This window comes from Podarcis pityusensis, assembly GCF_964106645.2.
Source record: "Podarcis pityusensis genome assembly, chromosome: 6".
NCBI lineage: Eukaryota > Metazoa > Chordata > Lepidosauria > Squamata > Lacertidae > Podarcis > Podarcis pityusensis.
Window position 1 is genome coordinate 44,901,584 of NC_138030.1, and position 103,660 is coordinate 45,005,243.

The window sequence follows — 103,660 nt, forward strand, 5'->3', positions numbered from 1 at the left end:
CTGTCAATGTTTCCTTTTTTTTAAGGGAAATTCCCTTATTCCAAATAGGATTCCTCGCAAGAAAAGGGAAAAGTTGACAGCTATGCCAATAGCCTTTGCCAACCTGGTGCCCTCCACCATTTTGGATGCCAGCTCCTATTGCAGGTTTCCCACAGGCATTCTTCTGTGAGAACAGGATGCTGGACTAGATGGGCCATTGGCCTGAACCACCAGCTTTGTCTTAGGTTGCTGTGCATCATCATAACCTGCCTCCTAGTTTCTGTAGTATAGGCTCCTGCTGACATGGTGGCTATGCTCTGCCTCCATGGTTGAGGCACTAACGCGTCTGAATTCCAGTTGCTGAAAACTACAGGAGGGGAAAACGCTCTTGTGCTCAGCTCCTGCCTGCAGGTTTCCCACAGGCATGTGTATGCTGGACTAGATGGGCTACTGGCCTGATCGGGCAGGCCCTTCTTATGTTCTTATGACATGCCATTGAGTTTGCCTTGTAGTGCATATATATACATGAGGAGATTTCAAAGCTAGCCTACAGGCAGTGTAGTGAGCTCTCTCTTTCTGGATGCGTTAGGCACAAAGGGTTGTTGGTCCAGCTGGAGTTCTGAATGATTTAAAGATAGAGGCAGAGAGGGCAAATTGCTGGGGTAAGAGGATTTGTTTGTTTGACTTGTATGTGGGATTTTCACATATTCAAGGGTTAACTGTAGGCTGGGATATTTAAACACCTCCAACTGAGGTAAGCACACAACTTGTTTGTTCAGGTAAATAAGGAAGGAATTAGATATAATGGGCAAAGGAAGCTTTTTCCTGAACACATTGCATTCCTAGTGTTCAGTTCAGCTGCAGGGCTATCCCTGGTACATAACCAGAGTTAGGTGCCTGTTATCTGAATGCATTTCTTTACATATTCAGCCCCTGCCACTGAGCTGCTCTGAACAGTCTGGTGGCCTGTATGCATTCCACAACCTGTGGCAGATGCTTTTGGTGGTCTCTTCCACCCCAGGAAGTTTGATGTGTCTTTAAGTACATGGCCCTGTTGCAAATAGTCATTTGATTCTGATGCAAGAAGAAACATCAACCTCAGCTTCTTGGTTGCCTTAACCAAGTCCCCATCCTCTTTTCTCTGAGTCCTCCATGCCCAGTGGGGGCATTTCAGATTGACAAGAGCATTTTCCTTACAACTTTACTGGATCGATGCTGCCACTGATAGCTGCCACTTCTCTGCTAACCTAAAGGGTAAGTGTGAATATTTTTAACTGATACATGTCAGAAGCAAGCCTCTCCACTCTTTCAAAAACCCAATGCTATATCTCTGTCTGAAGTAATGTATATGTATGTCTTGTTCTAAGCGAGCGATGATTTTTAAGATTTTCCTTTTGGCTTCCCTTTACATGAACAGTCCATTCTTTGTCACCAGATGCCAGTTGGCTGAATGTTTACAATTTCCCCCTTCCTTGCAATCTAAGGGATTTTCAGCAACCTGAGAAAATACATAAGTTGTCCTGCAACTACTGTTTTGCTGATGCAACATAACTATGCCTTTGAAAATGTTCCCCAAGGTTAGTCATTCCTGTATTTGATCTGCAACAGCCATTCTACACATAAAATCATTGCTTGACGTTAACGCCATCAAGCGCCACATGTTTGCGTGTGGACTCTCTTGCTGTGCTTGTCTACCTGGCAACTTACTGCATTTCTGGCTCGGTGAATGAACTCAAAACTAGAAGTATCAGAAGCCATACCAGTGCTGGGGGTGATGGCTGCGGAGGGAAGGAAAAAATTGTTGCGCAAGAGATTTTTCTGCCATTTTCTGCTGTGCTAGGTGCACTGACTTCAGCATTTCTATAGTGCACTGTGTAGATTACTGGGGTTCACGGTAGGAGCTCTGTGGCTTGGGAGGGTCAAATGTGCTGCATCTAAAGCAAAGCAGTGTAGTGTAGTGTAGCATAGATCTTATAAATAACTGGCATGTAACTATGATGACTGGTTGCTGGCATCCGTCTGTCTCGAGAGATAGTGGAGTGTACGGGGGGGGGCGGTGAAGTCAAACCACTGAAGTGACCTTCCTGGGGCACAAACCAGGGCAGTGTGTATGGAGATCTTGGGCTGCCCAGACAAAAAGAACCCCCTCTTGGCCCCACTAATGTGGTCCAAAGGAAAGCAGAGCAATACGTTTGGCACCAGCTTGCCTGCAGGAGTTGCTGGAAGGGGCCATCCAACCGTCTTAGGAACTCCACTCTGGATTTGTGTAGGGTTATCTCTCAAAGATGTCTTGCAAGGCAGCAAATGTTTAGGATCAGAGTTTTCCTTCTCCTAGATGGGCTACTTTCCCAAGTTGACGAGCCCCATCTGCCCCTCACTTCCCTCTACAGCATATGCAAGAAACTGCCTTCTTGGCCCCACAACTGGTCTCGTCCATTCAATCTGCTGGAGCTTGTCTTCGCATGCAGGGGAAGTCCCTAACTCACTGAGGGGTTAAGAACCATCTGTTACCCTCACCAGGTTTAGTTGAGCAGTCAAAGCCGTTCCTGGAGTGTGGCTGCTGACAGCACCTAGGAGCCACAGGTGAGGGCTGAGTGCAGAGTGGGGACCAAAGGTGGACTAACCAACCCAGAAGGAGCACAATGTACTACTCCCCCCCCTAACACCCCACACACTCCTCAACCTATTAACAGGTCTAATGATTCACTGAAGTAGTTTTAGGTACATGTGAAACAGAATTCAGCAGCCGTGACTTAAAACTAATTTGGTGATGTTTGGTGGCTGAGACATAGCTACAGAAGGCCATTCTGCATCTTTCATTCTTATTCCCCTCACCGCAAACCAGTAGCCTCTTCAAGTTGCTCCCCTCAGTTCCCCTGCCCCAGGGCCAAAGGCAAATTGACATTATGTTGGTATGTCCCCCCCCCCTTTGTGGTTATGCTTGGTTAGTGAAACACAAATGACACCTCACCTGCCAAATCCCTTCACAACTATTTCTCAAAGATGCAGGATTCCTTGCTGGGCAAGCAACTTCCCAGGAGAGGGAAGAGGGATTTATAAGCAGGGGCTTCTCACCATTTTGAGGGGAACATCAAGCTCTGCTGCTCAGCTGGGACATGCTCAGGTTTGAGTTCTGCTGGTAGCCAGACCACTCCCTGCGCTGTTCCCATCTGAGCAGTGGGAATCAATAGAGTTGCAGGTGGAGAGAGGGCAGTCTGACCCTGGGACATGAAGACCTGTTCGCAAAGGAATAGGAACATCAAAGCCAGCTCAGAATAGGGGGCGCCATTACCCATGCATCTCTGCAGTGTCTCCAGGTAAACAGTTGCATGGATATTGGTTTTCCACTTATGCTTCTGTCCGATCTAAATGTGGATGGAAGAACTGACAATCTGATCTTTCCTTTTAACACCTAGTGACAATTTGTTGAAAATGGCTAATTTAGGGAATTTCTTTGGAGGGAGAGTGGTTGATGAACTGAGGATTAAGGATGAAGTGCTGGGGAGAGATAAAGGTGAGAATATATGAAAGGGTGCTCCCAGAAACTTTTGACTGCAACATCACTCTTTGATTTATTAACAATAGAAAAAGATGTTTACTTCTTTCCAGGTAAGAACTCCATTTACTTTGTAGGCTTTATGTTGAGAATAAATTTGACTCACTGCCAGTAAAAGCTTTTGTGGCACCAGAGCATTTCTCACTTTTTCTCATTGGTGGGGGATTTTGGAGATCAGAGCTTAAATCCATGATCAGCCACGGTTACATTGAGTAGTTTTTCTCAACCACGTTGTTCATCTGTAAAGTGGGCATTTTAATAAGAACTCCTCAATAAAGCATATTAGCAAAGAGAAGTCTGACAGAAGCATTCTGCATATTAAAAGCTCCTTTTAGAGGGAACATAACTGTGAGTAAGAGAGGACACAACTGGGTCAGTGAATAATCTTGTGTGTTACCCCATTCAGAGTTATTGGGAGACAAAGTTGGAATTTGTATCAATACAATGTGGTTCTTCCTTATATTAGCACTATACAGCACCATTTGCTATCCAGGTGTTCTTATGTAATTTTGAGCATGAAGTATAATGTGCAATATAGACCACTGATAAACTGCAATACGGTATAGTACAGTGAGACATTGCAATATGGTTTAGTGTAGTTCATGCTGCATTGGTACTAGAATCAATATCAGGGTAAGCAGCTGTCTGTTGCTGTCAAAATGAATGTGGCAAACATGTAGCAACTGCAGTTTGCACAGGTAGGACGCTGTGCACAATGATCAACATCTTCTGTGGCAGCGCTGTGGTGATCCATCCATTAGTTTACGGAGCTGAAGAGACATTAAATCTGGATTTTTTAAAAACAAACACAACCATTTGATTCTTTGGTGAAGTATGAATAAGAATTCAGAATCCAAGGTGCTCCAGCCTCTATCTTCTCTGTTTCTCACCTGCAAAATGGGGGCAATACTGCCACCTATCTTTAAAAGGTGAATGTTGAGGGAAAGTAGTGCAGTATATATTATTACTGGGAGGGATTCTCTCCATTGCTGAACTTCCACAAGCTTATAGAATTCATTCTTGAAAGTTCTTTCAGGACACTAGGCCAAGGGTGGTTAACCTCCCATTGTCCCTGACCATTGGTCATGTTGGCTATGGCTGATGGGAGTTGTAGTTCAGCAACATCTGGAGGGCCATGGGTTAACCACTCTTGTGCTAGGCCAACAAAACAAGTCCACTTGCATGGTAGATAAATGACTGCTGTGAAGTATAGGTTGCCTTGCCATCTGGAGAAGCAAGTCAGTTGTGGATGGCTTTCTATGTGATCCATGGAGGAGTGCTATTCCGTCAGGCAGCAGACCTAGACCCCCAGGTTACAAACAGAACTCACTGAGCTTTCTCTGAAAAGGTGTGGATCAGAACCAGGGACAGTTCTCAAGGGCACCTGTGGCTCTGCTCTTGAAATATTGGGGTGGGTGGGGCCGATTGAATTAAGCATCCTCTCTGCATGGTGTCAGACAAAATTATGAGAAATTCTGATCTGTGCTGGGCTGGTGGGTGCCATTCACAGTGACAAGCTTCCTTGCAGTGCAACATCTGGGTTGTGAGTTGAAGTTTTCAAACCCTTAAAAGTGCACATGGTGGAAAATTATCAGAATTGAAGGGGAAATTATGAACTGTTCTACTCACATCTCAGCACTGAATAATATTGGCCTAGAAAATATTGAACTTTATAAAACAGTGGGAATATAATGAGATACAAAAATATCTGTGTGTTCCTAAATCTTTACACGCCATTGACATGAAGTAAATAAATAGTAGCAATTTTATTTGGGGAAGCTTTGCATTTGAAACCACCTGACAACCAAAACAATGTTCTCCCTTTTGATTCTGAGCCTGAGCTGAACCCATTCCTAAGAGGGTAAGCATGAGTCTTTTAAATTGACTGCCGAGTTAAGGGCAACCCACACCATCCTGGCAATCCCAAACACTCGCTCTGGAAATCTAGTCCCATTAAAATGTCCTTGCAGAAATATGGACTTTCCAGAGATGATAACCAGGGATTTTGACAGCCTTGGCTGGCTATCTCCATTTCCCAGTTTCTTAACTTCACTTGGCTCTAAAGTAGCAAAGGAATTTTCATGACCAATTTGATAAGCCAATAAAAGGCATCTAATTGACTTCTCCTCCCCACCAGCTGGCTGGCAGGCAAAGCAAACAGGGCTTTAGTTATTCTGCACCCAACCTGCTGAACTTTGATAACTTTTGTCTCCAAGTGCTTGGAACCCAGGTGGTTCTTCTACTTGGTTTGTTTTCCCTGTTGTGTAGTACCTAATGCCATAAGTGTTGGAAGATGCCCAGGGACCAAATCTGTAAGCTCCTTTCATCATATTAGAGTGAGTTAGCAGGCATTCTTGACAATACTAATTCCAAGCACAGGCAGTGGGAACTGCTACACTCTGATGTTCTGATCAATGGGTAGGTATTAAGATATTAGGCCTGGTGGAAGGTAGAATCTGTATACTGCTGGAAGCAGCTGACAAAACACTCTGGGGAAGGAAATGTAATAAAATATTGAACTAAGAGTTTTGCCAAGTTGATGATTGACAGGGCTGCTATCTTGATCTGTCTATTGATCTAGATATGTTGTATACCTGAATGCAATTGAATTTGAGAACTGGTGTGTGCTGCATACAGAGGTACACATATACATGATTGTATATTCCCCCCTTAAAATGAAATTATCTCTTTGTAGGGAAAAATTATCACGTATGAAGAAGCCCTCAGAGTTCTGTAATCTGTGTGAAGAACCACCACCACTGGAAACCATAGGAAAGGTCTAGACTGTAATCTCAACTCCATATTTGGATTGGTGAACATCAGTGGCAGGCAATGTGGTACCTTCCAGATGTCACGCACTACAACTCCCATCATCTCTAGTCACAGACTATGGTAGCTGGGGCTGATGGGAATTGTAGTCCAACAACATCTGGAGGGTGCCAACACATTGACTTTCTCTTTCCTAGCTGTGCATAATGTCAGAATCAAATTCTTGATTCCAGAGTCACATTTTTAAGATCCCAGGGTGGGCTACAACAATTAAATACAACGTTAAAACAACTTATACTCCTAAAACTATCCATGCTTAGGTGTCCATTCCCAGGATAAAGAGGTGTTTGGATATTTTAAAGTTTGAATAGCTTTTAGCTCTTGCTGCGACTTTCATTTATATTTTTGAATTTGCATTTGCTTTCTTATTCTGTCTTTATTTTTGAATGAGCTGCCCTGGAAGCACAGCTGCAGGGCAGAGTCTTAATTTTAAAAATAAAATAAAAATAGACATATGATCCTTTTCCGGGCTAGTCCCACTTCTCTGTTTCTCTCACATTGTAAAAACCACACACAGGCTTGCAGTCTGGATTAATTTTATTTACAGAGTCAGTATGCCACCTAAAGCAGTGTTCTCTAGACTGCTTACAGAAATAGAAGAAAAAAATAAAATACAATAAAAGCAAATGAAACAACAACAAAGCAGTATTAAATAAAATGAGCAGCAGCAAGTTCGACATGACTGAAAGCAGAACCTAAAGTGTGACAGATGACAAGTGGGTGGAACAGTGCCCAGCTTTAGTTTAAATTAAGGTAAGAAAATCCAGGCAACATTACCAGGTTTTGTGTCACCAAAAGACTGAAAATACAGATGTAGCACTCATATATGCTATCTGAGCTTCTCTCTCCTCTGCTATAAAGAGTGCTATCAATTTGCATATGTTTACTAAGAGCTCTGCTGTGGAATTCATCCTAAACCAACCTATTTGCCTGCAGAATTAAGTTTAATTAGTAGGATTATCGTCTAGAGCAGGCTTTATTCTCTGCTCTCAGCATAGGTGAACCAAGCTCTGTTGAGGTCAGCAGCAAAAAAGAACAGTTAGCCAAAGCTGGGTTCCATGATGACATTAGAAAATGTTGTCCAGACCTAAATGTGAATGGTTACTGAAAGTAAGATAGATTTAGACGCCAGACAAACAGAATTCAGAAGGAGATGCATAGACTGCTGAAGGGGAATCCCAGGGCTCCAGGAGGGTCTTTGTGACCTGTGGTAGGTGGGGTGGTTATTTACCTTTCAGAACAAGTCCAGAACCATAGTATTTTTAGACCTTCCTTTCTTCCACATAAGCAGGTAGTGCTGGTAGCCAGGGCTCCATATTACCAACAACCTCTGCTGAGCCCTTTTGGGTGAGGAGAGGCTATGGTGCACTTATCTATGCCTTCCAACCTTTATAATGGTCTAGTGCTTGATCTGGGGCTGCCCTTGAAGAGAATATGGAAGTCTGAGTGGTGACATTAACCAACCTTTTCAGAAGGTAAAATTAAAATTATTTGGTTTTCCGAAAGCAGTTCATGTGCTTCTTCGTCAAACGTGGACTTACCAAGCTAAATAACAAAAATAATAGCGTATTTGAATTCCTCACACTGAAAAACATATTTTTAAAACCCCTGACTGAAGAAATTTGCAAAAATTAAGTTTCATCCCCTAAAATGACATGCCCTATGGGATGGGGAGGTATATGGGTGCAATAGTCCACATTTAGCAATAGATTAAGACAGCCCACCCTTGAGCCTTCAAGTTTTGTTGATTCTGACCTGACTCACGCCCTGTGCCATTTCAAATCTGTCGCATGTCTTAAGGTGTGGCTCTGCCTTGCCAGATGCCTGAGGGCCAAACTGCAAGTTATGCAAATAATGTGACTGTTGTGTGGTTGTTTTTGACTTGTGAAATAGGTGTTGCAAAAGAGGCCACCAGGATTGGGACCAAACTTCTCAGAGAAGAGGGGTAGCCCATTATTCCTGTGCTACAACCTTCTACCTCAAAGCTGCTGTTTTTATTGACACAATATTTATTTGGTGCATTTATATCCTGCCTTTATTCCATCACGGAAGGCAGTGTACATGTGGTTCCTGGCCAGTCTCCCATTCAGGCACTGACTCTAGCTTTACAAGTCATACGGACTACAAATGTGTCTCGTTTTGAAATCAAAGTTGCGATTCTCAGGGGTGTTGAATTCTGCAAACCCCATGTCAGTACCAAACTCCATTGCAAAATGGACATTGGCAGTCTGTCAAGCAGAGCCCGGCCACTCCAAGATTGCATTAAGCCAGGTAATTTTGGCGCAAGTTAAGCCATCGTTTTCTTTCCTTTGAGATAATTTGATATACAAAATTTGGGCCAAAACCCCAAAATTGTTAATCAACATGTTAAAGGGTTTAGCTTTAGTCTCAGGCTCTCTCCAAGGTGCTGGGGCTGACAATGAGGAACTAAGGGGGAAACACCCCCACCCCTGTTAATGACCTGTTATGATTAACTGCTGTTTGCTTAAGCCCCAAGCAATTAGACTGTCTCTGCCTTTGACAAATTAATAAGAGCACCGAGAAGAAATAAAACTCCAGTGGCTACCTGTAGCATGGAGCTGCAGATTCAAAGCCCATTGGGTCCTTCTGAAATATTTGAAATGAATTATAATGATGTAGGAATCATGGGCTCAAGTGTGTAGAAAAGTAAGGTGATAGAGGGAAAATGTTTGAGAAGAGAAATAATAGAAATATGAAGCAGAGACCAATCACTGAACATTTAATGAGCTTTGGGGACAAAATTAAGGAGAGTGATGTTTTTTAATCACTAGAAGAGGTTCACTGGTGGAAAAAAGAGGGTGAAATTGCAGTGTGGATGTATATAATGTGCCTACTGAAGCAAGGAGCTCAGAGTCCTAGTCAGAATCATAAAAAGGAAGAACTTTGTAACTGGTCCAAAGCTGTGGATTTGATGTTTTAATTAAGGGATGGGAAGAGGGTTGTGAGAGAAAAATCTAGCTTTCCTTTCCTTTCTTTGGACAGTTGCTATTTCCCTGGCTTGCTGTTGCAGTGAATCCACTTCTTTTTTAGAGCAGCTTCTCCATGTAAACAGTTCCCCACCTATCCCATAAACATAAAGGCAGCAGGCAGCCTCTGTGCCAAAGCCAGAGAAAGCCAAACAAAGGTCCCCACCCTTAAAGTACAGCACGTTTTGTCAGAAGATCACTCAGGCCTTTTGCTTTCACAGTCTAAGGCAGCCTTCGTCAACCTGTGCCCACCAGCAGTGCTAGATGTGGCCCATGGGAGTTGTAGCCCACAACATCAGTCATGGCCTGCAGGTTCCTAGAAGTCAAGTCTGAAATGTTTGATGGTGCCTCTTTGGGATCTTGGTGTGTGTTGCCTCTGGTCTGGCAAGCTGTGGAGCACAACCATGAAGCAAGGAAGTGTGGGTAGAACAGACGGGAGTGCAGTTCCAGCTCTGTGCTGCAACCAAGCCAGCAGGCCCTACTATCCAGGGATGCCATAAGCTACCAGCTACTTGTGATATTCACAGGTGTCGTAAGTTGGCTACCATTACTTTAAAGCAACCTGGTGCCTTCCGGACATGGTTGGACTGCAACTCCCATCAGTGTGCTGGCTGGGGCTGATGGCAGTTGTGGTCCAGCAACATATGGAAAGCAGCAGGTTGGTGAAGACTGCTTTAGAGCAGGGTTGGGAGGGGGGACTTTTACAGGCCAAGGGCCACATTATCACTGGAGAATAATTATCAGAGTTCAAGGGCCCATTCCAGCCAGACGAAAGCATACAAGGAAGGTGTGAAGCAGGCCCAGTGAAGAGTGTGGCCTGAGGAGAGACCCATGGGTCAGCTTGAGAAGTCTGGAGGGGGTGCATTTGAACCCTGGGCATAGGGCACCCCACCCCTGCTGTAGAGAATGAGGTTCATCCCTTCTACCTGACAAGAAACAAGGTTTCAGTGGTCTGAAATATAAATGTTGTTGTTCCACTAGCCCCATCCATCCCCACCCTAGTTACTTAATAGGCTGCCTGGGGAAGGATACTTATAGCTAAGGCAGGTGGAACATGGCAGAAACAAACTACATCTGGCATAAGAAGCCAGGCACAAGCCCTGAAGATTAGATGGCAATTGGGATGTGCTACCAAGAGTGGGGTGTGCACTTGGGAAAGTAATTCTGCAACACCCAGCATAAAACCTAGTAACTTTTACATGTAGAATGTAAACGTCTTGTCTGTGTCAGTGTGTGAAATGCTGATGGGAAGGTGGTGGCGTTGGTCCCATGTTTTCCCAACCAGGACATGGAGAGCCTGAGCATGCAGGTGACAGGGAGAGGCCAACAGGCAGCTGCAGCTCTGCTGACGTCAAGCCATCAAAATGCCTGGCATGCTAACTACTTCATTATCTCCTTTGCTTGTGGTCTAGGCAGGAGTATGATCTAATCCCACTTCCAAGCAACCCCCCACCGTCATAATTCGGCAGAAGGCTTCCAATAAAGGGCCTTGCAAGCTGTTACCAGATTCTCTTTTGTGTCGGAAGCCACATGGGGGCTGGATTTAGGGCTGATTTCTCGGGGCCTTAATTTAATCCAGAGCAAATAAACTAGAGGTTTGGAGCTGGGCAACATCTCTCTGGGTAACCTAGAGGCATAAGCACTCTTTGGGGATTCCTAGTATTAGAAGCATTATTCTCACCTGCTCCCCAAAAGCAGTTTTCTGAACAGCTGGCATTGTCCTTGACCTGTGGAGAGCCAGACTTCATGGTATTTAACAGGAAAAGATCCATGGCCTTTGCAGGATAAAATAATTACATGGTTGAAGGGGCAAACAGTCCATCAGCTCCAAATATGTGTGGTAAAATATGACGCTACCTATATCATATTTTGCCTTATGCAACCTGTATAATCTATCCACAGATCAACCCACAGAATGCAGTCTGTTTGAAAACCTATGTCATCTGAGTAAATTCTATAGGAATATCTTTCCTGGGTTAAATACACTTTATTCAGTCTTGTGTTCAGCCTCTGATATATAGGCAGGACCCACCTAACCGGTCCCATCTGTGGAAGCCCTGCACAACGACTTCCACTTGTGCAGTGGGGCTTCCCCTGCTCTTCTCCCTCTGTGTGCCCCCACACCTCAGAAAATGGCTGTGGGGGAAGGGGATCAGGAAGATCCCCAAAATAGCACACAGGGGAGGAGAGGAGGTATCATTATGCCTGGCAAGCTGGAGTGCTTGCAGCAGTGGCGTAGCGTGGGTTGTCAGCACCCGGGGCAAGGCATGTAATTTGCGCCCCCTAACCCGTGGATTTTAGCACCCGAGTGCGAGCGCGCCCCCCCCATGTTGCACCCGGTGTGGCCGGCACCCTTGGCACCCCCCACGCTACGCCACTGTCCAACGTTCAGCTTCACTGGATGCCCACGAGTTATATTGTACAGAGAGAGGGATAAAAACTTTCCTCTCTGTCCACTCTCTCCTTGCCATGCCTTAGTTTTGCAGGCTTCTTTCCTGTTGCCTCTTGCTTGCCTTTTCTCTAAACTAAAAACAAACCCAATGCTGCCGCCTTTCCTCAGGGCACCGGCTCCATCCCCTTGCTTAGATTCCCTCTACCGAAGCTGAAAGCAGCCTGAAGTTCCTCCTGATCGTGAATGGGAAACAGCTGGCGAAGCCGGCGGCCTGCCAGGGAAGGGATCTCTTCCTAACCTGCTCCACGGAGCCCGTTCCTTGCAAGCGCTCCGTCTCCCTCGGATGGCGAGCGCCTTTGGAAACGCGGAGCAGGCGCTTGCCGGCGAGCAGCCCCCCCGCCCCTTCCCAAGCTAATCCTTTTAAAACCGAAAGCCCCTTAACCCGCTGGCGAGAGGCTTAGCCGGGCCTTGCCCGCCCACCGGCTTCCTCTCGGAGGTTTTTGGGGAGCGCAGGGCGCGGCGAGGCCCGGCGGCGCGTCGGGGTGCGGAGGCTGCCCGTGCCGGCCAGGCGTCGGTGGCGGCGTCGGCGCTGCTGCAGCGGCTGCTCCTCCTGCGAGCAGTGAGTGGAGCGCAGCCGCAGCGGCAGCGGGGGGCGCGCGCGCGCTAGGGCGCAAGGCTGGCGGTGGCTGCGGGGAGCCCGGCGGAGGAAGGAACTTGTCCCTTCCCTCTGGATTCGCACCCCCCCCGATGTTGCGCCCGGTGCGGCCGGCACCCTTGGCACCCCCCACGCTACGCCACTGGCTTGCAGAAGACGAGATGATTGGAGTGTGATGTACTTGAGAGAACTTAGTCCCTTGAGTCCCTTATTAGTCTTCTGATGATGAGGATGTTTATTTGTTGCAACTTACCTAATAAAAAATGGAAACCACAAAGAACCAACCATAATAACAATAAAGCAAGACCCAAAGTGATGGCCACAAACTTGGAAGGCTGTAAAAGAGGATTTGACAAACTCATGGTAGATAAAGCTATCAATGGCTACTAACCACAATAGCTATGTTCTCCCTCTGCTGTCAGAGGCAGTGTGCTTCTGAATGCCAGGTGGGGAGAATCACAGGTGGGGAAAGTTGCTGTTGCACTCAGGTATGTGGCCTTCCTATGGGCATATGCAGAAAGTGCTGCTGTGCTCAAGTCCTGCATTTGGGCTTCCCAGAGGCATCTGGTTGGCCACTGTGAGAGCAGGATCCTGCACTGGATTGGCCTTTGACCTGATCTAGCAGGGCTCTTCTTAAGAGCTGCTGTCCCTTTCCCTACTGTCCATGGGACAGCAAATATTCACTTTCTTTTCCTATCTATGCCACATGTTGCTGTTGTTGTTAACACGGGATAGAAAGTTGAGGCAAAACCTAAGACTGAATCCAGCCACTGTTTTACACTGGTGATATTATAGACCATTTTTAGCACAAGCTGCCTTGCTCTGTTTTGTAAATGAATGTTCCCTTTGTTTGAGTACATAGGAAGCTGCCTTTTATCAGGTCCGACTATTTGTCCTCTTGCCTAGTATTTTCTGTTCTGACTGACAGCAGATGTCCAGGATTGCAGATAAAGGTTTTCCACACAACCTGTTCCTTGTCTTTTAACTGAGGTTGTCTTTTAACTGAAGAACCTGCATGCAAAAGCAAATCCTCTATCACTGAACTATGGTCCCTTGCCTAAATGGTTTTCAGTGAATGATGATGCGCCCTAAAAAATACCCAACACTCTCCTGGGCTGCACATGGCAAGAGCAGGTCAGTAGTGATAGGCAAACCTTTCTTTTGTGGGACTTGGTTGTTACTAATCTTCTCCCTGAGGAACCTCAAACAAGTTCTGATGAACCCCATGGACTCCAGAATACAGTTTGAAAACAGATGCAAAATGCCATCCCAATCTCTGAGCGGTGCAAGATTCCAGGGATTCCAGGCACTTACTCAGGGTTCATGTTTCCTTTTGGGAATGAGGCACAGTGGAGACTGTGGTGTCTTTATGATTTATGGTTTATTGATACATATATACAACCTGAGTCTATGATGGAGGAGTTCTGTGATAGAGTCTATGATGGTGGCCCCTCTGAACAGCAGTAAAGTGCTGACACTGGGGAAGCATCTCAGAACAACTAATATAGCAGAATAAATCCATCACTAATGCACTATTATTTTGTCAAGTACATGTTGAACCTATAATAAAACACCAGTTTGGAGGGGCTACCAGTCATTATGTTGCATTTCAGCATCTATCTACAGTATCTATCTATCTATCTATCTATCTATCTATCTATCTATCATCTATCTATCTATCTATCTATCATCTATCTATCTATCATCTATCTATCATCTACAGTAGCTTTCCCCAACCTGGTGCCATTCAGATGTTGCTGGACTCCCATCAGTTCCAGCCTGCGTATCTTATGATAATGGTAGTTACAATCAAACATCTGGAGATTGGGGAAGGCTGATCTAGAATTAAACTGGAGGACTAATTAATTCTTGATTTGCATTTGTAACAAGGCATGGTAGTTCTATTAGCCCAATACATTTTGCTGTTCAAAGCCAAGCCAAGATGCATCCCACAACCCCAGTGTTAGGGTCAGCACTTCAAAAAGTCCTTCTGTACCATTCAAACACCAATTCCAGTCTCCACCTATCTCCCCTCATAGTGTTATCTGAAGCAGGTCCCTATTGCATGGCAGGGGCATGACAACATCTATGAATATTAGCTTTGCACAAGTGACAGATCCCTTTAGATCCTGTTCCCTCCCCACTGAGATCTGGTGTCAGATTTTCCATGCGCTCTGGGAACCAGAGGCCCAACTCATTTGCTCACATATCATGTTCTGCAGCACAGGCTCTTGCTGTCCCTGGGATCTCAATGTCCCAAATTTATGCTGCTGCTTTTCCCTTTCTCCTGTTTCTGTCCTCTGTTGGCTTCTCCTGCCTGTGAAACTGCCAACAAGAACCAGGACATTCTGGGACTTAAGAGAGCATGTTGCGTAAAGAGGCACACTCCTCTCTCTTCTAGAATTTCCTGTACAGGCACAAATTCTCTCCCCCTCACCCCAATTGTTGTTTTCCAACACTGATTCAGATCGACTCCAACAAATCTCACAAGAACTCGTGTGATCCCATATAGATCCAGGGAAATTAGAAGAAGCATCTTCAAGCATGATCTTTATCAAAACTATAATGAATAGAATAGAATAGAATAGAATAGAATAGAATAGAATAGAATAGAGTAAACATTTTGGGTGCATTAATGAAGTTTGCAGGATCATAGTTGCTGGAAGTGGTGCCAGTAGAAATATTACTTTCCATAATTTTAGAAGTCACAAATATGTCTTCTCAAATATTGATGGCTGGGGTGGAATATAGGTTGGTGGTAACTGAGCATGCAGTTTGCATGCAGATGGGTCCAGGTTCAATTCCTGGTGTGTCTAGTTAAAACATTCAGTTAGCAAGTAATGGGGAAAGAAAGAACTGCCTGAGACCCTGAAGAGCTACTACCAACCAGAGTAGTAATACTGGGCTAAATGTAGTATAAATGGTAGAAGGCAGCTTCCTATGTGGCTAAATATATTATCAGCAGTTTGTATTTTCACCGGGAGCTCTCCAAAGGTCACAGTCTTCTGTCTTAATGGAAGCCTTTGAGTTGAACAATCCCTTGAGCATCTGTGCCTGATTTGTCAGCGCTGTGTTTGAATTACCTGCCCATTAGAAATTACACTGTGCCAGCAAGTCTGAGTTGAAACCAACTTGTACTGCCTGTGCAAGGAAGGAACGGAGTGCTTGCTTTGCTTAGGTTAAGTTGTTCTTTTATTTGCTTTTTCTGCAAAAAGAGCCAAACTTTCACAGATCTATGACAGAGATACGGCTTTTGAAATGTCAGCCTTTTACATTGTACTTTGATTAGTACAAACAACGCTGCAGTTTTTTAAAAAATGATCAAATGCTAAAGTTTTCTTGAAATCTTTTTTTTCTTTTCTTTAACTATGGGTATTAATTTCAGCTATGATTATAATTTTCCAATTATAACATGCCATGTAAGAGATAGGATTTAATAGTGATCAAAGGAGGTCAGCAACTCATGCGGTTATTTATTATTTTTCTTTTAAAGAGCTCCACAGTTCATGTGTTTGTGTCACCGCTGCAAAACCCTTTTACCTCCCCAGTGCCCCACTTTCTAAATCTGTAACATATCTTGTCTTTAGCTGTAGCTGTGCAGATCCACATGAGTTTTTAATTTCATTTAATTATCCCTCCCAGAGATAATTAGGAAATATCTGTAGCTGTAAATTAGAGATGTTGGACCACTCTGTGTGATAAGTGGCAGGAACCTGCATGCCTGGTTTGCTTTAAGAACAAATCAAACTGTAAGATGCCTTCTTGTCTTTCATTGGCCAGTAATGGGTCTCTGGCTTGCAGCAAGTGGTGACATTTAATTATATCTTATTTACGATATAGCATTCATGTTGGGTAGCAAATATGGGTCCAGCCCTTGGGCAGAAACTTGCTAGAAACAGCAGTACGGAAATGAATTTTTTTGGCACACTGAAGTGAGCAAAGATAGTAACGTACTGTACAGAACACTTCTGCAAATAAAACCCTTACACAAAGGGAACCTTTATTTGGCTCAAAGAAGGCTACAGCAAGCTCGAGAGATTCCTTTGCTGCTGTTTTTAAATGTGAGCTGTGATTCCCAGGAACCTGAAAGGTGGCCCAAAATGCTACACCGAAATAAGTCATGGCATGAAGGCAATGAACCAGTGCCCTTCCTCATACCAATATTCCCACCTCTATAACGATAAAGCCATTCATCCTTATTTTGCTGACATGAAATTGATAATAGTTTCTGGTTGGCATGTGGTGGTTGAAAATTTGTGGCTTAATAGTTTGAACTCATGTTTTACTCGTTTTTAGCAATCCTGTGTGCTGCTAGAAATGACAGGGATTAAAAGCAATACAGTGGTACCTCAGGTTAAGTACTTACCGTAATTCGTTCTGGAGGTCTGTTCTTAACCTGAAACTGTTCTTAACCTGAAGCACTTTAGCTAATGGGGCCTCCAGCTGCCGCTGCATGATTTCTGTTCTCATCCTGAAGCAAAGTTCTTAACCCGAGGTAATATTTCTGGGTTAGTGGAGTCTGTAACCTGAAGCGTATGTAACCTGAAGTGTATGTAACCCGAGGTACCACTGTATACACATTATTGGCTTGAATACAAACAAATAAAATAAATGTATGCTACTTTTGTTAGGGTCATTGCTGTATGATTGGGTTTGGTCATTGCTGTGCTTCTTACTAGCACTGAGTCATGATTTCTGAAATGCCACATGAAAATTCTAGAGTTCTTTGACAGAGAGTATAATACAATTTGAGGATGGGGAGGGTTGTGTGGCGATACCAATAAAAAGAAGAGGCCTTGTAAGCTATGGACTCCAGACACATTTGGATATCCTAGCCTCAACAGCAGCCTTTTAACCACACTCTCATTTCAGAGTGATTCTTTCCCCTCCCACCTTTAAAGCCTCAGGGAACAGCCAGGCTTTCTGTTTGGTTTGTGACAGTTACCAAGGTTGCCATGGAAATTCAGAAGGCTCATCCCTTTCTCTGTTGAGGCCAGGCCTCTCTGTACCAAAGACGGATGGGTGTGATGTTTTAAAGCTCAGATTAAAATAAAAGAAAGTTCATTCAGATCATGATTTCAGGGCTGAAATGTTTGTGGATAAATAATCCATCAGATGTCACCTGTCTGAACTTGTGTATAGGACAGTTCTTTGAGGGAGATTGTACCAGGCCAAATGTGGATACTGCAGTGACTGAGATTTAGGAGATCTGGGTTCCATTATCTCTGCTGCCATGCACTTTATATAAGATTCTGGTTCATTTAGCTAGTGTCAGATCTTCACTTCTAATATTTCAATGACACTTGCCTGTGCCCACCTTCATAAGCATTGTTAAGCTATGTCTAAGGCTGTGGGGGTGCCCATTCTGCTGTCTCCCCAAAACCTTGATTCTTGGAACTTAGTGCATGTTTATTTGGAAATAAATAACCTGTTTCAGGTAGGTGTGTTTAGGTTCAAAGTCAAACTCTAGGTTCTCCTATGTGCATCCACTCTGGCCTTCTGAATGTGTTCAACTTACCCGCCTGATACTTGATAAGATACCAAAACATTATATTCTGTAGCAAGCAGGTGTTTTGTTTTTGTTTTTAAATCAAATCTACTTTTCACAGCAAGTGGAGAATCAATCAAATCTGGTGGGAAAGCTCTGATGGCGTGATGCATTCGATTCATATCACCTCACCTATTCCCAGTTTGATGGAAAATGTCTTCAAAAAGCCAAACCTCCCAAGAAGTCACTGAGAGTTGTTAGGGGACCTGTGGTAGACCAGCACCGTTTGCAAACTGCAGTTCCCAGGATTCCTTGGGGGAAAGCCTTGACTGTTAAAATGGTATAAGAGTGCTTTAAATGCATTGTGTGGATTTGACCCTAGTTTTTGTTCTGTACAAGAAGACATTGCAACAAACTAGAGCAAATGTGTGAGTTCACACTCAACAGCCACAATCTTTTATGAAGGTGTGTTGCCTTTACAGTGTCTTTTCTATTACATTTGTGTACATTTTGGATATTCCACTGATGTCCAATTAACTCCTGCACATAAATATCCCTCAGCCTTGATGTTATCTCTGCATGCACACATGTGTCCAGGAACTTAACACCACAAAGAAGTGCTCTTCTTTTATATACACTTCTGCTTGAGTGTGGCTGACTGGAGTGATTTTTAAAAGGAAAACAGAATGTTTCAATATCTCACTATGCTTTATGAAGGGAATAGGAGAGAAGCTACTGAGAACTGGACTGTGTGTGGTCCATACCTGAGCCCTTTAATCTTAGAAGGAAAAGCAGCATACAGTGGTACCTCGGGTTAAGTACTTAATTCGTAACCTGAAGCGTATGTAACCCGAGGTACCACTGTATCACAGGGAGCAAGCAAGTTGTTGTCTGCATAGCAATGCAAACAAATAATGATTCTCAAATAATCCAAATGGGCTTTATTCTGATATCTCACCTGGGGTAGATAGGAGAATTTTCTGAAAACAATAGTTCAAAAGTAGCTGTTTGAGGACCTCCCCTGACACACTGACCTTCCATTTCATTCTGACATTAAAACTGCAGAAAGAATACCTGGCCAGAAGAAGACAGTATGAGATGCTGGTCTCTGTACCATGTGAGCATCCAGCCTTTGCTTGCAGGGCTGTCAGCTGTGCATTATACCCCAATGGCATTTTAAAATGTTAGTTTAGCCACAGTTCTAGTTGCTGGGCAATTTAAGATGTGTAAATATTCACATAAGTAGGAGTTTCCCTTCATCTGGGTGAAATAGACACCACCGTTTTGTTTTGACCCCTAAACATGTAAAGGTTCACAGAGTAACACGGGCATGCCCCAGCCCCTGTGTCAATAGCATTTTACATGATCACATCTGATTTCTCTTTTAAACACACACACCAGTGAATAAACTATTGAGATTCTTAGAAAGTTGAGACAATTTTGATCTGTTTCAGTTCTTTAATTTTTTGTATGTTTTAAAGTAGGATTGCAATTGTTTCTTGATTTTACTGTTTTATCCTTTGTAAACTGCTTTGAGGGCTTTTTCTTCTTAATAATCAAGCAGTCTATAAAATTTATGAAACAAACAAACAAACATGCAAATTGTAAGGAAGCCTCACCATTGGAGTAGAATTGAATATATAGAATTAAGCTGGCTCTGCAACCAAGGTGCTCCTTTGAGAGGCAACGTGCAGACTAAGGATGACAAACAGGAATACAGACGCAAGTTTATCATACCAAAAAACAAAATAAAATACCAGACTGAACTTTCAAACTCCAGCACTAAATGTGGTTTGAGCCCATCTGTGATTTTTTTGGTCGTGTGTTGACAAGTTCCCTTTGATGGGTTCGGCATGTTAAAGGTTTTGGTCCCTCCTCCTTTCTCACCCTCAGGAAAGTAGAAAGAGATTTGCTGTTGCTCACCATAAAGATATTATCTGATCCTGATCATGGGCAACTCTCTCTTCTGCATTTGATTATCCCTTTGCCCTTACTGACAGGATTCCTTCCCCTGCCCTCTTATTGCCAAATGACCCAGAAGAGAAGTTGCCTGGGCTCATGAAGAGCTATTTAACCTATTTTCATCTAGAGGTCTCTTTGGCCACAGAGTGACTCTTTGGTGGTTTCTTTCCTGTTAACAGGCTTAGCTCTCCTCCATTGTGCCTGATCACTGGGCAGAAATGCAGAAATTACTATCAAACCATCCCTTCTAACTGGTGTGTGGGTTTCTCTGCCCCCCTTTCCTTCCTTCTCCCTTTCTTTGATGACAGATCTGGAGACAAACCTGTGCAGAGTGATGGGCAGTGCTGACCAAGGTTTGACTGCTCTGCCGCGCAGGCGGGTCACCCTTCAAGATCCTTTGCTGTATTCTGGTCTCGACAAACTGCCTGTTGCCCAAGACCCTGACAGCCAGAGTTGGAGGTCCCTTGACAGTCCTAGCCCTCCTGCCACACCCGAGCAAACCCTACCCACCTTCTGCTTGCAGTACTTTGATATGCTCTACCCAGACGACAGCAACTGGGTTCCGAAGGGTCTGGCCGAAAGCCAGCAGCCCAGCAGCCAAGGCAGCAGGGCAGAAGTACCTAAAGAACCCGAGCAGTGCCCTATCATTGACAGTCAAGGTTTGAGCCTTACCCCTGATATGGACTACCAAGCCAGTCTTCACCTGGAAGAACACTCCCTGGAGCAAGTGCAGAGTATGGTGGTGGGTGAAGTGCTCAAGGACATTGAAACGGCTTGCAAGCTTCTCAATATCGCTGCAGGTGAGTACCTAGAGCACCCTCTTCTTTTACTGCTTGGGAGGCCTATCTAGGAAGGCCTATTAGCCCACTGAGGGGAAATATTTATGCAGCAGAGGGCAATGGTGTGGCTGCTGAGTTAATTTCTATGCAATGATGCAAATTCGTAGGCAGAAGTCAATATTGCTTGCCTAACATTGGCGGGTCCCATGCTAGTCTCAGGCCACTGCTTATGTTGCCTGTGAAAGATACCATGTATGCTTATGGTGAAATGTGGGTATTGAATAGAGTTGCCACAATGGGCATGAGTCAAAACTGCATTGGCGTTGGCATGAGAATGTATTGCCTCAGTGGCAGACCTTGGGGGGTCTCAAATTTCACTGGTGCCCTGCCCCTGCCTATTGCCTTCTGGTTTACTTCATAGTTGCAGCGCCCCCTGCGGTTGCACCAGCCACACTTCCCTAAATCTGCCTCTGATTTCCTACCTCCTTGCTTTCAACCTCTGTAACAAGGGGGCCTGAAAGCATTCTTCATGTGATATTGTTCCTCAGCCACTCTGGGCAGCTTCCAGCACATAAAAAGCGTCAAACATTAAAAACTTCCCAATAATGGACTGCCTCCACATGTCTTCTAAAAGTTGTGCACTTCTTTATCTCCTTGACATCGGATGTCAAATTCTAAAGACTAAGAATTTGTGATCTAAAATATTCTGTCACCCAAACCCCCCAAATTCTGCAAAATATTCAGTATCACATTTCCCATTCGACTCTGTGGTTTGTTTTTTTAAAAGGGAAAGAACAGGGAATAACCCATGCTTCTGATTACAGTTAGCTGCAGAGGGGAATGGAGTTTCACATTGTGAAGCTCTACATACTCAAAAGGCAGGGGCCAAGGGGAAAGATACTGGGCTGGCCCAACAGTTTTGTGTCTCCTGAAATGGGTGCTGTCAACTGGAAAAATATGAAGCAGGATGGGGTTTGTATTCATTAACCATTTGGGATAAGCCCTTCGAGACCTTATCAAGCCACAAGCTTATTATGCAGCAGCATTCCTTCCTTTCCCTTGATTCGTCGATGTCCCCTCCCTCCATATGAGGAGGATCAGAGAAGTCTCTGGGAATGGATGTGAGAATGTTTATCAGAATATTGTGCCCCATATCTGCTGAGTGTGCTGTTCTAGGCACCAATGTCTTGCTACCTTCCCCACTTGCCCTGGAATTAGCATTGTTGTTCACCCACATAGAACTCCTGAGTGACTTGCAGAAGACTTATTTGATTATGTTTTCTGCTGTCTTGGAGCTATAAGGAAAGACTTCACTGCTTGTAGCACACATTATGACATGAATACACCATTACAACTATCAGTCCTGATTATTTTTTTACTTCTACCATCCCAGTGGCTCTTGAACTGTCTAGGACTTCTGTTTCAGTGTATCTGAAGAAGTGTGCATGCACACGAAAGCTCATACCAATAACAAACTTAGTTGGTCTCTAAGGTGCTACTAGAAGGAATTTTTTTTTTGTTCCAACTACAGCAGACCAACAAGGCTACCTACCTGTATCTTGAACTGTCGTTCTTTTTCTCAGTTTGAATCAAAGGCGGTTTAGGAGAAAATGCATCAAAATGCAATGTTTCGTAAGAAGCAACAGGATAGATATTGATTGTGGCTAACACGTGTATGCAATTTCCCAAACCGGTAGTAGAAGCACAGTCATCTGTGTACGTAGCCTGGGTCTCTGTGTGATATAAACAAATGCTATACCATGAAAAATGGCAGCTTGGAGATCACACACTGGCATCAGAGGTATTGGCTGAAGATTTTAAAAAACCACACAGCAAAAGTTGTAGTAGAAGGCATGGGAGAAGGAACTCTCTGTCACTATGCATTGGCAAATGAGGCAATTTGACTTTTTGTAGATTTTTTTTTTTTTAAGCAGAATGATAATTTTGTTTCATATTCTTTCAGTGTGAGACATGGAGAATGTGTTTACATTTTATTCTCATCGTTCAATTCCTTACTATGTCATTAGCATTGTGTTAGGTCTGGAATAAATTTCATTTCAAGCATGGGGAGTTTCCCCACGCATATACCTTTGAGAGTTGTGGACAAACCAGAACGTGGGGGAAGTTCTCCTCTGCTAATGCTGGTCATCTAGAATGCTTTGTGCATTTTCTTTGTAGATGAATTATACTTAAGACAATACAAACTGTTGGGGTTTTTTGGGGGGGAATATACCCAGTATCTCTTTGTTTCCCTTATAGACCCAGCAGATTGGAGTCCAGGGAATGTCCAGAAGTGGATCTTGTGGACAGAACACCAATACAGGCTCCCCCAGATTGGGAAATCATTCCAGGATCTGGGTGGGAAAGACCTATGTGCCATGTCTGAGGAGCAGTTCCGTCAGCGATCCCCAGCATGTGGGGATGTCCTGCATGCTCATCTGGACATCTGGAAGTCAGGTATCTAGAGACTGAGCTGGAAAAAATATATATTACAGCTAAAAAGCAGAACTTTTTTTTTTTTACTCTTAGCAATCTCCTATTGCTGTCTGGGAATTCATTCCTGCAAACCAATGCTGCCTTTACAGGGAAAGGGAAATAATTTATGTCGATGGAACTTTTCATACCATTGGCTTATGGCCACGTTCACTGAAATTGTGCCAGCATTCAGCCTGATGGAACAGCAAGTCTTTCGGTTCAATTATTTCTCTGTTAGGCAATCAATAGTGGAAATGATGTAGGGTGGATGGGCCTGTCACGCAGCAGGGAACTGGGGTTTTCCTTCCTTCCAAATCTATGAGCAAGTGCTTTCCTTGAGATCCTCAGGTGTGGGGAAACAGGGCCCATCAGAGTGCAATGGCCAGACCACTGGACCATCCTGTGACATTTGTGCTTGTTTCCCAGCTGCCTGGATGAAGGAGAAAGCTGCTCCTGGAGAGATGCATTACTGTGGTGAGCTCACCCTTTCCGCATGTAACCAAAGCAAGCAGTAAATGAGTGAATGAATGAATGAATGATGTGGGGAGGAGAGTAGAAACAGCTGGGAAGCGACTGGGGTGCAGATGAAGAGGTTCAGGAAACCAAGTGGTGTTTTTAGCCACTATGCAAATGAATTGCAGTATGACTTGTAACAGATGCCAGTTTGTGTGCTGCTTATTGTGTTGTCTTCTTGCTGTTGGGCAAAAAGAGGAAATGTATACTTCCATTCTTTTGGGGTGATTTTTAAAATTAAAATTAAAATAGTTGTACCCCACCTTTCCACGAAAATGTCAAGGCAGCTTAGAAACAGGTGACTGGAGCTGATGGGAGTTGTAGGTCAAAGTATCCAGAGGGCACCAGGTAGATGTAAGAAGAGCCTGCTGGATCAAGCCAGTGGCCCATTAGTTCAGCATCCTGTTCTCACAGTGACTGATCAGATGTCTGTGGGAAACCAGCAAGATAGATCCAAGCACAAGAGCCCTCTCCCTTTCTGTAGTTTCAGAAGCAACTGGTATAGTGGAACCCCGGTTTTCAAACGTAATCCATTCCGGAAGTCTGTTCTGCTTCCAAAATGTTCAAACACTGAGGATCAAAGGGCTGTCAGAAAGTTCAATGGGGAAATTGAGAAATGCACCTTGGAAGTGCACATTTGGAAACGAAAGCATTCACTTCCAGGTTTTCGGCGTTCGGCTTCCAAAATGTTTGGCAGCCGAGACGTTCGAAAACCGAGGTTTGACTATATTCAGAAGCATTGTTGCCTCCAACTATAGAGGCAGAGCCGAGCCATCATGGCTTGTAGCCATCAATAACCACCCCCTCTATAAATTTGTCTAATCCTATTTCAAAGCCATCCAAGTTAGTGGCCATCACTGCCTCCTGTGGGAGTAAGATTGATTGATTGATTGATTGATTGATTGATTGATTGATTGATTGATGTGCCGGCCATCTAACTGGGTTACCCCAGTCATTCTGGGTGGCTTCCAACCAATTAAAACACAGCAAGACATCAAACATTAAAACTTCCCTATACAGGGCTGCCTTTAGATGTCTTCTAAAATAGTTTAACTATGCGCTGTGTGAATAAGTACTTTTAAAAATCTGTCCTGAATCTTCCAACAGTGCAACAACAGAGAAGGCTCTCTCTTGTATCTCGGCTAAATGTAGCTGAGATGTTAGTGGGATGGAAAGCAGAGCCTTTGCTGTGGGTATTTATGGGCAGACAGGCTGATATGGGAGGAGGTGATCATTTGGACAGCTTCATTCTAAGCCATTTAGTGCTTTAAATGTATCAATCAGCATTTTGAATTCATTATGGAAATAAACAGGAAGCCAGTGTAGCTCTTGCAAAAGGAGTCACTTGCTCCCAACCATTTGCCCCAGTCACAGGCCTAACTGCCACATTCTCTACTGGGTGAAATTGCTGGACATTTTTCAAAGGCAGCCCTGTGCAAAGTGCATTGTAGCAATCTAATCTGCCTTCTCCTGGCCATGGTAATTTATAGGAAGTGAAGAGAACTGGACAGACAGTGAGGTGGACTCATCCTGCTCTGGCCAACCCATTCACCTGTGGCAGTTTCTGAAAGAGCTTCTTCTGAAACCCCATAACTATGGACGCTTCATTCGCTGGCTTAATAAGGAAAAAGGTGAGTGTTGTTGATTCCTTCTTGAAATTTCAGTGCCACCTCCTGACTTAGGGGCATAGGCCTTCATTGCCAGGTTTCATTCATGCAGTCATAAACTCAGAGATATTTTTATGGTGGTAGTTCTAATGTCCAGGCATATTAAACCATTGGCATGAAAACTCTGACCTCCATTGTTCATGATTCATATATGTAAGGTTACTATTCATACTACTACTCTCCATATCTAAGTGATACGTGACCTATTCCCATGAAGCTCTCTTGCAGTATTTGGTGCTTATGAGGTCATTGAAAACTTCTTTTCTGCTGCTGCTGCTGATTTATTTATTTAAAAGTATTTTTTTGAAGCCCATGCTTCAGCTAAAAAGTCCTCCAATATCACTCACACATCACTGAAAAAGACAGCCCTGTACTTGGGCTTAGAGACTAAACAGATATGACACTAAAGATAAATAGATTGGGAGAGAGGAGGAAATATGCAAACTCAGCTACAAGATCAGTCTCTGACCAACATCTGATGTGGCAGCTGGAGCCAGAGTTAGAGAGGTATGGGGCTGACAATAATAATATTTATTAATTAGTGATTGTTTTATATCCTGCTTACATGTCATAAAGAGCTCAAAATGGAATCCTGTCAAGCTCTTAGATTCAAGTTCTTATAATGACCAGCTGGGGCAGAAAACCTCAAGGGGGGTAGGTGCCAAAAGACATGGGTCTCTCAACCACACCAACAGAGTTTTGCTTCCTTTACTACAGCCTGATATTAATGGCTGTCTGTTAAACAAACTATATTTTCAATTAGACACTCTTCCGATTCAAAATATTGTTACAGTGCCTGGGAGTTGAATACGGTTAGATTGTAAATAGATTTGGGTGAAAACAAATGCTTTAATTGGCCTTGCTGCTTCTCATATTTACTTTCTAGGTATATTCAAGATTGAAGATTCTGCCCAGGTGGCTCGTTTATGGGGAATCCGGAAGAACCGGCCTGCTATGAACTATGACAAGCTGAGTCGCTCCATTCGGCAATATTATAAGAAAGGGATCATCAGGAAACCAGACATCTCCCAACGCCTGGTCTACCAGTTTGTACACCCTGTCTGAAGAACAAATTCAGAAACACTGACTACATTATGAGCTGGAGGACTACTGGAAGCATGGTACCCCTTAACCTCTGCAATATAACAATTTTAAAATGCAGATGAAGTCAGGGGTTGGACAAGAGGCAGGAGCCCATTGGATTCGTCTGCTGAACTTCCAAATAATCATGAGACCCCTGCTTGTTACTTGAGAACAAGGAAACAAATAAACTATTATTGTCAAAGTAAAACAGCAAAGAGAAGTAACTGCTGTGAAATGTATGAAGTATGTATGCTTCATTTGGAGGTTCACAGGTTTGCATATAGGAATTTTTTCCTTTCTGTACATTTATCTAAACATATTATCTATACATATCCAGCTGCATGCTTATGGGAAGTCAAGAGGAGGAGGCAGGGTAACAGTAGAGAGAGACTCAATTCTAACCAGCAGCTGTTGCTTCCTTTCCAGTGAAGTCATTGGTAGAATATAGTAGGCATAAAAGCAAAGGGGGGTTTGTTGTTGTTGTTTTGCAACTTTGCTAAATGCAAACTAGGGAGCAAATCTCTCAAAGTCGCTCATAAACGAGTCAGATCTTGCAATAAATGCATTTGGGAAGGACCTCATAGCCTAATCATCAGTGCTGTATTGTTCCATATTCTGTCATGCTGCAGTGCAAACTTCTAAGTTGTCTGAATGCCCCAATACCCTCTGATCTTCCTTTGCTGTCCGCTTATGAAGCAGAAAGCAAAAATTATTATGAGACAAGGAAATTGCCATGGCAGAGGAGAGACAACAATCTGAGTGATTTGTTCATGACCCCCCCCCCCATTTTTACTAATGGCACAACGGCTCGGGATTTGATATTGGAGATATGGAGTTTTATATTGATACAAACGAGGGGTAATCTTCAGTATAAGAGGTATGACGTAAGCAACAGTTTAGAATTGGGCTGGCAATACTATATAGAGTCTATGATTAAGAAGAGAGTATGAGCCTATCTCAAGGGAACAGCTCAGAAAGCCTCCCCAAGTTTGGTATTAATGGACCGGCCACTTTCTCATATAGTCAATGAATAAGAATGGTGACTGTTTGGGGGTATTGTTAGGAGAAGGACAGAGTCACCCATTCTCAGTGTGTGAATGAGCCTGGCTTGAGAGGAAAGACAATAGGATCATGTACAGTCCTTTTCTGGCAGAGCTCATGCTGACCCAAGACTAGAACACTCTGGCACCTGCATGCTTACAGGGGCCAACTGGCTTAGCATTTGGGTAAATCTGAGGAAAGCAGTGCCACCACTAGGCTCTCATGGTGCTGCTGGCAATCATATAAGGTAGTGTGATGCTGATCCCTGGGGGATGGCAACCATCCCAAGAACGGACAAAGCCGTAGTGCCTTTGCTGTTGACTTTCTGAAAATATGATGCTGGGTTTTTGTTGTTGTTGCAGTTCAGTAGCTAATGCTGGGAATTAGAGAGCACCTCCCAGTCTCACAGGGTGGCTTTCCATGAATCACTCTCTTGTCACTCAGATGCTCTCAGTTCCCTGCCTGCAAAATTGCCTGTGTGTGCCAAATTAAGCCAACTGTGTGCACTTTGTCACTCGGATGGATGGACAACAGCAAGGCAAAGAAGGATGTGCCATGCACGCTATTTACCTCACACTGCAAATTGAGAGATGTGGGGGAATAGTTGCATGTGTGTGGTCCTTCTGTTCTTCTGTTTTACTTGCAGACATCCTGGCAAAATCACCAGACCTTGTTGAAAAAAATCTGTCAGGGCAACCAAAGAATAGAAGACTGAAGTTCCTCTTAATACCATGGAACAAGCACAACATTGAGATTTGTGTAATAAATAGCCAGAATGGGTACAAGGGAATCTGTTTACTGTACTGAATAATGCATAGTAGCTTAAATTACCTTTGTGTGTGTGCGTTCAGAATATTAGTGCAAATTATTACTTTGTGTAGACAGTCTTTGAATCTGAAGTTAAGTGCCTTCTCAAGGTGCAAGACCAATTCTTCGCCAAATGTTATCTGAAACTGCCTAACCAAATTGTTGCAGTTGTCATCCTCCTTTCTGGAGGGGCTCCTGTGCCTTTTAAGAGCTGCACAACAGACAGAAATTAAAAAGGTCAAGTTGCTCCCTTGCTAATTCATCTCAGAGTTAGCCCAGTCATTTCATTAACAGAATTCTCTTCACATGGGTTTGAGACACAGCAAACCCACCTTAATCTTCCATGGGCTTGGGTGGAGGGGACAAGACTTCATTTTAGCAGTGGCCTCATATAGTTGTCTCAGAGTTTGTTATTCAGGTTTTCAGAACAGGACAAGTTAATTCAATTCACTATGGCCCTGAAGGATGCTGAATGACTCTCTCACAACTGTCAGTCGCTGAGACACAAGAGTAGGTGAGTAATGGGGCTTGTCAAAGAATCATTTTGGGGGATGAGTGTAAGAGTTGGGGTTGCCCATCCCTACTCCCTTGTCAGTGTAGCTCTCTGCAAATTCTTTTGACCCTACTTTGCAAAATCCAGGATGCAGCTTTCCACTACTCCTATGAACTTTAATGTGCATTTTGTTCAACCTTTGACTAATTTGTGTTCAAAATGATTTTCTTTTACATTTGTGTGTCTTGACAGCTCATAGCTTAAATGGAGGATTTAGAGACAAAGGTCCTTATGAAATTATTAACCCATATAAAAAATACATACTTAAAAACCAATTTCCAATAGCTGTTATGCAACTGCTTTTTCCTTGGTTTGCGGACAAATTAATATTTGATTAGCAGGTGGGATCCTTTTATAGAAAAAAACACAATCAAATGTGCCCGTTTTGGGTATTATTCAACTATGTTTGATTCAGAGAAGTCCCACTGAAAATAATGGATTGAACACTGCCATATTTATTCATTTCAATGGGTCAATTGCATGTAAGTTGAATGCCACGCTTAATTTCTTTATAGTGGAAGCATAGAATATAGATGCTGCTGCCGTTTGTAAAATGGAAATGTACAGATTGGGGAAGTCATCCACATCCTTGCAGTGCATAATGGGAAGACAGCAAGCAAGCATCTGGCAAATAAAATAGCTGCAGGCAATTATGATAAATGCTTAAAGAAAATGGAACTGTGTGGCTATTGTGTGGCATAACAAAAAGCACCTTCTTTCCTCCCCACATTGCAATAAATTATGATGCTTCGAGCAGAAGAGGTTGGTGGTGATGAGAGATTTATATTAGAGTGTGCAAGGGGGTTGTTGCTTCTTGAGGATATGCATCTATTCATATGCGAACTATGGGTCCTAAGGACGTACAGTACCTGTTGGGAGTGTAAATACCTGGCTGTAGCACAGTGCTGAGGAAAAACATCACTAGGGAATAGTTGCTTCCTGGAAAATAAGTGCTCAAAAAATAAAATGTTAAAAACAACTCAGATTGCCTAATGTGCTCTGTCAGTTAATGCAGCTGTGAAATCCGCATGTGATAAAAGGCTCCTGTACCTTTAACAGCAGATACAGTTTTGCCCATCACTACAGCACTTGAGGAACCCAACTGCACCTGCTGAATTCCTGCTAGAGGTATCTGTTAAAGGCACAGGAGCACTATTTTCTCTTGCATGTTGTCAACCCATGTTGAGTTTCCATTTCCTGTGTCATAAAACCTGATCCCTCCCTAGAATCTCTGCCAACAGCAACAAAGCTAAACACACTGTGCATGAATAAAATAATCCTTTTATTATTGTTTTTCTTAAGTATAGTTTTTGCTCTTTATGGAAGAAGAGGCAGACTGGCATGACACAGATACATTACTCTCCATCTGTTAGTATGTAGCTTTGCTGACAGTAACAATCTCCCCCAGTCCCCCAGGGATTTAATCAGAAGGAGTAGACCAGGGATAGTCAACCTTTTTATACCTACCACCCACTAATGCATCTTTCTTGATGGTAAAATTTCCTTACCACCCACCAGTGCTCGATGGAAGTCAGCTTGTGCCATAGAACCCCCTACCACCCACCTAGAATCCTGAAACGCCCACTAGTGGGCAGTAGGGACCAGGTTGACAACCCCTGGAGTAGACAAAGGGACCATAGCTTTTCTTCGGATCCAGCATTCACTATGTGGCCCTTGGCCCACACAACAATTACAGAAACCTTACTGCTGATTCTCAAGAGCACTTCCAGGAGGGTAGCCACTAGGCAGACTGTGATTCGGGCACCTTGTTTCATTACATGGAGGTAGGCATGTGAAGGCTAAGGGTTTGCAAAGAATTGCATTGACTTTTAGGGTCCTGTTGAAAGTGCTGAAAAAGCTACTCCCAAGAGGTCGGCATGCTAAAAGTTAATGCGCAGAGAATTCTGCATGCGCCTGCCTTTATCCATCTGCCTCTATGTGTGCCACTGATGGCCTCTGAACTAGTACAGCTACCGTTCCAGAGATGGACATGAGAATCAGCCCTTCCAAGGTCAGTAAATGGCTCTCTTAACAAGCAAATCTCTGCTTTCTTCTCTCTAAGAACTGGGGTGAGGGCTCCTAGGTCATGCTAGCATTATTTTTTTATACCTTGGGGGTGATGGTGCAGGGATGGTGGCAGCAGAGGCTTAACTTGCGCCAGAATCAAGGCTTTCATTAACTCTTCCTCATCCTCTACCATTAGCAAAGCATATCCATTGGTTTTCCCCATTTGCATATTCTGACTCCCGCTCAGCAGTCAAGGAAGTCCAAATGCAATGCTTTCTATGCAGAGTGAGACAACTTAGGGAATAGTGCCTCATGTGAAAACTGCTGCTACCCTCACCAAAGATCAGCTTTACCTGTTGGAACAAGAATGGGGTATATTCAGAACTTTCTGAGCATAACAAAAAGAAAGCAGGACTTTGTCAAACCTTGAGCCATATTATCCAGCTGTCAGATGGGGTGCAAGTCAGTGGCTTGCTCTTAGTATCAGGCTGGGGCTGGAGTTCAAATTAAGTCTTGAGTTTGAACTTGGAGAGAAATCTAATTTAAGTTGGAAGTGCAGCATCAGCTAGTCACTAATCTAGGAGTCAGAACTACTCCTTGTTCACCTTCCACCCCAGTGACCTGATCAACCTCAGCATGAAGCTCATCTTGTAAACATGACAGCTACATCTACATCAGGAGATGTTAAAGAGTACGAGAATCAAACAAGAATTAAAATCCATATAACATTTACATAGATCAGTTATCATTTTTGTATACACAGTAATACAGTCACCATATATATATATATATATATATATATATATATATATATATATATATATTATATATATATACCTTTTTGTTTTAAATTACACAATCAATGTACAAAAAAAGAAAAACCAAAAAAAACCAAAACAGGTGCATTGCTGAGACAACAGCATTCCTTAAAGTTTTTCTTAACCTAACAAAACAAAACAAAAGTTGAAGGTCGGAAAAATATTGTCTATGTTATCCAGTATGCAGCATGTTTTGTTCAGAAACAACACTTGGCTCACTGGCTCCAATAATTTGTAAGATATACAGGTTGCAGTGGAGGAGGAAGGATGGCGGCTCTATATAAAGAAACTTGGGGAAGGGGATGACTGGGGGCATTCAGGGAAAGATTTGAAGACTCATATATAGACTAGCTAAGCTACAATAGCCATAAGCATCTGTGGGTCCCCAGCCGGATGAATCCAATGTAGACGAGCACACTTTGGAAGAGGAATGTTAATAAAAGTGTACTATAAGTAGACATGAAACAAGGAGCCTTCTGGTAAACAGAAGAAGAGCACTGTCTGAGGTGAGATATGCGAAATGAACAAATTAGGCAATGGGAGGTAGCTGGATGATGGAATCATCAGATTCCATTGGTTTGAAATATGTCAACCAAAGATGGGTCAAGCCCAGGTGATGTGCAGCATTGATGATATGCACCATGTACACTGTGCTACCATGGAGAAGAGAAATTGAGAAAAGAACTGCTGAGACTTCACTCTAATCTACCTTATCATTAGCTGTTCTAGTTTTTCGGATGGCAAAAAAAGGCTGCAAGGAACCCATGTATTTGAGTAAAGGGCAAGAATTTTCCCAAGGTAAGGAAGCATGAGAAGATAAGTATACAGAAATAAATTTCAGCTTCCTAACTTTTGGAGAAGAAAATACAACTTCTTAAAAGCCTATCTGACCTGAGCTATTTAAAAAAATCAACAGCTGAACAATTTGTGAGTAAGGAGATTTGAAAGAATGTCTTTACATTTGAGTTTTTTTGGACAAAGATATTCTTAAAGATAATCAAATTAAATTTGCTCCCCCCCTAATTTCATCTAATTCTACTTTTTCACAAATGTCACCAGCAACAATTTTGCTTCCCTTTACATCAGATGCTGTAATTATGTTTAACATATCGATTCCCTATTTATATTGCATCACACACAATCACTTTGTGAATAGCTCTGTTTGCAGAAGGACTCCTCTGTGTGCAACTTTCTTTCCATGTACAAAAGTTCATTCGATTCATGGAATGATTACACTGGAGGGAACCAACTGGTATTTGCTTCTTCATCCTTCATGTGGGAATGGTTGATTCAGGTCAGCATTTAGTGCATAAAGAAACATAAGTATTATTATTTGATTTATGTAGCACCCTTCATCAAAAGATGTCAGGGTGGTTCACAATAATGTAATTAACAAAAAGTATCTTCCATCCAATAATTTTTTCCCAGTGAATACCAGAAATTAGTTACTCTGATTGGAGACATTTCCACTGAAATGCTTGGATCTACTATGTGACTTTCTAGTGATGAATTTTACACCAAATCACCTATAGAGAAATGGTGGCCTCACCTATGCTTGCAGGGATACATCCAAAGTCAGTTAACCAATATCTCGGTGGTGCAAAATATATTGTTTCTTTATTGATCCTTGTAGGGCTCAAACTCATGTCCTGTTCTCAGACAGGACAAAGGCTTGCTAGAAGATTCAACTTATTAAGCATGCTAGAGAACTTAAAAATAATGAAGGATCCTCATTTACTGGCACAGAAGGGTTCCTGAATCATAAACAAGTTTAGATCCCTGTTCAATGATATCTTTGGCCAAACAGAGCAATGACTGAAAGAAACTGTCATCCTATACTAATTTTTCCTATGATAGCTTCTTCAGCTCTAGGTAGGTAGTTCTCTTGTGCCAACTGTGAGGGATTTGGATGGGGAAAGGTAGGGAAATGTCACTTCCCTTTGATCTAGAACGCAGGTGGGGAACCTGTTCGTGCCTGAAGTCTGCATTCTTTCTGGACAACTTTCCGAGGGTCGCATGCCACAGGTAAAAGTGGGCGGAGTGACAAATGTAGAGTTTACCTTTGTACAGTAGGCTAGTTTCTATGCACACCATTTTTATTCTCCATATTGATAAGCAGGAGACACTATCGGAGTTCAAGAGCACACTCCAGCCAAGGAAAACTACTCAAGTGAAAAGCAGGGCCAGGGAGGGTGTGTGGCCTGAGGAGAGTTCTGAGGGACAGACAGAGAGGCCTGGAAGGTTTGGTACTTGGGTCTCACATTCTCCACCCCTGGTCTAGGAGCATGCTAACTTCTTACCAGTTTCCTTAATCTATGAGGTACATAGCTATCCCAACCAACTAATTTCTCGTTTCCAGTATGAACACAGAATACTTCTGGAGGCTGAAGCAAACCAAACACACTTTCACCACTGACGTGGACCTTTAAGTGTTTAGGATTACATTTAATCTAAACTCTAGGCATCCATTCATACTGTCCTCAGCTCAAAGAGCCCAGGAAGGAAACACAGAACTTCAGCTGACACATCCTGGCCAGCCCTCAAACTCCTTCCTTCCACTTCTGTAGAACGAATACTTTTTCCAAACAGGACGGAGCTTCAACATGGATTTGGCGCTTTATCTGGGATTCAATCACAAATATTCCTTTTAGCAGTCTTCTTATACTGCCTGAAAAAGGGACAAAGCACCTCACTTTAGAAAAACTTTTCTCAGCAGTCTCAGTTATATTTTCTGCTATCCTTGGGTCAGCTGACTGCTTCCATGGCTCCAAACTGTTCAAAATCAATGCACAAAATCAGACACAATTGCTGCTAATATCACAATGTGCACAGAAATCCAACTGGAATTTCCAATACTTTAAGGATACTTCTTCCTGGCACCAGCACTGGCATCTATTACTAGCCACATATCTCAGCTGCTGAACGCCTTCTACGTCATATGTTGCATGACATCACACTGACAACTTCCTGTTTCCTTAATCATAAATTATGTAGGTTTTCCCGCCCCAGTTGATATAGAGATGCAGCCTCCCACCTCACTTTGGCAAACTTAACCCTGTTCACACTATGAAATTTCCAGTCAACATCTGGGCAGTTGTTGATTTATTCTCCATAGCTAAAGGCTTGGATTCCAATCAAGTATATGTTTCCAAAGGCATCCTGTAGCAACTGAATGGGCAATCTTGTTTAAGAATGAAAACTGTGGCAAATCACCACTTTCAAGCAAGGTTTTCGGACCATATCACAACAATGAATTTATCTGTCAAAGAGTGCCTGGTGGTCTGTCTGATTATGCAGGCAGCCTAAATTAGCTTTCACAGGTTTGCATCTCATTGTTTTTCCTGCTTCAATAGATACCTCTCAGAATGGAAACAGCACAGAAATCTGTGTTGTTTTTGAATTAAAGGGATGCATTTGCTCCACCACTAACTGATCAGGTTCCCAATAATGGAGCCCAAGTTCTGCAAAAGAAACTGGGAGAAAGGAGCAAGTGAGGTACACTTGAATTATTTGCATAGGGTGTCCATCTTGAGCTCAAAGTTTCAGTATGTCTCCAGTCAGCAGAAGGAGAAGCCTGATCATGCTCCAAATATATGGGGGAAATGGGATCTTGGGGCTCTGCGTGGCGAATCCTTTGATTTAAATAGCATATGCATACAATAACTTCAGCAAATGCAATGGCTCAGGATGATCAGTTGACTAGTAGAATATTACTGTGCAAGAACACTGGTTGAGGCTTTTTGCAGAAGACAAAGAGTAGCTATCTTGTTGCTTTTCAAAACGGGAATAGGCAAGAAAGAAAATGCAGAAGGGAAATGGACAGGAATAACAAATCAAATAACAAATCCTCCTTATTTTTTACTTGTTCAATCTATTCAGAGAGGGTGAAGTGGATTTAATGGCCCCAGCATTTCAGAATTGTTCAGGCCAATTGCAGGGTAGATCACAAATACATTAACCTTAAAAACCAACCAATCAGAAGCCTTGTTGGTCAGGTTTTAAGGACTTGAGGTCCTGACTTTCACTTATTAAGGAAGCCCTCCAGAGACAGTGTCGACCTTTTCGTATCTCATTATCTCAAACAGAAAGGAAGAAAATAAAAAGATTAAAGCGATCACAAAATACTCTTCAGAAATGTCTATTAAAAAAATAAGATTGGTCGGAAAATATGTTTGGATATTTCTAACTGTGCTGCGTGGGTGACGGGACGGCAAGATGGCTACTTGGCTGGAATAGAGAGATAGGCGATGACAGCGGGTTGGTTTGTTTTTCTGACAGCAGTGAGGAGAACACGATAAAACTAGATAGACTCCACGTAGTTAGCTGGATAAAGACCCAGTTGCCCGTTGTCCAGACGCCCTTTGCACCAGCCTTGTTCATCTTCTTCACCTAATTTGGTTAATTCATCACCTAGAAGAAGGAGAAGAACAAATTTGAAATTGACGGCTCCTTGTCAATCTATCGCAGTAAAGGGCAAATGGCACCAAAGGACGGGGGTGCTTTCCCAACTGTCCACTTTTCTGCTCCAAATCTCTCACCTCAGTTGCTTTCAGCACATATTTAACCTTGTGCAATTCTGCGCAGGGAGAAACAATGGGCTGCATGATTTTGAGCAGGACAAAGGTTTGCAGGGGGCGGGGGGGGGGAGCCTAAAGGTCCCCTTCCTTCTGCTATCCTCAAATTCTCAGAGCACATTGACATTTTGTTTTGTGTTGCGCTTTCTAAGCACAGTTCCAGGATTTCTAGGTCTGTGTTAGAGCGGTTTGTGAGTCTCACCACTTTTGCTGGGAAAACTTGTGTTTCAATGCTGAATTGGAACAAATTGCAATCCATGGAAAACCCAATTGCCATTTGTTCCAATTCAGGGTTGATAGCAAGTTTTCCTGGGGAAAGTAGTGGGGCAGACATGTGTGCACGTGCGCACGCACACCCCCCCACTGAGACACAGACCTAGAAATCCTGTACCCGTGCCTAGGAAACGCAGCACAAAAGGTAGTGTCCATAAGCCCTCAGTCTCCCAAGGCTGTTTTACATTAAAATATTAGGTACAAATGGTATCACCCACCAAACACAAAAAGGGGAACAGCAGTGGCAGAGAGGGAGGGGAGGCCAAGATAACAGGTGGTGGTATGAAAGGTTGGGGATATGGGGACCCTACAGAAAGTGTCTTGTGTGAAGTCCTCCCGAACCTGGCAGCACCTCTGAGAGCACATATGTACAAGCTGCAGGAACATCTATGATGTTTTCACCACCACCACCACGATCAATTAAATTTGCATTCTGCCCTATACCTGCAGGTCTCAGGACGGTTCACAGGATAAAATAACTATATAAAAAAAACAGAATAAAGAGGAAGGGTTTTGCATGGTGCCTAAAGGTGTATAATGGAGGAGCCAGGTGAACTTCCCTGGGGAAAGCATTCCACAGATGGGGAGCCACTGCAGAGAAGGCCCGTTCTCGTATTGCCAGCCTCTGGACCTCTCAAGGAGGAGGCACACGAAGGAGGGCTTCAGAAGATGATCTCAGGGTCCAGGTAGGTTCATATGGAAAGAGACCCTGAGCCGTTTAAGGCTTTATAGGTCAAAACCAGCACTTGGAATTGGGCCTGGAAACTAATTGGTAGCCAGTGCAGTTGAACCAGGATCAGTGTAATATGCTCAACCTCTCTTGTTCAGTGAGCAGCCTGGTCACTGAATTCTGCACTAGCTGAAGTTTCTGAACAGGCTTCTGAGGCAGCCCTACATATAATGCAGGGCAGTAATCTAACCTTGAGGTTACCAGAGCATAGACAACAAGGGGGTTGTGGCCAGTATCCGTGAGACAGCACTAGCCCAGGCAGCAATCTGTCATCTGTTCATCTCAGCCATCACCACTTAGCAAATCGTAAGACATACCTGCTTTGAAACTCAGCTCGTCCTGTTCCTGCCCGTCATAGTCATACAGAGCTCGTACACGTACGCCTTTCGCAGCTGGCTCTTCCTCAAAGGAGTTGGCACCACCATTGGCTTCGCTGGAGTTGTAGGTGTTGCCGCCCTCATCGTCTGACCACTCAGCAGCGTAGGCTTGGCTACGTTCATAGCTGCTCACACTGGCAATGCAATAGGGCACCGTGAGAACCAATACTATAGCACAAAGCCCCCGGAGATGGCTAAGCACAAGGGTACTCTATGGCCTCCAGTTCCCAGGATTCTTGGCATACTCACCTGCCACGGTCCCCAGCTTGTGCTGCTGCCTCCCCACCCCCACTGGCATTGGATGCGTTGCTTGTTTCATTCTTTTTTGGAGGTTTCTCTTTCCTTGCTACTGGTTGTGCTGCTGCATCTGGGTTCCATTCCTGCAGCCAAGGAAATGTACCATTGAATTCTTAACAGCGTCGCACTGCTCTCCTAACCCCCAGTTCTAATCATAAGAAGGACCCTGCTGGATCAGACCAAAGGCCTATTTCATCTTGCCTTCCTTTCTGCCACAGTGGCCCACTGGGTGCCTGCTCTTGCTCCTCAGCAGCTAGCATTCGGTGGCAAATTGCTTCTCTGAATATCAAAGCTCAAGAGACCCACTGAGGCTAGCAGCTGTTGAATCTGCAGGCTACAGCCTACCTGACATAAAGCGAAGGGTTACAGCGCAGTGGTAGAGAACCTGTTTGCATGTAGAAGGTCTCAAGTTCAATCAACTGCATCTCCAGGTAGGCATGGGAGACAGCTCTGTTTGAAATCCCAGAAAGACTCTTCTAGTCAGTGTAGACCAAGGTTTCCCAAACATGGGTCTCCAGCTGTTGTTGGCCTACAACTCCCATCATCCTGAGCTAGCAGGACCACTGTCAGGGATGATGGGAATTGCAGTCCAAAAACAGCTAGAGACCCAAGTTTGGGAAAGCCTGGTGTAGATTATACTGCACTACGGAATTGCAGCCACCCCTGGTTTTGGCGTAAGAGGACAGTTTCTTACCTCTACCTGAGGCCAGTTCATGGGCATTCCTGGGCCACTAGTGTTGCGGAACCACCGTAGGTCTTCTTGCGCATCGGCTGCACGGATGGTCTGCTCCAGCTCACGGTACACCTTAGCATAACTGCTTGTTTCAAACAGACATACAAGCAAACACACCTCTCAATACTGGGCATGAGTAATGTGGCAAAAGCAGCAGCTGGGGAAGGGCTGTTGCACATGCTTTTCATACAAAAGCTCCCAAGTTAAATCCTTAGCATCTTAAGATACGGCTAGGAAAGGCTCCTCTTTATCTGTGAAACCCTGGAGAGTTGCTGCTAGCTAGTGTAGACCACGTTGAGCTAAGGCAGCCTCTTGCTCTCATCAACTATAACCAAGGAAATCTGAGCACTCCGATTGTTCTAATTAAGCACAAGGGGGCGCAAGCAGCACACATAAATTGGACCTGCACTGGCTTTGAAGTGCAAGGAGGATGGCAGTGTGACTTTGCTGCTATGCTATCTGTGATTCATTATAGAGGTGTCTGAGCATCCTTACCAAAAAATCTGGCTGTTTAAGCAAGATTGTAAAATATCTATCTCTAAGGACAGTCCATTTTCCCTAGCAGTAATGAATGGAGAAGTTACTGGAAGGTATCAAAGTAGGTCGCCTTAAGCTATGATTCGCTCACAGTCCCTTCATTGCAGCTAGAAGGACATCAGGGAATGGGCAATCCTTCCTTTTCACAGAATAACTCTGGAATTTCAGAGAGATCATGTGATCCAGCTTTCAGGTTCTTTACCTTCAAGCAATGATGGCTCATTTTTATTTGGGATACCTTCTTTATTTGGGGCTTATTCCTACTGTCTTTGAGGAGCTATCCTCTGGGTGTATCATATCACTGCTATATGTTTTCAGCAGATTCTGAAGTCTTTCCTGTTCACCCAAGTAGTCCCTGTTTAGGGAAGTTTTTAATGTTTGATGTTTTATCACATAATGATGATGATGATGATGATGTTGGGAGCCACCCAGAGTAGCTGGGGAAACCCAGCCGGATGGGCGGGGTATAAATAATAAATCAATAATAATCATTATCATTGATACTGGTTGGTATATTATGTTGGCCATTGTGGAGATGGAGAAAACTGTATTACTGCATATATGATTTTTTATTTTTGTGTACTGCTTCAAAATTCTGAATTATTAAGCAGTGTAGAAGTTTTTTTAATCAAGCAATCAATATAGCTTCTGACACATTTATGACCTTTTGCACTATGATTAGATTCAGGATTGTGCAATCCAAACCAACTTTTTCCTTGCAGTGGTCTTATGATAGGCATTTTGTCCACCACCTCACATATACCAATCTATCCACAAGATGCAGATAGAAACATACTTTGTGCTTATGGAAATTATTTAGACAGTCCATAGAAACTGGCTCAAGCTTTCATCCCTCTTTGATTTCCAGCTACAGCTCTTACAGCAGGGAGAACTTTTGGAGCTTGTTGCTGGGTGCGGGAGCTGCATTAGCTAATACAGTGGTACCTCGGTTTAAGAACAGCCCTGTTTAAGAACTACAGTGGTACCTCACAAGACGAATGCCTCGCAAGACAAAAAACTCGCTAGACGAAAGGGTTTTTTGTTTTTTTGAGCTGCTTCGCAAGACGATTTTCCCTATGGGCTTGCTTCGCAAGAAGGAAACGTCTTGCAAGTTTGTTTCCTTTTTCTTAACACCATTAATACAGTTGCGACTTGACTTCGAGGAGCAACTCATAGAACACGGTGTGGTAGCCTTTTTTGAGGTTTTTAAAGACTTTGGTGATATTTGAAGCTTTTCCAAAACTTTCCCGACACCGTGCTTTGCAAGACGAAAAAAATCGCAAGACAACAAAACTCGCAGAACGAATTAATTTTGTCTTGCGAGGCACCACTGTATTCGGTTTACAAATGCCACAAAACAGGAAGTAGTGTCCTGGTTTGTGAAAGTAAAGTCTAAGAATGGAATCTGAATGGTGGAAGGGCACCGGTGGCGGGAGGCCTCATTAGGAAAAGCGCGCCTCAGTTTAAGAATGGTTTCAGTTTAAGAACAGACCTCTGGAATGGATTAAGTTCGTAAATCAAGGTACCACTGTATAGAATTTCTGAAAGAAAAAATATCCCAATGTTTTTATGAGCTCCAGTAGGCCTCCTCCTAGTTTAGGGTGGCTCTCAAAATTTGAAACTCACAGCCACCATTTGGTAGGCTCCAAGCTTGCACAGTAACACACACACTCACTGTCATCTCATCCGCGGTTACAGATTTTGGGATACTGAGAGCCATCTCTCCCAGCCTTGGAGGCCTCAGCTCCAAACAATATCTATAATATATCAAATGTTTTTGTTTTTTTAAAAAAGGCAGTCTGAGATCTCTTTCACTCACTCACTCACTCACTCACTCACTCACACACACATACATATTCCCCAACTGTGGATGGAGAATTTACTAAATTACACATTACCCAACTCCCCCACAATTATTCAGTTCAAATTTTGTGTATATGTATAAAATAACCAGACATGCTTCTGGTACTTAAAAAATAAACACTGCTGCTGCTAACGCATCTGCTCAGACATTGCACTGGCTGTTTGGGGACTGTGAATTAATTTGCTTCTGCCACTGAATATCCCCTTGCTGCCCTGACAGATATACTAGAAGCTTGTTAATGAGAACGGCAACACTTCTCTCTTCAGCTTCCTTCTATGGCTGGATCTACATGTGCAGCAGGTTGAGATTGGTGTTAGACAGGGGTGTGCATCAGCTCTGTGAGGAGGCTGAATAACAAGGGGAATTGGGGTTATTCTTTTAGGCGACTCCCCCCACCCAAGCTGAAGTATTAATAACCTCCCCAAGTCAGATCGGGGTCCTTCCAAAGCCTTGCATTGCTCTGTCACCTTATTTATGCGTTTTTCTGTTCTGCTTTCCTATAAATCTCTGTTTCACTAGGCCCTCAAGAAGTGAGGCTCTCCAAAATGCTGCATGCAGAACATTTAAGAGCTCTAGATTTTTTTTTGTGCTAAAGCACAGAAGCATAGAATGTTTTAAAGAGTTAAATGCTTCATTTCAGGCATTTTTAAAATCCAACATTCTCTGCTTTAACAACTTCACAACTTCAGCTGACTGCAGGCAGTGTTCTAGAGGGTCTCACATTGTAAGGCCTGTGGGACACCTGTAAATATCTAGAGAATTAAAACCAAAACCAAAACCAAAACCAGAAAGAAAGACCGGTGTGCAAAATTCTTTCGCAAAAGGCTTTAAGGCAGCCTCCATGCTCCTATTTCAGGCTGCAAAAGCACTGTTTGAAACAGCTGCCTCCTTCTCCTTTACGTGCCTCCTTTTTCAAAGGACTTTAAGACAGTCCCATGTTCTGTTTCAGCCTCTAGAGTCTGAAATAGGACCACAGGAACTCTCTAAAAGTGCTTTGCAAAAGTGCTGTTTGAATCAGTTTGCGCTTCTCCTGTAAGTAGGTAGACAGAAGCGGGTGTGTGAGAGAGAGACCCATTTATTTAAAGGAGAAGTGTAAGCTGCTTCAAATATTACTTTAACAAAGGGCTCTAATCCCTGATCTTGAGCAGCTTCTTTGATGCAGGAGCTACAGCATCTACAAGAGATGGCTGACTAGCCTCTGCTTGAGACTGCTAGCAAATGAGAACTTTCCCCACCCCAGCAACTACTGATCTCATCATGGAACAGTCTGTATGGCAACCAGAGATGAAAGTGGAGCCAGTGCAGACTGCCCAAGGTGCAATGCCAGTGTGCGACTCTTGTATGTTGTGTTTTCTTAAGAGAATTTCCCCCATAGTTCCCATATGATGCTAAAATGCTGATTTGGGTGCAGGAGATGCACCCACAAAGATGCACAGTTGAATGAAAGGGAAGTTGACAAGGCTCGGAAGAAGCTCCAAGTGCTCACTCAAGGACTATCCCTTTCACATAAATCATGGGGGCATTTTCTACAGGGCTGTTTCAGAGTTTCAGGGCACTTCCAGGTTGCTGTTATTTTCAGGTGGGATTCAACCACATTCTGGCAAATTCATGTTACCCAGTTAAAAGTTGATTTGATGCTCTTGCACAAAAAACCTCCCCCCCCCCCCCAATATCAGACTTTTTGTGATAAGGAAAGTGACGGAAAAACGTACTGGAAAGTGTGGGGCGACCATTGCTTGCTGCAATGTCATATAATCTCTGCACAAGTACATCAGAATGAATGCACAATGAATAGTCAACACTGTCTAACCTCCCAGCAAACCTTGTGCAAGCAATTGAGGATGAATGCTCAATAAACAGGTTGCCTGGAAGCAGCCTCGGGGAAATATGATACCTGTTGTTCTCTGCCAGGTTCAGGTGCCGCTTGATGTCCAACAGCACCTCCTTCAGGAAGATGAGTCTCTTCTCTTCAAATTGCTGGCATTGCTCAAAGACCTGCTCCATACTTTCCATGTACTGTGGGGTACACTTACTAAGCTCATCCACCACCTTTTCATACTTCTCCTGGGTCTGTGGACACAAAAAGGGGACTCAGATTAAGATCCAGTTACTGAGAACGGCACCCTGTTCCCACAGCAAGACCTGTCTAGGCAGGCTTTCTGGGCTGGATATTCAGTGTGCTTAAACACATCTAGTTCCACTGTTTTCAATATAACACTGACCTACACCATGTAAGGTTTTGACTGCCTAGGCCTAGGCTTATTTCAGAGCAGCGCTGAATTAAAATTAATTTAAGTCAGCTGCAGCCATCTATAGAGAAGACTTCTGGAAGGCTCTGTGGCATTGCTTCAGTAAAGAATAAATGTTGATGAAACTCATTACAGAAATGGATGGGAACAGAAGTCCCAAGTTCACTATGGACTGCTCAAGAGCCATGCATGAACTTGTATCAAGACCTGATAAAGAGGTTCAGTTAGTATATATGTTTCAGAAACATGAAAGAAACCAAAGACAGTGGATATCAAGGATGCAATGGAATAATCCCTCATCCATGCTGTTCTGGTGGTTCTCCTGACTCCCCCGAGCCAATTTTAGGGGATACAGCAAGAAGGAGAGGCAAGGAAGGCTGCTGATGGGGTTCGTTAGGTGAATCCTGCCCAGTGCCCAGAACTCCATTACCAGCTCTGGGGCGGTAAGGCATTATGGAGGAATTATTTTTCCAGCTCCTGTGTAGCAGCAAGTAGGTCACCAGATTCACCTCACAGCAGTGGGGAGAGGCAGGAGAGAGACTGGCAGATGCTGCACAGGGAAGGAGATATCATGCCCACACTATTTTTCACTGCCTTAGAGCCATAAAAGCAACAGCGAGGTACAAAGTGAATTGTTGGTGAAGAGAACCCAATGATCTTGCCCGTTGCTGCAGGCTTCTCCTGTCTTAGCAAGTGAAAATTTTGTAAGCCAGTTACAGAGGACCAAAGCGTAAAGCTTTCCTCAAAGCCAAGGCACATTGGGAGTATGGACTTCTTCCCAGCTCTACTGGTTCCCCCATCCCTGGGTGCTACTGAGAACGTTGCAGTGTCGATGACCAGGGAGGAAAAAGGGCAAGCAGGAGCAAAGCAGACTTGCATGACTCCACACCGCTCTGTCAATTACACCTGGATCATGTGACCAAGAAAAGGAGTGCATGTGTAGGATGTACATGAGTGAATGCATGTGAGAATGGTGTGAACTGCTATATGAGAGAAACAAAACGATAAGAGAATATGGATGTGAGCACCACAGACGAGGGGGCAGGCATGCAGACGGACAAGGATGATAAAGGGCCTTTTGTGTAAGGATGAGGAAGTGAATGTATTAGAAGGTTGTTCATGTTTGTGTAAGAGTGTGCATGCACATGCTGTAAAACATTGTGCGCGCATTTGTTACTTTTTTTTGTCTGCGCCTTTATCTACATGTGAAGATGGTTGCATTTCTCAGATGTTCAAAGGGAGAAATTTCCATGTGTGTCAATTTGTCTACATCCTTGGTGGTCACTCCTACCTTTTGCACATCCTGCTTGCATTTTTCCACTTTGTCTTGCAGCTTCTTTTGCTGATCTGGAGTGATGGACTGCTCAGCTTTGCTGTTGGCTTCTCGGGTCATGGCGAGCTTCTCCTCTTTGCATGCCAGGTGATATGCTTTCTTGGCTGTTTCCAGCTGGTTTGAGTTGAGAAAAGAAGGAAAGGGTGACTGCTGAGGCCCAGTACAACATTCCTATCTCCTGTTTCTTATGAAACTGCTGCAGTAAGATTGAGGCCAGAAATGCTCACTTTTGCCGGAAACAATTCCTCTCCATTACAAGTCCACCACCCCCTTCATAAAGCCCATTGCCCATGCTTTCAAAAAATCCAAACTCTGTGCTTAGAAACCCAATTTGGCTACTGTAGAAAACTGCACAAGGACATAGCAATGCTTTCTCTGTAGGCATGAAGACTAGAAACTTGAGTTTTCTTGTTACAATGAAAGCTCTAGTTTTCAGAATTCATCAGGTTCTGCAAAGTCAAATTATGTGGTTTACAGCTATATGTAGATTACTAGAGAACTGGCAAATACTTCTTACTTCCCAGGTGTGTGGGTGTGTGTAGATGTCCCTTAGCTACACTGAGACCCATTTAGGTCTATGAAAGTATAAACTAAACCATGAAGGTAGGGCTCTACAGACACTGGATACATATGCAACATGATCCTTTTTTGTGCCACACATTGTGATCTTTATATTATCTTGCAGGTATGACTTGATTCCCTTAAGATAAAACAGGCTCCTGCCCACATCCCATGTTAGGGTTCTGTGGCTAAAATGGGATGGGGATGCTCTCTCAGTCACAGCCCAAGAAAGCTGTTGGGTTCCTTTCCTCCATAAAATGATTGACCTCATGAGTCACTCTGCCCTTCTCTCCTCCTCCAGCCCTTCCTACCTCCTTCATCTTCTTGGCCCAGGGTTTCTGTGCTTTCCGAAAACCATCCTCTGCTTCCTTGGCCTCCTTGAAGCCTCCCATGATCTGTTTGTGGAAGGCATCCTTCTGCCAGTTCTTCACCTTCTCGAAGTCGTCGTTCAACAAGCTATTCTTCACTTCCTGATGCAGCTCGCTCACCTTGTCCGCCTCTGTCATTATGGCCATCCACGCTTTCTCCAAACTGCCGTACTGTGGGCCTATGTACCGAGAGCACCAGCAAGGCTGGGGTGACCATTGGGCATCCTGAAATAACACCCTGTTCCTCCCTTGCAGGCTACACACTCTCATAATGCTCTCACAATACATTAAGGGACTGTAACCTTTGCCATTTTGCTGGTTGGAACACTGTGGCAGAGAACTGAGAAGTACATAGTGACAAGAGACTTGAACAATATCTAGGCACTCTAGTTCTTAGAGCAGGGGATGAGAAACCTGTGGACCTCCAGGTGCTGCTGGACTCAGCAACAGCCCCATCCGCTACAAATAGCGTAGCCGATGTTCAGGGAGGGTGGAAGTCTCAGTGCAACAACGTGCGGAAGGCCACAGGTTCCCATCCCTGTTTTAGAGCATTTCCAGACTACTGTTCCTTGTGCAATAGTTTTGCAGTTGATAGTTATTGAGGCAGGGGACCCACCCACATTATCAGCAAGGCAACCCCTCCATCTCATGTGCCAAACCATTTTGTGTGCATTTTCCTTTATTCTCTATTTAATTCTGTGAAAGCTGTGCAGTGGAGTACACATTCCCCCTTATTCTTTTTTGACCAAGAGACAGGAGTAGGAGGGTCAGTCTGGAGCAATTCTTTTTTGGGGGGGTGGGGGTGGATTACACTAGAGGGAGGCAGCAAATCCCGCCCCCTTCCTGTTTCAATGATCAATACCTTTGTCAAAGGAGGGCTACTAATTGAATGCCACCCAAATCCCAAAAACCAGAATTTCTCAGGAGTTTGTGTTCTCCATTGTGTGTAATCAACAGCTCCATGTGGCTGTTTGGAAGATTGGGGAACTGGTACCAGAGGAGGGTTAACCACCCACTTCCCCAGTGTCAGTTATGGAGGGTAGTATTCAACTCAGTTTTACTGAGAGTAGACCTTCTGAAATTATTGGTTCTCACCAAGTCACTTTCACCAATTTCAATAGGTCTACTCTTGAGTAAAGGTTCAAGACCACCTCCAGGCTTGAAAGAGGTTGCATTGGACTACTGACCTTGAAACAAACAAACAGCAGCCCAAAAGCACCCAGGAGAGATCCTGATCACTGACCTCTCACATCAGGTCTAATTTTGCCCACTATATCCTGACATAACTTAGAGGCTATTCTCCATGCTGCCTGTAGTTATACAGAACAGGGTATCATGCTGCTGCTGGCACTGGGTCTGCACTAATATGCATCAACAATGGACTGTGATTGTATGCACACTTATTTGGGAGTACGTCCCACTGGACACAGTAGGGCTTGCATCTTTGTAAACATGCATTTCATCAGGCTGCAAGAAAGAAGTGAGATTTTAAAAACTCTTGTTGTGTTTACAAAGCTCATGAGGTTTTAGCTGATCTGACTCATTTTATGAATAACTTAATATGTTGGGCTTTGTTGTGCATTATTATTCTGATTTATCTGTTTACTGAAAGCTTCTTGGGCCAAATGTGTACTTGGAAACAATAAATTTCTGAATAAACAACTAATAGTCTGGGAAGGCCCATGCAGCAGCAACTTGTTCACAGAGCCCCAGCATAGCTTTTACTATTAGATGAAAATAATTAATCTAAAATAATTCCTTGGGAAACATTCTTCCTCTACATTACACAGAGGGTGGGGAGGAAGGACTGATGCCACCTTGCAAATTGCTGTTCCTGTCTCTTCCATTTCCCATCTGCTCTCCCCATTCTGCCCCACCCCAGTATGGAGGAGAAATACCTTTCTCTATTAGCTGCCTCCACCGTTTGGACCAATCGACCAGCTGCTGGGAATATGCCTTCTCAATCTTGGCCCGCTCATGGACACAGTTCATCAGGTCATTGCACAGCCGATAACCATCATCAATCCGTTTCACCGTCCGTTTGTAGTTCCCTACCTGCCAGACACATGAACAGCTGAATGGTAAGAGTGACTAGCTGGAGTCCAAGAGATAGTCCTGGAGGCCAGCCTGGCTCTGAGCAACCAGGAGAGCAAAAAGAATACCAGATTCTTATCTCTCCAACCCAACATGAGCCACAAGTTTGACATGTGGGTGGGGCTAATCCGATGATTGTTTATGCTAGCACAGCACCCTGTACAGCTCTTTGCAGTCCCCATGATCAGCTGCTTTTAGGAGCGTGCAAGAAGCCACATACAGTGCCATGCAAGTCAGCGGATCACTGCTTGCAAAGTGCAGTGCACTGAGCTTTTGCAAGCACCAACAATCAGCTGGTTGTCTGTGCTTGAAAAGCGATGTGCATGGGTCTTTGCAATGTGCATGTTGCCAACCTGCTGATCAGCACCATCTGAAAAACCCCTTTGCCCCAGCTGCATCTTTACCTACTCTGCACCTGATGTCAGGAGGGTATGGCTTGGCCAAAATAGCCTGGTTTGGCTAAATGGAGAAGCCCAGTTAGGTCTGTGGGCCAGATGTTCCTCACTGCTGCCCTACATGATATCAGTGAATCAGGGGTCATTTAGTGGATGTGATGATGGCACCATGCTACCTAGCCAATTAGAATTACTCTACTGAAGGTGAGGGCAAAACTTCCTGGACTGGTCAGATGGATGATCCTATTCCATCAGACCACTAATTGCTCTCACACTAATACAACTAGCAAGGTCACTTTTGTCCCCTTTGACTGCAACCCCCCCCCCCAATGCGGAATAAGGGGCCCATTCTGCAGGTGCCAGCCATGTCAGCAAAATGTGCCCCTTTTTAACCAGTGAGTAACCACAACTAGCTAGATTATAAGGTTTAGAAGACAGAGATTCCAGGGTAGAAGGATGACTCCCAGAAGCTCACGAGCTCTGGAAACTTTTGCTTTAGAAATTAAGTATTAAGAAGGCGTCCGAGTTGTGGGGACAACATCTTCTAGAAGGAAAAGCATCAGAAGAGCAAACTGTATATGATCAACACTGCTTTTTTCCAGAAGGTTCTCTCCATCTTCTACCCTTTCTTTCTGCAAAATCCATTGCACTGCTGTTGAAAACCTATGGCAATGCATGACTTCCCTTCTCTAGAACCTTGGGTTCAAGAGTCAACCAGGACCACCAATCAGAAATCTCATTTGCATGAGGCCAACAGGGAAGCTTTGGTTGGACCTTGGAGGGGCTGTTTTATGCTGCCTCCCTCCTCCACCAGTGTTTCTTCAGAAGATACATATGTGGTTTGTGCTGAGGGGACTCTTACCTCCCAGAAACTGTCAGTTATTTCCTCAGCAGATGCCACAGACTCATCATAGGAGCCTGACATGGTTTGTGGCCCTTGGGGTTTATGGCAAAATGTTCAGCCACTCTGCAGACCTCATGCACTGCAAGGGATAAGAAAAGATGAGGAGAAAGATCATGCAAACTTTGAAAGGAACCATGGCTGGCCCAAGACATTTTGCCATCTGAAGCAAAGAGCAAGATGGCACCCACCCCTTCCATTCCAGGTGTAGAAGCCATTCCAGGACTTGTCCTTGATAAGCACTACATTTCAGGGTTTCTTTGCAGAAAAAAATGGCCTCTTGTTAGAGCAAAATTAACATTCCTGCAGCCCTCCATCCTTCAAGAAACAATGTACCCATTTCCTTCAATTATTAGTAGTATTGCCAAATCGCAAATAAACAAATACCAGGCCCACAACACACGGCATTTGAAGCAGATAGGAGCTCCCTCTCTTTATCTGCACTAATGGCAATGCAACACAGAATATGCTGAAGTTTGACAAGCTGATCCCAGTGGTGTTTCTGTCCCATGCAGCAGCCTATGGAAGTAAACAAGGCTAGATTCTCTTTTCCTATGCTCAGGATAATTACAGTGGTGCCTCGCAAGACGAAATTAATCCGTTCCGCGAGTCTCTTCGTCTTGCGGTTTTTTCGTCTTGCGAAGCACGGCTATTAACGGCTTAGCGGCTTAGCGGCTATTAACGGCTTAGCGGCTTTAAGAAAAGGAAACAAACTCGCAAGAACTCGCAAGACGTTTCGTCTTGCGAAGCAAGCCCCTAGGGAAATTCGTCTTGCGGAATGACTCAAAAAACACAAAACCCTTTCGTCTAGTGAGTTTTTCGTCTTGCAAGGCATTCGTCTTGCGGGGCACCACTGTATTACCCTTCCCGTCCTCCCAGGATACAAATTATAAAGCTTGCTGGGGATGGCAAGGCAAGAGCCATTGGTCATTTTGTGGCTCTTTGAATTTACTACAGCTCTTTGAATTTACTACAGCCTATTAAAATGTTGCCATCCCAGGCTAGGTCAGTGACTCTGCAAACAAGCTCTGTGAGGTGGCTGCTATGGAAGGCCTCCCATGTGGCTGGTGCTTACTGTCAAAATAAATGCTCACATGAACAGATGGTCACAGATATTAAGTGTCCCTTGCCCATCTCTCAAGCAAACAATGGGGGCTGCTCAGGGATGCATGAGGGACAAGAAGGGGCTTAGTGGAAATGAAGAAGCCGGGAATACAAGGATACAGTACAGTACTTCCATTGCTCCCTTAGGAAACCAAAGCATGCCCTATCCTTCTGCTGTGTCTCAGTTCTGTCTGCCTTTCCCTTCGCAATCCCAGTCTGCCTTCTCTGCCCCTCTGTCTGCAATAAATCCAGTGAGGAATTAAATTCAGGCAGAAAGTGTTTGGAATTGGAAAGCATCTTCTCCAGTCCTCTTTTTTTTAAAAAAAAAACCACACACAGAGGGAGAGAGAGAAATGGTTGGGGGAGATAATGTACACCACAACTTAGAAAGATTGGACCCTCCCCCCATCACATTCCCGTCTTATTAGGACACATCTATTCCTGTCTATTCTATAGACTTCATAAAAACATCACTCTTCAAAGCCCTGCTCAAGTCTAAGGGTACATTATACAACATCAGGAATGATGAGCCTGCTGTCAGTCAGGAATGAACCACTATTAGCTCACATGGTAAGGCAAAACACCTTCAAAAAGGGAATGCTATGCTTAGGATGGGGATCATACCGTGACAGAGGTTTATGGATGCATGTCTTCTTGCCTTCTCTAAAGTAGGATGGTCTGTTCTGTTCCATGTCAGGTGGTGGGGTTAATGGGAAACAAGCTCGAAAGCTTGTTCCTGATTATGTGGACTGCAACTCCCACCAGCCCCAGCCTGCATGGAAGGCCCCAGATTGGGGAAGGCTTCTCTAGAGACATTCCAACATAATCTGTACTGATCTTCAGAGAAATGTGAAAAGGGCAAGCTACTTAACCCTTCGGCATCATCCAAAGGAGTAAAGTGCTGTTGTCTCTTTTATTGAAAAGGTTACATCTAACTCTCTTCCTTTGCCAATGCGTGAAATTTGGACATATAATAATGGTGCCTTTTGTAAATAACTTTGTTCTTTTGTTGGTGTGAAACATACATACATACATACGTACACACACACACACACACAGAGAGAGAGAGAGAGAGAGAAGGAGAGAGGGGGAGACAGGGCTGGCATGGGAAGGGAGGTTTCTCAGTCAGTGACCCCAGATCACCTATGTGTAGGATGACCAGGTTTAAATAGATGGGCAAGTCTTCTACAGTTTGAATTTTTGGGCAGAAGAAGGCATTTCAGCAGATGCCTTCTTTGTGCCCCTGTACAAATCTTATGCCGTGGATAGCCTATGTCCAGTCTGGATTGTTTATGGAGTGCTTATATGACAATGTGCATTCACCTTGATTTATTTACAGATATTCCTGTTTACACATATTCCTGTTAACAATTCATTCATTCCCACACTTTTCAATGTTTCCCCCATTATTTTCCTAACAGTAAAATGTCCCTTTTCTGGATTTGTGGCCCTAGGGCAAGAGGGTGCTTTAATCTACTTTAACTGCACAAACCTATTGTTCCGGTGTGCACCTGAATCCTTACTGGAAAACGGTGACAGTCTGGAGGTTCCTAATTCTTGCAAAACTGTAGCAGGGCAGCTACAACTGCTAAAAATGTCCTCTGCATAGCTCTGAAACTTACAGAATCCCTGACCTCTGCAGGGTCTAATTACTATTTGTGTTAATGTTTATGCGAAATACTTTGCAGACATGTAGAATCAGACTACATTTGAGTCTAGATTAGCACAATTATTTTTGTTGGGATTAAGACATTCTCAGTTAATTTTGGGGGGTAGATTTTGCTCAAGGAACTGGTCTGAACAAATGCCATAACATGTTCCAGAGCAGTGCTTACTATGTCCATTAAAACCACTTTCAGAAAGCTGTATCAGGCTAAAGAGATCATACGATCTATCAGAGACAGTGATAGTTCTCTCTGTGTGGTGAAACAACTCCATGTCTCCATTATTTCACCTGAAAATGTGGAACAAGATACTGAGATACCTTTTTAAAGGCAAGTGAAGCTTCTTTCTGAAGGAATGTGATGGTTGCTTAAATCGTTCTGTTCAACCCAGAAATCATTTTTTTTTCATGAGCCTCTTTAGAAATGGCAAAACAGAACAGGCAGAGATCCTGGCTAAGAAACTGAGGGCTGTATTGGACAGAAGCATTGCTTGGAAAGGAAATGCCAACCCATGCAGATTCTAGAGCAGTGGCAGTCAGCCTGTAACACTGACTGCTGGCTGCATTCTTGGGAACAATCCTAAGGTACTATGCAGGTGATGAAGGGTCCATTTATTGAGCCATTTATTTGGTAGCCAAAAGCAGATGCAGTACCTCTTGACCAAATAGGTAATGACAAATGCTCTGAGCTGGCATGGAATATCATCCATTAATGCAAAGCACTATTACTTTATATTTGCAGCAGGAGCACTATTTATTTTCTTGGGGGTGGGGTGGGGTGGGGAGGGCCTTTCGTTTGGCAGATCTGACTGGCATAAGGCTCCAGCCTTCTGGATTCTGTGCTGAAATGGTTACAGGAGCTTCTGAGCTTGTTGCAAAGGCTGGCTTTAAGAGCTCACTGCAGTGGAACTAACAGTGCCTGGAAGGGATTTAGTGATATAACTCAGGAACCTACCAATCCAAGCTTGTCTTATAAATAAACGTCTCCCGGTGTCCCTTGCATGTTGACACAGGGGCATAGCTTTGTGTGTAAGTGCACAGAGAGTGAGACTTACTTGGCAATGCATGCCTGCACATGTAAACACCAGCAACTGACACTGCAGCACATGCACACATAGCAATGTACTGTAGAACATATTGAGGCAGCTGTAGCTCCCCGAGCCCAGCTGGGTTCAAAGTAATAAACAAACAAAGCAATATGCACAGCTGGGATATAAACTCAGCAAGTATTGCAAGGTGTGGCATCTCACAGAGATATATATTCCACAACATGTGTGCATACAAAGGCGCATTAACAACCACATAGAAAAATATACATGCTATCACATAGACCAGTGAAGCCTCATTAACTATAATTAAAACCAGGACAGCGCATGATAGATTTGCTCATGTGAGAAGTGTTACATGACTCCTGAGGATCCACACAGATCTACACACTTTCTTATTAGCAGAATCAGAATTCAAAAGGTTTGCTAAGAAATGAAAGGTATTAATAGCATTGCTGCAAAAATTACAGAATTACCTCCCTGTGGTTTTGAAATACAAACATGGAAATAGCAGCATAACTGTATCATTACACCATGCTCTGCTATGCACACATAAGGTAAAGGTAAAAAAGGTAAAGGACACCTGGATGATTAAGTCCAGTTAAAGACGACTATGGGGTTGCGGCGCTCATCTCGCTTTCAGGCCTAGGGAGCCAGCATTTGTCCACAGAAAGCTTTCCAGGTCATGTGGCCAGCATGACTAAACCGCTTGTGGAACAACGGAACACCGTGACGGAAACCAGAGCGCACAAAAAACGCTATGCGCTATGCACACACGGGTAAACATACGCAGTACACAAACACACACAGCAGAGCTTCTGATTTTCCACCCTTCCCCTTCCCCTCTTCTATTCAGGAAACTTTAGTCCCCTGAAGAAAATATAGTTTAATTTCCCAGCCCCTCTGTAACTGCTGGCTGCCACAGGCTAAATTTATACCAGCCACATGCTGCTAATGCCCACTACCCTACACATACACAGCATGACACCATCTGTACTCTGTGAACATGTTCATTCCCCATTTTGGGATTCTGTTTATCCACCTGCCTCAGCTGTCACCTGGTGGAGGATGACAATTGCAGCATATATCATCACAGCCAGATGCTGTCCCTACTCCCACCTTTAACTGAAAATGGCTACTCGTATTCTACAGGCATGCTCTGTATAAGATAGTGCTGAGGCCAAAACACGAGAGTGGGAACATGTTTTGGTCTGCTGTGAAATGTGCTCCCTCAGCTTTGCAAGGTTGTAGGAGTTGTGCAGAGGGGGGAGGGAGACATTCATGTCGCCAAGGCACCTGGGCAAATTCTTCCTCTCCCAACCTAATTGCACCTGCATTCAATAGTTGGGGCAGAATGTGGGAGGAATCGCAGGCACAGCCGGGGGGGGGGGGGCAAAGGAGGGCAGTTGCCCCCCATAATCAATAAAAATAAATTAAAATACCTAGCAAAGTGAGGTTATGCCCCACTGGAGAGCCAGTGTGGTGTAGTGGTTAAGAGCGGTAGTCTTGCAATCTGGGGAACCAGGTTTGCATCTCCGCTCCTCCACATGCAGCTGCTGGGTGACTTTGGGCTAGTCACACTTCTCTGAAGTCTCTCAGCCCCACTCACCTCACAGAGTGTTTGTTGTGGGGGAGGAAGGGAAAGGAGAATGTTAGCCGCTTTGAGACTCCTTCGGGTAGTGATAAAGTGGGATATCAAATCCAAACTCCTCCTCCTCCTCCTCCTCTTCTTCTTAACAAAAGGCCTGTCCCCTCCTAACAAAAATCCTGACTACTCCCATGGGAGGAATGTGTATTTAGATGCTCAACTGAATGCGGATCCAGCCAAAAGTTAATGCAATGAAGATGGACATCTAACTATACGTTAAACCATAAAGGGAGTCAATGCATATGGCACTCTTTTCAATGGGATGAGCATTTCAGTTTGCATGTAAATGCCCATCCCCAACCATTCATGTTTAGCTACATACGACTAGAGCTGCATCAGGGCCAAACTCTTGCTAGGAAACATTAGTAGGGAACAAAATTACCAGTACCTAGGAAACCCCAGTACAATGTCCACCTCACAACTGCAATTAGAAAAAAGGATGTCATCTGATTCATTATGTGGAACTGTGATGTTCATTACCATACATGATTCTTGATTCGTGAGATCATGCAGTGAAAAACAATAAAGCCTCAAAGATGGTACCAAAGCATCAGCATATCAGGATACTGAACAGACATAAGAAAAACATGATGGCTATTACGTTACATTACATTTTAGCAGCCCTTGAAAGCTGCTCATGAGCTGCATGTGTTGAGCAAGAAAATTTCATGGCAAGTAAGGAAACAGGAGGAATCAGAGGTGAAGGAAGAGTCGGACAACAATAGGTGATACAGAGATGACGAGAATGAAAATACAGATCATTGACCGTAATAGACTGATTGATTGAAGCGAAGGATAGAGAGAGAAATGGAGATTCCACAATTCCCATTATCCCTGAATATTGGTTATGCTAGCTGGGCTGAGATGAGTTTTATTCCAAAGCACCTGGCAGGGACCAGGTTGATACCCTTAACTAGGGGTATCAAATATCTTCTCAATGGTCCTGGAGTGGTGAACTATACATCACAACCTTGGCAATCAACTTTGATTCCAGTCCCATCACAGTGGCTGAAGGAAGTGATCTGGAAAAGCAGGACCTTCAAACCATGTCTACCAGCACTGGGTGACAGTCAGTGTAGGATGGGTGAACCTGCAGTGTAAAAATGTCTGTAAGAAAGTATTTAGTGGGAAGAGAATGAAGAGGAGCAACCTCAATATCAATATATTAAGATCTATTCTCTTTGCCAATCTTGAAGATGATTTATTTATTAACTGATGATTTTATTTGTAGGCAGTTTGTGTCCTTTCCTGTCGTTAGTTGTCATTAGGACCTTGTGGAAACTGTCACTGAATCTTAATGTCCATTGCCAATTAATCTTTGATAAGTAATAGGTACCATTCAACATGCCATGTATTTCAGGGCTCATAAAACCAACCATTCAAGCTCGTATGATAGTGGTTGGCTCTGCCCCTTCCCTGTGCCAGGAGTTGAACGGCTATCCTGAACATCTGCTGGACTATGTGGGGAGGAGTGCTGCAGATCCAGAAGACAAGGCACAGGTTTATAATACAGACCACATATGTAAACTCTCACAACACATGAAATAGAATTGTTTCACATCTCTTGAGTCATGAAACAAATTCATTTCATGACTTGTGAGACTGTACATATGTGATAGGATCTTGAGGTAGAAGGTTTTGTTTTATTTCTGGAAGGATATAAATAGGCTGAATCACTTAACAGCTTGCAGCTTTTTTTATCCCATTTGCCAATTAGTGCATTGCTTGAGCCAGACTACTGAAAGGACCTGGCTGTTTTGAAGAAAAAAAGGGGAGGATTCATTGAAGGTCCAGCTCCAGGTTTGACTAAGCCCTGGGCAAAATAAAGCCTGGTGGGCCCCTCCATCAATGATGGGCTCGTGTGTGCTTATCTGACGACTGTCAGCACTTTTGTTGGTTCTGACACAAGTGAACTTCTTGGACTAACTTCACTTCAGTACAGGGCACAAGAGCCTGTGCCACCTGAGGTACGGAGAGCCACCCCTGCTTCTGGTCCTCCTTTTCTCTGTCCTCTGCCCCACCACTTCTCCCCCATGCTGCTGGTGGTGGCAGCAACAGCAGTGCTGCCACATCTCTCTCCTTCCTCTCTCTTTTCCTCACTGGAGCACAGGAACTACCTCTCTTCCTCCTTCTTATTGGAAGAGGGGTCCTTCCTCAGAGCAATACACTGTGATGAGGTGGCTGGGAGATTGCCTGAAGGGTTGCGCTGTCTGTGGTCACTAGATATTCTCTTTAAACTCAGGTAAAAACGTAGAGTCGCTTTAAGGTCCTTTCTCAGAGCAAGGGAAGGCAGTGGCAGAGGAGGATAGCCCTGCAGAAGCCTCACAGGAGTGGACTTAAGTTGGTGGGGACACTGCCCCATTTGTCCTAGTAGACTATTCTACACTTGGTGCTGGGGGCTCTGAACTAGCATGGCAAAAATCTAAAAGCTCTCTCAGGCCTGATCTGTATGTTTCTGCTGTAGTTGCTGCTGTAGGGATGGGCATCGTACCGCACTGCTCTGAAAGGTAAGCCATTTGTGTGAAGCAACAGCCACATAGGTTGGGATTAGCCAAGCTGGTAGGTCCTCCTTCTATGTGAACATTTTTGAGGCACGCCTGGAACATGTGGGTGCTGCTTCACACAAACAGCTTTTCCTTGGTGTCATCTGTGCTTGCAATGAATGAATCAAGTCTCAGCCTAGGTGTGCCCCGAATCTGAACATGGTGAGTCATTCCAGCACTTACAGTTTCAGCATAAGGCTGCAATCTGTACCATAGTGTCATCATGCTTTTCTCTTGCCTGGTGTCTGGTAGCTATCACTTATAAATGAGTCTATGTATTTGGATTTAAATTCCCTTCATCCCCCCCCCCCCCAAATCACCTATGGGAAGGGCTAAGATAAAACTAAAATGTCATTGCAATAAGAGAGAGTGGGTGGGTTTTTTTTGCTGTTGCTGCTGCTGCAGCAGCAGCAGCTATGGAAACAGCATTGTCATTCTTGCTGGGTTTTAGTATTCGGTTGGTTAACACATTTGACTTACAAAATGTGTGGAAAAGAAATGCATATATACATAAACTATGACTCAATACTTTAATTATTTGCATAAATTAATCCACACTTGAAAGCCTTCATTGGTTCCTCATGAGACAGCTATCTGCTCCCCTGTTAAAGCCAAGAAATACTGCAGTGGGGTCAGGCAGCGATCAGAGGTGCTGCTTCGTAAGCTCACGATGCCAAACGATACTTGCATGCAAAAATACAAAAGTGTGATTTTTCTGGGTCTTGGAGCAAGGAGCCAACCTTAGCCAGCAGCCAGACAAGTGAGGCTGCTTCTGGCCAAGTGCCTAAATCAGTCCACTAATCAATAAACAGCTGCTGAGACAGCAAACAGCTTGCAGAGGGCAGGTAGCATTTCAGAAAGCCACCGAAAATATGGCTTCATCATTGTCAGCAGAGGAGAAGGCAAGGAGAACTGGTACAGCCACAAAATGAAACAGCTGAAGGACAGAGGCCTAGTACTGCCTTGTATTCCTTACACTGGCAATCGTGTGTGTTTGTGTGCGGGTGTGCACACGCTTTGACCTCAATCGCAGTCATTTATCATGCCCTGCAGTAACCCTAACATTGACCTGAAAAATACTTCAAAGGAAAGCTATGCTGTAAGAGGATCCCAAGTTTCCCTTCTATGTCAAGATTCTCTCTGTGATGTAAACCAACTGGCCTCTTACATAGCAGTTCCCCACCCCAGGCAATTTTTCATTTCATTTAAAGAAAGCATCTTGCAGAGAAGATGAGTGTCAACACTGCACACCAAACGCTTCCCTCTTGCTAAAACTCAGTGGTGGTGGGGGGGCATTCCAGTGGTGTCAGAAGCGGTGGGGTGGGCATCCGCCTCATGGGTGGGCCGGCTCTGCTACTGCCATTTACCACTGTTTCCACTTCCACTCCCTTGCTCTGTTGGCTTGAAGTTACATTGTAAGCTCCTCGGGGAAAGGATATTTCCTCTTTTATTCAGTAAAGCACCATGCACCTTGGTGGCTCTAGGTAAAAACAAACAAACAAAGTTCCAGTGTGGCTGTGCAGAAGAAAATATACCAAACATTTTTTGAAATTTTTTGATATATTTGACCAGGCAAAGATAACAAAGGTGAACACTGGAAAAGATTTTTGCTGCCAGCCCTGCTCTGCAACTGGTTACTGAATAGCCTATTCCAGGCTCCCTCTTTCCTCTTTGTCTACTCTGGCATTGCTCCTTGAAGGGGTATCAAAAGAGGTGGGATTAAAGCCTGCTCACTCTGGGGGCTTTTCAGTAAACAGTCACCTCTTCTATTCAGCCAGGGGGAGGACTGGATATTTTCCATTTATTTTTGTAATCTGGACACAAAGGCAGTGAAAAGGGCACGCTAATGACTTGCCATACCCCATACTGTACATGTGCCTGCGCTTTCAAATACCCACATCGCGTAAAGCAAGGATGATGGTACTGTTAGTGTAGTCATGAAGAGTTCAGGGCTCTGCAGTGCAAATCGATGAGAACAATGCACACGTGGTCAACAGTATTCAAGCATTTGTGCAGTTATTAATATGTGAAAAGATGGGTTTTGTGCACTTGCTAAAAATGTCATTTCCATGTGCATAACAAAATAATATACAATCCATAAGATTGGGTTGTATATGGCTGAAACAGGAGAACCTGCGCTAACAGGCAAAACTGCACTAAAGCTCTTGCATGCTCTTTCGCTGCCATAGCTTGCTCAATGCACATTCAAAGCCTATAGGCTGGGGTCACCAACCTTTTGGGGCCTGCAAGCACATTTGGAATTTTGAGAGAATGCTGGAATTTGGAATTTTGAGAGAAGGAGAGAGAGAGAGAGAGAGAGAAAGAAAGGAAGGAAGGATAGAACATGAATACACAAACACGGGGCTGTTTCATAGGGTCTGGCTAGAAGCTGGATCCAGCTGAATTAAAATGGATCTTGAATTTGCATGACTTGTAGAGAGTTGGAAGGGACCCCAAAGGTCATCTGATTCAACCCCCTGCAATGCAGGAATCTCAACTAAAGCATCCATGACAGATGGCCATCCAACCTCTGCTTTAAAATTTCCAATGTCCACCACCATCCAAGGGAGACCATTCCACTGTCAAACTGTAGTTCATGGCTGCTGAAGGTCTATTGGCAATCCACTGTGAAACAGTGGGATAGAGTCATGGCCGGAGTGATCATCATATAATTTTGTTAGCCCTGTTATTTCTCCTGGGTTGCCCTCAAGACAGACTTTCCAGATGATCTGAAAACATGAGCAAAACAAAGTATAAAATTCAACTGTTCACAGCAGAGCCATTTTGATGCTAAGCTTCTAAATGCACCGTCTTGACTTTCCAAAATAAAGCACTTGTGTCAACAGCAAGAGATGCTATATGCTCAATAGTTTGTAACTCACGGAAACCAGTTATACTTTGGAATCCTGCTTATGAATGCCGCGAGGTAACCCACTGGGAGAGAGTACTGCAGACGAAGAACAACACTGTGTGTGTCCCAAAAGGTCCCTTTGGGCTATGTACAAACTATACCTTTAGAGCACATTTTTCTATCAAAAAATTCTGGGTACTGTAGTTAGTTAAGGGCTTTGGGGAATTCTAACTCTGTGAGGGGTGAGCTACCATGTTCATAATTATTTGAGGTGGGGAAATACAGTGGTACCTCGGGTTACATACGCTTCAGGTTACATACGCTTCAGGTTACATACGCTTCAGGTTACAGACTCTAACCCAGAAATAGTGCTTCAGGTTAAGAACTTTGCTTCAGGATGAGAACAGAAATCGTGCTCCGGCGGCGCGGCGGCAACAGGAGGCCCCATTAGATAAAGTGGTGCTTCAGGTTAAGAACAGTTTCAGGTTAAGTACGGACCTCCAGAACAAATTAAGTACTTAACCCGAGGTACCACTGTATGCTTCAAATGTGTAGTGTATACACAGGTATGCTTTAAAAAGTCCGTTCAGGGTGATTTGTTATCATGATGGGATCAGAGAGGCTATGCATGATCCTACTTTCAATACGGTTTATGCCTCCAAAAGTTTCAGGGTGCACATACTGATTTGTTTCACATCAGTGCACATCCTGTAACTTCCTGCTGAAATTCTGTAACTATATATTCCCAATAAAAAAATTCCTTCCTGTAGCACCTTAAAGACCAACTAAGTTAGTTCTTGGTATAAGCTTTCGTGTGCATGCACACTTCTTCAGATACACCCGTGCATGCACACGAAAGCTTATACCAAGAACTAACTTAGTTGGTCTTTAAGGTGCTACAGGAAGGAATTTTTTTATTTCGACTATGGCAGACCAACACGGCTACCCATCTATATATTCCCAATTTATTTTGTGTCCCATTTCTGTTGTGTTGTAGCACAAGGGTGACCCTCCAGAGGGCACTAATGTGGTAACATTAGGGAAGCATCACGGAACAACTAAAAAGGTGGAACCAGTGCATTTTTTTGGGGGGGGGTGTCGCAGAGGTAGGCATACCGCTAAACATTTTGTGAATCTAAGTTTGGTCTCATTGAGGGGCAGTATTTCAATATGAGAAGGAAAATGAGAGTACCCCTAAACATTTTTTTAAAGAAAAAAAACACTGGGTGGAACAATGTGTGGACAGTCAAGTATAAAACCACCACTAATGCACTATTATTGCATCAACGACATGTTACAGAAAAAACAAAAAACCCAACAACTCTGGAATGGTCTATAGACAGGTACTATGTATTACTGCTTATATGACACAAAAGCTTAAGCTTGAGCTGAGCTTCCATCAATTCCTCTCACTAAAAGATGTTGTTAAAATGTTGAGTGGATCTGGGTTTAAAAGTGAACAATTTGTTCTCATATTTTTTTCTTCTGTTTGGGGCTTTTCTTTCTTTTCTGAAGAACAATCCTGAGAAGCTATGAATTTCATGTGAAATCCTCTTTGACACTTGCACATTAGAAGCACAAGCAGAGTCACATTGTATAGCCCTTTCAAACCACTCCACATCAGCTCACTGCAGTGAAAAGAGGCAACACAGCTGATTGGTAAGAGGGAAAGAGGGGTTTTTATCGCTTCATTTCCACCTGGCACTTCTGAGATTATATTTAAAGTGGTGGGAAGGACCATAAATGACGAAGCAAGGCTAAGAATAGTGTGTTCTCAGACCTGTGAAGACCTGTGCTTTCCAGAACTACAGTGTTTTGAAACTTATGAAACCACCTTTTTCTGGAATTGGGGGCAAAGATAGCTGATCAGAGTGTTGACAATCATGCATACAGGGTTAAATGAAGAGCTAGACCTTATGATATTAATAAAATCAGTGTGGTGGAATGGTTATAGTACCAGACCAGGACTGAGGAGACTCTGGTTCAAATCCCACTCAACTATGAATCTCATTGGATGATCTTTGGCCAGCCACTATCTCTCAGCCTCAGCTACCGTATTTTTTGCTCTATAAGACTCACTTTTCCCCTCCTAAAAAGTAAGGGGAAATGTGTGTGCGTCTTATGGAGCAAATGCAGGCTGCACAGCTATCCCAGAAGCCAGAACAGCTAGAGGAATTGCTGCTTTCACTGTGCAGCGGATTGATCCCTCTTGCTGTTTTGGCTTCTGAGATTCAGAATATTTTTCCCCTTGTTTTCCTCCTCCAAAAACTAGGTGCGTCTTGTGGTCTGGTGCGTCTTATAGAGCGAAAAATACGGTACTTCACAGGGTTGTTGTAAGGGTAAAATAAAAGGGGGAACAATGTGGGCTGCTCTGAGCTGCTCTGTGATGGAAGGGTGGGGTAAAAAAGCAATAAACAAGTAGAATGACTGATAACAGGAGACAGGGTTTCCTAGAAGTATATATAGGTCACAAGAGTCTTCTATGTGGAGTTAGGACAGGCTGTTTTTTGCTTTTCTTTATTTTGGCAGTAATGCCAAGTAGAATAATTTCCTTGTTGCTACATCTGATCAGTATAATACTGATTTTTTTTTAAAAAAACCAGATTTTTGAATGATTTCCCTTGGAAAATAACACACAGCAATAATAATGGCAACAGTAGTTAAGATACAGGGAAGAACCAACAGACAGTGTATGAAATGGAGGGCTCCCTTGTTCTGAGAACATCTTATATGGAAACTTGAAAGGCCCACTGAGTCCAGCATCCTGCTTCCCACAGAGGCCAAGCAGAACATGTAGGCAACAGTGGTCCTCTACCACTATTGTTCTCCAGCTACCTCTGAACCTGGATGTAGCATATAGCCACCATGATTAGTGGCCACTGATATGATTGCCCTATCCTCCATTAACCTGTCAAAGCCCTTTAAAGGCTTTGCAAGTCATTGTTAAGTTGTGACAGTCATTTCTGCAGGTTAGCTATGCACCTACGTGAAGAGTTTATACTACCTTCTGTCTGTCCTGAAACTCCTGCCATCCTGCATACTTCCTAATAAAGTGTATGCCTTTTGAAGACAAGGTCAATATATTACAGATCGTTAATTCTCTATAGCACAATTTGGTCACACTGGTGCTTTCTAATTTTCATTCATTCGTTTGTTTTTACTATTACTATTTGTTATATAGTCTTGTCAAAAACATTTTCAGAAGCCTTTGGTAGATTGGAAAGAGGATTTTTTTATATCTATTCATGAACAAGATGTGAAGAGATGTGAATCTGCCTGGGGTCTTACGATAAAGGGCAGGTAAGAAATCCAGTAAGTAAATAATAAATAAGATTAGCATTGTTGCTATTGTTGCATTTAGTGTTTACAAAAATGTGTGCAATGGTAGACTCCTGCAATAATTTTAATGATTTTTATTTTTAAGAAATATATTATCCTGAAGGGGAGCACATTTCGAAACACATTGGGGCTGTGGATCAGGGGTAGGCAACCAAAGGTCCGAGGGCCGGATGTGGCCCAATCGCCTTCTCAATCCGGCCCGTGGATGGTCCAGGAATCAGTGTGTTTTTACATGAGTAGAATGTATACTTTTATTTTAAATGCATCTCTGGGTTATTTGTGGGGCATAGGAATTCATTCATTCCCTCCCCCAATATAGTCCGGCCCACCACATGGTCTGAGGGATGGGGTTCAACCCACGGTTGAAAAAGATTGCTGACCCCTGTGATGCTTCTGTGGATATGCACAACTTCTGTGAAACTCCACTTTGCACCAGTGTGTTTGATGACAACCCTCTCTTTTATTATGTTGTATAATCAAGAGGCAACACTGTGAGATGAAGGATTTGGAGGTGGGAAAGACTTCTTAAAAATGAAAGCAAAAACACAGTGCTTCATTGGCAGCACACATAAATTTGTCCTTGATAAGTATGTGTGTGTGTATGTGCGCGCGCGCAGAGAGATGCCTCTTAAGATGGACATCACAAAATGCCTACATCTAAGAGTAGTACAGTCACACAGGAGGGATTCCTCTATCAACAAAGTGTTTATGCTGGACGGCTCTTAGGGGAATAACTGGGTCTTCACACCAGCCTTCTACAACTGGGTGTCCTCCAGATGTTTTGTACTACAACTCACATTTATCCCTGACAGTTGGCCATTCTGGCGGGGCTGGTGGGAGCTGCAATCCAAAACATCAGGTTGGGAAAATTTGCTTTATAGACTCTCCGCCCCCCATTCCTATGAACTACTTATCCACATGGCAGGAGGTGCAAATAGAGCGGATTTTTATTTGAACTGACGGCCTGTGTTTCTGAGGCTGATGAGACATTGTAGGCAGCATTCTTCGCCAGCTTATCCTTGAGGGAAACATGACCCAGGCTCTGTCAAGTCGCAGTGCGACAGCAGATACTGCTGGAGGAGAACTGCTGGGTTCCTCTGTGGGGAGGTGGCAGCAGCAATTGTTTCCAAGGAAGATTTTTTGGAAGAGCCAATACGAAGCAAGCAGGCCATGGTAGGCGGGAGATGCACATAATATATGCTGTGATGAGTGATGTCATCCGGAGATTTGGAATGAGTAGCCACTTATCATATCTAGCTATATTTTTTCCTTTTTGTCAAAAGTGGAAGAGCTGAACCAAGTGCTTGGAGCTGGTAATGGACTGGGTGAGGGCTAATAAACTGAAGCTCAATTTGTTGTTGGAAGCAGTATGCTTCTGAATACCAGTTGCTGGAAACTGCAGGAAGGGAAAGTGCTGTTGAGCTCAGCTCCTGCCTGTGTCGGTCACTGTGAGGACAGGATGCCGGATTAGGTGGGCCACTAGCCTGATCCAGCAGGATTTTCTTATGTTCAGACAAGATGGAGATTCCGTAGGTGGGTGGTCCATCTGACCTGGGAAGGGGAGTTTATTCTGTTCTGAAGCATGTTGTATACCCCCTCAAATGTCACATTTATCATTTTTGGGTGTTGGTAGATACAGTCCTTATGTTAGAGGTGCAGGTTTCGCCAGTGGCACAAAGCACCTGTCTGGAGCAGAGGTTCATGCATCAAATCTGGCTCCTTCTGGACAGAGACAGCCTTCCCACAGTTTTCCATGTTCTACTAATATCCAGGACTGACTTCTGCAATGCACTGAAGTTATTTAATAAATTTCATTTGTTTGTCTGCCATCGGTTAGATAGTTCATATTTTGCCTGTGTTGAAAAAGCCCCATTGACTTCCAATCAGCTCCTCACAATAATTCAAGGTGCTGGTTTAACCTGGTTTAGAACCAAGGTATTTAAAGTACTGCCTCTGCCCCTATGAAATTGTCCTTGCATTAGAATGATTAGTGAGGCACTTTTCTAAGTAACCCCTGCTGCTGAAATTAGGTGTATGGTGGCATCTCATTACTGGATTGTACTCCCTAGAACCTACACTCTTGTCCCTTTGGAACCAGGTAACATGTTGTTGTTGTTGTTACAAAAAATTGAAAACCAATAAAATAATTTTTAAAGAAAAAGAAGTAATACAGATATGGCCTTTGTGTGGATTAGAAAAGCTCTGCTGAGTTATTATCTGAACTGTGCAAATGGGTAAGTGTGGCAAGCTGTACAAAGAAGTGCAATCTTGAGGGAAATCTAATCCAGAGGGAAATCTTGGTCTGCTCCTTCTACTGCAATGCTGGGACAGAACCAGCTTATCTCAGGTGTGTAGCTGTGTGGCCATCTGCTCTATCTATAACACCAACTGGTTTTCCACATGACATTTTTAGCACCTTTCTTTGCTCTGGCGCATAATCTTCATGGAGAGAATTGATACACTTGCTCATTTCTTAATTTCAAACACACAGCATCACAGGTTCTTTAACTTTATTGCCTGTCCAAGGTGAGTTCACAGGCGTTTGATCATCACTTAGTGAAGCACAACATCTGAGTATGATTTGCTTGTTTGAAAACTGCCACCATAGATAAAATATGAGACCAAAAATAGCAGAAAAATCTTTCATATTAATTGAGATCACCTTAAGCACAATAATTTTCACTTGAGGGTTTTCACATGTTCAGATGAGCCATCAGGTAATAAGTGAAAGGTTATGTACAGATTACAGCTTTCTGAAGAATCAGAAGCAGTATTGTAGAGTTGGTGCTGTTCATGAGAAACAAACATTGCCATTCCCTGACCCACTCATTTTGCATATTTCTGTAGCACTTTAAGGGCAATTATTTTACCAGTGGGACGCAGGTGGCGCTGTGGGTTAAACCACAGAGCCTAGGACTTGCCGATCAGCAGGTTGGCGGTTCGAATCCCCGCGACGGGGTGAGCTCCCGTTGCTCAGTCCCTGCTCCTGCCAACCTAGCAGTTCGAAAGCACGAAGTGCAACTAGGTAAATAGGTACCGCTCCGGTGGGAAAGTAAACGGCATTTCTGTGCACTGCTCTGGTTCACCAGAAGCGGCTTAGTCATGCTGGCCACATGACCCGGAAGCTGTACGCCGGCTCCCTCGGCCAATAAAGCGAGATGAGCACCGCAACCCCAGAGTCGGTCACGACTGGACCTAACGGTCAGGGGCCCCTTTACCTTTACCTTAAAATACGTTATATATACTTTATTTATATTATGTGGATACAATCATTAATATTATGTATATGACAGAATCAGCATCTATCCATAGAAACAGCCTTTGTAAAGGAAAGCAGCAGCAGCAATGCAAGGCTCCATCTTCTTTAGTAATGTTCCTTCATTTAAGAACATTATCTTACTCTTAAACATTTCCTTTAGAAATGACAATGACTATACCAGAAACTGTTTTGCCAGCTGATCTAGTCAATAATTTAACCACTCCATTGACTTGTATCCTACATAGCAAAAATTAGGGCAATTAGAATAGGAACTTGCCACATGCACGCACATAACTGCGATTTCCCTCCTCTCCCATTACATTTGTACCATTACCAAGCTGCTACTGCTAAATTGGGACTAATTTATTTAGGAGGAATATGCCCAATTGCTCTTACATTATCAAGTCATGTACAGGCATGTATGAATCATCCCTAACTTTCCCTGGAAGAGTCCTCAGCCAGCTAGCAACATTTTAGAGCCGCTACAGCCCAGGCAATCCATTGGATGTGTCAATAATGGGCTTACAAATACACCAGTTTCTTCACCTGGCTGTCTGAAGCCTTGCAATCTAGTGATAGAACAGGGCCAGAGTACCCCATGTCTCCCTCTAAAGAAGGAAAATGCAGGTACTCTCAGACGAGCATTTATGATTGCCTCTTTAAGACTGTATCTGGAAGGCTGCAATCTGGAGATGATAAGCTAGGATTGAAATTCTCTGGGTGGGATAGCAGGCTCCAAAGAAACTCAAACATCTAAATAGGAAATAGTGGTACTAATGAGAAACGCCAGCCTACAGAGAACTAACGTTAAGAGGTTAGTTCTCTCTAGAAAGATATATGCTTCCATGCCTCCTCTTTCATCTCTTTCCAAAGTGGGTTAGATTCCACTGCCTCCTGGCTGCTCCTGTAGCCTGCCGGGCACAATCTAGCAGACAGGATAATCAAGCCCATCAAAATAGACTGCTCTAGGGAAAGGTTATTAATCACAGATAAAATAATCCAATGCTGACTGAGTGCTTCAGAAGTGCTCTAATCGGAGATAAAACTGATAGAACACACTCTGGCAGGCGCAGGCAGAAACTGAAAGCACAACAGGCCCTTGTGATGCAGTAAAAACTGTATCAGCCAATCAGCATCCTGAAGTAGCCTGAAGGGGTATACACCCCTCTTCCCTATCTCAGACAATCTTGCAAGCACAGAATAAATTATGCTCCCCCACATCCCAGAGTAGCCTCCTACAGCTCCTGGGTAGCATGGAGGGATACATCTGACCATTTACGGCATGTTTGCACAATAGGATTCCTTGCTGGGAGTAGAAACAGGCTATTCCTTCTTGTCCCCTCTCCTCCTACAGCATTCTTATTTGCAGGTGCAAAGTTTATGTAATCAAAACACAGCGACAGAATTACCTGCTGTGTGAAGTGGGAGAATAGGCTGTTTACTCATTGGGATGGGGAGAAATTTAATTTTCTTGGCATTTTAATGAGGGACTACCTAATTCACACTTCTTGAAATGGTAACATGCAGAGTTATCCTTTAAAATTTGCACGTCTCTGAATTTTGTGATCCAGCTCTCCAGCCAAACAATGCGTACAAAAATGCATTCATTAGGAAAATGTGTCCATAGAAATGCATGTATTTGTGAAAATAACACCCAAAAGTGCATTCCACATGGGAAATTGCTTGCAAAATATGTGTATATTAGTCAAATGCATACAAAAATGGGTGTATTGGGGGGAAATGCACACTAAAATGCTGACAATTTTTCATGAAGGCTTTTAAATCAACCAACTAACCTCTGCACATTTCATAAGAGATGATAGAAATCCGTATCTGTTTACTCATGAGAAGATTTTTCTGGTAAGGAGGAGGGTAGGGCTTCAAAATTTACCTCTTGATGTGGCAGTCAGCAGCTCCTCCGCACAATACGTAATTTATAAAATTCACATTTGCAAAGTATGATGAAGACCACTAGCTAAAAGGTTTCAAGAGGGAAACAGGCAAATTCATGGAGGATAGCTGTGTCTGTGGCTACCGTTGATGCAACCTTCCAGGAGGATTCTTATGCTCTTTCCAGATAGTGAATCTACTCCTAAGGGGAACCAGCATTGTTCCACATGGTATCTATTTAGACATTACACAAAACATGGCAGGGAAAGGACGTCCTCTTCAATGGGGCACACTTTCCTGCAACAAAAGCTGAGGTCACTAAAGAGTAAACGTCTATGTCAGATGTGGAGAAAACTGCATCAATTATTCCTTTGATATATCCCAAAGCTATTATGAATGCTCCCTTATTTATATGAATAGATCAGTGGGGCATGGGGTAGATGGGAGATGAAGAACTGCCTTTGCTGAGCATACTGCCTTTGCCAACACAGCACTGCGTTTTTTTATGTAAATACAAGAGAGAATATGCCTTTCAAGCTCTCAACGATGCATCCACTATCACACAGCAAGGGGTGATACTGAGGCAAATATATTTGTGGTGTTGCTCTTGCTTTGCCCTGCGCATTGCAATGCCTTAATATACCCTCATCTGTCTCATTATTTGAGGCACTGGTATATGGATTCTGTGCCAATTGTGGTTGTTCCAGTGCCATAATATGAAGGATGCTCCCTTCCATGTTTAAGAGAAAACAAATATGCATATACTGTACATGCGATAGAATGGAAAGAGTTGCTTTAGCTAGTCATACACTGGAAACAGCAACTGGAAGCCATACACAACCTAATTCTGATCTTTCCTGTCACCAGATATTCTAGGATGGGGCACATGTATGATGATGCCAGATCACCCCTCCTGCGTTTCTCCCTCTTATGGAGACCAGTGTCTGCTTGAAGGAAGCCCAGATGGGAGCCACAAACCCCCATTCGCTCTCTTCATTGATTCCTTCTTCAGTAACCAGCACTAGAGGGAGGGACAACAATGCAGCTGCATGTTGGAATGATGCGGTCTTCTTCCTTGCCCCTCCCCACCCGCCCTCTCACCCATTATAGATCTGAAGCATTTAATCAAGCACAAATCCCATCTGCCATTAAGGAAATGACCCCTGGGGCTCCTGTCAAATATAGGGTAGGATCCCTGCCCCTCACAGAATCTGAGAGGGTTGATGAAATCAGAGGTGATGGGTTAGGATGCTGAGCTGCCCTAAAGGCAGAGGGTTTCCCCACTGAGATACAAAAAGGATTTGGCCAGTAGCAGAAAGAGCACCTCCATCATATGTATACAAGTCTGTCTACACAAGTCTGTCCTCTTGCGAGGAGCTGCATTTATGCAAAGACGGCAGAGTTTTATCCTCTTTTGTTATGCCAATTCCTATGCAGCAGATGCTCTTCTTGCAGTAATCAGTAATGCTCTTCTTGCTTGGTAATCATAGGAATTGTAACTCTATGAATTGGGAGCATAGAGATCTGTGCTTAGAGTCCTCTGTTACTTGGTATCCTCACCAAATTATAGTTCCCATAATTTTATTTTTATTTCTTTAATGGGAAGCTGTGAAAGTTAAACTGGTACGAAAACATGTACATATGTAACTTAGATGTACAGTGGTACGTTGGGTTACATACGCTTCAGGTTACATACACTTCAGGTTACAGACTCTGCTAACCCAGAAATAGTACCTCGGGTTAAGAACTTCGCTTCAGGATGAGAAGAGAAATTGTGCTCCAGTGGCACAGCAGCAGGAGGAGGTCCCATTAGCTAAAGTGGTGCTTCGGGTTAAGAACAGTTTCAGGTTAAGAACAGACCTCCAGAACGAATCAAGTACTTAACCTGAGGTACCACTGTACTGTTAGGGGAACTTTCCAGTGCTGCTTAACTGTACTAGGAAATATGAAATTGTCTCACTCAAGCTGGAGAACAGAAAATTAAAGAGAGGCCTGATAGCTGTCTTCAAATATCAGAAGAACTGTCATGCAGAAGATGGACTGGACTTTTTCTCCATTGCTTCAGAGGGCAGGGCTTGGGTGGAAGCAGAGAAACGTCCTTTTGGTAAAACCTGCAGAACAGGCAACCTCAGGATGACGTGAGCTCTCCTTCACTGGAGACATTTAAGCAGAAGCTGGGTGGTCATCTGTCAGGCAAACTGTGCATCCTGCATGACAAATCCTACACTGAGTAAGGGGTTTGATAACCTCCCAAGCCCCTATGAAATATCCATTTTCTATGCTTCCAACTGAGTGTGGGAAGTCAGATGCTTTTACTTCTGGGACACCTTCACACATACCACGGAAAGTGAGCCTTGTGGACTGCACAGCTCATACTAGTCTTGCCCCTGTTACTTGAGGTGAGACACAGACAGAGGCAGAGCTAGTTGCTCTGGCACGCGGGGTGGGGCGAGCACCCCAAGTGGGCGGGGTGAGCACCCCACGGGGGTGGGGCGAGCATCCCATGGGGGTGGGGCAGCAAACATGGGGGTGCCGCTGCCCACAGCGAGCATCCCACGGCGGCGGCGCGGCGAGCGTCCTAGGGGGCACCACGGTGACGTCACCCCCCCCAGGGATGACACCCAGGGCAAACCGCATCCCCCGCACCCCTCTTCCTCCGCCAGTGGGCACAGACCAGCACGGAGTGAAGCTCCTGCTCTTGCACGTGGATCATATGGATTGGGAAGCTCTGGAATAATACTTCTAATCCTTGAAATCAGAATGACTTGCCCCAAGGCATCAACACCCCTCAAATAATATGCAGGTAACTAGCAAGAACCGGTGGGAAAATGATTATCCACTTATCACCCAGGAGGTGAGCCAAGCTTGGGGGAACAGTGTTTGAAGCAACAGACTCTAGAGAGGTAAGTGACAGTAAGGGTCTACATTTTCTATGTGGAATGAGGCGGGGGGCACCTTGCTTTTATAATTGAATGGGGCACACACAGGTAGATGTGCTGGGGAGGAACCACAGTTAATTATACAGCACACACTTTGAATGCAGGTCCCAGGTTCAGTCCCAGACACCTTCAGATAAAAAGGAACCAGAAAGCAAGTGATGTGAAAGACCCTGGACAGCCACTGTCATCCTGGGCAGATAACACTGGGTTAAATAGTCTTTGACAGGCAGCTTCCTAATACATGCGGCTGTCTTTAGAATGCATCTACTTTGCCAGGTTTGGCATTCCTGAGTCACAAAGGCACTGCAGGCTATGCGAGGAGCTTGCACATGTACCTAAGAGAAGGCACAATTTAGAGGAGTCTAGTTAACATACTGCGTAGGATGGCCTCAAAGTGCCTTTTAGAGGAGAGTAAATTTATGTGGGGTGGGGGTGGGGATTCTTAGAACTGAGGGGGAAAGTGCCTGCACCACTGCTGCTTCTCCTTTAGTTCTGATAATTTAAAATCAAGCCAGTATTACCTTCCTGCCAATAGGTACGGCTATGCCTCATATAATGCCCCCCCACTGAAATATGTTCTGACTGGAGAACCTTTGTGTTGTCTACGCTGCACATACTGTGATTCACCCATTCCAGGGGTGTCAGAGTCTGTGAGAGATGCAGAGGAGAGGTGCTTTGCAAGAGGGAAGAAGGGTAGGGGAGATCTCCAGCACTTAAGTCAAATCAGATCCCTGCTCAAGATCCCTAAGGCCAAATCCCAAAGGGTTCAGTGGGAGATGTCCTTTCTGGCATAATGTGACATTGTCTTTGCTCACCAAGGCTCTGTTCTCAAATCAGCAGAATTCAACTGCTGTTAACCTTCTAGCAGACTTGGGGCTTTGCTAAGGGCAAAGAGCAGGTTGTTAAGTTAAGGCAGAGCTTTAAAAAATGCTAAGGGACTCGCTTCTTGATTGGTTTAAGGGGGGCACAGCCATAGCAAGAAAATGAACAGTCTGAACCCACTTAGCTGTCTGGAAGGCAAGTATATATTCCCAGGAAAAGGATATGTATGTTGTTGTATGACTAAAGTAAAGGGTGGGGAACCTGTGGCCCTCCAGAGGTTGTTGGACTATAATTCTGTCACCCCTGGCCACTAGCCATGCTGATCGGGGCTGAGGCCTCCAGGTTCACCACCTCTGGGTTAAATGGTAATGGGCTAGATGAGGGCAAACAAACTGAGGCTCAATCCAGAGAAGACAGATAAACTCAGAGACATATTCCGGAATGGGGATTCAACGTGTTTGGGATGGGTTGTACTTGCTTTGAAAAGTCAGGTCCATAGTTTCACCCTTACATCTAGATGACCAGGTGACAGCAGTGGTGAAGAGTACCTTTGCCCAGCTTAGGCTAGTGTATCAGCTGCACCAATTCCTGAGGAATTCAGACCTGGTTACAGCAAGAATGTGAGCAGGTCCACACTTATGGGACCACATTACCATGTTCTGTAATGTTAATAGTTATGTAGGGCAGAATTTTGGCAGGTGAATCATCTCTCACCACTGCAGCACAAATGCCCCTAACTATAAAATATACCTACTTGGCTTGTTTTATATTGTATTTTATATTTAATAGGATTTTTTCATGTATAGTGGAATCTTACTTATTGTTAGCTACTTTGGGCCTCGTTGCATGGAAATGCTACATAATTTGGGGATATAAAGCACCCATATACTTTTTGGATTATGAAAATTGGCATTTTCTCTTCATATATGAGAGCCAGGCATTTTATAAAAATGCAATTTTAGATTGTGCCACAAAACAAGATTATGTGCTTTGTGGTGCAGTTGCAATAGGGATTCTTAAGGATCCCCCCCCCCATTCCAATACAAGCAGACCAGATCTGTACCCCCCAGACTGATGCGCAGATTGGGATTATTTATTATTATTTGATTATTAAATTTATATACCATCCTTCATCCAAAGATCATAGGGTGGTTTACAGTCTAAAAACACAAAATATGTAACATAACAACAAACTAACAAACAAAACATATCCCCCAGGCACATTTAAAAGTCTGTAGATTGTTTAATCAGCACAGGCCTGGGTAAAGAGGAATGTATATGCCTGGCTTCACTCATTTACTATGTTGACATTGCCTTGGAACGTAGTTACTCTTTGGATTTTGCATTTCTCCAGATGTAGGATAAAATGCATCTAGAAATACATACCTTGAGCAAAAATATCTATGTAAAAATGGATTTTCATGTAGATGTTAAGAAAATGGGCAGTATAACGTGCAGACAGGATAGAATGGAGTTATGAATGAACACATGTGAAACTGGTATAGACTAGATATCTGATGATCAATTCCTAGCTGCAAATAGGCCTATTTCTATTCCATTAAGATCGTCTGGTCCAGCACTCAGTTTCACTTACTCTTTTGAGAGGGGTGGAATATATGCATGGCTGGGACCAAAAGTCAATTGAGTAGATAGAGTATAGCAGGGAAACTTCCTTCTGCAAGCAAACTAGTGCCCCTTGAATGGATCATGGCACTGAATAAGAAAAATGAGAATAGCCACTGAGTTGCTTTCCATGTTTTGATGAAAGACTAAGGCTGGTATTGTTCCAAGTAGACCCGCTGAAATTAATGAATATGACTAAGATAGGTCCATTAATTTCAATGGGTCTATCCTTCCCCTCTTGGAGGAGAACATTTGGTCTGCCTCAAGTTTATTGTCATCAATAGCAAAGGCCACCAAATAACAAGGATTTAATATCCCTGAAAGTCAAACTGTATTTCACAGCTGAGTCTCAGGTTTTATGCTGCCCCACCCCCCGCGAAACATAAAACATATGTTGCCAGATGTAGAAGTAACCTGTGAGATCCCATAGAATTCTTTCAGATATGTTTTGTCTGTGGTCACAGTGTGGAATTGGAATAGCCTCATGTCACTGGTGTCTTATTTCAGTTTCTAGTGCCTGGTAAGTGATATGACTGCAGCATCCTGTGACAGCTACAGAAGCGGCTACTGAATTCAGCCGAGAGGTCTGTTCTCTGAAATCAGTGGGACTCAACAGCTACCATTAACCTCTTACCAGTCTTGGGGCTTTACTAAGGGCAAAGGGCAGGTTGTGCTAAAGAAGCAGCAGAAGGAAGTCAAGGGACTGGAGCTCCTCGATTTAAGGGGCACAGCAAGAGCAGCAAAAGGAACAGTCTGGATCCACATGGCTGGCTAGAGGGAAGGTACCTATTCTAAGGAAGGTGCTTATTCCCCTCTGAACATGCTCCTAGCTCTTGCATTAGTAGTACAAGAGAAACACAGGTCCAATTTCATCCTAAAGGGAATGAGACCACTCATGTTCAACAGATATGTAGTAATTAAATACCAATTTGAAAGAAGCTAAAGCAAATATATGTCTTGAGAATGGTTAAATGTGTGGGAGGGGTGGGCATGGCAGTTGCAAAACAGGTTACAGAAAACTAGACTATAACATAATTCCTTCACATTAAACTTTTCCAGCACAATTCTACGTTTTACCCAGAAATATGTCCCACTGAATTCGGTGGGTGCTTAGTGGGTGTGGGATTGCAGCCCTAAATCTTATTGCTGTTTCCTACTGCTAAATTCTCATTAGCATAGCAAGATATGCCTTGTTTGCTGATGAATTAATTGCCTCCGTGCTATCTCCTATGGCCAATCATTGCATGAATTTTCATTTACTCCCTGCTTTAAACTTTTTGGAAATTTCTAATGACCTCTGAGAATGACTTATCTCTGGTTCTGTTATTATACATTTGCTTATTTTCCCTCTTCTCTCTCCTTTTAGATTGTTAGGCATTATTTTGAAAGGTAAATTGCCTTGATTACTTCATCAGAAAGTATATCCCCTTGATTTAAGTGATTAGATATTTGGTCAGAATACTAAAAGCAGAAATAGCTGGGCCCATCTTCCACCTAAGAAAATTAGATTGATGGGAGAGGAGAGCCCTGCTCAGAGATTCTAAATCCCTCAAGCAATGAGGATGAGCTGGAGGGATAACGTCTGCTGCAGGCAGCCTTTTCTGCTTCTGTAGGCTCCCTGAACAATTTAGAGTTCTGGTCTTCCAGGGTTCTAAATCCTGCGGGGAGCCTATATGAGCAGAGCAGGCTCCCCGGCTTAGAAGTTATCTCTCCAATGGAGATGGCAACAGAGTGGGAGGCAAAACTGGTCCCTGCTCCCCCTTATTGGGTGAGGGATTTAGAATACCTGCATAAGGTCAGTGTTCACACATCATCTAAAATCCACAGCTTTATATATGTGTGATTCCTATCACTATGCATATAGGCATATGTGGGAGGAAGCCTACCATTTCTTGTCACTTTCTGTAACAGGCTTACCAATATCACACCTCTAAGTAGCAAAGTACTGATCAGTGTGTTATAGGAAATCTGCAGTTGACTGGCTCCATGGCAGGAGAGGAGGATTCTGGCAGGGTAAATATACATGTGAACATTTCCAGTGTGTTGTTGAAGAAGCAGGATTATGTAACAGAAAGCACACACGCAAAAATCCCCAAGTTATTCACAGGAACAAGCAACCGTAGGTGGCTCTCTAAATATTTGCCATTAAAAAATAAAGCAGCAATGTAAATTAACTAGTTTGCCTCCCATGGATATGTGAAGAGGCCCCTATTGATTTGTCCTGAATTTCAGCTGCAAAAATAAAATAAAAATGATCGAATATTTCCACATCCCAACAATCCTTTGAAATGATTTCCATTTTATGTAGAAAATGATGCTGAGAGACCTTGCCCAAGATTTCTGGTCTTAAACCCACTGAAGTACACTAGCTGCATTAAACAGAAATGTTGGTAGTATAATCAAAGATGGATGAATGACTCTCCAGATTTTGTTGGACTCCAACTCTGGGCCAGGAATGATGGGGTTTGTAGTCCAACATCTGGAGGCCCACAGGTTCCTCAACCTTGCCATAGAAAATTAAGCACAACCCTTAGCGCTAAGTTAATATTGTGCATGTGTGCTCCATACAACTTGGGTGTCCTGGACAGGCTATGTCCCACCCCAACAGCAGGGTAGCATCTAGCGTGTTGCTGCTATCCTGCAGCAACAACAATTGCCAAGCAGTCATTTTCTTATTTCTTCAGGCCCTGGTAAAAAAACACTTGTCAAAACAGGGCCTGAGAACGCAGCTCCTAAGACCACATGCCAATGAATTAAACCCAATGAAGTAAATCCAACACAGAGAAGGGATTTCGTTTTAGGCCTGCTAGAAATTGTGTAGTCAGGTTCTTATCCTGGAGCTGGTGCAAGAGTTATCACTGGTACTGGGCAAATGATATGAGGCTGAAGAATAAATGATGGCCTACATTTGTTTTATACTGACTCTTGGCGCACCCAACCTTCAATCTCTATTTTAATTCTCTATAAAATTAGGGTATTTTTCTTCCCTGACTGTCTTGATTGGAAGCACTTTAAGACAGATTCTTATTAGTAACATGAATATTGTATGGCACACCAGGACCTCTAGGGGCTCATTTTGACACAAATAACTCTTGTTGATTAGCTGTATTTTGTTAACTGCTCAGGCTAAAACACAATAATATTTCAAGCAGCCAAATGCTTTTAGAAGGCTGCTAGGGTTTTTTTTGTTTCTTCCTTGTGAAACACAGCTTCTTACACTTAAAAGATAACATTTTATGTCTCTAAACATGAATTTCAACCTGTTTAAAGACAGCCTGTCAGAAATCCACAGGTATATTTATTACAAAAAAGCTGCTTTCCAAAGAAAGCTTAGCTTTCAGCACGTACACACAGAGTATACACCCCCCACAGACCCATATTGTTTTCTCTCTAGTAAACACAGAAATTAAAAGCTATTCCGATTGAAACCTTCTGTTTGGAGGGTGCAATATTACTTTCGTTTCTTCTTAAACTACTGCTAAACATACGGATTTGCACAGAATTTCTACAGATTACAAACTGTCATCTTGTTCCTATTTTGTATCAGTTTGTCTCTCATAAGTAGCGTTGAAGCAGTTACAGTTGGTGACGGGGGCTTTTGGGAAGATCTGAGCCAAATTATGTTTCTCTAATTGCTAGGGACATCTAGATGATTTGTAGGGAAAAAACTATCACAGTGGCAATGTTCAGATAAGCTCCTTTGTTCTCTCTCTCTCTTGCTAGCTTTTAATTGCAAAAAAGATGATTAATTCCTGTCTGATTTTAACAGAAGTCCTTAGAAAAAATATAGTAAAATATAGAAAAATGATCCTATAAACCACTATACTTCTACAATTTAATGGAGAACAATTCAAGACTCTATAGAGGCTTTGTACTGTTATGAGTTTGTGGGGAGGAAGTCGATTACATGCAATATCCTTTTACCCCTGGATCCAGCAAGTGTTAAAAGAATAACCCAGGCTAGCTTCCTATGCTGAGGTGATTGCCTGGGTGATGGGCCATTAAGAGAACAAAGGAAAGGGGGCTCTGTGCGAGATGGCAAACTAACTCAGAGATAGGGACAAGGCCTGAGTTGAGGGCTGAAAGTGGGAGTGATGTTATGAAGAGGTAAAGCAGCAAGCTGGAGAGTCAGAGCAAAGTTTGAGAGCAGTGTTTGATTTCTGTTTGAATCCAAGGCTGTGGCTATGGAAGAAACAAGACCCCTTTGTGGTGTTAATGCTGTGAACCTCTCCATCGTAGGCTCAGGTTGTATATATGTGTAAATAAACCCTATATCATAAAGATACCACTGTGTCCGCTGTGCCTCATTTCCAAAAGGAAGTGTGAACCTTGACGAAGTGTCTTGAACCCCTGGAATCTTGCACCACTAGGAGTTTGGAGTGGCATGCAAAAATACTTCTTCTCAGTCCTTTTTTTGCTGGGGGTACTCAAGGGTATGCAGTACCAGCACCTTTTTTCCTAGAAGAAAAGTACTAGTTAAAAGTGTGGCACTTACTATAACAACTTCATGGTGAGTGCAGGCACTCATACCTAGATCTCCCTCCAAGGTCTGACTTCTGCTTGCCTTGCAGTTCTGTCTGCCTGGGGAACTAAGGAGGTCTGACACCCCTTTCCTCAGACCATCAGTCCTAAATTCCTTCTAGAGTTTTAGTTACACATATGTACAACCTGAGAATGGGATGGAATGGCTCATAGTATTAACAGACATTGCTCCCTCACTTGCTTTCTAGGGGGGCGTTCCCAAAGCCTTGGATTCAGCACAGAGCAAATTCAGCCTCTTGTGTCTTTCAGACAAGACTAAATGAAGACTAGCCCATGGGCTACTGTTTTCCTACCTACAATTTGATGTGGGGGGAGGGACTTATCCCCTCCTGAAATGGCTTCACATCTGCACTTGACCAGCTCTTCAGAATGGATGCCTAACAGACTTGAGCAGGCCCATTGCCTTAACAAAGAGGCTGGTTTAGTAAGTTCAGCAATCTCTTCTACTACACACCCACATCTTACAGATACAAAATCACACACTTGGTTGGGACCCAACAATATAATCCAAACCAATCCCCCAACCCCAGTCCCTAACATTGCCACTTTTATTTTCAAGCAAAAGCAACCATGTTGGTCCAGTACTGCACTCCTGATCTGGAATCAGGACATGCGCTAGTTCTCTGCCCAAAATCACCACCACAATCAGTGCTATGTGCAGCAGATAGTAGGGGGTCATCAGCAGAAAAACAAAGCTGCTTTTTCTTCAAATTAAAAGTGGCATGATTAAGCACACCTTTCAAAAGAAGGAAAGAGAAGTGGGATTAAAATAAAGTGTGGTTTGCCTCAGTTTCTACCTAGAAGAGAGGAACAGACTGTGGTTTGCTACCACCTGGAGAACCCTCAAAATAAAATAATAATAATATTTATTTATTTATTTCTACCCCGCCCATCTGGCTGGGTTTCCCCAGCCACTCTGGGCGGCTTTTAACAGAACATTGAAAACAGAATAAAACTTCAAACATTAAAAGCTTCCCTAAACAGGGCTGCCTTCAGATTTCTTCTAGAAGTCGGACAGTTGTTTATTTCCTTGACACCTGATGGGAGGGCATTCCACAGGGTGGGCGCCACTACCAAGAATGCCCTCTGCCTGGTTCCCATTAAAAATGTGTTTTAAATATGGAGCTGGCTTCAGGATCCTTCCTACATGTTTATTTATTATGACTTTTTTTATCCCACTATCACTCCAAAGAGCTCAGGATGGTATGCATTGTGTTCCTATTCTTTCGTCCTCACCACAATCCTAAAATGTAGCTTAGGCTGAGAGATTGCAACTGGCCCAAGATCAACCAGGTTTGCATCTTGTCTGAACAGGGATCTGAACCTTGCTCTTCCTGGTTCAAGCCTCTATCTTTGACACCACAGTGGCTCTCTGAGAATTTATAAAACCTGCTGCCATGCCAAAGTAGTCCTGTTTTTTACAACCATCTTTAAAAGGAAAAAAAATGGTTGCCACTTAAGGCTGCAACTCAACATATATTATAAATTGGGGAGGGGCAAGGCCCCGCCAAACCTCTAGATTCAGTAAAGGTTTAGAATTTGAGCAAACTCACAAATTCATGAATTTCGCAAGCGTTGGAAATAACACCAGCTAGCTTCCTCATGATGCCGGCCTTGTGATGGCTCACTGGGGGTGGGTCACTGAAGACCCAAAAGACTAATAATGGTTTTCATCCGTTTGATAAATATTAGCCAGCTGCAAACTATAAGATTCTTTGCCCAGCATGGAGGGGGAGGCTGCCAGGCTTACAGTGGGTGTTGCTGTATGCAGAAGAGGGAGGAGTTGTTTCTGCAAGTGGTTCTGGGAAGGAGGAGGAGGAAGTGGACAGAAAGTCATATGAGGCTAAAGAGAAGAAGTCATGATGCAGGGGCACAGATAGCATGGCTTCCTCTCTTTGCAGATCCATGTTTGCTGCTCGTAGAAAAGCAACAAAGGACTGTCTTGTGATGTGAATGCTGGGAACTCTCTCCATCTAGACACAGGTTGTAATCATGTGTAAATAAACCATATTTCATAAAGACACTGCAGTCTCCGCTGTGCCTAATTTCCAACAGAAACAAACCCTGGGTAAGCAGCTGGAACCCCTGAAGTCTCACACCACTTTGAGATGGGGGTGGGATGTAACAGTACATTTACCTGGGAGTAAGTCTCACTGAAGTCAGTGCATAGCTTTCTTCCTCAAGTCTTGTTTAAAACATTATGCAATGGAAAGGAAATACCTTGTCGTCTGCTAAAGATTAATATAACTGATTGTGACCTGTTAGTTTGTTTTTAAATACCATTAAGAATTGCTATGCTATGCAAAGCTATAAAACAAGCAGGGGTGGGCCTTCTTTATACTTCCAAATTATATTTATATATAAAATAAAACTCCTGCACCAAGGTAGCTCAAGCCCTATGCCAAGAAAAGTCATATTCTGCAATCTCAAACAGTAATGCCTGCCAACCATATTTGCATACAGTATACATGCTTGCTTTGCAGAAGTCAATCAACTTTGGCAGGTCATGAGGAAGGACAAAATGCTATGCAGGGCACTGAAGTCAGGTCTGCTTGTGGCTGAAAATGGCTGCTATGCCTCTTCAATCTCTTGGGATGTCATCAGGCATTGCTCGCAACCTTTCCAGATTTTTGTTTCATATTAGTAACAGGATGTTGAATTCTACACTTGCATAGAATTGCAGAATTTTCACAGCTCTTGTTATATGTACATGGTTTTCCTTTTTCCCTTTTCCTTATTATCGTTATGAACTATTGTAGCAGCAAGTTGCCAGTTTTCAGTTCACCTCTGCTGTGAACTCACTAGGTTGCCTTAGGCCAGCCAATCTCTCTCTCTCTACAATATTGGAGGCAATAATAGTGACTTATTTTACAGGCTTGTTGTAAGGATTACAGCTAGATTGTGAAGCACTCTGAACTCTTGAAATATTAAATTTTATCATCTTTCTCATCAAATAAGGACCTAATACATTAGAACACCCTTATTAAGAAAGTCAATCCAGAGCAAGGATTGAGCAGCCTTCAGATTAAAAAAGAGTATATAGAGATGTGTTATACTTTCTTGCAAATCTGACATCTAGAAAACAATGCCCTTGGATGCCATCAGCCAACAACGGGAAGGTGTCCAGCTATCATAATTTTGTGTTTTCCTTTTGGTTCTTGGAAGTGATAGATGTTAGTAGGAGAGAAAACATCAAAAAATTCAAAATGGGAAGAGGATAATCAACGACCCACACCCAACAACCTTACAATTTTGAAAGAAAATGATGGTTTGCCTTTTAAAAAGGGAACCTTTTATTCTTAGCATCTGTTATGAATGGATTTAATGGAAGCATGGTGCAACACTTTCTGCCTTCCACTAAAACTCCCCCCACCCCCACGTTTCTCCTTCTTTGTAGGGTAGGGAATGGAGAATCAAATTCTGCTGAAATGCTCGAAAAGCCTTATTGCAAACAGTTGTGTTTTGCAGACTTCTTCTGAATACAGAATTTGATTCCTTTTTATGTTGCTTTCTTATTTAACAAAATGCATCTACCTAACACTTAAGGGAGGCTAGTTTTGCTGTCTAAACAAGTGCCATCCAGGCCCTCACAGCAGCTAGTGAACCATGGCACTCGGGCAGGGACTATGAGGGCTTCACAAGCAAGTGTAGTCATTGTATTCGTGTTCCAGGTGACTGCTTCCGTGATGGCAGGTCTTGTTTAGTGCATACAAAACCCCAGGCTGAAGCTTGCTCTAAAAACACTTCAGCCTTTAACTTATTGTCAAGCATCCTTTAAAATCAGAATGCCAAGGATGCACTGTGATCTTGCTGGAATCTGCACTTGCATATTATACTTGCTGCAGCACTTGGAAGCATGCCAATGCCAGGAAGCAGCTTTGCACATGCCTCATGATAATGGTTGCCTCCATGCTTACAATTTCTCTCTCTCCTTTGGAGATGGGAAGAACATTATCTAAGAACCAGCAATCAAGAATCATCTTCATATTTTCACAGCCTCTGTTTTCTGTCCTAGTGTCCAAATGTACATGATGCTCTACAGGATAAACTAGATGATATATCAGGTCCCTGCCTAGAGGAGCTTACAGTTACTCCAGAAACAAGGCAATGGAGATATTTAGGTATCTCTCAGCAAATGAAAGGAGACAGTGACATGACAAATTATTAGACAGAGCACTGAGACTGTCAACTTTATTCAAATATGGGACTTAGAGAAGAATGAATTTATAGGCTTTGTGATGGAAAGAGGTCCTGAGGCTGCCACTTGTGCCACCAGAATACTATTGGCTTCAGTTCCAATTTGCACCTGTGCCACTTCTAGTCTTGTCTGTTTTATAAAGTCTTACAGACTGGGTCAAAATGGGATAGCAGTTTGCCACAATAGGTTGTTGAGAAAATACACTGGTAATATAAAAGGGGTTTGCTTGATAGGGTATGAAGAAGCATATAATTTGGATTTGATGCAGAAGAACTGGATACTCTGTAGAATGCAAGCAAAAAGCTAAAGGCAAAATCAGATGGTATTATGCTGAAAACTGGATGTGTGGGATGTATTAAGGATAGTGAAGTACTTGGCTTCAATCATGGCTTCAGGAAATTGATGCAAGTTTTCGTAAAGGAGGAAATTGAGTGGCAGGCTTCTGTGATTGCAGTGAGTGACTAACGGTAACCAAATCTAGGAGAATGCTACAAACCATCCAAGGGCCAATTCACATGACCATTTGGGCAAATGATGGCAATGGGATTATGCTGCCATATTGACTCCCTGTCCATGGTGAACAAGTCATGCACCAATCCCACGAAGTACAGGTTCTCGTTCTTAACATGCCTGTATGCAATAAAGAACCTCTGATCTTAGGTGTTATTAGACTGGCAGACAGACCATAACCACAATGATTTTAAGTCATTTCTAGAAACCACTGCACCTGATGACTGAGTTACTTTGCCCAGCAAGAAGACATAAGGATAGAAAGGATATCTTTGCTCTCAGGTTACATATTTAGGACTATAAGCCCCACACCAACTATATCACCTTAGACCTTGTTTCTCCTCAGTCACAGAAGAGAGTTCCCACAGCACACCTACAGGAATGAGGCATAGCTCATCTGTTTACAAAGATTAGTCTTCCTCCCTGCCCCCTATCAAGAACAATTCGTTCTGCTATGAGGAGGGGGTGATGGTGCATGGCTTAAATTGAGCAGGATGAAGATAGCTAAAAGAAATAATTCAGCATAAAGCAGATTGTAGGTATTTGTGCATCACATTGGTTCCTTTTTCCAGATCTAGGTTCTCTCTTCCTGGAATAATGAGGAATGCCCTTGCAGTATTGGAGATGGAAAGAATAATGTAATGGACCCTAAAAGATGGAAACCTTGGCCTACCCTGCTGCCATTGCCCATTAGCTTGGCCTGGAGATGACATATTTTAAAAAAAAAGGATGGCTATATTTGATCAGAGGTCTGAAGGCATCCCAGATGGAGTTAGGGATCATGGTCCTTCCCTTTGTCCAAAATGGTTCCAGCATTCCTTCCTTGAAGAGGCCAAGAAATACCCTCCCCCTCTTTGAGAACCTTTGGCACCCCTGGAGGAGGAGGCAAATGAACCTGTCTTGCAGTCCCATAATATTAATAATAATCACAGAATCACAGTGTTGGATGGGGTCCCGAGGGTCGTCTAGTCCAAGCCCCTGCAATGCAGGAATCTCAACTAAAGCATCCAAGACAGATATAATAGATAGATATATCCCAGGCAAAACATACCCAACTCCCTCAACCATTTCCCATAAGGCTTGGTTTCCAGACCCCTGATCATCTTGGTCGCCCTCCTCTGCACATGTTCCCGCTTGTCAATATCCTTCTTAAACTGTGGCATCCAGAAATGGACCCAGTACTCCAGGTGTGGTCTGACCAAGGAAGAATAGTGTGGGACTATTATTTCCCTTGACCTGGATATTATACTTCTGTTGATGCAACCTAGAATAACATTAGCTTTTTTTGCTGCTGCATCACACAGAATTGTTGTTGTTGTTCAAGGAGCAGTGCAATTCTTCCTTAAATGAAAATGGTGCAGACGGTCTAAGTCTGAAAGGTCAGTACAACTGCAGAATGTGCTCATCATCGCCATGGCTGGAAAGTACCCAGTGGGATCATCTAGTTCACCCCTGCGTCCCGAGGCAGACTGCCCTGCAGCAAGGTACATCGATCAAGGTGGGAACCCAGCCACATGTCAGTTCAGCTAAGAGTCCTTTGCTCGTCCTGGTATCATTTCCAGCCACCCGCCCACCAGGTGCTTGCGGAACTGCCATCTGCTGTGCCCCACAATTCAGCCCCAAAGAAGGCTATTGTCACAGTAGCGCACTTCTCCTTCCCACTGCATGTAGTGCAACCCACATCTCGTCAGGTGCAACCCCAACAGAAAAAACCCCCAAGAAAAAAGGGAAGTAGAGGAGAGATCCAGAGATGCAAGGGTCAAGCGTCTATGGAAGCGCAACTAAACAGATGAAGCCCAGGGACTGCCCCTTCCAGCCCCCTGCCCCTCCGGAAAGGTTCTTCGGTGGGGCTGTGTGCCCATCCCATGCCTCTTTTGCAGCTGCACTCAGAAACTGATGGACCTTTGCTTCAAATCCCACCGTCCCCGCTTCAATGCTGCAGGGCTGGCGGGCGGGAGGCGGAGGAGGAAAAGAAATGGGGGTGCAAAATATGAACCCCGATAATTCTCCCCCCTCACACACACACGAGCACACACCTCGACATAAGAGATGAGGGCTTACCTGCGCAGTTCCGGCCGCTGCTTAGCGCGGGAGGCTTAGCAGACTGTCCGGGAAGGCTCCCTTGCAAGACCCCTCGAGAAAGGCTGAGGAGCCACAGCGGTGTGTGTGTGTGTGTTCCCGTGTGTGTGTGTGTGTGTGTGTGTGTGTGTGTGTGCGCGCGCGCGCGCGCGCGCAGGAGGTTGGGGGAGGAAAGGGAGTTCAAATTCCTCTCCCACCTGAACCGCGGCGAGCGCGCGAGGTTTGCTTTCTCTGGCGAAGCTCCGACTCCAGCAGCAGCTTCGCGACGACTGCGGGCAAATCGCTCCCCCTCCTCGACCGGCCGCCCACCTCCTTCTGCTGGTTTCTATGGCAACTGGGTAATGCTCAGCGCATCCTGCCTGCCAGCGCCGACTCTTCCCCACCAACACACACTCTCTCCAGCCGCTCTCCCTCCCACCACCCGGGTTGCGCGCGCGCAGACAAAACTGCACGCACACACATACAAACATATATGTCCAGGCGCACTGCGCGCGGGCTCTCGCCTCGGCGGAATGTTCCTCCCGCGCGCAGGTGGCAGTAGAACGCCTTAAACCCGCCTCCCGCACCTGCTTCTTCTCACCGCTCCCCGCGCGCGCAACGCCGGGTTCTGCTGACACACGCAAGCGCGCGTGACTACAGGCAAGCGTGCGACACGTGTGGTGCTCCCTCAAGTGATACATGTAAGGACACACGAGCTTGCTCGCCAGGGACTATCTGTGCGCAGCAGGCCGGAAGACGGTAAATATCGAGGCCTTCCCGAGGAGAGGAGACGTCTCCTGGACAAGCTGAGGTCTGTGCATGCTCCAGCCATTCTGCTGCCCCTCAGGGCAGGACTTTGGGGTGGAAGACCTACTTAGGGAGTCTGGCCCACCACGCAGCAGAATGAACAGAGGGCCCTCAGGTGCCACAGGGCTGCCTCACCTTAAGAAAAACTTTTAAAAGCCCTGCTGGATCCAGCCAGAAGCCCATGTCTTCCAATGACCTGTCCGCTCCTCAACAGCATTCTCCCCCCTTGGGGTTCCCAGCAAATGATATCAAGAGGCAAACTGCCTGAAGGCATGGGCATTATGGCCAAGTATACCTAAGGATCCTGGGAACTGGTGTTTCTCGCTCTCAAAGCCCCTTAGAGCCATCCCAGTTGGTGGCCATTGCTGCACCATGTGGGAGGAGCGAGTTGCATAGTTTAACTTCACTTCTGAAGTAATACAAATGACCATTGAAAGAACATCCTTCCCCCCATAAGACAATGAAGGCCAAGCCAAAATTACTAACTGCACTAATGCATCACAGAATCCTTGGTAATGCCACAAAGGATGATAAATGAAGCCATCTGAAGTGGAACCCTAACACTGGAGAGATGACCACCCATGCATTTTCACGGACTACCCTAACAACATGGTCTCCCTAGCCTAGCAAAATCTTTGGGTTTGCTTGTGCAATTAGGTAACTTTACAAGATACAGTATACCATTCTTGTAGACCACTGCAGAAGCAGCATCTACTTACGGAGCCTATTTCTGGGATGTTTTCTACGTTTCTTTTCCTGCTCTAAGAGTATCAGCAGTTCTTATAAGATTTTCCTGCAGGTATCCAGGCTCAAGTGGGATGTGTGCTTGTCATTTGGACTGGGGGACTGACTTGCAGTAGACTTGGAAGTAGGGCCACAGTTGGATCCCCATACCTGCCCTAGGTAAAGTGCCTCTTAAAAAGTGCTCCCCAGAGCAAGACAAAGATGAAGCAATCTACCGGGTGCACCTACTGCAGCCTCATCACAGCAGAAATGTCAGTTCATTGACATTTGTCTATGCTAACCAATTAAACAAACAACAACTCCTAGAGGGAGGGAAGTTTTTGCATGTGTGAGAAGATGTGAAAGTAACTGCTGTCCCTGGAGGACTAGAGTGATTTTAAAGTGGTGCGGTAATAGGCTGAATAAAATTTCAGCTCTGTATTGCAAGTTCTGGTAGCTGGTAACCAGATGGCCCCTAAATACCCAATTTTTTGTAATTTGCAGTATTTTGCTCCTTTAAAAAAGTAGGTTTCTTCCTCTAGCCAGTATGCCATCCATTGCTGTTATGGGTACTTTGTGGAATATGGCTAGGTGAGCACCACATGCCCCTACCTGCATAGTGCTACCTGAATAGTGCTTGTGCCATCACTAGTGTGTGATACAACTCCTCTGCCCCAAATTTTTGGGTCTTTTTTAAAAGAAGCATTAGAGGCTGTGTGCCCTCAGCTGTACAAATCATGTGCATGAGTGCTCAATCCAGTCATTTAAAAAAGCAACAAGCTTGAGTAAAGCTATCTATCCAGCCCCCTCAGTGGTGCCCTGCAATTTTGTCAACTGTTGGTACTTGACTTACTGCTTTGTAACAAGTGAGCAAAGGCATTCTTCTTCCTGCATATAGCCAATGTTATGAAGTGCCTACCTGATTTAGTAGGCACTAGGCACTTCATAATATAGCAGGGGGACTAGTCAATTTTAATTTCCATGTCTAGGTGAAGAGAAAGTGGTTTGGGTTTTTTTTTAAAAAAAAAATAGAGGCAAAGAGCAGTACAGCTATCCTCTGAATGTATTCTGCCCTGCATTGTCTGCCTCTCCCCACTCTCTCCCCATAAGCTTCCATTATATGTAGATGGGATAAAATGCTAGAGAATTTGTGAGACTTGTACTAAAGCTAAAATGTGACTTGCTGTCTATGCAGGGAATGCCTGTACTTGTTAAAATCTGTTCAGTGACAAGTGGATTATACTCCCCACTCCACAGTGGAACCCAAGCTATTGTACAAAAAAATCAAAGGCCTATGCTGAACTTGGATGAAACGTTTCTCTGGAAATCTGCAATGTTTTTGTCTTATTTTGTACTTAGCTGTTTCTGCCTACTGTATCCCGCCCCCCTTCTGTCCTTGTTCCTTGTTCTCACTGCTTTCTTTCAAGTGTCTTGCCAAAGTCCACCGAATCAGCATCATAGCCAAGTGAATATCTATACCTGGCTTTCCCACAACCAAGCCTTCTCCACCACAGAAAATTTATCCCCTCCAATAAAAGGCCCAGTGCAGCAAGCAGGAATTATTTCAGGAAAGCGGGGAGGGAATCAGCATGCAGTGCATAACTTTCCACAAAGCTCAGCATCTCTTTACAACATTATGTAAGATAAGAAAGTTGTATTGGCCCAGTTTCCAAAATGTGCCACTGGGACAGAGAGAAGCCACAAGGGCTAGTTCATACAACCTTTTTAACATGTAGGTCACAGCTTGAATGTTGGACATGGTGTTCAGTCTTGTGAATGTTCCAGATGTATGGTCATTGCTTATTTGAAAACCCTCCACAATGTGTCTTAGGCTAGAAGTTAGTGGTGAGCCACAATCTCAACACATAATGGAGACATACAAGACCATTCACAATGCCAGACAGTGTCAAGAAATGTAATCTCCCGATGGGTAACATAGCTTTGACCCAAGTGATTTTTCTTAATGTTAAACAACATCTGAAGCAGAAAAACAACTTGCATCCTTGAATTTAAAAAGCCCAGATCTTGTGCCCCCATTGATTTAGCTGTGTTGCACAAATGGGAAGATTAATCTGGAATGTCATGGCTGGGGTCTATGGGAGAATGGTGCTTTCCTTGAGGAAGCCAATGTCCTTAGTGGTGCTTCTGTACAACTAGATAATAAGAGATTAGAGGAAATCTAAAGCTACTAAAAGGTACATCCTTAGAAGATGTTAGTTAGAGCTGCCAACAGACCAGTCCTTAGAAGCAGTTGCAGTAATGATTCCGTTTGCCTAAGGAGGGTTGTTCTGTTGTTCAGGAGAGCTAGGATCAAGTTGCTCTGAGAACGTAAACCAGGTCCCTTGTGGCTTTCTCCCTGTCTCAGGCAGCCTCTCATCTTTCTTCTAAAGAGCACATTTGACTTCCTAATGAAGCACAGTAGGGCTCTCTGTCTTCAGCACCCTTCATCTGGCTTCTTGATTCCCCATTCCAGCAGGAGAGGGAGTGTAGGCACAGACAGACAATAATTCACTCACAGGCTAGCAAGAGACGTGAGAAATGGCTTTACCTTTGATGGCTCATCTCTGCCTTCCATTCCTTCTGCACCTTGCTAAACTAAAAGCCCTTTTGTTACTTCTGATGTTTCTTTTTTCTTTCCTTCATTTCTCTGGCATATGGTTCCTTCCCTTTTTTCATCAAAAGCCTCCTGAAGATCTCAAAGAGAAGCTCTCTCACCGGATTTCCCATTTTGAGATAGGCCAACGTTGCCTACAGGTAAAGTTTTTATCCACTGGGGCCAGGCAGGAGATAAGAATATACCCCATGGAAGGAATAATACAAAGCTCTACTTTTCAGAGAACGGGGGTGGGGGTGGGGGGAAGCTTCCTCTGGTATAGTAGAGAATTGCACAAAACAGGTATTGGTATAACTGCTGTATGTGCATACGCTAGACTGAATCCCATGTGCCAGTTTAAGTTACAGATGAATTAACCAGTATGAGAGAACGAGAGAGTTGTGCTTCCCCATGGTTAAACGGTTTAAAAAATAATGAGAATTATTGCTGCTGCTGCTGCTGCTGCTGCTGCTGCTGCTGCTGTTGTTATTGCTACCTGGCTTTTCATAGACAAGCTTTTTATTTGAGCATGCTGGTTTGCTTTTCAGATCTGGATAATTTCTACATGTGTAAAACCAGCACCTTTGGGACAAATCTGACAGGAGGATCTGACATTACCATGCAGGCAAACGTAACATCTGTAAACTACTGGCTTAGATAAGAGCCCCATTATTCAGGTGCCATACAGATGTGGTAATGAAAGCAGTCTTGCTCTGTTAAGAGCCATTTTTGAGAGATGACTCTGCAAATCTAACAGCATGTGGCTACATGCTCATTCACACTTGGCTTTTTCAGGTCCAAGCCCAAATGTTGTGTGTGAAACAGGTTTTAAAAATAGCTGTGTTATGCTTCATTGCTGTTCCTCTCCAATCACCATAAACAACACTGCAATTGTAACATTTCCATCAATTTCTCAGTATGCAAAGCTTTTTCTCCTGTAGTTCGGTTGACTTTCATTAGCTAGCAGAAGGGAACAGAGGAAATAAATAGACTCATACAGTACAATCTATATATTCTGACTTAAAAGTAAGCTTCCTTAAGTTCAGTGGAACCTCCTCCCAGGTAAATGGGCATAGGATTGCAGTCTTTGTATATCTTTCTCCCAACGTTTTTTTAAAATCAGAAATGGGTACCAGATGCTATGAGTTCAAGGGGAGCAATGGCAGAATCCCCACTCCTGGCACAACATATTTATCTGCTCAAAATTGTTGCACAAGCTGCTTTTCCACTAATGGAAGAAAATATACTGGAGGAGCAAATTCTCCTTCTTGTAACAATCAGGATAAATATGCATAATATTCCATGCCATGTTTAGTTTGGGCCTATTCCTTCTTTGCACAAGTTTTCTTCTTCACGTGAGCAAATTTTGCACCCACTTCATGTTCATGTGCAATTAATTATGTTGTGATAGGATGTCATACAGCCTCACAGCTCTAACCCAGAGCCAAAGTAGGAAATTTAAATGGCAGACTGGTTCAATCACCGGTACACCTGTGCTACTGCTATCTACACAGGGACCAAAGCAACATCACGCATTGGCTCAAGACTTTTTGCTGCCTGATGAAAATCCCAAATGGTGCACATGCACACACCCCTAAGGCCATCTCTGTTAAATGTTTGCTGCACCATTCAGAAACCAATTCCTGCCTTCATCTCAAGGTGCTGCCTGAAGTAGGTGGTTTCACTGTGCTTCGAGGCAGGACTGATGCTGGATATGCCATAATGGGACCTTTCCATCCCATCTCATGTCTGCTTTCTCGAGTCATCTGTGGCCTGTTGTTGTGCCATATTGTAGAAGCAGCTGGAAGCTTTTGGCTGTTGCCTCTGTGCTTCCCATAGTCCCTTCCACCTTCAAACAAGAGATGCACTCAGCTAGTTGCCTGTTTCAGATACCCTTCCCCACTTCCTGGGAAAATGCAGACGCTACGCTATTTGTATCCTTAATTAGAATCACAGAATAATTGGGCCCTCTGCAGTTGCTTGCTCAGAAAGCAAATCGTTGTGAAAGGCTGTGTCATTGTGCAGGTGGCATCAGAAACCCAGCTTCATTCCACCAAAACAATCCACCTTTTGTTTGCTAATTTCCAGCCCTTCAGGCATCCTCCGGAACTCTTTCCAGGGAAGGGGCATGGTCTCTGACATGAAGGGCTCGATTTTTCTGGCAAGCTGCAAGGAGCTTTGTGGAAAATGCTGTTTGTAAGGCCGGGAAAAGGGACTTGCTACTTTCCCAAGATCCCAGCCCTGCTGTTAATATAGACAGGGTCCAGTTCTGGAGATTTGTGGCATGTAGAGCTATTTTTGTCACTGAGCGCAAAAACCCTGCCAGGCTATCATGCTTGCATTTTGCATCCACTTGGCATTGGCGAGAGAGGCTGGGCAAAGTGCAGGCAATGACGAGTTGAGGCTGTGTTTCTGCAAGTCCCTCTCATTTTAAAATCTCTTATTTCACTGGAGATTGCATTTTCTTTGATGTGCTGATTGGTGTGTTGGCCATTTTCCCCATGCCCACCTCTGGTATACAGCCCTGGAGGGTAGGCCAATTCTCAGTGTGGTCCTTGGGCAAAAAAGGGAAAAAAAAGAAAAGCTAAATCGGGTGTAAAAGAAGGAATTGCAGACAGCATTTTGTCAAGTCCTCTTTTGTCATGCAGATGTGAAAAGCTGCACCTGTTGAAATTCTCCTGTACTGTATACACCTACTAAAAGTACAGAATCTTGTCCTCCTTTTCTTACCCGAAGCACAATCTAGCATTTGAATTGGATGTGCAGACTAAGCTCATGTAGAGAGATCAGGATCATGATGGCTGGCTGTGCTTCAATGTATGTGTTACTGGTCCCATCCTTTGAATGCTGTGCATCTAGCTAGGGCTGGGTGATATATCAACATGCCATCCAAAACTGGTTTGAAGTCCATATCGTGATATGGGTTTCATATTTTTTGACCTGGTAATATATCGTAAATCATGGTGGGTGGTTGTGTTATGCAGAAATCACAATGTGGGAAAATCCGTGAAGCCAGTCAGTGTTTCTCTCAATTCCTGCAGCCCCATCAACTCTGCCAGCTCAGCTTTCCCCTGCCTCCTGCAGGGGGCAGTGAATTGCAAGAGCAGGCGCTGGCAAAAATCACAGTGCAGGAAAAACCATGAAGCCGACCAATGCCTCTACATAGCTCTATCCTTATTTCAGACATTGTGATATATTGGTATCACAATGTTTAGTTGGTGATATCTCACAATGTTAAAAACCAGATATCGCCCAGCCCTACATCTAGCAAAAGATGAGAAGGGGGATCTATGCACGCAGGGTACCTGCACCTGCTTTCAGGAAACTGGCAAGACCATAGTTCCCAATTCTGTCTTTGAACATGTATGCTTTTTATGTCCTGGGTAACATGTCTATTAAATTTTATTTAAATGCTTTTCAATGACTATATGTTTCAGTCAGAAACTCTGCTTTTTGTGTACTTGAAACTGTTCTTTTTGGCAATGGGGTGTTATTTTCTACAATTTTATCTATGTACCTAGAGCAGGCTTCCTCAACCTCAGCCCTCCAGAAGTTTTTGGCCTACAACTCCCATGATCCCTAGCTAGCAGGACCAGTGGTCAGGGATGCTGGGAATTGTAGTCTCAAAACATCTGGAGGGCCAAGGTTGAGGAAGCCTGACCTAGAGACCCCTAACACCATTTTTGCCTATTATCTGTTATCTATATCTACATCTTTACAGTAATGCAATCGTCCTTAAAGCACTAACATTATCAACAGCTATCAATCTCTCCCCCCCCCCCGATTTTCTTAATTAAAAAAGTCATCACTGACCATTGGGCATGCTGGCTGAGGCTCATGGGAGTTGAGCTCTACAACATCTGGAGGACCACAGGTTCCCCATTCCTAATATGAGAAAAGGCGCCAACATTGTGGGCAAGCAGGGTGTTATGACACATGGAACTAGATTGCTGTTAAGAATGAGCTAAAGAGCGTCAAGGGCCAACAATCACTGTTCCACAGGGGGTAGGGGGACTATGTGCAATAGGCTGGAATTCAGTTCAAATTGCAAATAGTTTCACTGCCTCTTGGTCTATTCACATCTGTCTCTTTCAGAAAAACAAATTATTCCCTTCCCATCTGCCCCCATGTGTAGTAAATCAATAGCTACCCTTAACGTACAACAGAATCCAAGTGCCAGCGATTCAGAATCCTTTTACGATTAAATCCATCCTGGCTCTCTGAGCAGTTTCATCAGTACTAGCAACCTATTAATCACTGCTTCATTTTGAGGAAGCAAGGCCAAGGGAAAGTTGCTGAAGAGGATCTGATCATGGCTTGGCCAGCCATGGCAGGTGCTTGCAGAAAAAAGTGAGCCCAGTTTAGAAAAGGGAAGGCACCATCATGCCTGAGCACAGTTCACCCTTACAGTTACCACCTGACCTCAGTAGATCATATTATTCCCAAAATAATAAGATTATTCACAACCTAGCTATCTGCACATCACTTCTGCTTTTAATCCCTTGTGCAAAACTTCCTGAGCCATGCTCCAAGCTGTAGGGACATTGAAGTTTAAGATGCTTATTTTCCTCAAACTTTACACAATATCAAACAAGGCTTAGGAACCTCAAGCTGTGTGGCCCTTGGGACTCTCCCTAGGCCATGCCCCCTTCACAGGCCATACCACCTTCCCAAGCTCACCAGTCCCACTCAGACCACAGTTCAGGCCGGATGTAGATAATTGGTCCGACTCATGCCCTGCTTGTGCACTGCTAACACTGAAATTCACATTGTTAATCAACAGTGTCAGAAACCTCCTGTGCTTGCTTGTGAAGAAACCTGCGCTAACCCCTATGTTTCCTTAGCTTTTAGCCGTCACATATTTTCCCTGCAGAACCTATTTCTTTGGGCACCAGAGAGGACTGCTGATGCACCACAGTATTGTATACTGCTCATTGTTCTTCTTTTATTAAATGGGACGAGAAATAGAAGGAGGAAGAAGGCTAAGCATCCCCTGACATCAGTCTGCTGTCAGAGACTTTGGGAGAGCTGCTGTAGAAATGTTTGAATTAGCATTTCCACAGAGGACACAAAAGCCAAGGAGCCGCAGTGTGAGCAGGCAAGGCTCTCCTTAATCCAGTTATCAAAGTACTTGCAGCTACAATTTGCAAGGGGAGGTGTGACGGCAGCAGATACTGAGGAAAAAGAATTCATCTGTGGCTGCTGGCGCAGAAGGGATATATATTTAGGCAATCGTTTGGAGAAGGCCAGCCATTTTTATATTACAGGTTATATAAGAAACTTGGGTGCTTTTTAACAGGAGATACCTAAAATCAGTTACTGAAATAACTGCAGGTATATGAAGCACTAATAACGAACAGTAAACCAAGTATTTTGCTGGATGTGGCATAAATGCAGCTCATCTGAGATTGGGGAAACTAAAGGGAATTTGTTGTATGGCCATTCTTGTATAGCCATTCTTGTATAGCCAGAAATGTAATGTGTAAACTACCTACGGCATAACTGCCATACCTAGCAGACCAGGGCATCAATCTGAGAGAGAGAAGATGGTTCTGAAATCCATGGCAGGATCTTCTACATCAGCTCCACATTTGTTCATTCAAAGCCCCATGCAGAAAAGAGTAAGGAAATGAGTAAGTCAAGAATGGGAGCCACAGTAGTGCTCACCAATTTGATAGAAATAATCCCTTTATGCCCCAAAGAGTCCTAGTTTGAATAGCCAGTGTTTCAATTGCTGTTAACAAGTAGGAAACAATGCCCCCATCTCCCATCCACCAGGATGTCTGCTGAAGGCTGTTGCATGAACTAAAATTAAACATTAATATGGAATGGAGTGTCTGATTTATGTGAGGCAGAGCCTTGGCCAATTCAGAGATATTTGCAGAGTGCATCAAGGCAATAACAAGTGTTGCTACTAAAAACGGGTGAACTCCCGTTGCTCTGTCCCAGCTTCTGCTAACCTAGCAGTTCAAAAGCACACCAGTCCAAGTAGATAAAGAGGTACCGCTGCAGCCGGAAGGTAAATGACATTTCTGTGCACTCTGGCTTCCGTCAAGGTGTTCTGTTGCTTCAGAAGTGATTTAGACATGCTGGCCACATGACCCAGAAAGCTGTCTGTGGACAAATGCCAGCTCCCTTGGCCTGAAAGCTGAGCGGAGCGCTGCACCCCATAGTCTCTTTTGACTGGACTTCACCGTCCAGGGGTCCTTTACCTTTACCTGTACTACAAAAAAACCTATCTCTCACCAGATTTGGTTAGTCCTAGGAGTAGGGAGGGCTCCTTCCTGACAGCCACATCCAGAGCCACTTGGGATAAATACATTTTAGATGTTTGTTAGTGCATTTATATTTCTACATGCTGAAACAGGCTAATAACTGGGAATTGCCCTGTGAGATCAGCTAAGTAATGCCCTAACGAACCTGTCTGGATGAAGAGAAAGCAGTTTATTTATGAAAATATTTATACCACGCTATTCATTAAAAATATCAGAACGGTTTACAACAGTTATACATAAAACCATACAATAAATGCCATGTGAAAATTTTGCTAGCACTTCTTCCAGTTGCACAGAGAACAAGATCAGCTTGCACAGCTGTGCCTTTTTGCTGGTGCACTATGAGAGCTCGACAGCTCCCCTTGTGTTTCTGCTGCACATAGCCAGACAAAGTAAAAGGCTGTAGCATCATTGATGTGAAAAAGGGTAGTTGCCCTCCAGGCATAGGTGCTAATGGTTTCGTGACAGCTCTACTCCCAGCACATACTGTAGGTGGATGCTTCTGAAAGCTGTAACTAGAACCTGTGAGCATGTGTTATCAATTTGTGGGACAATAGCAGGTGACAGGCTTACAGCCACAGCCTGGGGATATTATATGTGGAAGTAATTCCCCCAGGGTGGGGCTGTGATAAAGGCTGCTGCCTGGAGCTTAACAATGGCGAACAACGGAGTGCCCTGGCCAAATAAGAATCCGTGTTCAAGAGAGGCAGGGGAATCTAGACAAGAGATGCTCATGAATATGAGGCTGACGCAGTGCTGAACTCCAATTGGGGATATCAGTTTACACCAGTTGCTCACGTGAACCCTGGCCAGGACTGTTAATCTCCCTGCCAATGGAGGCATTACAGAGAGTAATGCCTGCTGATATTTCCTGAACCCTTTGAACTAGAAACAGATTGGGAACCTCTCCATCCTTTGCCTAAAACTGCTTAATGGCAAGCTGGGTTCAGATTAAAACCCAAATAGCATGTTTTCTCCAGTTTCCAATTAAGCCCATCTAGCCAGGTCCTGTTTTATAAACCACTCTTGGAGTTTATTATGAACTGAACTTGTGCTAACTCTTCAAAATCTGAAGTGATCCAGATACACAAATACCTAATTGGAACCCCCAGTATATGTCGCTTCTGCAGATATATCCTTATATATTTATAGATCCTTCTCCATCTAAATCAGGGATGGGGAAGCTATGGCTGCCCATATCTTGTCCTGCAGTTGGAATCCAACAAAATCTAGAGAGCAACAGGTATCCCATCCTTGATCTAAAGCAAGTGGTGAAGTTGACTGGAACTTGAGATAGGGTCTCCTCTCTATCAGCACCCCAGTCCCAAAAGAAATTTAGATTAGCCCCATCCCTGGTGGTTTTTAAGTGGGCAGTAAAATGTTTCTATTTCATAAGGCTTTTAATTGTGTTCAATTTGAATATAGTATTTAATTTCTCTGTTCTCTATGTATCTGATCTTTGCTCTTAATCTTTGCTAAAACATGTTTAATAATTTTATTTTTTCCTTTCTGTGTTTAAACTGCCTTGTTTAGAGCTGAAGAGTGGTTTAGAAATATTCTTAATGAATGAATGTAAATAAATGTCATAATGGAGTTATCTGCCCACAGTAATGCTTCTCCTGTGTTTGACCAAAATGACACAAAAAAATGATCTAGGTCCATCAGCTTTTACAAAAGGTAACCCTCACTCCCACAGATTCTTGGCCTGAGGACACCTCAAGCAGTTGCACTCAGGTAAGCTGCCTTGTGAGCTGACTGAAAGCCTATTTGCCCCTACAATACTTAAGTCCATAAATGTCCACTTCTCACAGTCTGATGGAGCTTAGATGGTAGCATTGTGAAGTTTTAGGCAGAAGCAGAATCATAATAGCAAAACACATATTTTCCCCAATTCAGAACTTATATTTATTTGTATGGAATCAAGGCAGCAGAAAAAGACATACTGCTTGAAAATAAAATGTAGCATTATAATATCACTTATAAAACTTTATAAAACTGTTAGTGGGCTCAGCTAAACAGGTACGAAAATTACCAATTCCCAGAATTTTTTAATTTCATTGTTCAAACCAGGAAGAAGCAGTTTGGGTTAGAGACACAAGCCCCTGAACAACATTATCATAAAAAATACAATGGGTTGGATGCAAAAAGGACAAGAAGCAACCTGAGCTTCTCTGGAATGCCAGCAGGGGCCCTAGATGACACTGGGCCCAGGCAGGGCTAGTGCTATCATTGGGCCAATTACAGAGTCACCTAGGGTGCAGATCTCAGAGGCTCATAGCATTGACCTTTCAGGGGCACAATTTCATATAGATTAGTTTTTGTTCTATCTTATAAGATTGCAAAGTAGCTGGAGATGCTACTAAACTTTGAGACAGAACAAGTTAGAAAAAGGAGAAAGAAACAGCAGTTTGAGTATGAGGTCCAAGAAGAGGAGCCACGAGATGCAAAGCAGAAATTCAGAGTACAGTAGGTTTCTACTCTGGCTTAGACATGGCCACACAAGCTGTTGAAGAGAGATTCCAACAGTTACAACAACGGAATTCCCAATTTGGCTATGATATATACAGTATCAGCAAAAAAATAAAATAAAATCTATTGAAGATGTACTTAAGGCCTGCAAGAATTTCAAAAAATCATTGATGCACAATGGAAACAACGATATTGATGCTGAAAGTCTGTGAGTGTGAACTTATAGCTCAAAGAATCCGAAGTCCATACCACCACAACAAAAACTGCTGGGTAATGTGCCTAATGTTTCTGTTGCTCTAGGGATCCTTCTCACATTTCCAGTGTCAGTGGCAAGTGGTGAACACAGTTTCTCGAAGCTCAAACTTATAAAAACTGACTTACACTGAACAGTGGTGCAAAAATAGACTAGTTGGCTTGCCAACTATATCAGTTGAACATGCCTAAGCATCAGCCTGAAGTCAAAATAAAAAAAATCCTTCCAGTAGCACCTTTAAGACCAACTAAGTTAGTTCTTGGTAACTTGGTAAAGGTGCTACTGGAAGGATTTTTTTTATTTTGACTATGGCAGACCAACACGGCTACCTATCTGTAATCAGCCTGAAGGAACTGGTAAACGAAAAGGCATGCAAAGTGAGATTTTGATATGCCTGAAATTGAAACTTTTAAGGAACTTAAATTTTAACACCACAGTTCACAAAATTAATCAAAATGATTTGTGTGCTAAAACATTTTCTCTTGTATTTGAGAAAAAGAATAAAATATTTTTGTATTACTTATTCTTGCAATTTAAAATAAATTTAGCAGTTTCAAGTTTTGTGCTTGTTGTTTTTTTCTACAAGACATCTCTTTTTGAAAATTGAAGTTAGCAATTTTGGGAGGTATGCGCATACAAGGGCATAAAATAGCCTGGCATTGGATCCAGGAGTGGTTGAGGTCCTAGGTATCTAAGGCTCCAATCCTTTATACATTTACCCAGGAGTAAACATCACTGAGGTTTACTTCTGAGTAGACATGCAAGGGATTGCACTGGCCATTAATAATTCAGGGAGCTGTGCTGGGTGTACATATACCACTAAAGAGATTAACATTTTGAAGAGTTTCTTAGCAGGAACAAGATGGAAGGAAAGGAATGGAAGGCATCACTATCAAAAACTTTGCTCTGTGTGGAAAAGTAGTGTCTTCTAGCAGCAAGTGTGGGCATCTCTTGATACTCAGAAAACTGAACTGTTTTAAGAGAGTCACTAAACTACTCCCTAAGTAATGGTAAGATGAATCTACATTGACAAAGTTAGTTTTCATTCAAGGCCACCTCAGATGCTACAGCTGTTATAGCATAGTAACCTTGTGTACTTGCATCAGAAAGCCGAGTCCAAATGTGGCTCCCTGGCATATTTCCAGACAACACATGAGCCTTTTGTTTATAACTTTATTAATATTAAAATGTGATTCTGCCCCCATCTCTGAACTACTCCAGCCAAGTGCAGATATAATTTTCCATTCTCAAATTTGAGCTTATCAGTCTCTTAGGCTGCAATCCTATACACACTTTCCTGAGTAGACCTGCATAAATTTGCTCTGTTGCTGTTGTTCTTATCATGCAGGACTGAAGTAGTGGTGTTTCTTTATGCCTTTTCCCACTGTTGATGTTCAGGTGGGAGGGGTTTTTCATTACATTGGAGTAGAGACAGAAAAGACTGTGCCAATTTCTTGACTTTAAGAAAGCTGACTTCATAAAACTTAGGGAAGTGCTGGGTGAGATCCCCTGGACAGTAATACTAAAAGGAAAGGGAGTTCATGATGGCTGGGAGTTTGTTAAGAGGGAGATACTAAAAGCACAACGTCAGGCAATACCAATGAGACAGAAACATGGAAGGTGCCTAAAGAAGCCAGGGTGGCTATCTAAAGAACTTTTAACTGAGTTAAGATTAAAAAAGGATGTGTACAAAAAATGGAAAAGGGGGGAAACCACCAAAGAGGAATTCAAACAAATAGCCAGCACGTGTAGACACAAAGTCAGAAAAGCTAAAGCACAGAATGAACTCAGGCTTGCTAGAGAGGTTAAAAGCAACAAAAAAGGCTTTTATGGGTATGTTCGTAGCAAAAGGAAGAACAAAGAAACAGTGGGGTCACTCAGAGGAGAAGATGGTGAAATGCAAACAGGGGACACAGAAAGAGCTGAACTCCTCAATGCCTTCTTTGCCTCAGTCTTCTCCGATAAAGAAAACAATGTCCGACCTGAATAATTTGGAGCAAATGATTCAGCAAAGGAAACACAGCCCAGAATAACTAAGGAGATAGTACAAGAATACTTGGCTAGTTTAGATGTATTCAAGTCTCCAGGGCCAGATGAACTGCATCCAAGAGTATTAAAAGAACTGGCAGATGTGATCTCAGAACCACTGGCAGTCATCTTTGAGAATTCCTGGAGAACAGGCGAAGTCCCGGCAGACTGGAGGAGGGCAAATGTTGTCCCTATTTTCAAAAAGGGGAAAAGAGAGGACCCAAATAATTACCGCCCAGTCAGTCTGACATCAATACCAGGGAAGATTCTGGAGCAGATCATTAAGCAAACAGTCTGTGAGCACCTAGAAAGGAATGCTGTGATCACCAATAGTCAGCATGGATTTCTGAAAAATAAGTCATGTCAGACTAACCTGATCTCGTTTTTTGACAGAATTACAAGCCTGCTAGATGAAGGGAACGCAGTGGATGTAGCCTACCTTGATTTCAGCAAGGCATTTGACAAGGTGCCTCATAATATTCTTGTAAAGAAGCTGGTAAAATGTGGTCTTGACTATGCTACCACTCAGTGGATTTGTAACTGGCTGACTGACCGAACCCAAAGGGTGCTCATCAATGGTTCCTCTTCATCCTGGAGAAGAGTGACTAGTGGGGTGCCACAGGGTTCTGTCTTGGGTCCGGTCTTATTCAACATCTTTATCAACGACTTGGATGATGGACTCAAGGGCATCCTGATCAAATTTGCAGATGACACCAAATTGGGAGGGGTGGCTAACACCCCAGAGGACAGGATCACACTTCAAAACGACCTTGACAGATTAGAGAACTGGGCCCAAACAAACAAGATGAATTTTAACAGGGAGAAATGTAAAGTATTGCACTTGGGCAAAAAAAATGAGAGGCACAAATACAAGATGGGGGACACCTGGCTTGAGAGCAGTACATGTGAAAAGGATCTAGGAGTCTTGGTTGACCACAAACTTGACATGAGCCAACAGTGTGACACGGCAGCTAAAAAAGCCAATGCAATTCTGGGCTGCATCAATAGGAGTATAGCATCTAGATCAAGGGAAGTAATAGTGCCACTGTATTCTGCTCTGGTCAGACCTCACCTGGAGTACTGTGTCCAGTTCTGGGCACCACAGTTCAAGAAGGACACTGACAAACTGGAACGTGTCCAGAGGAGGGCAACCAAAATGGTCAAAGGCCTGGAAACGATGCCTTATGAGGAACGGCTAAGAGAGCTGGGCATGTTTAGCCTGGAGAAGAGGAGGTTAAGGGGTGATATGATAGCCATGTTCAAATATATAAAAGGATGTCACATAGAGGAGGGAGAAAGGTTGTTTTCTGCTGCTCCAGAGAAGCGGACACGGAGCAATGGATCCAAAGTACAAGAAAGAAGATTCCACCTAAACATTAGGAAGAACTTCCTGACAGTAAGAGCTGTTCGACAGTGGAATTTGCTGCCAAGGAGTGTGGTGGAGTCTCCTTCTTTGGAGGTCTTTAAGCAGAGGCTTGACAACCATATGTCAGGAGTGCTCTGATGGTGTTTCCTGCTTGGCAGGGGGTTGGACTCGATGGCCCTTGTGGTCTCTTCCAACTCTATGATTCTATGATTCTATGATTCTATAATGGATAACTGCACAGTCTTCCTTGGAAGACTATGCTAGTGGAGACCTGGAAAACACCCTACTAGGCTAATCATTTCCCACTAATCTGTTTCCTCTCCTGCATGGCTGCCTTAGAAACAGCTGGCAGTGTAAAAAGGTATAAAGCTAAAACCAAGGAGACCCAGATAGATTCTGTAGAGCTTATGGATCAGCGCTTATCAGAGACAGAACAGCTGATCTTAAGATGGTGCCAGCTTTGTGTTTATGTTCCCGTCAGGGACAGCAAATCACAGTTGCAACCAAGATGGTACGCTAAATGTTGTTTGGCGTCTGCGTATTACAATGATAGACCTTCCAGATCACAGTCACACCATATTTCTATATCATGTGTTGAATATATTCTGGGTTTCAGTTTTATTTGTATAGTGCCATCAATGCCCATGTTGCAGCGTACACAAGAAATATGACATGACACATCTATAACAACTGTGTATAAGAACTCAGCTAGAGACTACCCAGCACCTCTCAGACACAACACATCCATCAACCTCATTCCTAGCCACCAGCTTTTGTATAATAAGTGATGCTTCTCTGTCTACCTGGATAGCATCTAATGAATCCTCTGGGCTTTGCTTATGCTGGGAGGGAGCTATTGAACTGAAGTGGTGAAATAAGAGCCATTGAGGGTAATTTGAACTGTTGGGAGGTGGAAATCACCCAAAACAAAAACCCTGCCATAACCAAAGGTGGATCCTTACACGACGTGGTGCTACCCCTTGTGAGAATGCCTCATGAGTGTCTGTGTCTTTTGTGAGCATGAATGGAATGACGGCAGCACAGCAATTAGAAACAAGACCTTATGCTGTTCTATGGTTCTCAACAGTCACCTGATGCCAGTTTGTCTCATGGGAACATTATAGGCCTAACACCCGCACCTTTAGATCAGCCTAGCAGATTGGCTGCTGGCATACTAAAAGCGACGTACAACCCTGCCAAGGCTGGCTCCATCCCAACAAATGTAGACTGATGCCGTGGACCACCTGGTTGATGGAACAGCCTGCTGTAATGTGAGTACAACCCCCCAGATGACACAATAAAGATGCTCTTAAGGGATGGGAGAATCCCTCATGGCCTACCTTTCTGGAGTGGTTGTAGAGACCATCAGATGCTGCCAGATAAGTGAGGTCCCAGTGCCCGTCAGGTTGATAACAGTCTGGCCTGCCTGGCTCACTTTCAGTTTAGGATGCCAGTTTGCCTGGCAAAGGAACTATACTGGATTCTTCCCTTTCTTTCTCTGCCTGTACACATTGGAAGGAAGGTCACAGCAGATGGGGAGGAGGGGGGTAAAGATCAGCCCAGAGATTAGAGAGGCATTTTTAGCCAGCCAATCGGTGGCCAGGCTGTGAGTAATGACTCGCTGACAGCACAAGGTGAAAACATTACTGCAGAGAAAGCAAAAAATAAGATCAGGGGGTGTAAGTGCTCTCCCTTTCCTGGGATCCCCCTATTTCCCATTCCCGCCCCCCCTTATATTTGCCTTTTTATCTAGCCTTTTGCAAATTTGTCCCTTTCTTCCACCTCCCATTTCCCCTTCTACTTCCCTCTACTCTTTCTCCTTTCTCCCCTTTCTCATTCTTGCTTCCTTGTTACTTCAGCAGTTCCCACCACCACCACCAGATTCTCAGAGCTAAAGCAGACCTGATTCCAATCACATATTTAGCCCCTGTGTGGGCTGAAAGGAATATTATCACAATGGGGGGGGGGGGGAGTAGCTGGGAAACTGTTTAACTAATGATTAAACAATTTATTTTTAAAAACGAATAGGGGTCATAAAACGGTACCCAACAAGACAGTTATAGTGAATGTGTGCTGAGCTTCAAAGAGCTACCAATCAAAGCATCTATGTCACACCCACTGGTATGGACAGAAGACAGCAGGATGTACACACAAAAGAGGCATGATAGGGAAGATGTGGCCCTCCAGCTGTTGCTGAACTCCAATTCCCATCATCCCTGGCCATTGGCTATGCT

At 43.7% G+C, this 103,660-nt stretch overlaps 2 protein-coding genes across 7 annotated transcripts; one reads left to right on the forward strand and one right to left on the reverse strand.

The window, feature by feature from the left end:
• Positions 1–775: 775 nt before the first annotated feature.
• SPDEF (SAM pointed domain containing ETS transcription factor) lies at positions 776–29,749 on the forward strand. Of its 3 annotated transcripts, none has more exons than XM_081010130.1 (6): positions 776–1,233; positions 20,157–20,648; positions 22,887–23,084; positions 23,529–23,576; positions 25,106–25,246; positions 26,169–29,749. In XM_081010130.1, exons 2-6 carry the CDS (start codon positions 20,183–20,185, stop codon positions 26,345–26,347), a joined length of 1,032 nt encoding a protein of 343 aa, XP_080866256.1. In that variant the 5' UTR covers positions 776–1,233; positions 20,157–20,182; the 3' UTR covers positions 26,348–29,749. The 3 variants fall into 3 exon arrangements, with proteins under 3 accessions (XP_080866256.1, XP_080866257.1, XP_080866255.1); XM_081010131.1 differs by lacking the exon at positions 776–1,233 and adding an exon at positions 3,258–3,296; XM_081010129.1 differs by lacking the exon at positions 776–1,233 and adding an exon at positions 3,404–3,493.
• Positions 29,750–32,683: 2,934 nt separating this feature from the next.
• Positions 32,684–85,429, reverse strand: PACSIN1 (protein kinase C and casein kinase substrate in neurons 1). Of its 4 annotated transcripts, none has more exons than XM_081010110.1 (11): positions 84,916–85,429; positions 50,149–50,218; positions 48,839–48,959; positions 47,386–47,542; positions 45,431–45,666; positions 44,517–44,672; positions 42,871–43,046; positions 38,537–38,660; positions 37,795–37,925; positions 37,486–37,679; positions 32,684–36,001 (listed from the first exon to the last, which is right to left on the reverse strand). In XM_081010110.1, the coding sequence occupies exons 3-11, from the start codon at positions 48,899–48,901 to the stop codon at positions 35,892–35,894; spliced, it is 1,347 nt and encodes a 448-aa protein (XP_080866236.1). In that variant the 5' UTR covers positions 48,902–48,959; positions 50,149–50,218; positions 84,916–85,429; the 3' UTR covers positions 32,684–35,891. The 4 variants fall into 4 exon arrangements, with proteins under 4 accessions (XP_080866236.1, XP_080866237.1, XP_080866235.1 ...); XM_081010111.1 differs by lacking the exon at positions 50,149–50,218 and adding an exon at positions 59,440–59,610; XM_081010109.1 differs by lacking the exon at positions 50,149–50,218 and having other exon boundaries at positions 84,916–85,427.
• Positions 85,430–103,660: the final 18,231 nt, after the last annotated feature.

Coding starts and splice junctions, on each gene's coding strand:
- SPDEF (XM_081010129.1), top strand. CDS start 3,412: ATGGCTAATTTAGGGAATTTCTTTGGAGGGAGAGTGGTTGATGAACTG. Junction 20,649..22,886: donor GCTTCTCAATATCGCTGCAG/GTGAGTACCTAG, acceptor TTTCCCTTATAG/ACCCAGCAGATTGGAGTCCA. Junction 23,085..23,528: donor TCTGGACATCTGGAAGTCAG/GTATCTAGAGAC, acceptor CTTGTTTCCCAG/CTGCCTGGATGAAGGAGAAA.
- PACSIN1 (XM_081010110.1), bottom strand. CDS start 48,901: ATGTCAGGCTCCTATGATGAGTCTGTGGCATCTGCTGAGGAAATAACT. Junction 43,047..44,516: donor GCAAGCAGGATGTGCAAAAG/GTAGGAGTGACC, acceptor TTGTGTCCACAG/ACCCAGGAGAAGTATGAAAA. Junction 38,661..42,870: donor AACCTGGCAGAGAACAACAG/GTATCATATTTC, acceptor GTTTGAAACAAG/CAGTTATGCTAAGGTGTACC.